The sequence below is a fragment of the Schistocerca nitens genome, chromosome 5, assembly GCF_023898315.1.
Source record: "Schistocerca nitens isolate TAMUIC-IGC-003100 chromosome 5, iqSchNite1.1, whole genome shotgun sequence".
NCBI lineage: Eukaryota > Metazoa > Arthropoda > Insecta > Orthoptera > Acrididae > Schistocerca > Schistocerca nitens.
In genome coordinates, this window is record NC_064618.1 from 868,289,969 (window position 1) to 868,434,147 (window position 144,179).

Below are 144,179 nucleotides of genomic sequence, written 5' to 3' on the forward strand. Positions count from 1 at the left end.
CTACAACAGGCCTAAGATCTCTAATGAGAATATGCAGAATACAGAAATCATCAAGGTGGCCTCTAGATAAATGACAATAGAAGGAGGGAAAATTCAGACAGTGAAGAGATTTAAATACCTGGGAGAAAGGATAGACATTAGGCTGAACGGAAGCAAGGGAAGCATGAACAAACAAATCTAACTTACCATACAAACTGTGAACATCTACAACAAAAAGAATATATCAGTCAATGAAAAATCAAAACATTAGCAGACAGTGACCCACTCTGAAACCTTATTTGCAGCAGAAATTCATAAACAAGTAAGAGTAAGAGTACTTAAGAAACTAGAAATGCTTAAATGAATGCTTCTGAGGCAGAAATTGGGACCTCATAGAACAGAATACATACAGTATAGAAGATTGAATCTCAGACATCAGGAAAAGAAGCAGCCTATTGTCTGGGCAAATCCTTCAAAAGGATCAGGGCTGGTTAACACAGCAAATAATAATGTTTCTGGTGAATGAAAGAAACAAAGTACAATGGATTCAAGAGGTGCATAGAGATCTGGAAAAAATGGAGATACAGTAACCAGAGATATAGAACAAGGTGTTGTTTAAATAAAAAGTTTAGGCTTTCCAAGATAGAATTGGTTCATATTAAAATCATCTTGGAAAGCAAAGCAAATAAGGTTACAAATCATGAGAATGAAAGAATACTGGATAAGAAGAATGACCAGAAGAAACAAAGCTTACACATGGTGCTCAGATGGCCTAACAAACCAGAATGAATGGCCACCATCAAACTGTTGCTGAAAACAAGATGGACCCTATAACACAACATGCAGCAGATCACAACATGTGAGATTTCAACGGCTGCTTCACAACCTGTGCATTTGGATCCTCCTCACCATCACCAGGTTTTCTGAGCTGTGCAGCTGGGAGCAGTCCTTACAGCACATCCTTCGCTTCCATAACCTCCCTGGCTTAAACCTAAGGTAACTCGCTGTCCCACCATCCCTCACCCGACAGTGTGTTTTTTGTTTGTTTGTGTGTGTGTGTGTGTGTGTGTGTGTGTGTGCGCGCGCAAGCATGTGTCTGTATATCATATATCATACATCATGTTGCAAATAGCTGCAAAAACTAAAAAATGTCTTATCTTTGTGGACATTTAGAAAGCCTAGTGTGTGACATTTACGTGTCAAATGATGCAAAGTTTTCGTTCACATACACAAACAAAGACATGATTCTAAATGTTCCCCATGAGCAGAAAAAGCATTCCTACTGAACATTCTCTACATGGCCAGGGACAAAGAGGATGGAAGCTAGAAATGAAACAGGTTGTGGTATCTAAGGACTGTACATTCAAAGAATTTTTGAGGGCAAATGCTCAACTGAGAAAAGATAATAGGAAAAAAAAATTGAACTATAAACTGATGGAGAATTCCCACGAAAAATCACGAAAACATTCGAAAATAAATTAAATGTTTATGTTGAAAGCAACTCCTTTTGCAGGTTATCTCTGCATTCTGATACTGAGTTTTATGCAAAAGTACCATCTTTCAATACTAATCAATACAATAGCAAAATTGTGAAATGTATAGAAATAGATCAATTACAGATGAACATATATACTGGAAAAGGTAGTACTTTCTGTGTGCATAAACATTCGTTTCTTTGTATTTTGAAGTGAACTTCCTGAAGACAATGCTGAGCGAGTGCATCATCTACATAGAATTTATATACACCTTGTATTGTTTGTATCTGCACAAGGTGGCAGCATAGCACATGTTCACCCAAAACATCTGTTGTCTTATGATGATTATTTGGTTTACATGAATTCCAAAATCAATCATCTGAAAAACGTAAGTACAAATTTTCAGATTTGTTTCAAACATAATGAATTCAGTAATTTGTTTCTTTTACTTTGTGCAGTTTTAATTAGAGTTATGTAATGGAATCCTGTCTATCCTATAACAGAAATACAGGGTGAGTCAGTGAAATGGCACTATTTCGACTCTGGCTGATGGGCGTGGTGGGTGGTAATGGGAGACCGGGAAACAGCCTCGAGCATCTGGACAGGTTGAAATTTCAGTAGCCATGGAGCGTTGGTCAAGCATGCAATGCATGTTTGCTGTAAAAGCATACTATAAAAACACGGATAGTGTGGTTGGTGCCCAATGCACTTTCCATCATCAATTTAATCTACTGCCACGGTCTCCTGTGCCATCAATGAAAGCTGTCCTCCGATGGATGAAAAACTTTGAAGCCACTGCAAGCATTATGAAGAAAATAGGTGGTAGTGAAAAAACAATCTGGACCCTAGAGAACATTGATCATGTGTGCAATGCATTAGCACAAAGTCTGCGAAAATCAGCAAGGAGGCACAGCGCTGAACTAGGTGTCAGCAATTGATCCATGAGGCAGATTTTGAAGAACGACCTACACTATCATCCATACAAAACTGAGGCTATCTTAATTGAAACATCTTTGAGGAAAATCCAGCAAGAACAAAAGAAGATCTGAAGGAGCGAATCAGGCAGGAAATTAACAATATTCCGTTGCAGATGCTACAGAATGTCATGGGCAGATGTCATCCTAGACTCCGACAATGTGCGTAAAACCAAGGATGCCACCTTACTGCCATCATATTCAAAGAATGGTTGTTTTCAAGGTAAAACATTAATTTCTGCTCATGTACTTAAGATTCTTATTGAAATAGTTATACCCTTTTTGTAAATATATTATTGGTGATTTTTCGAAACTGTGTCATTTCGCTGCCTCACCCCGTACTATTAATTAACTTATGAAATAAACGCAGTCACAATTGTGTCAGTGGATACCAGGTATGGAACTGATTAAGATTAGTCACAGGGCATGGGTCATAGAACTGTTTTCAGTAACAATAAATGTTGCAAAAAATCATTAATTGAAAACAATACTCATCATTCTGTTTGTTGCTGTAGTTATTATTGTTGTTGTTGCTGCTGCTGCTCATTGTCCTGAAAATAGATGGCATCTGGTTCCACAAAGAGGGTTCCTGGATCTTGAAAGTATTTTATGACAATGTGTTAATCTTCCTCTTTCTGTCAATATTGTGGCGTAATTCCTACATTCAGTAAAGTCACCAATAATGCACAACAGTTGTCTTATCAAAATGATGTAATCTGGTATTAATGTAATTTCTTTAAGATGAAACACCACTTGAGATGATACTGAAATTTATTCCTCACTTTTGAATAACTATAAAACAATTTTTACTCCATCATCAGGCCAGAAGTAGCCTACCGGGACCATCTGACCGCCAGGTCATCCTCGGTGGAGGATGCGGATAGGAGGGGTGTGGGGTCGGCACACTGCTCTCCTGGTTGTTATGATGGTATTCTTGACCAAAGCCACTACCATTCAGTCGAGTAGCTCCTCAATTGGTATCACGAGGCTGAGTGCACCTCACAAAACAATTTTTACACCTTTTTTATTACATTAACATAAGGACACATCAGATATGACCTACATTTCAACTTCTCTCCACTGCAGCTCACAACCAAACCATCACAAGTACTAACAGCCAGAGCAGACATGAAGTACAGATATGAAAGCCCTACATTTACATCATTTATTCACAGAGTGTAATACATATTGATACACACATCAAAAATAATTTTGTCTCACCTTGGTTCCTAGAGTTCCAGAACCTGTACAGAAAATTGGAATAAAAATCAACATTAGCACCATTTCTGCCCTTTTTATTGCTTATGGTTGGTTGGTTGTTTTAAAGATTAAAGGGACCAAACTGCAAAGGTTATCGTTCCCTTGTTTCATTAAAATACAGAGCATATTGAAACCATCCACCAGTCAGGCTAAGCACAAAAATAAAAATTCCAGGGGAAAAAAGCCCCAAGGTCAATGGTAAGGCAACATGGAAAATGGAGCACAGCAACAAAAACGACATAGAGAAGAAAGGCAGAAAGAAAACTGTAAAGCAGAGGACCATGGCTGGCTGATCACGAAAAGAAAAGGATGAGCCAGCCACTCTGCAGCGCGTTAAAACCTCCAGCCAAAAAGATTAGTGTGGAGTCGAATTACAACACAAAACTAAGCCAAATATACAGCACAAAAGAGGGTGACGTAATAAAATTAGACGGACCTATAAAAGCCGCTTGCGTGAATAAAACTTAAAACCCGATCTGCCATAGAGACATTGTCACCTAAAAGAGATGATAAATCACCCAGGAGATTAAAAGTTCGCCTGAGGGTGGTTAAAAGAGAACATTCCAACAATGTATGGGCCACCATCATGTTTGCACTACAGTGACAATGAGAGGGGTCCTCTCGACGCAGCAGATGACCATGCGTCAGCCGAGAGTGACCGATGCGGAGCCTACAGAGAACAACAGAATCCCTGCGAGAAGCCCGCACGGAGGAAGCCCACACAGTCACAGTCTCCTTTACTCGCCGCAGCTTGTTAGGTGCAGACAGAGTGCGCCATTCGTCTGCCCACATCCTAAAGAACCAGCGGCACAACACCAATCGGAGATCAGTTGCCAGGAGGCCGATTTCCAGCGTCAGTTTGCGGGTAACTTCTTTGGCTAACTTGTTAGTGAGTTCGTTTCCCACTATCCCAATGTGTCCCGGGGTCCATATGAACACCGCCGAACAACCACGCTGTTCAAGAGCATGAACAGACTCCTGGTTGGCAACAACAATGGGATGGCATGGGTAGCACTGGTCAAGAGCCTGTAGACTACTGAGAGAGTCACTGCAAATGATGAAGGACTCTCCAGTGCTGGTACGAATATGCTCAAGGGCATGAAAAATAGCTGTAAGTTCTGCGGTGTAAACACTGCAGCCGTCCGGCAAGGAGCACTGGTCTACATAGTACACATGAGCATAAGCATACCCCACACGGCCATCAACCATCGAGCCATCGGTATATATAATCTACGAGTCATGGTATGCACCTAGGAGAGCAAGAAATTGGTGGCACAAGACTGCAGGAGGAACTGAATGGCGATTTGGAATAGATCCCTCAGAGTGGTTGGTGTGTAAGATCGTCCATAAACAGCCCTTTTCAATCTATCCGAGGCGTGTTCGATAGGGTTCATGTCTGAAGAACATCCTGGCCACTCTAGTTGGGGGATGTCATTATCCTGAAGGAAGTCATCCATAAGATGTGCACAATGGGGGCACGAATTGTCATCCGTGAAGATAAATGCCTCGCCAATATGCTGCCAATGTGGTTGCACTATCAGTCCGAGGATGGCATTAACGTATTGTACAGCCATTGCAGTGCCTTCCATGACCACCAGCAGTGTACATTGGTCCCACGTAATGCAACCCCAAAACAGCAGGGATCCTCCACCTCGCTGCACTTGCTGGACAGTGTGTCTAAGGCATTCAGCCTGACAGGATTGCATCCAAACATGTCTCTGACAATTGTCTGGTTGAAGGCATATATGACACTCATCGGTGAAGAGAACATAATGCCAATTCTGGGCATTTGTGTTACATAAGAGAAATTGTAATTAATCTTCCATTTTACTTGACCAACATAATACAAGTAAAATATAGGGGTTAACAAAACCATATATGAGTCTTTTATTCCACTACTTCACTTCACATTCTATTCTTAAGTTCTGACCAACTTTAATAAATATTTCCTCTATAGCTATTTGCAATAAATATTGATATATTTGTAACTCACTCATCCTCCTATTACTCAACTGTGAATCCAAAGTACGGTTGCCTTTCTCCTCACTTGCTCTGAGCTTTATCTTTTGTGTTCCCTCTACACCAGTTTCATCTTCTCATTACTGTCAAATGTAACTTCCTGAAAATACATCCATCCAAAATCCTTTTTATAAAAGGTATGGTGTAACAAATGGAAAAGTCTGTTCACAGTAGAGAAAGCATAAAGTAAGGTCCATATTTTGAAAAATCAAGCTGATATTTATAAAATCCACCATCCCCCCACCCCCCCCACCCCCCCTTTCCAGTCTTATGTGAAATAAAGTATGGTTTTATCAGGAAAGGAGATGAGGAGATGATACATAGAAATAGCCAAAGGAATGAGCAACAAAACATTATAAATAATAATATTATGGAAAGGATATTTGCTACCCACCATAAAGTGGAGTTGCTGACTCAGAGATAGGAAAAGCTTGTGGCATGGCACGTTACATTTTTAACGCCCTGCCAGTGTCCAGCAATGCTCATTTGTCTAGCTAAAAGCTGTAGTAGAAAATACTAGACCACTACTGTCTATTGCAGGTTGCAACATACATAGAATTTTCCGGTAAACGGGATGTGGCTAGCAACTGAAATAAAAGTTTTAACTTGCAATGTAAATTTTCTGGTGTATTTTTACGATAAAGATCACAGTTAATACTGCCAAGTCCATACTAAGTGGCAACACAATGTAAAGTTCACATGCACACCACAATCACACACGTAGCCAGTTTATGGTATTTACACCCGTTACCAAAGTTAATACGGTTCACCAGATCGTTTGGTTATGAAAATGCTCGCTCAAATGTTGTGCACTCTGCTCTACATGTAATACCTGTTCCAGTCTTAGATCACAAAATGTGCCACGTGGTTTTAACTAACAGTCAAAAGCAATATTTTTGATATTCTGTCCAAAATTCCACATGACTTCCACTATGCCATTCACTTAAATGCACTTTGTACTACTTCGCGAACTCGTAATTAGCATTTTTTCCATGATTTTACAGTACTTTCATCAGAGCTGCTTTCAATGAGATGTTACTAGTTCAAGCCCTCAGCCCTGACCCCCTTATATCACACCAATCATAGTAAAATATTTCTTTCTATGGAAATTGCTAAATAAATAAATTTAAAAAATTATCAAATATAAAATTACTCCTTCTGAAATAACCGATTAATTTGTGTTCTACTCACGATTTATTAGTACCATAAGCTGACTGCACATTTAATTGTAGTATAGTTAATAAACAAAACAATTTTCATTTACTTCTGTTCTTCTTCACTCATACAACACTCACACTGCTAATTACTACACATATAAAACAATTATAATTATGCAAATACACTCCTGGAAATGGAAAAAAGAACACATTGACACTGGTGTGTCAGACCCACCATACTTGCTCCGGACACTGCGAGAGGGCTGTACAAGCCATGATCACACGCACGGCACAGCGGACACACCAGGAACCGCGGTGTTGGCCGTCGAATGGCGCTAGCTGCACAGCATTTGTGCACCGCCGCCGTCAGTGTCAGCCAGTTTGCCATGGCATACGGAGCTCCATCGCAGTCTTTAACACTGGTAGCATGCCGCGACAGCGTGGACGTGAACCGTATGTGCAGTTGACGGACTTTGAGCGAGGGCATATAGTGGGCATGCGGGAGGCCAGGTGGATGTACCGCCGAATTGCTCAACACGTGGGGCGTGAGGTCTCCACAGTACATCGATGTTGTCGCCAGTGGTCGGCAGAAGGTGCACGTGCCCGTCGACCTGGGACCGGACCGCAGCGACGCACGGATGCACGCCAAGACCGTAGGATCCTACGCAGTGCCGTAGGGGACCGCACCGCCACTTCCCAGCAAATTAGGGACACTGTTGCTCCTGGGGTATCGGCGAGGACCATTCGCAACCGTCTCCATGAAGCTGGGATACGGTCCCGCACACCGTTAGGCCGTCTTCCGCTCACGCCCCAACATCGTGCAGCCCGCCTCCAGTGGTGTCGCGACAGGCGTGAATGGAGGGACGAATGGAGACGTGTCGTCTTCAGCGATGAGAGTCGCTTCTGCCTTGGTGCCAATGATGGTCGTATGCGTGTTTGGCGCCATGCAGGTGAGCGCCACAATCAGGACTGCATACGACCGAGGCACACAGGGCCAACACCTGGCATCATGGTGTGGGGAGCGATCTCCTACACTGGCCGTACACCACTGGTGATTGTCGAGGGGACACTGAATAGTGCACGGTACATCCAAACCGTCATTGAACCCATCGTTCTACCATTCATAGACGGCATGGGAACTTGCTGTTCCAACAGGACAATGCACGTCCGCATGTATCCCGTGCCACCCAACGTGCTCTAGAAGGTGTAAGTCAACTACCCTGGCCAGCAAGATCTCCGGATCTGTCCCCCATTGAGCATGTTTGGGACTGGATGAAGCTTCGTCTCACGTGGTCTGCACGTCCAGCACGAACGCTGGTCCAACTGAGGTGCCAGGTGGAAATGGCATGGCAAGCCGTTCCACAGGACTACATCCAGCATCTCTACGATCGTCTCCATGGGAGAATAGCAGCCTGCATTGCTGCGAAAGGTGGATATACACTGTACTAGTGCCGACATTGTGCATGTTCTGTTGCCTGCGTCTATGTGCCTGTGGTTCTGTCAGTGTGATCATGTGATGTATCTGACCCTAGGAATGTGTCAATAAAGTTTCCCCTTCCTGGGACAATGAATTTACGGTGTTCTTATTTCAATTTCCAGGAGTGTACATTAAATATTAATCAAACATAACTTTACAACATTGTTTTGACTACGACTGCTAGCACTGTCCATCAACTGCTGACCTCTGCCACCTACTAGTACAACTACGTGCAGCTCTGTAACTCAGGTCCACGTCAGCTGGTGATATCTGTCGATGACTCGGGCCTATAACGATATTGTCCTAGCAAGTGACAGGAGCGATGAGAGCACTACGCCTCATGCTGTCTGAAAGTAAGCATTCAGACAATGGGGAGGGAGGGGTGTGATAGCACAGTAGGGGTAGCGGACAGTAAAATACTGCTTGTAGGAGCATGCAGGGATTTAGTGGATAGAGGGTAAACCAGCTAGGTGCAGTCAGAAGGTTAGAAGGAGGGCGGGGCAACAGTGAGTACTGGAAAAGCAGAGAAGTAAAAAAGACTGATGGTGTATTGGTCGAATAGAGGGCTGTGTAATGCTGGAATGGGAACAGGGAGGGGCTAGAAAGGTAAGGACAATGACTAATGAAGGATGAGATCAGGAGGGTTACATGAACATAGGATACATTGCAGGAAGAGTTCCCACCTGTACGGTTAAGAAAAGCTGGTGTTGGTGGGAAGGACCCAGATGGTACAGGCTGTGAAGCTGTCATCAAAATGAAGAATGTTGTGTTGGGCAATACGCTTAGCAATAGGGTGGTCCAGCTCTTTCTTGGCCACAGTTTGTTGGTGGGCATTCATGCAGACAATGAGCTTGAGGGCTGTAATGCCTATGTAGAATGCAGCACAGTGGTTGCACGTTAGCTTGTAGATGATATGAATGGTTTCACAGGTAGCTCTGTCTTTAATGGGATAGGTGATGTATGTGACCAAACTGGAGTAAATGGTAGTGGGATGATGTATGGGACAGGCATTGCATCTAGGTCTATTACAGGGACATGAGCAATGAAGCAAGTGTCTGGGAGCAGGGGTTGTATAGGGATGGACATGGATATTATGTAGGTTTGGTGGGTGGTGGAATACTGCTGTGGGAGATGTGGGAAGGATAGTGGATAGGACATTTCTCATTTTGGGGCATGATGAGAAGTAGTCAAAATGTGAGTCAGTTGCTCCAGACCTGGGTGGTACTGAGTCTTGAGGGGAATGCTACTCTGTGGCTGCCGCACCATGGGACTTTGGGAGATGTTGGGTGACTGGAGAGATCTGTCTTTGTACAAGGTTTGGATGGCAATTATGGTTTGCAAAGGCCTCAGTTAGACCCTCGGTATCTTTCAAGAGGTACCACTCATCACTACAGATGTGATGGCCATGGGTGGCTAGGCTGTCTGGAAGGGACTTGTTGGTATGGAATGGGTGGCAGTTGTCAAAGTGGAGATGTTGCCAGTTGTCGGTAGGTTTGATATTGATAGAGGAATTGAGTGGCCATCTTTGAGTTGGAGGTCAATGCTGAGCAAGGTGGCATTTCTGTACACTTCCACAAGCAGCACATTACTGTCCCCCACCCCTACTACACGGCTATCCCTCCACCTCCCCACCCAGTCTCCTCCTCATCCTGTCATGGACTGCTGTTCATGGTTTGGCTTTTGCTGCAGCTGTTGTCATTGGGTATGTGAGTTGTGTGTGAGTGTGTGTATGTGTGTTTTGCCTACTTCTGATGAAGGCCTTGTTTGCAGAAAGCTCACTTTCTGACAGTCTTTTTGTTGTATCTATCTGCGCTTCAGCATCTCCACTATTTGATGAGTAGCATCCTGTTCATAATATTGTTATGTTCCATCCTGGGTTTTCCATTATTCTACATAATAGGCACATTTTTTGACAATATAAAGAGTTTTTGGTACATAGTGACTTAATATCCGAGATCAGGAATGAATCTTATTAACACTCAACTGCTTAAGTGGGATCCTGGAGAACCCCAGGTGATATGAATACAATACACAGTACGTGAACAGAACAACAGATAGCGCCTGTGTTTTTGGTCGTCCTCAGTGCTGTTTAGAACATGGAGTACTGGATGTGGTGTTTCCAGTAATATTTTGTGAGATAAAGAGAAAGAGGTCTCAGAATACACTACAAGAGTATTAATGTAAGTTGTTTTTCGTTATCTCAATTAGTGTTTTATGTGACTGAAGTCTTAGAGTACTTTGAAAAGAGCAAAATTTGAATGATAACGTCAATTTTTAGGGTTACGTGAGATGTTGTTGTGGTTGTTGTTGTTGTTGTATTCAGTCTTGAGACTGGTTTGATGCAGCTCTCCATGCTACTCTACCTTTTGCAAGCTTCTTCATCTCCCAGTACTTACTGCAACCAACATCCTTCTGAATCTGTTTAGTGTATTCATCTCTTGGTCTCCCTCTACGATTTTTACCCTCCACGCTGCCCTCCAATGCTAAATTTGTGATCCCTTGATGCCTCAGAACATGTCCTACCAACCGGTCAATTCTTCTTGTCAAGTTGTGACACAAACTTCTCTTCTCCCCAAACCTATTCAATACCTCCTCATTAGTTATGTGGTCTACCCATCTAATCTTCAGCATTCTTCTGTAGCACCACATTTCGAAAGCTTCTATTCTCTTCTTGTCCAAACTATTTATCGTCCATGTTTCACTTCCATACATGGCGACACTCCATACAAATACTTTCAGAAATGACTTCCTGACACTTAAATCTATACTCGATGTCAACAAATTTCTCTTCTTCAGAAACGCTTTCCTTGCCATTGCCAGTCTACATTTTATGTCCTCTATACTTTTACCATCATCAGTTATTTTGCTCCCCAAATAGCAAAACTCATTTACTACTTTAAGTGTCTCATTTCCTAATCTAATTCCCTCAGCATCAGCCGGCTTAATTCGACTACATTCCATTATCCTCGTTTTGCTTTTGTTGATGTTCATTTTATATCCTCCTTTCAAGGCACTGTCCATTCTGTTCAACTGCTCTTCCAAGTCCTTTGCTGTCTCTGACGCAATTACAATGTCATTGGCGAACCTCAACATTTTTATTCTTCTCCATGGACTTTAATACCTACTCTGAATTTTTCTTTTGTTTCCTTTACTGCTTGCTCAATATACCGATTGAATAACATCGGGGACAGGCTACAACCCTGTCTCACTCCCTTCCCAACCGCTGCTTCCCTTTCATGCCCCTCGACTCTTATAACTGCCATCTGGTGTCTGTACAAATAGTAAATAGCCTTTCGCTCCCTGTATTTTACCCCTGCCACCTTTAGAATTTGAAAGAGAGTATTCCAGTTAACATTGTCAAAAGCTTTCTCTAAGTCTACAAATGCTAGAAATGTAGGTTTGCCTTTCCTTAATCTATTTTCTAAGATAAGTCGTAGGGTCAGTATTTCCTCACGTGTTCCAACATTTCTGCGGAATCCAAACTGATCTTCGCCGAGGTCGGCTTCTACCAGTTTTTCCATTCGTCTGTAAAGAATTCGTGTTAGTCTTTTGCAGCTGTGACTTATTAAACTTATTGTTTGGTAATTTTCACATCTGTCAACACCTGCTTTATTCAGGATTGGAATTATTATATTCTTCTTGAAGTCTGAGGGTATTTCGCCTGTGTCATACATCTCGCTCACCAGATGGTAGAGTTTTGTCAGGACTGGCTCTCCCAAGGCCATCAGTAGTTCCAATGGAATGTTGTCTACTCCCAGGGCCTTGTTTTGACTCAGGTCTTTCAGTGCTCTGTCAAACTCGTCACGCTGTATCATATCTCCCATTTCATCTTCATCTGCATCCTCTTCCATTTTCCTAATATTGTCCTCAAGTACATCGTCCTTGTATAGACCCTCTATATACCTCTTCCACCTTTCTGCTTTCCCTTCTTTGCTTAGAACTGCATTTCCATTTGAGCTTTTGATATTCATACAAGTGGCTCTCTTTTCTCCAAAGGTCTCTTTAATTTTCCTGTAGGCATTATCTATCTTACCCCTAGTGAGATAAGCCTCTACATCCTTACATTTGTCCTCTAGCCATCCCTGCTTAGCCATTTTGCACTTCCTGTTGATCTCATTTTTGAGACATTTGTATTCTCTTTTGCCTGCTTCATTTACTGCATTTTTATATTTTCTCCTTTCATCAATTAAATTCAATATTTCTTCTGTTACGCAAGGATTTCTACTAGCCCTCATCTTTTTACCTACTTGATACTCTGTTGCCTTCACTCCTTCATCCCTGAGAGCTACCCATGTGACAGTAGACAATTGGTTCATGTCACTTGAGCTCTGTGATCAACTGGAAGTGAAAACGTTGACTGTATTAGGCACTCTAAAGTTAAATAAACCACAGATCCCAGAGAAATTCAAACCAAACTCAAAGCCCCCAGTAGAATCTGCATTATTTGTGCATAACGAAGTAAAGACAATTTGTTCTGATGTTCGAGCTGTTGTGTTGCTTTCATCTATGCACCACAATCAGAAAATTAGTACTCAAAAGAGAAAATCTGAAATGACCATTGACTACAATGCCACAAAAGGAGGAGTGGATGCACTGGACCAAATGTGCACAGACTATTCGGTATCACAGTGAACATGCAGATGGCCAACATCTGTATTTTATGCCATTTTAAACATAAGAGGGTTGACTGAAAAATAATGCCTCTACCTTCTGTGGGTTGTTGGGTGAGTAAGTTTAAAAAGGTTGAGGTGGGTACATCTGACCTGCATGGCAAACAAAGAGTTGGACATCCTGTGACAGCAACCACCAAGTTTCACAAGCAAAATATTGACAGATTGATTCAGGATGATCATTGTATCACTCAGAGAGAAATTGCAAGCACAATTGGCACTACAAAAGAACATTGCTTTGCTCGGCTATCGGATGATCTGTGCACGGTGGGTACACCGGATGCTGACTCCTGAAATGAAAGCACACAGACTTGAAATTTGCCAGGAACTCCTCTCACACTACAAGAATGAAGGAGATGCCTTTCTCCATTCAACTGTGACAGGAGATGAAACTTGGGTACACCATTATGACCTGAAGATAAAATGTCAGTCTATGGAGTGTCGACTTTTTCTGTGATGGCTTCAGAAAATGTGTTCATCATTGGCAGAAATGTATTCAATTTGCTGGTGATTATGTTGAAAAATGAAGCTTTATAATTAAAGATCACATTCTAAGGATTATTTCTGCATTTGATTTATCAAAATATTCCCATCCGAACCCAATTAATGAAGGTGGAAGCATTACTTTTCATTCAACCCTCTTAGTAGGAGACAGTGCTCTGGTTTACTTCAGTGCACCAAACAACTTGATCACACTGAAAAGAAGAGAATTGCTACAGAGGCTTGGAATGGATTTAGTAAAGTCCCATGTAAAACATTGAGATCACCTACTTCTTTCTCGTGAACTGAGAGACGTTGTTGTTAAACTTGGTGGTACTCCTCTTGCCTCAACATCTTCAGAGCCATAACCCATGAGGAAAGCAAGGTCCTGCATGTGTGCAAATAATGTGGACAAGAAAACCAAAATAGTGAGTGAAAAATGGTCAAAACATGTCTGTCTTGATCACATTTTCAGTGTGCCAAAATTGTTTGTAATCATATCTCAAATACGTAAAAATATTTATAATATTCAGTGATAAAAGTTGAATTCAAAATAAAATTTCTTTAAATTACAGTTTCATTTAACTTATTAGGGTACTCCAAGACCCCACTAGAGTGTTAGCATGTGAGCATTTCACTAGAGTAGTTATGGGGTAACTTAAAACAGTCTACATAAAAAATTACATGTTTGCAAACAGTCCACCATACTCAAACCAATAGTGCATTTCATTACTTTCTACAGCTTTTACCTACCTGATTACTAAGAACTGGGACAGAAGGTCCATTGGAAAAAGTAAAGAGTAAAGAAAAAGAGGAAAGAAAAAGAGTAAAGAAAAATCTGTTGTATCAGTGTACCTTTTTTTCTCTCATTCTTCCTACCACTTGCCCAACATAAATACCAACAGCAGAATCAGGTGGTCTTTTGAAAATACAGAAATAAATGTGACACTGGTTAAAATCTTCCTCTCTACCTTCTCTCAGTATACATTTATTTATTTATTTATTCATGTTCCATAGATCCAGTATACAAGAGGATTGTATGGATGCGGAATGAGTCACAACTGTACATGAGAACAGTAGCCTACTTGTAGATGCTAATAGATACAAATTGCAATATCTGTAAAGGAGCAAACTATGTTAACAATTACAAGCTTAGGCACTTCCTAAAGTAAAACTGAGGTATAAAGCAATACAATACTAAATTGCAATTATTCCATATTAAGTTAAAACTTTTCTAGAAGCGAAGTACATTGTTATTCTGACACAGGTCATCATGTTCTGTTACAAAGTGGTAACAGCAAATATTACAAGTCAATGTGCCATATCGGACTTACAATGTAATAGTGTTTATAAGTGTTTATGTCAAAGACCTCATCAAGAGAGAAAAAAGAGTGTTTCAGAAGATATTCTTTTCATTTACTTTTAAATTGTGGTGTTACACTAGTAAGATATCTTATGTGCATAGGGAGTGCATTAAACACCTTTTTTTCTTGAGTAGTGTACACCTTATTCTACTAGGCTCAGGTTTTCTACATCCACATGCAGGTCGTGTTGTGATCTTGTGTCATAGTCACAATAGTCACTGTCGGTGTTGTGCATGTGTAGGTACTTAAATAAAAAGGACATAAGGGATAGGATATACTGTGAGGCTACTTATATTACTGACTCACATAGTTATTCAAGTACTCTGACAAATGGTACATGGAATTATATCCAGACAATAAGAAAACATATTATTTACATTGCTCAAGAATAGTGATGATTCTCAGAAAAATATTTATTCACATTAAGTCTCAAATTTTAAGTAACAAGTTTCAACATGAGTCCGGTTTTACATGAACATACTGTACAGAATTACAAAGTGTTTTGTTCTAAACTGTAAGTTCATGGCTCTACTGATCTCTCAAGCAGAAAAAATCTTTTTTTTCACTTAATTTCAGTGGTTTAATCACTTAGTAAGACCTATTATGATTGTCACCACACCTCATGATTTTAGTTGTGTTATTTAAATCATTTCTATGTCAGTTCTTTATTACTTCTGATCAAAATGCAAATATGTCAGACCAACAACATTTACTTCAGAAACTTGTGAGCGTAATCACAGAACTAAATTTTGCTCCAACAAACAACACTAAACCACCATGACATTTCTCTTCATTACATACAAAATACTATCGTGAGTAAGAATAAGATTAGATTAGATTCAGTTTTCATTCCATAGACCCAAAAAATGAGATGATTCTCGCAGCCATTGAACATGTCAGAAAGTATAACATAAAAACATAAAACATTTGAATATAATACTTACTAACCTGATCATTTGTCAGGAGATTGTCGAAATAGGTTAATACAATGCAGTAAACTGGAACAGCTAATATTCACAGAAGTAACACACTTTCAGAATGAAACACTGTTATGCACTATTATTACATTTATCATACACAAAATACCTAATCTTGACAGTTGTGATCAAGTGTTGTCAAAACTGATTAGATTTGATTATATTAATTTTTCATTCCATATACCCACAAAAGATGGGATCCTCCTGGGTGTGGAACATGTCAGATATACACATTACAGAAACATATTCAGAAAACTCGAGTTTCATTAATTTTAATGATCCTCAGTCAATAAACAGTAAAATTATGTACATGAATTAAAATTAAAATTCTAATATTTACATGTTTAATACTTACATCTGCTTTCATTAAATCCATCATTCTCAAAGTAGCTAGTTACTTGGCTATTACAACCAAGTATTGTCAAAAATTAAAGTAAATTATTCATTTCAATGATATTCAGTTAAGAACAGCCAAATTATGTAGAAGATCTAAAATTAAGCTTCCGCAATTTACAGACTTAAAACTATCTGCTTTCCATACATCCATCATTAACACAGTAGGTAGTTACTTGGCTGTTACAGCCAAGTACTGTCAAAAATTAAAGTATAATAAATTTTCATTAAAGTGGTCTACTGCACTTGAGAAATTCATAGATGGAATAGAAGGAGTTGGTCATGTCATCACCTGAACTCATGTAAAAATTGAAGAATTCTGACTGAACAGAATGTGCAGCTTGCTTTGTTTCCTGTTCAAACACAGCATGTAGCTTGTCCCACATATATAGTGCACTCTCACATGCAACCAAAAATGCCATGACTTTTGGTTCTACAGTTCTAACAATAATCTGACTCGCTGCACGATCAGCTTTGTCCCATGATTTTAGTGCAGTATTAAACACATCTATTTGTGCTGGTGTTGCATCCACTGACAAAGCCTCTGGTTTTTCTGCATCGCATAGAACACTTTGTATGCGCCATCTGATGCACATAATAAATTTTGTACTGCGAACTTCCAAATAGTCCAATTTTCAACACCACACAGCTTCTCTATACCATGAAAATCCATTGCAGTCCCATAAAATAGTTCAGATTTACAACCACAAAAATTCCACAAGATAAACATGCAGCAATTGTTCATGTATATACAATACAAACCCCGTGTAGCACACAACACACGCTAACACATTTCTGGCATCACGAAATGTAAAATTGCAATACCCAATTCCTTTCTTGAATCATGTACTGTGCCCATAACCTACTGCAGAAAAGTCAATAAAGAACTAAAGGGCACAACATTAAGCATACGCATGACATAGTTTCTATAACAAGACACATATATTTTTTTTGTTTTGTTTTTTTATGACACCACCCAAAGACATAGATATAGTGCATAGCAGAGAGATTAATACAAACATTTCACTTCAACATAATAAGGTCTAGAATCTGAAATTAGATTTAAAGAGTGATGTCACTAGTTCTTTGAACACTCACATTAATCAACTATTTACTGAATTTAACAAGAAACAGGATGAGTAACTTCAAGATTTAACTAAAAAATTAGAATTTGACATTGAAGATAAATATAATTATGTAGAAATGGAACTTGTCAAAAAATTAGGTTTTATTTCAAAGCAAATGCAATGTTACCTTGGATGTTGTATATCAGAGGTTGCACACCCTGAAGGAGAGTATTGAAAAACAGATTAAGCTAATTCCTTTCGTCCAGTCGCAAATTGCAGGTATCAACACTCGAGTTTATACCATGGAAAGGGATTTTAAAGACAAACTAGTGATATCAGATACCTTAAATATAAGCAATCTGGAGGAACAAGTAGAAGAGTTGATAGACAGAAAAGTGGCCGAGTCGGTAACCCCTAACAATATTTCTTCAGATTTAGCTTTGGAACTTAATGATAAGAAGAAAGGCATCGATAGTTTATGGAAAGAACTCAAACTTATCCAGGATAAGGTAGACAAAAAATTGACTCCTTCTAACATGATATTAACCAGTGAGGAAATAACTGACCTACAATGGGGAGCAAATTCAGGACTATCCAGGCAGTTTCCAAAATTTAAGCCAGACAGGGACAAACACTTGACACATTTTCTGAAATAATTTAATCAAGCATTGCTGAAAAACTGAGAAGACTCAAAAAAGATACAATTCATGGTAGGGTACCTTTTAGTAGAGGCTTCAGAATGGGGAACTGTGAACATTGAGAATTTTTCATCTTGGGCCGACTTCCAAAAAAGTTTAAGGAGAAGTACTGGTCAGCGAGTGCTCAAGAAAAATTATTATCTGATTTTTGGAACCCAAAGAATTGAAACAGTATGTGGTGACAATGAGAAGGTATTTTGACTGGCATTTGACATGGGCAAAGTACTTAGATAAACCCATGGAGGAAGAAGGGTTAGTTAGGATCTTAATAATGCGATTACCTATCTATACTAGGAAAGATATATTATTAGTGGGTGAGGCTGTAGAAGAAGTGTTATCCTCTGTAGCTGCACTTGATGCCATAAACAAAGACAGGAATGAGAAAGTACATCAAAGTGAAAGTCAGAATTTCCGAAGAAATAACAATAGTAGTAACAGTAATTAAAAGAGACATGAAGCTAATCTAGGCAGAGTACACCAATGTAGTCAGAATAGTTGTAACAAAAGTTAGCAAATTTAACATCCACCTTCAAATATAGTCCCAGTAATGTTGCAGGAATTTGTACCTGGTAGCAATAGAGTACAAAGTGGGAATGTAATACCGAAATTAGGTAACCAGCCAGTGATTACAAACAATGAGGAAAACGTTATGCCATGTGGATCCAGGGCTGGAACCCAGAACATAGAAATACATTAGGAAGCCTAGGTTATAACAAATATGTTAGCTTTACAAATAAAGTACCAACCAAGGAATGGTTGTTGCTAGAAGAACCTAGCTTAAATACCGTTAATCCGCAACCAATTATAGTTGGAAAGGTAGAAGAGTTTGAAGGTAACATATTTATTGATCCTGGTAGTGAAGTGTCACTTATTTCTAATGGTTTCTTTAATACACTATGAACTAAACATAACTTACCACTATTACCGGTAACAGGAGTGTACGTAATAGGTATTACTGACCAAATGTAAAGTTGTGAAACACGAGACCCAGGTGAATTGCATCATTGGGAATGTCTCATTTTGTCAGACACATTTAGTAGTGGAAAATATCAATATAGATGTGTTATTTGGCATAGAATGGTTATCAAAATTTAACGTCCTATTGAATTTTGAGGAAAATGTTCTTTATTTTGTAATAGGTGATAATAAATATTGTGTAAAGTTTGTGACAGACCACTATAATGGTAAACAATCAGCACTTACAATTAACAGCGACAGCGCAATTGTCACCAGAGATTGAAAACATAAGTCATGCATCACACCAAGCTGACATATGAAACAAAGTAAATGAATCCCAAATGTTAACCATCAACCAAAAATTTGATTTATCTAAAATTCTATTGGAATATGAAAGGGTATTTCCTCATAGGCCGGATACTATTAGTGACTATGAATGTAAATTTAAGATCAAAGATAAAACTCCAATTTTTTTGTAGACCCTACCTGATACTGGTAAGCCTGAATGAAGAGGTTGAGGAAGAGATACATAAGATGATTGACAATAAAATAATAGAACATTGTACGAGTGATATTAACATCCTTTTAGTATTGGTAAGAAAGGCTACGGGATGTGTGCGGTTAGTGCTGGACACACACTTTGAATAAGCATATTGAGACAGAATGAGACAGAACAATTAACATTGATGAATTACTGTCCACATTTGAGAAAGCCGAGTATTTTAGCATGATGGATCTGACTGCTGGGTATTGGCAAATTCGGTTACATCCTGATTCAAAGAAGTATAGAGCATTTCTATTTGATGGGAAGTCATATCATTTTAATGTGTTACTGTTTGGACTGAATATATTGGTATCGATTTTTATAAATACTCCGGACAGGGCATTAGGAAGGGAATTGTTAAGGAATTTAATAATATATATGGATGATATCCTTATCATCCCCACTACATGGGAAGAAACATTGTAAAACCTTAAGGAAAACCATGAAAAAATTTAAAGTAAAGTATTACAGTAAAATTGTCTAAATCACATTTTGCAAGACAAGAGCTTAAGTTTTTAGGGCATGTTGCAGGAGTATAGGGAATTAAACACAATCCAGAACATGTGTTGTTGTTGTTGTGGTCTTCAGTCCTGAGACTGGTTTGATGCAGCTCTCCATGCTACTCTATCCTGTGCAAGCTTCTTCATGTCCCAGTACTTACTGCAACCCACATCCTTCTGAATCTGCTTGGTGTGTTCATCTCTTGGTCTCCCTCTACGATTTTTACCCTCCACGCTGCCCTCCAATACTAAATTGGTGATCCCTTGATGCCTCAGAACATGTCCTACCAACCGATCCCTTCTTCTAGTCAAGTTGTGCCACAAACTCCTCTTCTCCACAATTCTATTCAATACCTCCTCAATAGTTATATGATCTACCCATCTAATCTTAAGTATTCATTTTGAAACCTTCTATTCTCTCCTTGTCCAAACTATTTATCATCCTTGTTTCACTTCCATACATGGCTACATTCCATACAAAAACTTTCAGAAACGACTTCCTGACACTTAAATCTATACTCGATGTCAACAAATTTCTCTTTTTCAGAAATACTTTCCTTGCCATTGCCAGTCTTCATTTTATTTCCTCTCTACTTCGACCATCATCTGTTATTTTGCTCCCCAAATAGCAAAACTCATTTACTACTTTAAGTGTCTCATTTCCCAATCTAATTCCCTCAGCATCACCCGGCTTAATTCGACTAAATTCCATTATCCTCATTTTACTTTTGTTGATGTTCATCTTATATCCTCCTTTCAAAACACTGTCCATTCCGTTCAACTGCTCTTCCAAGTCCTTTGCTGTATCTGACAGAATTACAATGTCATCGGTGAACCTCAAAGTTTTTATTCTTCTCCATGGATTTTAATACCTACTCTGAGTTTTTCTTTTGTTTCCTTTACTGCTTGCTCAATATACATGTCGAATAACATTGGGGAGAGGCTACAACCCTGCCTCACTCCCTTCCCAACCACTGCTTCCCTTTCATGCCCCTCGACTCTTATAACTGCCAACTGGCTTCTGTACAAATTTTAAGTAGCCATTTCTCCCTGTATTTTACCCCTACCACCTTTAGAATTTGAAAGAGAGTATTCCAGTCAACATTGTCAAAAGCTTTCTCTAAGTCTACAAATGCTAGAAATGTAGATTTGCCTTTCCTTAATCTAGCTTCTAAGATAAGTCGTAGGGTCAGTATACCCTCACATGTTCCTACATTTCTACAGAATCCAAACTGATCTTCCCCGAAGTCCGCTTCTACCAGTTTTTCCATTCGTCTGTAAAGAATTCGTGTTAGTATATTGCAGCCGTGACTTATTAAGCTGATTGTTTGGTCATTTTCACATCTGTCAACACCTGCTTTCTTTGGGATTGGAGTTGTTATATTCTTCTTGAAGTCTGAGGGTATTTCACCTGTCTCATATATCTTGCTCACCAGATGGTAGAGTTTTGTCAGGACTGGCTCTTCCAAGGCCGTCAGTAGTTCTAATGGAATGTTGTCTACTCCCAGGGCCTTGTTTCGACTCAGGTCTTTCAGTGCTCTGTCAAACTCTTCACGCAGTATCATATCTCCCATTTCATCTTCATCTACATCCTCTTCCATTTCCATAATATTGTCCTCAAGTACATCACCCTTGTATAGACCCTCTATATACTCCTTCCACTTTTCTGCTTTCCCTTCTTTGCTTAGAACTGGGTTTCCATCTGAGCTCTTGACATTCATGCAGGTGGTTCTCTTTTCTCCAAAGGTCTCTTTAATTTTCCTGTAGGCAGTATCTATTTTACCCCTAGTGAGAAAAACCTCTACATCCTTACATTTGTCCTCTAGCCTTCCCTGCTTAGCCATTTTGCACTTCCTGTCAATCTCATTTTTGAGATGTTTGTATTCCTTTTTGCCTGCTTCATTTACTGCATTTTTATATTTTCTCCTTTCATGAATTAAATTCAATATTTATTCTGTTACCCAAGGATTTCTACTAGCCCTCGTCTTTTTACCTATTTTATCCCCTGCTGCCTTCATTACTTCATGTCTCAAAGCTACACATTCTTCTTCTATTGTATTTCTTTCCCCCATTATTGTCAATTGTTCCCTTATGCTCTCCCTGAAACTCTGCACAGCCTCTGTCAAACTCTTCATGCAGTATCATATCTCCCATTTAATCTTCATCTGCATCCTCTTCCATTTCCATAATATTGTCTTCAATTACATCGTCCTTGTATAGAGCCTCTACATACTCCTTCCACCTTTCTGCTTTCCCTTCTTTGCTTAGAGCTGGTGAGATAAGCCTCTACATCCTTACATTTGTCCTCTAGCCATCCCTGCTTAGCCATTTTGCACTTCCTGTCGATCTCATTTTTGAGACGTTTGTATCCCCTCTTGCGTGCTTCATTTACTGCATTTTTATATTTTCTCCTTTCATCAATTAAATTCAATATTTCTTCTGTTACGCAAGGATTTCTACTAGCCCTCGTCTTTTTACCTCCTTGACCCTCTGCTGCCTTCACTACTTCATCCTTCGGAGCTACGCATTCTTCTTCTACTTTATTTCTTTCCCCCATTCCTGTCAATTGTCCTCTTATGCTCTCCCTGAAGTTCTGTACAACCTCTGGTTTAGTCAGTTTATCCAGGTTCCATCTCCTTAAATTCCCACCTTTTTGCAGTTTTTTCAGTTTTAATATACAGTGCATAACCAATAGATTCTGGTCAGAGTCCACATCTGCCCCTGGAAATGTCTTACAACTTAAAACCTGATTCCTAAATCTCTGTCTTACCATTATATAATCTATCTGATACCTTCTAGTATCTCCAGGATCCTTCCATGTATACAACCTTCTTTTATGATTCTTGAACCAAGTGTTAGCTATGATTAAGTTATGCTCTGTGCAAAATTCTAACAGAGGCTTCCTCTCCCCCAATCCATATTCACCTACTATGTTTCCTCCTCTCCCTTTTCCTACTTTCGAATTCCAGTCACCCATGACTATTAAATTTTCGTCTCCCTTCACTACCTGAATAATTTCTTTTATCTCATCATACATTTCATCAATTTCTTCATCATCTGCAGCGCTAGTTGGCATATAAACTTGTACTACTGTAGTAGGCATGTGTTTCGTGTCTATCTTGGCCACAATAATGTGTTCACTATGCTGTTTGTAGTAGCTTACCCGTACTCCTATTTTTTTATTCATTATCAAACCTACTTCTGCATTACCCCTATTTCATTTTTTGTATTTATAACCCTGTATTCACCTGACCAAAAGTCTTGTTCCTCCTGCCACCGAACTTCACTAATTCGCACTATATGTAACTTTAACCTATCCATTTCCCTTTTTAAATTTACTAACCTACCTGCCCGGTTAAGGGATCTGACATTCCACACTACGATCCTTAGAACGCCAGTTTTCTTTCTTCTGATAGCGACGTCCTCTTGAGTAGTCCCCGCCCGGAGATTCGAATTGGGGACTATTTTACCTCCGGAATGTTTTACCCAAGAGGACACAATCATCGTTTAACCATACAGTAAAGCTGCATGCTCTTGGGAAAAATTACAGCTGTAGTTTCCCCTTGCTTTTAGCCGTTCGCAGTACCAGCACAGCAAGGCCGTTTTGGTTAGTGTGTCAAGGCCAGATGAGTCAATCATCCAGACTGTTGCCCCTGCAACTACTGAAAAGGCTGCTGCCCCTCTTCAGGAACCACATGTTTGTCTGGCCTCTCAACAGATACCCCTCCGTTGTGGTTGCACCTACAGTGCGGCCATCTGTATCACTGAGGCAAGCAAGCCTCCCCACCAACGGCAAGGTGCATGGTTCATAGGGGGGATGCAGAACATATAAAGGCCATTAAGGAGTGTCCACACCCAGAAACATAAGACAAATGAAGGGATTTATTGGAATGGTCAGATATGAACATAACACAGATGAAGTGATGAACTGAATGGAGGTGGGACCAAGAGGATAATGATGCATTTGAAAAATGTGAAAAAAGCACTGGTAGAATCACCTATACTCCACCAACCAGTTATGGGCGAGCCATTTAAAATTTCAACAGATGCGTCCAACTATGGTATAGCAGCAGAACTTTTACAAGGAGAATGGTGTCTGGAAAGTACAAATCGCAGATCTATAGCTTTTGCTAGCCGAAGTCTTAACAAACATGAATTGAACTGTACAGTACAGAGAAAGAACTATTAGTGGTAGTATGGAGTATCCAAAAATTCCAAACATTAGTATGGGGTCAGAGATCCATGTATATATGGATCATCAAGCTCTATCTTTTTTAATGAGTAGTCCCTTATTACATAGTAGATTAATGCAATGGACGTTCTTCCTACAGGAATATGACATTAAAATTTAGTATGGAAAAAGTTCTGAAAAATATTGTACCTGACACTCTGTCTAGATTACCTGTACATATGAAAGACTTAAAACATACAGAAGGACCTGGAGTAATTTTTGTGATTAATTTTATGACAATAGAATATCCGCACAACAGGGTACAAGAAATAGCTCAAACAATAACTGAGAATATCCTTCATAATTCCTGCTTTACAGAAATATATGCAATGTGTAACAGAAAATCTTTACCTCCTAATCAAGCAGAGAAATGGAAAATTATAGGGCAAAAGTTACTTTGGAGAGACAGTATAACATCTCCACGGTGGCGTTTATGCATCCTGAAGTTGATGGAGGACGAAATTGTGTGGTATGTCCATACAGGGTATGCACACTTTGGAATAAAAAAAGTGTATAGCCCAATGACAAGTTCTATTATTTTAAAATGTTGGGACATAAGGTAACATCTTTAATTAGAACTTGTGAAACCTGTCAGAAAGTAAAAGATAGTAACACTCATGTTAGATACAAAATGTTTCCAAACATCCCTAAGGCATTACATGATCTTACAGCAGTGGAGTTCTTTGGACCAATTCCAAAAGCAAAAGAAGGAGTGGTGTACATTTTTGTTCTCATAGAGTGAAGGGCTGCTCGTACCTGAGTGAACATGTGTTGCAACAAAACTGAGGTGCCCACGTTATAAAGTGTGGGCAAGTAAACATGGTGTTGCTATGAGTGCCATCTAGTAGCCACAGAAACAACTAGGCTACTGTGCATTCAAAATTAGACTCATGAAATTGTAATGAAGCTAATTCAGGCATAACATAAGCACTAATAATAATAAGATGAAGTTACATATTTATCTGCTTTAAACAGAGATACATTCTGTACCATAAGAAAATGTCAGTTATGACATACAAGAAAACAGCAAAGATGTAACAGGAAAATAACGTTTCGGCAAACTGCGTAAGGAAATCTGAATCAAAGATCAAGCAGCTGCTTTATAGAGTCAAAAGAGGTTTTATTTCACAGCTGCAGCTGTTCATTGAGAATGAGGCTATCATGACGAGATAGATGTTTGAAAATCTCCAATCCCTCTAAAACATGTAACCTACGTCCCTTCTTTTTGCTATGCAGAATATTGCTACCGCCAATGGCTTTAGGCACATGTCCATTAATTAAGAGATGATTGGCAAAGGATGAATTTAGGGGACTGGTGCCATTTTTTCTCAAAAGATGTTCTTTATATCTGATGGTGAAAGCACGTCCAGTTTGCCCTATATAATAGGAAGAACAGGTATCACAGATGATCTTATAAATGCCAGAACTTTCTGTAGGGGAGCGAATGAATTTCAAATTGTGAATGAAGTTTCTCTTCAGATTGTTATTAGTAGAGAACGCAACATTGCAGTTGTATTTGTTGCAAAGCATGTGCTGAATCTGATAGGTCCTACGAAAGGAATAGAAAAACATGTTTTTGGATTAACTTCAGCGTGTGAGGTGTTGAGCGTAGTAGTTCTTGCAGTTTTCTTTTTGAGGAAACATCCACTATGTTAGGCGTATATTCATTATTGACTGTTTGGTTTTAAGTAAATTAATCTCCTCATTAAACTTTTCTGTTGAAAGTGGTATAGAGGTGGCTCTGTGGACGGCAGAGTGAAAAAAGGCCATGTTTTGAGACTGTGGATGAAAAGAGGAAGCAGACACGATTAGTTCAGTATACGTTTCTTTTTGAAAAATATTGAAAGTGATGTGGTTGTCTTCTATTGTAAGTGTCAAGTCTAAATAATGTAATTTGCGGTTTTCGTTTTCATGTTCTATTGTGAAAGAAATTTTTTCATAGAAGTCGTTAAAAAGTTTAAATATATGATCAATGCTATCGGCGGGTCTGTTGTAGATGACTAGAATATCATCAATGTATCTTGTGTAAGAAAGGATACCTAGTGAAGTGGCTGAGAAATGGTTAAACAGCTTTTTTTCCAAGGAATTGATAAAGATGTCGGCAAGGATACCAGCTAAAGGGTTGCCCATAGTGAGCCCATGAGATTTCTGGTACAGTTGTCTGTTGAATTCAAAGTAGTTGTACTTGACAACGACATTAATGAGATTGATACAATCAGTAATCTGTGCATCTGATAGTTCTTTTTTAAATTGACATAAATTTTCTTCCGCAATGATGAGTGATTCATGTACTGGGACATTGGTATAAAGATATTTAATATCTAAGGAAAAGACTTTGGTGTCTGAACTGCATACCAAGTTTTTAATATTTTGGACCAAAATGTAGCTGTTGGGAACGGAATAATTATTTTCGAAAACAAAAATTTTTTTCAAAGTTTCGTGCAGAAATTGGGCCAAATTGTGATATGCGCTATTCATGTTAAGTTGTATCCTATTAAGAAAGCAAATCCACTAACAGTGATACACTGTTTGCAACAATACTTTCTCAAGGTGGGCAAAACCAAAATGATTCCTTTCTGATAATGGACCACAATTTGTTAGTAGTTACTTCAAAGAATTCTTAGTGTGGGAAGATATTCATGAGGTATTAATTTCCAGCTATAATCGATCCTCTAACCCATGTGAAAGGGTTATGAAAGAAGTTGGGAATTTATGCCGTACATACTGCCATGAAAAACATACGTCATGTTCAATGAAAGTTAAAGACTTTGAGCTTATTTTAAATGAATTGCCACATTTATCAACTGGATTAACACCTTTGGAAGTAATAGGTAAACCTTTTGGGGGAGAACACCTTACTAAATGTTTCGCTTGGTCGGAACAACCTACTGGTGATTACCAACTTAATCAAACAATAGTTCCTAAGAACTTTGTTGAAAGAGCACAGCAATGAGTGAGTAAATATAACAAGAAGGCTATTGAACCTAAGTATAACATTGATGATCCAGTCTAGTAAAAAAGCATCTTCAGAGCTCTGCCCAGAAGAAAGAAACACATAAATTTTTTCAAAAGTATAAGGGACCTTGCCGAGTGCAAACGGTCATACATCCCAAATCCTTAGTTTTAGTAGATCCTCTAACATGATCAGAAAAAGAAAAATACACTATAAAAGACATAATATTGTATATCTCCCAGGGACATTAAGGTTCTGTGTTAACAGGCAGAGTGACAACCATCGGATCCCTAGTTGTTTTCGGTGTTTCTTCAAACTTAGTTTTCCTACAGCAAATTCCCTTCAATTCTTCAACTATTCTGTAATCTATCCTTGAATTCTTAAACTATCCTATAATTTTAGTATGTAGGAAACTGGATATGACTACAAGACTAGGACAAATTTAAGAGAATCACAGATAAACCATGATCTCTAGACATGAAATGAAATGAATAGAATATAGTACTAGTATAGAGATAATATCAAGGTACTATTCAAACAAAGTGATGTCTAGATGTCATAAACTGACTGGAGTACTTTATATGTATATCAAATATAGTGTAAAGTAAATAATGAAGCAAATATGTTATTGTAGTGTATAATTTTCTATTTTTATTGGACAATTTTATACCTTTTGTGAGACTAATGTAAATGGGAGGGTTTGTATCACTTTTGGATGGGGTGGGTAGTGTAAGAACAAGCATGACTAACACTAATTACACACCCCACTTTTCAGACAACCCTCACATATTCTACAGCATTTGCTGTTCCATAGGTGTTGTTAAGATTTTACTTCGGGGGCTTCAAAGGTGAAGGTGAAAATATCCGTTCTGCAAGAAACGTTTAACATCATACGTGCTCTGGCTGGGGGTGGGAAGGATTTTCTTGTCTTTGGGGCTATCTTCGTTCTCTTCTTCAATCTTAGCAACCAGTTCTACTTTTTCCTTAACTTACTTCTTATGTGAGTACCAGTGTATCTTTCCCTCTTTCCATATGCATATACTTCTATCACTGAAATCCTTATTTTCTGTGGATTCCCATAACCTTGAACTTATTTCATATAAGAAGGCCGAAGAATTAGGATACACAAATACACATCTACACACACACAAAGATATACATAAGTGCAAACAGAAGAATTGTTGTTGTTGAGGTCTTCAGTCCTGAGACTGGTTTGATGCAGCTCTCCATGCTACTCTATCCTGTGCAAGCTTCTTCATCTCCCAGTACCTACTGCAACCTACATCCTTCTGAATCTGCTTAATGTATTCATCTCTTGGTCTCCCTCTACAATTTTTACCCTCCACACTGCCCTCCAATACTAAATTGGTAAATCCCTTGATGCCTCAGAACATGTCCTATCAACCGATCCCTTCTTCTAGTCAAGTTGTGCCACAAACTCCTCTTCTCCCCAATTCTATTCAATACCTCCTCATTAGTTATATGATCTACCCATCCAATCTTCAACATTCTTCTGTAGCACCACATTTCGAAAGCTTCTATTCTCTTCTTGTCCAAACTAGTTGTCGTCCATGTTTCACTTCCATACATGGCTACACTCCATACAAATACTTTCAGAAACGACTTCCTGACACTTAAACCAACTTTACAGAAGCTCTCCTTCGAACCTTGCAGAACTAGCACTCCTGAAGGAACTTTAATATCAGTGCACACTCTGCTGCAGAGTGAAAATCTTATTCTGGAAACATCCCCTAGGCTGTGGCTAAGCCATGTCTCCGCAGTACCCTTTCTTTCAGGAATGCTAGTTCTGCAAGGTTCGCAGGAGAGCTTCTGTAAAGTTTGGAAGGTAGGAGACGAGGTACTGGCAGAAGTAAAGCTGTAAGTACCGGGCATGAGTCATGCTTCAGTAGCTCAGATGGTAGAGCACTTGCCCGTGAAAGGCAAAGGTCCCGAGTTCGAGTCTCGGTTGGGCACACAGTTTTAATCTGCCAGGAAGTTTCATATCAGCACACACTCCGCTGCAGAGTGAAAATCTCATTCTGGAAGTCAGAGGCTACTTGTGTGCATCATGTGTTATGGATGCATGTGAAGAGGTCAGATGTTCAATCTGTGTGAGTACATATTTTGTAATTTGACGTCAAACATTCATTGATTCATGTGACACCATGTGCTGCATGTACTTGGAAATGGAAGTTGGAATGTCGCATTCCACTGGTGTAAGATCAAAGTAATCAGCCAGGAAGTCTGCTTACTTATGTTCATCACATTACTGCATTGCTGTTTTGTGGTCATGGTTCAAAGAACCCTCAATCTCACAAGTCAGGTGATCCTGTGGTATGATCTGATCAGCTTTGGTGGCTTTTGGATGAGGAATTGCTTTTCTGGAGTGAACCAGTTCATGTGGTCGTATCAGTAGAAAGGTAGTGGACAAAAACATGGCCTCTATGTAAAATTTAAGTAATAAAATTTTCTTGCTCATCTGCATCTATGTAGATACCCCACAATCTACCACGTGGCATGTGAAGGAGGGCTCTCCATACCACTACTAGTCATTTCCTTTCCTGTTCCACTCACAAAAAGAGCAAAGGAACAACTGTCTGTATGCCTCAATGTGAGTCCTAATTTCTTGCTTCATGGTCCTTATGCACACTGTATGTTGGAGGCAGTAGAATCTATCTGCAGTCATCTAGTTCTCTAAATTTTCTCCGTAGTTTTCTTCAAAAAGAAGATTGCCTTCCTTCCAGGGATTCCTATTTGAGTTCTGAAAGAATGTTTATAACACTTGCGTGCTATTTGAACCTACCAGTAACAATCTAGCAGCCTGCCCCTGAATTGGTTCATTGTCTTCCTTTAATCCAACCTGGTACAGATCCTAAACACACAAACAGTATTCAAGAATAGGTCACACTAGCATCTTGTGTACTGTCTCCTTTATGGATGGACTACACTTTCCTAGAATTCTCCAAATAAACTGAAGTTAACTATTTGCCTTCCCTATCACAAGCCTTACATGCTCATTTCTTTTCATATCACTTTCCAATGTTATGACCAGATATTTAAATGAAAGGCTGTGTCAAACAGGAAATCTAGAAAGATGATATCTCCCTGTTGACCTCCATCCATCGTTAGCTGTGTATCATGTGAGGAAAGGGCAAGCTGAGATTTGCATGAATGATGATTTCTAATACCATGCTGACTCATGGACACAAGATTATTGGTCTCAATAAAATTTATTATATCTGAACAGAGAATGTGTTCAAGTATTCTGCAACAAAATGATGTTAGGGATTTTGGTCTGTAATTTTGCAGGTCTGTACTTTTCTTGTATACAGAAGTCACCTGCACTTTTTTCCAGTTGCTTGATCTTTACACTGGGTGAGAGATAAGTGCAAGCTAGGTAAAAGACCAGTGTAGAGTACTCTTTGAAAAACTGATTTGGGATTCCATCTGGACTTGGTGACTTATTTGTTTTCACCTCTTTCAGTTTTTTCTCTACATCATAGATGCTGATTACTATGTCCTCCAAATGACAGTATGTTTGATTGATTCTCCTACATGAACAATTTATTGAAGGAGAAATTTAAAACTTCAGATTTCATTTTGTTGTCTTCAACTGCCAAACCAGACTGATCAACAAGTGACTGTGTGGATGCCTTAGGCCCACTTAGTGATTTCAAATAGGAACACAATTTTCTTGGGTTCGCTGTCAGATATTTTGCTAAGCTATGATGTTGGTAGTTGTTGTATGCTCAATTCATGGATCTTTTCACAGATACACAAATCTCTACTAAGCTTTGCTTGTCACTTGGTATGTGCTCTCTTGAACCAAGAGTGCAATAGCTTCCATTCACTCAGCATTTTCTGAACCTCTTTATTGAACTGTGGTTGGTCTTTTCCATCTTTAATCCAATTTCTAGGCACATAATTCTCCAGACCATGATTTGTAATCTGCATAAACTTTGCCCATAATTCCTCTCCATCCATCTTATTGGAGCTAAGTGATGTCAGTTCACTGTCTTAACTGCTTATCTGCCCTTTCTGGCAGAAAGATTCTGCCAGCCTTCTTAACTTTGTAACCATAGTTGCTGTAATGACATCATGATCACTAATCTGCATTTCTATACTGATATTATTGATAAGATCCAGCATAACTGTAGCTATAAGTTCTAAAAAATTTCTGTTTTGTATGGGCTGTTCAATACAGTTTTCAGAAAATGTGTTCAAAAGTACTTTGCATGACTGTCTGTCCATGCCCCATGCAATCAATCCATACACATCCCAGTCTATACTCATTAGGTTAAAGTCATCTCCAACGGAGGTTGCATGATCTCGGTATTTTCTTGAATGACTCTAGACATGTTACAGAAGAAGCAAGTGGCTGGTAAAAGGATCTAACAATTAACTTGGTTTCACCTAAACCTTATATACCCATCCAGATAACTTCTCTGCCAAGCTCAACTTTGGCCTCAATAGAGACAACATTTTTGTCCACTGCAATGAACACTCCCCCTCCTATGGCCTCTAATTTGTCTTTCCAACATACATTCCATTTCTCACAAAGTATCTCAAAGCTCTCCACTTCATGTTTCAGCCACTTCCCATTGCAGCCAACAGCCACTTCTGCCACCTGCATGTATGAACTGAGGATGACCACAGAACCCACATGAGAGGTGTTAATGGTGCTGACATGCATCACAACTTGCAGATGACTGCACCCTGGATGCTTGTCAGCTGCATGCAAGGCTGCCTCCACATTTATTATGAGGTCCCTGGCAGACACACTGAGTTTACATTTGCTTTCTTCCAGTTCTGAACCCCATCTTCCAAACGGGCTCCATAAAGTGCCTAATGTTGAAGCTTTCAATAACTAGTAAACCCCTCCTTCCGTGTGCCTACTCGGACCCTGCTGAAGGAGCGACCACCTGTCCACTCACAGGTTGGATGGGCAAGGCCAGATGGCCAGTCTCCACATTGGCCCTCTGTCTCGAGTGACACGAATGCATTACCACACACCATTCACTCTGCTATGAAGGCAGATCCACAGCACTGTATACACTTAGAGGTGCCTCAGCAGCAGAGCCTACAGATGAAGCAAATGTCATCTGATGTGTCCCATGTGACGTGCCAGATTCTACATCATTACTGCAACCTGGGGCAGCATCCTAAAAGTGACTGACCATAGCCAAATGTACACTCAGCTCTTTGGAAACTGCAGTTATTTCCTCCTGCATCCACACGCAGCATGCACGCATCCTACCCATCCTAGCAAGACTAACTGAAAAACTAAATTGTAAAAGCTGACAGAATTCTGCAAATACAAATTGCTACCGTCCTGATGCATCACCAGTGGATACAGATGACTCAATGAGATATGTAGCTAGCTGTTCAGAAGAAATGAAAACTACGCAACAGACTGCCTGAATTTACACTTACAATGTGCAAGCTTACAAGCCTTAAGTAGAAAACATGCAAAAAATCTAAGAAATGTACTAGGTGGAAAGTATAAGAAAAGAAAAACACTTAACTTGCCACTCTGTAGATGGAAATGTGAAATTGTGTTTTATTCCTCTCATGATGTAAATTTGCAATCCATTTGGTTTGTATACAGGACACATGTCAAAAAATTATAACACAGTTACAACAATTTTTACACTAATAAATAACAGCACTAAAATGAATAATAACAGAGTAAGGATATTTCTTGGAATATGTAACACATTGTGTCCAGCTCAAATTTCCAGTTTGTTCTGCATGAATTCATCCACTGAGTAATAACATTTCAGTTTCAGTGTATATCAATGCCTCTTCTGTAGTCTTTTTCTACTTCTTGTATATCCCGGCTTCTTGAGAGCTCTTGTGAAGGGACATGATACAACAAGTTCTGTTGTGGTGTAGGACAATCAATGAAGTTACACAACAGTTAATAATTTAACTTTTGAAACTGCCAGTTTATTGGCATTTATGGAAAGAAAAACACTCTCATACTCTCATGTGGTCAGCAAACTTCATGTAACATTTTGTGTGTGTAATGGATCTTACTACATCACAAATTGTTCTAATGAATTAAATAAGCTGCTTTGCAGTGTTTCTAGGCAATGTAATCAACAAGGTGATACATGTCTCAATTAAAACTGGACCTTGATGTTTTGAATAAACTTTCAGTTCTCTCTCTCTGTGTCTCTCTTCTTCTTCTTCTTCTTCTTCTTTTTCAAAATTACCACTTGTCTCAAAATTCATTTCCAACTTTGTGCAATAAGTCCAAACTTATCTGCAACTATTGTACACAATTTACTAGACAACTCAATCGTGCACTGACATGTAATGTATTTCAAACTGAGCACCCTAATGGGCTAAACGACTCTTTTGTAGTAACGTGGTATGTCTATCTCACGTAAAGTTTAAATGAAACAAGATTTACTCTCCATTTGGCTCAAGATCATAAAATAAAATTAACCACATAGGTCAACAAACTGCACGCGCACACTTTTAGCACTCTCAGTGATAACTCATCTCAGAATAAAAGCTGCACATAAATTCACACTTTTTTTAAGCATACAAAATTCAAAACACCTTCATATTAAACAAATAAATTATGGCATTTAATTACTAATTAAACATTTCCAATTCTGAATAAACTTCACAAACTTGTATTTCATAATCAATAAAACTTCATCACCTGAGACAAATTATTGGTTTGCTAAAACACATTCAGATTACAGTCAACTCATCTCAATGATGATGTCATGAAATGACACTTGCTTGGAATGAACGAAATACCTGTTCTGAAATATATGGTCCGTTGAGTAATTTACTGACTTTTATAACAAATTTGGTGCCCCTTGCATTGCTACATGTGCCTCATAGAGCTTTCCTTTAAGTGGACCGAAATTCATCTGCATTAACTTGTTCCCTTTCAATTTATGACAAATTTTCAGTCCCAATTATGAGGTGCCTGGGCATACAGTCTGAGAAAGTGGGTGGGGAGCATGAAATTTTCTTTGTTTCTAGTATCATGTAAATGGACAAAATGATTTCCCTCAAATAAACAGTTGCTGAAAGGTTCAAAGAAAATTTGAGTTTGATTTCAAACATGTACCCAACTCATATGATAATAATTGGTGATGACTTTAATTTACCCTCGATATGTTGGCGAAAATACATGTTTCATTCTGGAGGTATGCATAAAATATCATCCAAAATTGTGCTAAACTCATACTCTGAAAATTATTTCGAGCAGTTAGTTCATGAGCCCACGCAAATAGTAAACAGTTGTGAAAACTCACTTGACCTCTTAGCAACAAATAATCCTGAGTTAATAACGAACATCAAAACAGATACAGGAATTAGTGAACACAGGGTTGTCGTAGCAAGACTGAATATTGTAATCCCCAAATCCTCGAAAAAATAAACAAAAAATATTCCTATTCAAAAAAGCGGATAAAAATTCACTTGACACATTCCTGAGAGACAGTCTCCACTCACTCCAAATTAATAATATAAGTGTAGACCAGATGTGGCTTAAATTCAAAGAAATAGTATCAGCAGAAATTGAGAGATTTGTATCAAATAAATTACCAAACGATGGAGCTGATCCTCCTTGGTACACAAAACAGGTTAGAACACTGTTGCAGAAACAATATAACAAACATTCCAAATTTAAACAGACACAAAATCCCCAAGACTGGCAATCCTTTACAGAAGCTCAAAATTTAGTGCGTAGTTCAATGCGAGATGCCTATAACAGTTTCCACAATGAAACTTTGTCTCCAAACCTGGCTGAAAATCCAAAGAGATTCTGGTTGTATGTGAACTACGTTAGCGGCAAGAAACAATAAATGTCTTCTCTGCGCAGTAGCGATGGAGATACTATCAGAGACAGTGCTGCCAAAGCAGAGTTACTAAACACAGCCTTCCATAATGCCTTCTTCGCAATAGAAGACAAATTAAATATTCCAGAATTCGAATTGAGAACAGCTGCCAACATGAGTAATGTAGAAGTAAATAGAAACAACTCAAATCACTTAATAAAAGAAAGTCTTCTGGTCCAGACTGTATACCAATTATGTTCCTTTCGGAGTATGCTGATGCATTAGTTCCATACTTAACAATCATATACAACCGTTCGCTAAGATCCGTACCTAAAGACTGGAAAGTTGCACAGGTCACACCAATATTCAAGAAAGTTAGTAGGAGTAATCCACTAAATTACAGGCCCATATCATTAACGTCAATATGCATCAGGATTTTAGAATGTATATTGTGTTCGAACATTATGAATTACCTCGAAGGAAATGGTCTATTAACACACAGTCAACATGGGTTTAGAGAACATTATTCCTGTGAAACACAGGTAGCTCTTTATTCACATAAAGTGCTGAGTGCTATTGACAAGGGATTTCAGATTGATTCTGTGTTCCTGGATTTCCAGAAGGCTTTTGACACTGTACCACACAAGTAGCTCGTAGTGAAATTGTGTGCTTATGGAATATTGTCTCAGTTTGTGACTGGATTTGCGATTTCCTGTCAGAGAGGTCACAGTTCATAGTAATTGATGGAAAGTCATTGAGTAAAACAGAAGTGATTTCTGGCATTCCCCAAGGCAGTGTTATAGGCCCTTTGCTGTTCCTTATCTATATAAACGATTTGGAAGACAATCTGAGCAACCAGCTTTGGTTGTTTGCAGATGACACTGTTGTTTATCGACTAATAAAGTCATCAGAAGATAAAAAAAACAACTGAAAAACGATTTAGAGAAAATATCTGAATGGTGTGAAATGTGGCAGTTGACCCTACATAACGAAAAATGTGAGGTCATCCACATGAGTGCTAAAAGGAACTCTTTAAACTTCGGTTACGCGATAAATCAGTGTAATCTAAAAAGCTGTAAATTCAACTAAATACCTAGGTATTACAATTACAAACAACTTAAATTGGAAGAAAACACATAGAAAATGTTGTGGGGAAGGCTAACCAAGGGCTGCGTTTTATTGGCAGGACACTTAGAAAATGTAACAGACCTACTAAGGAGACTGCGTACTCTACACTTGTCCATCCTCTTTTAGAATACTGCAGCATGGTGTGGGATACATCAAAAAAGTTCAAAGAAGTGCAGCACGTTTTGTATTATCGTGAAATATGGGAGAAAGTGTCACAGAAATGACACAGGATTTGAGCTGGAAATCATTAAAAGAAAGGCATTTTTCGTTGCGATGGAATTTTCTCACAAAATTCCAATCACCAACTTTCTCCTCTGAATGTGAAAATATTTTGTTGACACCGACCTAAATAGGGTGGAACAATCACCATGATAAAATAAGGAAAATCGGAGCGTGCTATACAAGATTGGAAAGATAGAGAATTGTGAAGGTGGTTCAATGAACCCTCTGCCAGGCACTTAAATGTGATTTTCAGAGTATCCATGTAGATGTAGATGTAGAAATCATGTCTGGTGTTCAAAAATATAATAATCTTATAAATGTATAGGGTTAGCAGAGTTAATAATTTGTTGTTGTTGTGGTCTTCAGTCCTGAGACTGGTTTGATGCAGCTCTCCATGCTACTCTATCCTGTGCAAGCTTCTTCATCTCCCAGTATGTACTGCAGCCTACATCCTTCTGAATCTGCTTAGTGTATTCATCTCTTGGTCTCCCTCTACGATTTTTACCCTCCATGCTGCCCTCCAATACTAAATTGGTGATCCCTTGATGCCTCAGAACATGTCCTACCAACCGATCCCTTCTTCTAGTCAAGTTGTGCCACAAACTCCTCCTCTCCCCAATCCTATTCAATACCTCCTCATTAGTTATGTGATCTACCCATCAAATCTTCAGCATTCTTCTGTAGCACCACATTTCGAAAGCTTCTATTCTCTTCTTGTCCAAACTATTTATCGTCCTTGTTTCACTTCCATACATGGCTACACTCCATACAAATACTTTGAGAAACGACTTCCTGACACTTAAATCTATACTCAATGTTAACAAATTCCTCTTCTTCAGAAACGCTTTCCTTGCCATTGCCAGTCTACATTTTATATCCTCTCTACTTTGACCATCATCAGTTATTTTGCTCCCCAAATAGCAAAACTCCTTTACTACTTTAAGTGTCTCATTTCCTAATCTAATTCCCTCAGCATCACCTGACTTAATTCAACTACATTCCATTATCCTTATTTTGCTTTTGTTGATGTTTATCTTATATCCTCCCTTCAAGACACTGTCTATTCCGTTCATTATTTTATTTATTTATTTATTTATTTAGCATCCAATAGATCACACATGTGATATAGAATTTGTCATTTGATTACACGTAACACATAACAACACATACACATAATAAATTGACAAACATATACCAACAGCAAACAAATTACATACACATAGTACATAAGTAGTGAACAAGAACTTATTACCCAAAAACAAAAGTACATGCTCATGATAAACAATTATAGATCATGAGCTATGCCTTATACACAAAACGTATTACAGATATTTAACAGATGTTTCCTAAGTACCAAAATTACAAAGTTGAAAACATAATTAAATTAGTTTGAATTTTTTTAAAAAGTAAGTACAGGTTTCAATCCACACTCTGAGACAGGTATTCATTTAGACTGTAGTAGCATTTTCCATGAAGTATTTTTTTACTTCACGCTTGAAATTATTTTTGCCTTTCAATTCTTTAATTTGAGATGGAAGTGCATTTAAAAGCTTTATTCCTAAATGACTAACATGTTTCTGACTTCTGGTTTTTGCTACATAGGGAATGTGGAAGTCTTTACAATGCCTTGTATTGTGATCATGGTAGCTTGAGTTGGTTTGGAGATTGCAGTTATTTTTACTGATCATTTCCAGGCATTTAAAAATATAAATTGATGGTATTGTAAGTATCTTTAGTTGTTTGAATAAGGGTCTACAGTGAGTTTGTGGTGGGCTGTGTGTCATCATATGAATAGCTCTTTTTTGCATAATAAAAATGTCATTTAGTCTTGACCTGGTTTTTCTCCAAAAACTTATACCATACCTTGCAACCGATTGGAAATAACTAAAGTACACCACTCTAATACATTCTTTGCTACATACTTTGGATATTATCCTTAAGGCGAAACATGCTGAGCTAAGTTTCTGAGTAAGATATACACTGTGTTCATTCCAGTTTAAATCTTGGTAAATTCACATTCCCAGAAACTTTGTGGTGCACACTTTTTCTATTTGTTTGCTATCCAGCATAAGGCAGATATTTTCCCCTTGACACTTTCTTCCATACTGTATAAAGTTTGTTTTCTTTGTATTTAATGTCAGCTTATTTGAATAAAACCATGACTGTATGTATGAGAGCATTTTTTCTGCTGTAGTTCACAATGATTCTTTTATATTAGTAATTATGATACTTGTGTCATCTGCAAATAGTAGAATTTTGGCTGAGCAGTCTGTAGCCTGTATATATTTGATATAAATTAGAAATAACAATGGGCCCTGTGGAACACCTATTTCAATTTGTTTTGGTTCAGATATGAGTTTACAGCTTTACTGTATTATTAAATGATGATGGCGTCCTCTTGGGTAAAATATTCCGGACGTAAAATAGTCCCCCATTCGGATCTCCGGGCAGGGACTACTCAGGAGCATGTCGTTATCAGGAGAAAGAAAACTGTCGTTCTGCGGATCGGAACGTGGAATGTCAGATCCCTTAATCGGGCAGGTAGGTTAGAAAATTTAAAAAGGGAAATGGATAGGTTAGAATTAGATATAGTGGGAATTAGTGAAGTTCGGTGGCAGGAGTAACAAGACTTTTGGTCAGGTGAATACAGGGTTATAAATACAAAATCAAATAGGGGTAATGCAGGAGTAGGTTTAATAATGAATAAAAAAATAGGAGTCCAGGTTAGCTACTACAAACAGCAGAATGAACGCATTATTGTGGCCAAGATAGACACGAAGCCCACGCCCACTACAGTAGTACAAGTTTATATGCCAACTAGCTCTGCAGATGATGAAGAAATAGATGGAATGTATGACGAGATAAAAGAAATTATCCAGGTAGTGAAGGGATACGAAAATTTAATAGTCATGGGTGACTGGAATTCGTCAGTAGGAAAAGGGAGAGAAGGAAACATAGTAGGTGAATATGGATTGGGGGGAAGAAATGAAAGAGGAAGCCGCCTTGTAGAATTTTGCACAGAGCATAACTTAATCATAACTAACACTTGGTTCAAGAATCATAAAAGAAAGTTGTATACCTGGAAGAATCCTGGAGATACTAAAAGGTATCTGATAGATTATATAATGGTAAGACAGAGATTTAGGAACCAGGTTTTAAATTGTAAGACATTTCCAGGGGCAGATGTGGATTCTGACCACAATCTATTGGTTATGAACTGCGGATTGAAACTGAAGAAACTGCAAAAAGGTGGGAATTTAAGGAGATGGGACCTGGATAAACAGAAAGTACTAGAGGTTGTAGTGAGTTTCAGGGAGAGCATAAGGGAACAATTGACAAGAATGGGGGAAAGAAATACAATAGAAGAAGAATGGGTAGCTTTGAGACATGAAGTAGTGAAGGCAGCAGAGGATAAAATAGGTAAAAAGACGAGGGCTAGTAGAAATCCTTGGGTAACAGAAGAAATATTGAATTTAATTCATGAAAGGAGAAAATATAAAAATGCAGTAAATGAAGCAGGCAAAAAGCAATACAAACATCTCAAAAATGAGATTAACAGGAAGTGCAAAATGGCTAAGCAGGGAAGGCTAGAGGACAAATGTAAGGATGTAGAGGTTTTTCTCACTAGGGGTAAAATAGATACTGCCTACAGGAAAATTAAAGAGACCTTTGGATAAAAGAGAACCACCTGCATGAATGTCAAGAGCTCAGATGGAAACCCAGTTCTAAGCAAAGAAGGGAAAGCAGAAAAGTGGAAGGAGTATATAGAGGGTTTGTACGAGGGCAATGTACTTGAGGACAATATTATGGAAATGGAAGAGAATGTAGATGAAGACGAAATGGGAGATAAGATACTGCGTGAAGAGTTTGACAGAGCACTGAAAGACCTGAGTCGAAACAAGGCCCCGGGAGTAGACAACATTCCATTAGAACTACTGATGGCCTTGGGAGAGCCAGTCATGACAAAACTCTACCATCTGGTGAGCAAGATGTATGACACAGGCGAAATACCCTCAGACTTCAAGAAGAATATAATAATTCCAATCCCAAAGAAAGCAGGTGTTGACAGATGTGAAAATTACTGAACTATCAGTTTAATAAGTCACAGCTGCAAAATACTAACGCGAATTCTTTACAGACGAATGGAAAAACTGGTAGAAGCGGACCTCGGGGAAGATCAGTTTGGATTCCATAGAAATGTTGGAACACGTGAGGCAATACTAACCTTACGACTTATCTTAGAAGAAAGATTAAGAAAAGGCAAACCTACGTTTCTATCATTTGTAGACTTAGAAAAAGCTTTCGACAATGTCAACTGGAATACTCTCTTTCAAATTCTGAAGGTAACAGGGGTAAAATACAGGGAGCGAAAGGCTATTTACAATTTGTACAGAAACCAGATGGTAGTTATAAGAGTCGAAGGGCATGAAAGGGAAGCAGTGGTTGAGAAGGGAGTGAGACAGGGTTGTAGCCTCTCCCCAGTGTTATTCAATCTGTATATTGAGCAAGCAATAAAGGAAACAAAAGAAAAATTCGGAGTAGGTATTAAAATTCATGGAGAAGAAGTAAAAACTTTGAGGTTCGCCGATGACATTGTAATTCTGTCAGAGACAGCAAAGGACTTGGAAGAGCTGTTGAATGGAATGGACAGTGTCTTGAAAGGAGGATATAAGATGAACATCAACAAAAGCAAAACGAGGATAATGGAATGTAGTCAAATTAAATCGGTTGATGCTGAGGGAATTAGATTAGGAAATGAGACACTTCAAGTAGTATAGGAGTTTTGCTATTTAGGGAGTAAAATAACTGAAGATGGTCGAAGTAGAGAGGATATAAAATGTAGACTGGCAATGGCAAGGAAATCGTTTCTGAAGAAGAAAAATTTGTTAACATCGAGTATAGATTTAAGTGTCAGGAAGTCGTTTCTGAAAGTATTTGTATGGAGAGAGCTTCTGTAAAGTGTGGAAGGTAGGAGACGAGGTACTGGCAGAAGTAAAGCTGTGAGTACCGGGCGTGAGTCGTGCTTCTTCATCTCCCAGTACTTACTGCAGCCTACATCCTTCTGAATCTGCTTAGTGTATTCATCTCTTGGTCTCCCTCTACGATTTTTACCCTCCACGCTGCCCTCCAATGCTAAATTTGTGATTCCTTGATGCCTCATGGTCATTGTCTCTTCTGCTCTGCTGCTCTGCCCACTGTTTGCCAGTGTGTAATTCTTCTAAACTAAACTAAGTTTTTCATTTATTTTCTAATTTCTACTGCACTTTGATTTCACTAATTTATTTATTTATCTTAAGTACTACTCAACATATGATCTATAACTCAAAAGCTTTTTTGGGAAACACATTTCAAAGTATGTCATAAAATTGGAAGCAAATATATTATAAGCATCATTTGTATTTTTTTGTGCCAAGACCTCTGACCAACCTGCATTTTTTAAAATTATTTTTGAGCTAATTGCAATTTTCAGTAGAGAAAAATTGTTTGTACTCCTTTTATTTTCCTCCTCCTTGGGAGTTGCAGTGAGATTAAAGTTTATAATTCTATATTCACATTTGTAACTGCAACTTCATGTGTGACCACATTTGAGAAGATGTTATCTATTAGGCTTTCACTGGAATCCATAGTTCTAGTGGGAGCTGATATGTGGAGGAACATGTTCAAGCTTTTTAGTATGTCTAAAAACTTGTTTTTTACTGGACTCTGGACCAACAGATTAATATTAAAGTCACCACAAAGAATTATGGTAGAGTTCTCATTTGAGAAAATGTTGAGCATTTCTTCCAAATTCTTAAGAAAGACTTCAGTATCTCCAGATGGTGATCTGTAAATTGCTGCAACAATTATTTTCTTCTGTAAACTATATAACTGAATGGCTGCTGCCTCAAAATCCTTTTCTATGATAAATGGTTTAGCCTCGTATCTTAACTTAAATTTAAGCTTGGGATTTAGATAAATGCATACACCACCACCTTTGGCATTTTGCCTACAGTACTGACTGGCAAGTTTATATTGGCTTACGTTTATGCTGTTTAGTTCACTGTCCCTGCACCAATGTTCCATAACAAATAAACAATCAATATGGTCACTATTTGCTGCTACCTCAAGTTCAAGATATTTGTTTTTAAGACACTGAATGTTCAGACTCATAAATCTTAGCTGATTTGAACAACCCGACTGACCTGTGACTTTACACTCTGTTGATGCATTTTCTCTTACACTGTTACAAGATTTCATACCTTGTTGTAGATTCCTCTGCTTGCAAACGTTTTCCTGTTTCCCTGTTATGTGCTGTTGTTCACTGTTTTGCCCCAGCAAAAATCCTGGCTTCTCAAGGGTGGCTGCCTTCTTCTGGTGTGATGACTGCTCCTATTAACACTGCTGCCGCTGTGTGCTGTTGCAGTGAATACCAGTCATTCTGGTTGCTAGGTTATTGATGTTGGAACTTCTGCTTCTGATGTTGCTGTGACTGCTAATGATTTTGGTTGGTTGGTTTTTGATGCTGTAACTACTGCTTCTGTTGTTAGTTCTGCTGCTGCTAATGTTGGTTCAGTAGTAGGTTCCTCTATTGCTACTGTTTTTTGGATGGTCCATTTGCGTGCTGCTGCTGTTTGTGCTGGTGATTCTGCTATTGGCCATTTATACTATGCCAGTTCAGTGGCTGTCACTTTGTAATTGCATTTAATTGCTTCCCTTATTAAGTTTCCTAACCTGGCCTTCCCATTTCTGTTAAGGTGAAGCCCATGTTTCGTAAAACATTCTCTATCAAGTGTGCTTGAGTCAATTAATTTCACATTGCTGAATAGCCTACAACTACTTTTAAGTTTCGCATTAATTCTGTGAATTTCCTTATTCACACATGACCATTCAGGTAAATCATGCCTGCGGGGAAAATTCACCAGTAAAATGTTTGTATTTGACAGTTGGTTCAAATGGCTCGGAGCACTATGGGACTCAACTGCTGAGGTTATTAGTCCCCTAGAACTTAGAACTAGTTAAACCTAACTAACCTAAGGACATCACGAACATCCATGCCCGAGGCAGGATTCGAACCTGCGACCGTAGCGGTCTTGCGGTTCCAGACTGCAGCGCCTTTAACCTCACGGCCACTTTGGCCGGCATTTGACAGTACTAGCAAAACACTCAAGAGCTCTTTATACATTTTCATAGCATTGTTTTCGTAAATGTCTTTAGCTCCAGTGCAGATTACAACATTGTCCTGCTTGTCATATTTATATTTTACAATGTTTTTTGTCACTTCTTTGAAACCAGCACCTGGTTTAACCATGCCTGTGACTGTCATTGATTTAATATTTACTTGCAGTTCTTGAGAAATTCCTTTGGCGTGACTGTCTCCAAAGACATCGACTTTTGATTCTTTCTTCTTTGTCACACACGTCGATTTTTGTTTATTTGTATTTTCACTTTGTTGTAAAACGTCGTATTTGTTTTTATCGCAAAATGTGACAGATTTTATGGAGTTTGTTATTCTTTTAGTGGACAAGGGATTACCTTTTAGCGACACTTTTATCCACTCGGATGTTGATTCACTGTCTTGTATCACTTCACTAGCGTTTTGCTTATCCTTATTGCAGGCATCACTACTATTCGACAGAACACTATACCTGTTTTTAGCTGTATTTTATAATTTCATTTACTGCCTTTGATGCCTGTCTATCACTTCCTTTCCGCTTCTCATAACTCAACAAGTTCCCGTTTTATGGCTTAATTGTTTTATCGTTTAGAAGATGGCGCAACTTCTTCAGCTCACATTTTTCATTAGTTACATGTGAAATCTCACGTCTTAGAACATCTACAACTTTTTGTAAACTTGAAATGCGTTCATTTAGTGTTTTGATTTCACTTTTACAGTTTTCACAGGATTCCTTTTTTACGACAGAACAGTAACTTTTATTCACTCGTTCACTATGCATCACTACCCTTGTCGCCATCTTGCTCTTCCAAGTCCTTTGCTGTCTCTGACAGACTTACAATGTCATCAGTAAACTTCAAAGTTTCTCCATAGATTTTAATACCTACTCCAAATTTTTCTTTTGTTTCATTTACTGCTTGCGTAATATACAGATTGAACAACATTGGGGAGAGGCTACAACCCTGTCTCACTCCCTTCTCAACCACTGCTTCCCTTTCATGTTCCTCGACTCTTATAACTGCCATCTAGTTTCTGTACAAATTGTAAATAGCCTTTCGCTCCCTGTATTTTCCCCCTGCCACCTTCAGAATTTGAAAGAGAGTATTCGTCAAGATTGTCAAAAGCCTTCTCCAAGTCTACAAATGCTTGAAATGTAGGTTTGCCTTTTCTTAATCTAGCTTCTAATTAATAATCTAAGTTCCCAAATAATGGATCACATGATTCTTTATGATTTTCAGTGCATATATTTCAAATGATTTTTTCGTGTATTTTTAGTATCTGCAACTAAATTTTATCAAGTTACCCCAAAAAATAATAACGTGTCTAATAATGGCATCAAAGTAGCTTGTGTGTGCTACTTTTAATGTGTCCATGTCAGTTGCAGTTGATAATATTTGCACTGCAAATGCAAAGCTTCTCGGTATGTATGCTAGGTATTCAATGTGTGCCTGCCAGCTAAAATTTTCATCCAGATTTAATTCAAAGAATTTGACTGACTCAACTTCTCCTACATCTTGTTTGTTTTGAACATTATTAATCTACTCACATTTTGACTGTTTGGTTTAGAATTGCATCATGTGAGTCTTAGATATCTTTAGATTCAACCCATTTAGCTGAAACCAGTGTGTAAGGTACTGAGGTTACTGATCACAGATTTGGGAATTTTTTCTGATTTCTGATTTTCAACTAAGACAGAAGTATCATCTGTGAACAGAACTGATGGGGAGCTGATATTTGATGGTAAGCCATTAATATAGAAGAGAAATAGGATTGGGTCTAAAATGGAGCCTTGTGGACCATCCTGGGCTACTTCTAACAATAAGCGCTATTTCAACAGATACTAATTCTTTTCTTCTGTTTGATAAGTAGGATTTAGGCCATTGGAGGTCACTGCCACTAACGCCATACTTTTCAACTTTGTAAATAAGCAATGTGTGGTTCACAGAATCAAACACCTTTGTGAGGTCACAGAAAATTCCTGACACCTTATTTCTCTTGTCTAATGCTGTACTTATTGTCTCAATGAAACTGTTCACTGCATTTATGGTGTTTTACCCCTGCTGAAAACCAAATTGATTGATTAGAATGATAGAATATTATGCAGTAAAGTTTTGGATTTGGGCAACAACATGTTTTTCAAATATTTTATATATGATTTGGAGAATTGAGATAAGATGATAATTTCCTGTGATCTCTCTTGATCCATTCGTAAAGAGTGGTTTGACTTCAGCATATTTCAGTACCTCTGGGAAACAGCCCTTTTCAGAACATTGATCTATTATTTGAGCTAGTGTGTTTGCAGTTTTATGTACACCACTTTAATAACTTTGGGGGATATGCCATCACAATATGCAGATTTTTTATTTCTTAAGGTTAGAATAGTATCTTTTACATCCTCCACAGAAACTTTTAAAATTTTTGTAAAGTTTTCAGACTTCTCACTTAGGCCAAAGGGATTTACTTTGATGTGATAATCTGTTACATCTGCATTAGACTTTGTTGCATTTACAAAGACTTCATTAAAGTACTCGTGTATTTGACTTGGACTTACAATAGCATTTCCTTCAATGTCAGTTTTTAAAATTTGTTGGTTGCAGAAGCAACACCTAACTCAGATTTAATAACTGACCACAAGCCTTTCTTTTATTTTTATGATTTAAAATTAGCCTGTTATTTGCCAGGTGTTTTGCTGCCTTGACAATAATTTTAAATATGGTTTTATAGAGTCTAATATATTCAATGAAATCAGTATCTCTATTGTATTTTAATTCTCTGTGCAGTTGCCTTTTCCTTACACTGGAAATTCATGCCCTGGGTAATCCATTTTAATTTATTTGTGATTTTATTGCTGCAGAGTCTAGGTGGAAATGCTTCATTAAAGACATCAAGAAAGCTATTTCGAAATTTCCTAAAGTTTCATCACTTGAGTTACAATGATCAAATGATGATGCGTTTCAGCTGAGAGCTGAGGCTTGACTGACTGACTTACTAAATTTACTGACAAATGAGCAACTACTGCACTACAGACTGAATGAATTTACACTCACAAAAATGCAAGATTAGATCAAAAATTTACAGATGGTCATAAATTTACTTGCTGCTCATTACACTTCAGCTGTAAGACTTTTTTCACACATTGGAAAATCTAGTCTAAAAAATTTCAAATTCCTGTGTAATCTACAAATCCAATAATTATTACATGCAAACTATAATAAAAAATAACATTAATATTTGATTTTAAATTCATTTTCTTTCAGATAAATATCAGTGCTCATTTTCCTTTACTTTAGTCACATTTATATTGTATTTGTGCCCCTTCACATGTCTGACACATTCGGAAGTGGAAAAGAAGGGTTACCTTATGCAGGGGCAATTCTAGAAGTTGGTCAAGGGGGTTGGGGGGATAATGGGGTGGAGGAAGTTTGGGGGAATGGAATATTCTTTAACAAAAGGAGAGTTGAGGTCCTCCACTGACAAATTGGTAAAATTTGCTGTGGCTTAAGGTAGTTTCTGGTAACTGTTTTGGAGTTCAGGGTAAAAAATGTGTATTAATAAATAATAAGACGCCCATTTTAAGTTAATTGATACTTATTGGTTTAAATAGTAAGCTATTTGTCGCTCTTATTCTTTTGTTAAAATGTGTTTGAAATACATCTTTGAAACCTATATTGCTACATAATTATTAAAAAAGAGATTGAAACTGTTGGAGTAATATATTTGCTGATTTCTGAAGTCATTTTCTTCAGAGTAATATGATACTCCATTTGGGAGGAGGGGGGGATATAGTCTCCATAGCCCCCCCTCCCATGCCTTTCCACTGCCCCTGACCATATGTCATTTAAACTTGACTGTGTCTTCCATGTTTGGACAATTATTCCAGCTGCCATTCAGGTAACACCATCACAGCTTCCAAAATAAAGATGTATATTTTGAAATCATATGCTGTACACTGTGTGTCATAATCTAGTTCAAACAGAATGTATTTGATTTTTGCTGTAGATTGGATCAAGATTCTGTGGCTCTTTAAAAGTTGCAACATTCTTGAAGACCTATTAATGACTAAGCTTTAAGCAATTTCCTTCAGGCCTTACTTCATTTTTAAATAAAACAGACCCCTTAAAAAAGTTAAGGACGCAATACAGTCACAAAAAATTTAAACATAAATAAATGCAACCATTAACTAGTTTCCTGAGTTTTGCTTTAATCCAGAAACAAATTTCAAAATTGATCACTGATCAGGATGCTAGCTCTGGAAAAGGCACTGCCCTAAAGCTCATGTGATACCATCCCCCTGGAGGTCATGAAAGGTAACAGTTTCAGATTTGCATCGATAACATCATTATGATTGTTTGCTATTTTAATTGATTAAGCTGCTCTATTTATTCTGCAAGGAGAGAAACCTCTAATAGCATTTCTCACAAATGGCTATGTCTCATTTCTGTATGATAAAGGAATGGTTCTAGAAAATTATGTTTTTTCCAGTATACAAGAAGGATAAAAGAATGAACCCTTAAAATTACAGACCAATATCCCTTACATGAGTTTGCTGCACAATCCTTGAACATATTCTTAGTACGAATATAATAAACTTTCATGAGACTGAGAAGCTTGTCTCCATGGATCAGCATAGGTTTAGAAAGCACCACTCATGTGAAACTAAGCTTGCCCTTTTCTCAAATGACATAGTGTGAACTATTGATGAGGGGTAATGGGCAGATTCCATATTTCTGGATTTCAAGAAAGGATCTGACACAGAGATCCATGAGTGGCTTAAAAATTTTTCAAGTAATAAAATCCTGTATGATATCCTCAATGGTGAGGTTCATCAGAGACAAGGCTATTGTCAGGAGTGCCCAAGGGATGTGTGATAGGATAGCTGTTGTTCTCTGTATACATGAATGATTTGGTGCACAGTGTTATCAGCAATCTGTGGTTGTTTGCTGATAATGCTGTGGTATATGCTAAGGTGTCAAAGTTGGGTGATTGCAGGAAGATAAAAGACAACTTACACAAAATTTCTAGTTGGTGTGATGAATGGTAGCTGGATGGTAGCCAGCTCTAAATGTGGAAAAATGTAAATTAATGTGAATGAGTAAGAAGTACAAAACTTAATCTTTACTGCTTTACACAGTTCGATTATTTAAAAATCTGGGCATTATGTTGCAAAGTGATATCAGATGGAATGAGCATGTGAGAACTGTGGTATGGAAGGTGAATGGTTTACTGGAAGAATTTCAGGAAAATGTGGTTCACCTGTAAAGGAGACCACATAAAGGTAACCTATTTTTGAGTACTGCTCAAGTGTTTGGGATCCGTACCTGGTTAGGCTGGAGGAAGATGTCGAAGCAGTTCAGAGATGGACTGCTAGATGTGTTACCAGTAGTTTTGAACAACATGTAAGTGTTGTGGTGGTGCTTTGGGAACTCAAATGAAAATCCCTTGAGGGAAGACAACATTCATTTTGAGAAACACTACTGAGAAAATTTAGAGAACTTGCATTTGGAGCTGACTGCTGAACGATTCTACTGCTGCCAACATACATTGCCACAAAGATAAGGTAAAATAAATTAGTGGAAAATCTCATATAAAGATGTGAAACAAATACTAACAAAGAGATAGAGGGGCTGGCCAGTACTTACCTCAGCTCAGTACAGCTGATAGATTCACAAAGCAGAACAGAAAATTTACGTTCCTAGCTTTTGGAACTTTGTTCCTTCGCTAGGGAGGAGAGAGGGGAAAAAAGGGGAAGAAGGGAAAGTGGATTCAGTTACTCACAACCTACGTTATGAAGCAACAGGGGAAAGGTAAACTGGGAGAGTAGCAAGGATGAAGGCATGGTTGTTGGAGGGAAGCCAAAGATATTCTACTGTAAGTACTGTGCCAGCTTCAAACCAAAGAGGATGCATACAGAAGTAGAGGTATATAGTACAAAGATAAACACAACTATGTAGGATGAAAAGATGTGTGAATGGTTAAAGAGGAAAGGGAGAGAGGAGAAGACTGAAGAGTAAATGGGAGTGAAGCTGGTTAACATAGGTTCAGTCCAGGGGGATGGTGGGATGAAATGATGTGTTGGAGTGCAAGTTCCCATCTCTGCACTTCCAAGGGACTGGTGTTGGGTGGGAGAAGCCAAATGGCACGTATGGTGTAGCAGGTTCCTAGGTCCCCTCCAGCATAATTCTAGGGTCCTAGGAACCTGCTATAACATACGTGCCATTTGGTCTATCTGCAACTCAGCATCTCCACTATATGGTGAGTAGAAACTTTCCTTCTCATGATATGTTAAATGTAAATGTCGTGTGACTAGGGCCCCCTGTCAGATAGACCATTCACCAGCTGCAAATCTTTTGCTTTGGTGCCACTTCAGCAACTTGTGTATTTATGTGTTTATTTTATTTATTCTAAAGCAGAATTATATACTTTCACATACTTGCTCATCATCTTCTGTAGAGTACATTGTGAAGGGATGAATCCAAGAACATAGTGTAAGTCAAGATATAGATCAAGAAAGGGAAGGAAATGCTAGAACCACAATTAATAATTAACTACTGTTAAAATGTGATGCATTATTTGTACTTACTAAGTAAAGTTCAATGAAGGGAAATGAACAGCCTCAACTTCATAGATTAGCAATAGCAGCCATATCTTGCCTATCGCTATTTTTAAATCTCTATTTTGATATTAATATTTAATTTACCACAGAACAATAATTTTTTGTGATACACAAGTACAAATATTTGAATACAATATGCATCACTACTTATTATCCAGTTTGTGGGAATCTTCAGATTTTCAGTCTAAGACAGATAATGTTATAAACACTGCATCAGTTGTGTACCCTATATTAAATATATTTAATCTACTCTGTCTGTAACTGAATACAGTTTCAGAGCAACAGGTATTGCTCTTCCAATTTCTTTTTAGTGTTCATAAAATATTTTATGTGTCATTACATAAGGAAATATAGAGCTCATTATGTTTTTGTTGGGTGTTTAAAACTATGTCAGTTAATTCTTCTATTTCATTATTCAGGAAATGTATACACCAGTAAAGTTATCATATACAATTTTATTTTTACCTTTTCTCTCACAGAGCATTTTTATGTAAAGCATTTTTCATATGAATAATTGATAAATTATATTGTAATTTACAGACCAAGAACGAGGAGTCTAAAAATTTTAAAATTCTGGATGCCCATAAATTTAAACTACGCTGTACACAGTCATGGCTGGACATCATACTGCAGCTTCAAAAAGTTTTTATTTTACGAAAAATTACAGTCCAAACAGTGGATGAAGTATCAAGGTACTCAAAACAGTATTACTACATCTCTTGTGCTTATAAATGTACTGAAGAAAAATTAGTCGCCTCTAGGAGGAGTTATGTTAATACAGTGTACTGGACTCAGTTTGGTGAGATATCCTCAAATTACTCCAGGTATTTCATGTCTAGATAAAGCAACTCATTCATGATTAAACACCACGGAGAAATCAGACCATGAGGGTGCAAATTGTCACATTTCACCTACTGTTCCTAACAGTTCCAAAGATTTTCTATGGAATCTGGATAACTTAGCTGCCAGTTGAGTTGTGACTTGGTGCCTGAATGTTCATAAAACCAGGAAATTATGCATACATCCTTGTGAACATGGCTACAGAATGCTCTTTATGAAGATTCTGAAGAAGGGGGCACACTTGGGACACTGAGAGTGTTGAAGTAAATATCCTTGTTAATTTTCACTGATCTGAATGAGTGGACCCATTTCATACTATGAAAAACATTCCAAAATGTCACAGACTGTCTCTGTCCTGAAGTACAATGTGAGTTACACAACTCATTGTGAATCCTGGGCACTCAGCATTTTGTATTACCTGAAAAGAGCAAAATCATGACTCATCAAACCACACTATATGTCCGCACACATCCACCATTTAGTTTGTATGTTATTCGGTCCTCTGACATCATGTAGTTTCATGTCCTACTGTGAGCAATGATCCCAGTTACAAAGTTCTATTGCAGTTCCCTACATATTGTTCATAGGGAAACTGATTAAGATGGACCTTGAAATACCACAACCAATTTTTTATTCTGTATCCTCTCCTAGTCTCATCCCTGCTCTCCTGAATATGTGTAATATCAGTAATTTACACCAATGTGAACTGCTGCATTGATTTTGCCTTTTCTGGTTATCTGGATTTGAATATACCAAAGATCTGTTTTCAACAAATTAGCAGTTTGCACTAATTTAGCTATTGTTTAGACATTTTTTTTATGTTGGGGCTCACCAATATGCAGAATGAAGGAAACATGTTGGATTAAAAGCTGATGTACCATCACAATTTGTACAATATACAAATTTCAGGCACATGGTAGGAATAAATTTACTATTGTAATTATGGAGTACTTAACGATTAAAGTTCCGATATTTCTAGTTGCCAAGAAAGTGCTATTTTTATGTTTTCGAGCAAAAAATGGTTTGTATCCCCAATAGAAATATGACATGAAGATTTTTCAGCCATAGCAAAATATGCTCATGTTCTAATTGGTGTTAGTTAATGGAGCTGTAATTACAACCATATAGAAGATGTTCACTCATACAAAATTTAATTAAATGACATAAGGCCTTTCATTCATTAAAACTAATCACACTGTTCACCTGTAAATGATAGGATGATCATTATTTAAGTAAGTAAAGTAATATATGTAAATTAACAAGATATACTATTGTGATGATAAAACATGTAATTTACAGTCTTAATAGAAATCTTTGTCTTTGTATGAGTAGAACAGAAGTGATATCTAGCATTCCACAAGGTGGTGTCATAGGCCCTCTGCTGTTCCTGATTTACATAAATGATCTAGATGATAATCTGAGCAGCCCCCTTGGATTGTTTGCAGATGACACTGTAATTTACCATCTAGTGAAATCATCAGATGATCAATTCCAATTACAAAATGATCTGGAGAGAATTTCTGTATGGTGCAAAAAGTGGCAATCAGCACTAAACAAAGAAAAGTGCAAGGTCATCCACATCGGTACTAAACGAAATATGATAAATGTTGGGTATATGATAAATTGCTCAGATCTAGGAGCTGTCAATTCGAATAAATACTGAGGAATTACAATTATGAGCAACTTAAATTGGAAAGACCACATAAATAATATTGTGGGGACAGCAAAACAAAGACTGCGCTTTGTTGGCAGAACACTTAGAAGTTGCGACAAACCCATTAAGGGACAGCCTACATTACACCTGTCCATCCTCTGCTGGAGTATTGGTGTGCGGTGTGGAACCCTTACCAGGTAGGATTGACGGAGGACATAGATAGAGTGCTAGGAAGGGCAGCTCATATTGTGTTATCGCGCAATAGGGGTGAGAGTGTCACTGATATGATTCGTGAGTTGGGGTGGCAGTCGCTAAAACAAAGGCGGTTTTCTTTGCGGCGAGGTCTATTTATGAAATTTCAATCACCAAATTTCTCTTCCGAATGTGAAAATATTTTGTTGACACCCATCTACGTAGGGAGAAATGATCATCATAATAAAATAAGAGAAATCAGAGCTCGAATGGAAACATTTGGGTGCTGCTTTTTCCCATGTGCCATGCGAGAGTGGAATGGTAGAAAATGTGAAAACATCGTTATTTTGCGATGTGTGTGTGTGTGTGTGTGTGTGTGTGTGTGTGTGTGTGTGTGTGTGTGTGTGTGTGTGTGTGTGTGTGTGTGTGTGTGTATATATATATATATATATATATATATATATATATATATATATATATATATATATATATTTTTTTTTTTTTTTTTTTTCCCGTCTTTTCATATATCATTGATGTTGTAGCGCATTTTTTTTTTACTTTTGTCCTGTAAAATAGAGATAAAAGTTGTTTTCTAGATGAAATATGTAACTGGAAATTATTTCTTTTTTGTAAGTAGATAAATATGTTTAGAGTTTATTGATTGTGGAAAGTTTTAATTTTTTTGTGTTTATCATTTACTGTAATAAGTTTGGAAGAAAATAGTTGTGTGAAGATATATGTAATTTACTTTGATGTTGTATAAACTGTGGGCGAGAGTATTGAGACAGAGAGGGAGCAATATCGATAGTCGATCCAACAAAGGGGTTTTGTGTTAGGTAGCTAGAGATGCGGACACATGTTTTACTGTGGGAGTTGTGACTTTTACGAACTGGTGAAGATTGAGTTTAGTGGCAAGCGATGTACGTTTTGAATGACTGTTTTATACCAGTACATGATATGATAATAGTGAGTGCAGAAACTGGGCAAAGTAAATACTGAGACTGTGCCGTGAGACGAAGTAATTATGACAATGCAACCGAGAATGGGCGGTATTGTAGCTTGGTGTCTGTGAATTGAACTGCACTTGTATTTTGGCTGTGTTTTCGTACATTCAAGTACTGTGAACTTACATATTTATTCGCGTTTCGATGAACTGTCGGATGCCTATAATCAGTAACAGTTGTTACGAACTTATGCGAACTGTCCATTGTGTGTGAGTACATTCCCACCCTGGATGGTTTTTCGCGATCGCGGCAGTCATAATACGAATTGACTTTCTGTAGAATTCGCCGTCGGAAAGTTTTATAAACTGTGTGTGGCATAAGTAAACTTAAATTGTGTGTGCCAGAAACATTAATACTGTGCACATACGACATCTGTAACAACAATTACGTCGACCAACCTGAGGCCTGCAAAACGCCACTGTAATCAGATTTGCAGCTTAATGAATACCACTGGCCGCCCGATTATGAGGAAAAATCATCAGCTGCAATCACACGACCGTGGGAGCAGATCTCAGCGTTTCACCAGGACCAGCCAGCTGCCGTTGATATCGCGACCATTGCCACAACGCACAAGATAAGATTTAAAAGCAGCGGTCTCCTCTCAAAGACTCAAAATTATCGCAAACAATTTTAATTTCCTTATGGCTGACATACACGTAACATTTGTCTTCTTTAGAATAAAAGTGTTCCCCACAAAGTGGTGTGTTCTATGTAGACATTGTTGACTTTCATTAGCAGTAGCTACAGGGTGTTTCAAAAATGACCGGTATATTTGAAACGTCAATAAAAACTAAACCTTCAGCGATAGAAATACACCGTTTGTTGCAATATGCTTGGGACAACAGTACATTTTCAGGCAGACAAACTTTCGAAATTACAGTAGTTACAATTTTCAACAACAGATGGCGCTGCAAGCGATGTGAAAGATATAGAAGACAACGCAGTCTGTGGGTGCGCCATTCTGTACGTCGTCTTTCTGCTGTAAGCGTGTGCTGTTCACAACGTGCAAGTGTGCTGTAGACAACATGGTTTACTCCTTAGAACAGAGGATTTTTCCGGTGTTGGAATTCCACCGCCTAGAACACAGTGTTGTTGCAACAAGACGACGTTTTCAACGGAGGTTTAATGTAACCAAAGGACCGAAAAGCGTTACAATAAAGGATCTGTTTGAAAAATTTCAACAGACTGGGAACGTGACGGATGAACGTGCTGGAAAGGTAGGGCGACCACATACGGCAACCACAGAGGGCAACGCGCAGCTAGTGCAGCAGGTGATCCAACAGCGGCCTCGGGTTTCCGTTCGCTGTGTTGCAGCTGCGGTCCAAATGATGCCAACGTCCACGTATCGTCTCATGCGCCAGAGTTTACACCTCTATCCATACAAAATTCAAATGCGGCAACCCCTCAGCGCCGCTACCATTGCTGCACGAGAGACATTCGCTAACGATATAGTGCACAGGATTGATGACGGCGATATGCATGTGGGCAGCATTTGGTTTACTGATGAAGCTTATTTTTACCTGGACGGCTTTGTCAATAAACAGAACTGGCGCATATGGGGAACCGAAAAGCCCCATGTTGCAGTCCCATCGTCCCTGCATCCTCAAAAAGTACTGGTCTGGGCCGTCGTTTCTTTCAAAGGAATCATTGGCCCATTTTTCAGATCCGAAACGATTACTGCATCATGCTATCTGGACATTCTTCATGAATTTGTGGCGATACAAACTGCCTTAGACGACACTGCGAACACTTCGTGTTTTATGCAAGATGGTGCCCGACCACATCGCATGGCCGACGTCTTTAATTTCCTGAATGAATATTTCGATGATCGTGTGATTGCTTTGGGCTATCCGAAACATACAGGAGGGGGCGTGGATTGGCCTCCCTATTCGCCAGACATGAACCCCTGTGACTTCTTTCTGTGGGGACACTTGAAAGACCAGGTGTACCGTCAGAATCCAGAAGCAATTGAACAGCTGAAGCAGTACATCTCATCTGCATGTGAAGCCATTCCGCCAGACATGTTGTCAAAGGTTTCGGGTAATTTCATTCAGAGACTACGCCATATTATTGCTACGCATGGTGGATATGTGGAAAATATCGTACTATAGAGAGTCCCAGACTGCAGCGCCATCTGTTGTTGAAAATTGTAACTACTGTAATTTCGAAAGTTTGTCTGCTTGAAAATGTACTGTTGTCCCAAGCATATTGCAACAAACGGTGTATTTCTATCGCTGCTCGTTTAGTTTTTATTGACGTTTCAAATATACCGGTCATTTTTGAAACACCCTGTATTTCCCTTTTAATTATTTCCGTTTTTATTTTTTGTTTTTTACATTTTAAATCCGCTGCCGCTGCATGTGTATTTTTTATAACTTTTGGAGGGTATGTGTCTAAATTCGTGTGCCGTAGCATTTACCAGAAGTATTGTAATGCTTTGCTACTTGGACAAGGGCGCCCGCCATTAATTTCTTAAACGTCGACCAATAACAGTGAAGCTCGCTTGCTATTGGTGCTAACATTCTATAGTGGGTAATTCAAAGGTGGGTAGCTGTCAAACCACAAGGGTTGTGATTACTTTGAATGAGAGTCGTGTAAAATTGTGAGTTCATCACTCAACTTTGGTATTCTTTTGTTTATTGATGTTAGAAACAAATCTTTTTTTTTTTTTGTCAATGTCCTTAAATCTTATTTAATATGGTTATTCTATGCTAAACTGGGATAAATGCATGGTCAGATATTGTGTTGGGAAGTAAAATTTGGAGAAACGTCTATTTAGAAACGACTTGATTTGGACTGCATTAGTTAACACGGTACTTTTTGGGTATTTTGGCGATACTTAGTGACAGGGTAGAATTGCAGTCGTCACAAGAAGTAGTATGAAAATGGTTCAATGAACCCTCTGGCAGGCCCTTAAGTGTGAATTGCAGAGTAACCATGTAGATGTACATTAAATTATTCACTTTTATTTCATGAAAATTTCTGTGTAATTTGGGAAGATGTATGTAAAAATTTTAATTGCATAAATCTAAAAATTTAATATGTAACAATAACAGTAATTATTTACAACCATATAAATAGAGGCAATTTGTACACTGCCACAGGTCAGTCTGAGGTCATCTGAAGTCAGTCTTACATCAGTCATGAGACAGTGTTAAGTCAATTTTACACATGTAGTTCACCACCAAACACCTAGTGTGCGAAATAAGACTCTATGTGAACAAGAAATACTGGAGCTTATTTCCACCATTGCATGATTCCTGTGTGGCAATGCAGTAACATCAAGATGAACCTATGACAGCATTATGAAGCAGCACTCTGGATTACACAAGACATGTATTATTTATTTGGTGGAGGATATCCATAATATGATGTGATGTACTGTTTTACTTGTATTAAGCAATGATACACATCACAAACTTCACCATACAGAAACATTTTTGCCACATTATATTACTATTTTTATTCACTGACAACAGCAGATCCCATTTGTTTTGAAACCAATTGTCACTGAAAGACATGACATATGTTTCTATTCCCTGTCAGTCAGTATGTTTTATGGCCACTGTACTTGAGTTATGTTACACCTACATTTACATCTATGACTTTCTTTCAGCTCACATTAAAGTGCCTGGTAGAGGGTTCATTGAATCACCTTCTAACAACCATGCTCCCTCAATCCAACAAACATGAAGACAACTGTGCATCTTCATATTTTTGCAGCACAATGGTTATTCTATAAAATTTCAGGCATGCAGCTGCATAAATTTTACTTCTTCTTCTATTATTTTTATCTTCAAAGTGAGCCAAGGTGACCATCACCCCAGTTCATGCTGAAGATGGTTGGAAGGTTTACAGTCAAAATAATGGAAGAATAAGTGAAATTTATGCAGCCGCATGCTCAAAATTTTGTGGAATGTGATGATAACTAATTGAACACAAATTGGTTTCTGGACATTTCTGCCTGCACAAACAGACATAGGCATGTATTGTATTAAAAGCTGGGAACTGAAGCTGTAGATAGACAATTTGTTTATTTATTTAGCATCCAGTAGATCACACATGTGATATAGGATTTGTCATTTGATTACACGTAACACATAACAACACATACACATAATAAATTGACAAACATATACAAACAGCAAACAAATTACATACACATAGTACATAAGTAGTGTACAAGAACATATTACCCAAAAAACAAAAGTACATGCTCACAATAAAAAATTTTAGATAATGAACTATGCCTTATACACAAAACTTGTTACGGATATACACAAAAACGTATTACGGATATTTAACAGATTTTTCCTAAGTATCATAATTACAAAGTTGAAAACATCATTTAATTAGTCTGAATTTTTAAAAAAATAAGTAGGCTACAGGTTTCAATTCACAGTCTGATACAGGTATTCATTTACACTGTAGTAGCATTTTTCCATCAAGTATTTTTTTACTTCATGCTTGAAATTATTTTTGCCTTTCAATTCTTTAATTTGAGATGGAAGTGCATTTAAAAACTTTATTCCTAAGTGGCTGACATGTTTTTGACTTCTTGTTTTTGCTACATAGGGAATGTGGAAGTCTTTACAATGCCTTGTATTGTGATCATGGTAGCTTGAGTTGGTTTGGAGATCACAATTATTTTTACTGATCATTTCCAGGCATTTAAAAATATAAATTGATGGAATTGTAAGTATCTTTAGTTGTCTGAATAAGGGTCTGCAGTGAGTTTGTGGTGGGCTGTGTGTCATGATACGAATAGCTCTTTTTTGCATAATAAAAATGTCATTTAGTCTTGACCTGGTTTTTCCCCAAAAACTTATGCCATAGCTTGCAACTGATTGGAAATAACTGAAATACACTGCTCGAATACATTCTTTGCTGCATACCTTGGATATTATTCTTAAGGTAAAACATGCTGAGCTAAGTTTCTGGGTAAGATACACACTGTGTTCATTCCAGTTTAAATCTTGGTCAATTCGCATTCCCAGAAACTATGTAGTGCACACTTTTTCTATTTGTTTGCTATCCAGCATAAGGCTCATATTTTCCCCTTGACACTTTCTTCCATACTGTATAAAGTTTGTTTTCTTTGTATTTAATGTCAGCTTATTTGAATAAAACCATGACTGAATGTATGAGAGCGTTTTCTCTGCTGTAGTACACAATGATTCTTTTATATCACTAATTATGATACTCATGTCATCTGAAAATAGTAGAATTTTGGCTGAGCTGTCTGGAGCCTGTATATCATTGATATAAATTAGAAATAACAATGGGCCCAGAATGCTGCCCTGTGGAACACCTATTTCAATTTGTTTTGGTTCAGATACGAGTTTAAAATTGTGAAGATTGTTGGATGACCTCAGCTCAACTACTTGTGACCTGTTTTGCAGATAAGATTCAAACCATTTTTTAACAGTACCCCTGATGCCTATTGCTTCAAGTTTCTCTAGTAATATTACATGGTTCACAGTATCAAATGCTTTGGATAAATCTAGATTAATTCCAACAACCTGTTTATTTGACTCCAAATTTCTTACTATTTCTGTTGTGTAGTCCAATATGGCTGTTTCTGTACTGTGCCCTGCTCGAAAGCCATGTTGACTGTTATTTATTAGTTTATGTTTTTCTAGATATTTTGTAACCCTGATTTTCATTAATTCCTCAAATATTTTGGAGAAGGCTGGAAGGAGAGATATAGGTCAGTAATTTTCTATTTTATGTCTGTCACCATTTTTGTATAGAGGTATCACTTTGGAGATTTTAAGTTTGTCCAGAAATATCCCTTCACTAAGGGACAAGTTTGCTATGTGCACTATAGGTTTGACGACACATGGAGCAATTTTCTTAATTATTGATACAGGTACATCATCCAAACCAGAGGACATTTTGGATTTCAAGCATTTAATGACTTTTAGAACTTCATGCTCATCTGTTGGCATTGCCATCATGCTGGTATTTACCATTGGAGTTGTCAGTGTTGGTTGTTGCATAAATTTACTACTTAAAGTAAAGGGAATATTTACAAAATAATTTTTACATAGTTTGCCATGGAATCTTTTTCTGTGGGAATATTTTCATTATTTTTAAGATTGATTTCCTGTTCTGTTACTAGCTTGCCTTATTAATCTATCATTACTTAATAATTTTGCTTTTGCTATTACTTTGCGGTAAGTCTTTTTGTATGTCCTCACATACTCAACAAACTGCTGATCATGACATGTTTTTAACTTTAAACTTAGTAATTTCATGGTTTCACTTGACTTTTTAATTCCGGGTGTAATCCAGGTCCCTTTGGATCCAGAAGATCTATAACTAAAAAGCTTTTTTGGGAAACACATTTCAAAGTGTGTCATAAAAGTGGAAGCAAATATATTGTAAGCATCATTTGTGTTTGTTTGTGCCAGGACCTCTGACCAAACTGCATTTTTTAAATTATTTTTGAACTGATTACAATTTTCAGTAGAGAAAAATCGGTTGTACTCCTTTTTATTTTCCTCCTCCTTGGGAGTTGCAGTGAGATTAAAGGTTAGTGCAATATGATCTGATAATCCTATATTCACATTTGTAACTGCTACTTCATGTGTGTCCACATTTGAGAAGATGTTATCTATTAGGCTTTCACTGGAATCTGTTGTTCTAGTGGGACCTGATATGTGGGGGAACATGTTGAAGCTTTTTAGTATGTCTAAAAACTTGTTTTTTACTGGACTCTGGACCAATAGATTAATATTAAAGTCACCACAAAGAATTATGGTAGAGTTCTCATTTGAGAAAATGTTGAGCATTTCTTCCAAATTCTTAAGAAAGACTTCAGTATCTCCAGATGGTGACCTGTATATTGCTGCAACAATTATTTTCTTCTTTAAACTATATAACTGAATGGCTACTGCCTCAAAATCCTTTTCTACGATTAATGGTTTAGCCTAGTATCTTAACTTAAATTTAAGCTTTGGATTTAGATAAATGCATACACCACCACCTTTGGCATTTTGCCTACAGTACTGACTGGCAAGTTTATATTGGCTTACGTTTATGCTGTTTAGTTCACTGTCCCTGCACCAATGTTCCATAGCACATAAACAATCAATATGGTCACTATTTGCTGCTACCTCAAGTTCAAGATACTTGTTTTTAAGACACTGAATGTTCAGACTCATCATTCTTAGCTGATTTGAACAATCCAACTGACCTGTGACTTTACACTCTGTTGATGCATTTTCTCTTACACTGTTACAAGATTTCATACCTTGTTGTAGATTCCTCTGCTTGCAAACATTTTCCTGTTTCCCTGTTATGTGCTGTTGTTCACTGTTTTGCCCCAGCAAAAATCCTGGCTTCTCAAGGGTGGCTGCCTTCTTCTGGTGTGATGACTGCTCCTATTAACACTGCTGCTGCTGTGTGCTGTTGCAGTGAATACCAGTCATTCTGGTTGCTAGGTTATTGATGTTGGAACTTCTGCTTCTGATGTTGCTGTGACTGCTAATGATTTTGGTTGGTTGGTTTTTGATGCTGTAACTACTGCTTCTGTTGTTAGTTCTGCTGCTGCTAATGTTGGTCCAGTAGTAGGTTCCTCTGTTGCTGCTGTTTTTTGGATGGTCCATTTGCGTGCTGCTGCTGTTTGTGCTGGTGTTTCTGCTATTGGAGATTTATACCATCCCAGTTCGGTGGCTGTTGCTTTTTAATTACATTTAATTGCTTCCCTTATTAAGGTTCCTAACCTGGCCTTCCCATTTCTGTTAAGGTGAAGCCCATGTTTCGTAAAACATTCTCTATCAAGTGTGCTTGAGTCAATTAATTTCACATTGCTGAATAGCCTACAACTACTTTTAAGTTTCGCATTAATTCTGTGAATTTCCTTATTCACACATGACCATTCAGGTAAATCATGCCTGCGGGGAAAATTCACCAGTAAAATGTTTGTATTTGACAGTACTAGCAAAACACTCAAGAGCTCTTTATACATTTTCATAGCATTGTTTTCGTAAATGTCTTTAGCTCCAGTGCAGATTACAACATTGTCCTGCTTGTCATATTTATATTTTACAATGTTTTTTGTCACTTCTTTGAAACCAGCACCTGGTTTAACCATGCCTGTGACCATCGTTGATTTACTATTTACTTGCAGTTCTTGAGAAATTCCTTTGGCGTGACTGTCTCCAAAGACGTCAACTTTTGATTCTTTCTTCTTTGTCACACGCGTCGGTTTTTGTTCATTTGTATTTTCACTTTGTTGCAAAACGTCGTATTTGTTTTTATCGCAAAATGTGACAGATTTTACGGAGTTTGTTATTCTTTTAGTGGACAAGGGATTACCTTTGAGCGACATTTTTATCCACTCGGATGTTGTTTCACTGTCTTGCATCACTTCACTAGCGTTGTGCTTATCCTTATTGCAGGCATCACTACTATTCGACAGAACACTATACCTGGTTTTATCTGCAATTATAATTTCATTTGCTGCCTGTCTATCGCTTCCTTTCCGCTTCTCATAACTCACCAGGTTCCCGTTTTGTGGCTTAATTGTTTTATCATTTAGAAGATGGCGCAACTTCTTCAGCTCACAGTTTTCATTAGTTACATGCGAAATCTCACGTCTTAGAACATCTACAATTTTTTGTAAACTTGAAATGCGATCGTTTAGTTTTTCGATTTCACTTTCACAGTTTTCACAGGATTCCTTTTTTTCGACAGAACAGTAACTTTTATTCACTCCTTCACTATGCATCATTACACTTGTTGGTTGTAATAAACAGAAGTAAAACAATATACTCGTCTTGAATTCATTTTGTTGTTGTTGTTGTTGGATCAGCTCATTGTCTTGTAGAAAGTCAGAAAATGATTCTTCAGAGGCCCAGATATTCTTGATATTAAGACATTAAATGTTAGTGAATAATTATAGTATATTTTTGTACATTATCACTTGATTTGATTTGATTTGATTTATTTCGTGTTCCATAGGTCCAACTGTGTTGGATACACAAGGACGTGGAACGAGTCAGTTTTTTACAAATACAACCTGATAATCTTATAGCATATACAGAAATTTGAGTACATAATTATATAAAAATTTATACAGTAAATTCTTTGGGCAGCAATACAGAAAAAGAAAATACATATTTTCTTAGAATCATTAAAACACTACAGAAAACAGATATGGAGAACGCACAGTTACAGAGCTCAGGTTAAATAAAATTCATAGTGGCATTATGTCAACTTGTATTATATAATATTAAAATATTACAATTTATTTAGTTAAAAATTCATCTAGACTGTAAAAAGCTTTGTCTAGCAAAAATATTTTTAGAGCATTCTTAAACTCACTATTGTTATGAATCTTTGTCTTTATTTCGGGAGGAAGAGCATTGAAGAGTTTTGCTCCAGTGTAGTGGACACCCTTTTGTGCCAAGCTCAAATTTCTGAGTTCACTGTGTATGTCATTCTTCCTCCGTGTGTTATGCTCATGATAATTACTGTTTGGTTAAAATATATCTATATTTTTAGAAACAAAACACATGAGAGAAAAAATATATTGGCATGTAGTTGTGTATATTTTAAGATTACGAAAACTATATCTGCAAGAGTCTCTTGGGCACAATCCACATATAATTCTTAAAGCTCACTTCTGTGCAATGAACACTTTCCTTGCTAATGGCTGGTTGTCCCAAAAAATAATTCCGCACTCAATGAGACAATGAAAATAGCCATAATATGCCACTTTTGCAGTGTTAGGTTCAACACATGTAGTGACAACCCGTAAAGCATAGGTAGCAGAGCTAAGCCTCTTACAGAGATTAATAATATGTGAAGATCAGTTCATTTTCTTGTCAATGTGCACTCCAAGAAATTTTGTTGTTTCCATTCTAACTATTGGTTGATTACCACATGTCGCACTTATCTTTCTCTCTTTTTCTGTTTTTGTACAGAATTGAATAAAGCTGGTCTTACTGGAATTTAATGAGAGACCATTCACGTTGAACCAATTAACCATATCTGAGAGTATGTGATTAATGAGTTCCTCAAGATTGTTGTCTGTTCTACTGCTCATAAAAATTGTGGTATCATCAGCAAATAATGTAAATTTACACGGCAGGCTTGTACATGATGGTAGATCATTTATAAAAATCAGGAATAATAGTGGCCCAAGAATTGAGCCCTGGGGCACTTCACATGTAATGGAACTCCATTCAGAATCTGAGGAAGTGTCACATACTCCACCCAAGCCATTCAACACAACTTTTTGTTATCTGTCTTGGAGGTACGACTGTAGCCAATTGCCTGCAACACCACTTATTCCTACTAATTTTGCTTTTTGCAAGATAATCTGGTGATGAACACAGTCAAACGCTTTGGATAAATCACAGAAGACACCAAGTGCTAGCATTTTTACATTAAGGGTTTCTAGGACTTCATTTGCAAGTGTGTAGACTGCATCTTCTGTTGAACGGCCCTTTTGAAAGCCAAACTGGCTCTTACTGAGAACTTCGTTCTTCATGAGATGATCAGTAATTCTTACATGTATTAGCTTTTCTAGAATTTTGGAGAAAGCTGTCAGCAAAGAGATAGGTCAATAGTTAGTTAGTTCAGCTTTATCGCCCTTTTTGTACAGGGGCTTCACAATGGCATACTTAAGTCTACTGGGAACAACACCTTTCTGAAGGGAAGCATAGAAAATATGACAGAGAATGTCCCTTATCCACACACAAGAATATTTCAGTAAATTACTAGATATATTATCAACCCCTGAAGAGTTATTACTTTTTAGAGACATGATGATTTTTTGAATTTCTTCTACAGTGACAGGATTAAGGTGCATTTCTGAAATTGTGTTTGAATATACGGCTTGACAAAGAGTTACAGCTTCTTCAACATCAGGCTTGCAACCAATCTGTTGAGTTACTGATAGGAAGTGTTTATTAAAAATCTCAGCCACCGTTATGGGATTATCTACTAGGATACCTTCATATCTGATATTATTTATATCTTCTTTACTTGTTGTATCTCTTCCTGTTTCTTTTTTTACAATGCTCCAAATTGCTTCTGTCAGTAATAGGATTATGTTGAATTGTGTGGAAATGTGACTGGATAAAAATGCACACTTTTGAAATACATATTGTTTTGCTGTTGAATTTTTGTATATTTCATCATAAAACTAGTATTTAAAAGTAAAAGGAGATATTACACATTTGATACAGATGTATTGTCATCCACACTATTGACATGTATCACATAGGTGCAGATTCATTTGAACCTTCAGACTTTTTCTTTATCATATAATCTTGAACAGTGCACAAAAAAAATCATTATCATAATGATTTCTCCCTATGAAGATGGATGTCCACAAAATACTTTTGCATTTAGAGGAGAAAGTTAATGACTGAAATTCCATGTAAAGATCATACCACAAGAAAATAATTGCCTTTATTTAATGATTGTCACCTCAACTTGGTTAACACATTTGTGATGTACTCACCCTTATTTTGTGATAATAAGAATTAGATCCCTTCTTTGTCCTCCATTAATCATATCCATTAAGGATCACGTACCATACTGCAATACTCCAGAAGATGACAAACAAGTGTAGTACACACAGTCCCTGTAGTAGATCTGTTGCATCTTCTATTTGCTCTGCCAAGAAGAAGCAGTCTTTGGTTTGCCTTTTCCATATCATTTTCCGTGTGATCCAGTTTAAGTTGTTAGTAATTTTTATGTCTAGGTATTTAGCTGAATTTACAACTTTTAGATTTGTATGATTTATTGTGAAATTAATTGTTAATGATTCCTTTTAGTACTTGTGGTGATGGCCTCATGCTTTTCATTATTTAGAGTCAATTGCCACTTCTTGTATCATACAGGTATTTTGTCTAAATCATTTTTAAATTGATTTTGATGATCCAATGACTTTACTGGAGTGCAAGTGACAGCATCATCTGCAAACAATCTAAAGATCTGCAAATATTGTTGCCCCCACTGAGAATTCATAGCAGATATAGAAAGAACTGATGAACACAGGTGTGCATTATTATGACTAAAAGTACATGGAAAATAAATAAGATGATGTAAAAATAATATAAAACACATGTAAAGTGAGTTATAAAATTATATAGAGCAGTTGTTTTCAAACTATCCATCATGGCTCCCAGGGGCATTGCAGCCTTACAGCAGGAGCATCACAGTGAAAATAATTGGTTTATGTGCTTTCTGAGTGTATAAACAGTATGTGCACTATTCATGGTGTCTAGCAGGGAAGCAAGTAAATGTTGGCATTATGGCAGTGTTGTAGATGGCAGTTGTGTAGTACTATGTGACTCAGTTGTTTTTATTCAATAACAATCAGTTTGATGAAAAACTTTCATGAATGATGATCATTTTTAATTGTTTGTCTTCTGTGATTCATGTTTCTCTGTCAAAATACACAAATTTTTAAATGGAAGTGTAAAATGTGATACTTCAAATTTATTGTACAGTTCTAAATGCAATTTAGAACCTCTAATTCAGTTTTATGGGTACTACTGCTGGAAGAGAAGTATGATCTCAGAATGTTATTAATTTCTAAGCTCTAATTACTGAAAGCATGACTCTTAATGAAATAAAACATCATCTGGAGTACAGTCATGGTATTTTGATAAAAAGCCATGAGAACACTTTCCCCAGAAGTTGTAAGAAATGACACAAAAAAGGGCTTTTCACTACACAATTGATAACTACATAGGCTCTTCATTCATCTTACAAAGTTGCCTACAATGCAGCAAAATGGGAAAACCTTATATTATAAAAGAAGACTTTGGTTTACCAGCTTCTCTAAGCATGGTAATTATCATGGTACCTACTATGTAAATACTTTTGGATTAAATGAGGCCACTCACCAAAAAACAGAAGCATTGAGTTCCCAATAGGCACACTCAAAGGAAAGAAAACTTGCTAGCTTTGGGAGTCATCCTTTAACGAGCTGAAGTAAAATACACTGATGAGCTTGAGTAAAACGCGCACAACCATCTATGTCCCTACATGGTGTTGGCTAGACTAACAGTGCCAATGATACTTCACAGCAGGTAGACTGATTTTGGTGGTGTAGTGTAAGGTGGTATGGGTAGTGGGAGAGGAAGGTGGGAGGTAGGGAGGGTGACTATAGGTGAGATACTAGCAGCTCAGAGGCAGGCAGTCAATTTGTTGGCTAGAAAAAGCTCTTCAGTGTATTTTACTGTAGCTCATCAGGGGATAACTCTGAAAGCTAGCAAGCTTTCATTCTTTTGTGTGTAACTATCAACAACTCAGTTCTTCTGCTTTTTTGGTGAGAGGTCTTCTTTAACCCAAAATATTTATGTTCTACAGCAACTTTCACACAATATTTATAGTATCTGTTTTCATACTTGAGTCAGCTGCCAAGAAACAGGCTTCGTCAGCTTGATAATAAATTCAACTGGGAGGAGCACACCACAGAACTGCTGAAGCTTCTTAACAAATCTCTGTTTGCAATGCGAATTTTGTCAGACATAGAGGATATAAAAATGAAAAAGCTGGCATACTATGCTTACTTTCATTCCATAATGTCATATGGGATTATTTTTTGGGGTAATTCATCAAGCCAAGCTAAAGTTTTTCCAGGCACAAACACGTGCAGTAGGAGTTATATGTGGTGTGAACTCAAGAACATCCTGCAGGAGCGTTTTTAGAGAACTAGGGATACTAACTACTGCTTCCCAATATATTTATTCCTTAATGAAATTTGTCATTAAAAATATATCACTTTTTCAAACCAATAGCTCAATTCATAGAATCAATACTAGAAATAAGAATAATCTTCACAAGGATTTAAAGTCACTTAGTCTTGTACAAAAAGATGTGCATTATTCAGGAACACACATTTTCAATAACATGCCAGCAGCCATAAAAAGCTTAACAACCAATGAAATTCAGTTTAAGAGAAGCCTAAAGGATTTATTGGTGGCCAACTCCTTCTACACCATTGATGAATTTCTCAGTAAAACCAACTGATTTGTATATATCTACAATATATCTTCTGCACAATTTCAGTGCAGTAATGTGTTCATTGAAAATTTGTGCGTGTGTATGTGTGTGTGTGTGTGTGTGTGTGTGTGTGTGTGTGTGTAAGTACAATCTAACTTCTGCACCATTTCAGTGCAGTAATGTGTTCATTGTAAATAAGCATTATACTAGTTGTATTACATGTTTATTACCTTATAAATAAATAAAAAACTTTTTTTTTTTAAATTCAGTGCATTAGTATTTTTAAAATGACTCTTTCATATAGTGTTCATTAAAAAATGACGAACATTCCACTTGGGACCTGTGGAATGGTGCATTAGCTTATTTGTTTTAGTTGTAAATATTTGTCATGTATTGTTGTTTTTCTGACATGTTCCACATGCTGGAGGACCTCCTCACTACGGATCAATTGGAATGAAAGTAAATCTAATCTAATCTAAACACTATTGAGTCATCAAATACTCAATACACATGATGGCATTAATGATCAGTTGTCCCAAAAACTCAAGGTTTATAATGATTTTACTTGGATGAACCTACAGGCAGTAACGATGATGTGCATCTAGCCTGTTATGTGTGGTTTATACATGACAATAAATTTTGTGAAATTTCATCATTCCTGCAGGATAATAATTCTTTGGACAAAAGTGACAAAATTCTTTGAAATACTACACTATTTTACCAAAAAAACAGCATTAATTAGGAAAACTGTGTAGTCATGTGTACAGATGGAGATAATAGTATGGCTGGCTGTTACAGCAGTTTGCAAACTCTGATAATTAAAGGAATTCCTCATCATTTTTGGACACACTATTTTACTCATCAAGAAGCGCTGGCATCACAAGGCATGAAAACCATTCTTCAATCAATTGTCAAAGTGGTTGGCCATTTAATCTGAACGTTTTCAACAAATGTTTATTGACGTGGGAGCTGAACAAATTTCTCTAGTTTTTTACATCTACATCTATATCCATACTCCGCAAGTCACCTGACGGTGTGTGGCGGAGGGTACCCTGAGTACCTCTATCGGTTCTCCCTTCTATTCCAGTCTCGTATTGTTTGTGGAAAGAAGGATTGTCGGTATGCTTCTGTGTGGGCTCTAATCTCTCTGATTTTATCCTCATGGTCTCTTCGCGAGATATACGTAGGAGGGAGCAATATACTGCTGGACTGTTCCGTGAAGGTATGTTCTCAAAACTTTAACAAAAGCCTGTACCGAGCTACTGAGCGTATGTCCTGCAGAGTCTTCCACTGGAGTTTATCTATCATCTCCGTAATGCTTTCGCGATTACTAAATGATCCTGTAATGAAGCGCACTGCTCTGCATTGGATCTTCTCTATCTCTTCTATCAACCCTATCTGGTACGGATCCCACACTGCTGAGCACTATTCAAGCAGTGGGCGAACAAGCGTACTGTAACCTACTTCCTTTGTTTTCGGATTGCATTTCCTTAGGATTCTTCCAATGAATCTCAGTCTGGTATCTGCTTTACCGACGATCAACTTTATATGATCATTCCATTTTAAATCACTCCTAATGCATACTCCCAGATAATTTATGGAATTAACTGCTTCCAGTTGCTGACCTGCTATTTGTAGCTAAATGATAAGGGATCTATCTTTCTCTGTATTCGCAGCACATTACACTTATCTACATTGAGATTCAATTGCCATTCCCTGCACCATGCGTCAATTCACTGCAGATCCTCCTGCATTTCAGTACAATTTTCCATTGTTACAACCTCTCGATACACCACAGCATCATCTGCAAAAAGCCTCAGTGAACTTCCGATGTCATCCACAAGGTCATTTATGTATATTGTGAATAGCAACGGTCCTATGACACTCTCCTGCGGCACACCTGAAGTCACTCTTACTCCGGAAGACTTCTCTCCATTGAGAATGACATGCTGCGTTCTGTTATCTAGGAACTCTTCAATTCAATCACACAATTGGTCTGATAGTCCATATGCTCTTACTTTGTTCATTAAACGACTATGGGGAACTGTATCGAATGCCTTGCGGAAGTCAAGAAACACGGCATCTACCTGGGAACCCGTGTCTATGGCCCTCTGAGTCTCGTGGACGAATAGCGCGAGCTTGTTTTCACACGACCGTCTTTTTCTAAACCCATGCTGATTCCTACAGAGTAGATTTCTAGTCTCCAGAAAAGTCATTATACTCGAACGTAATACGTGTTCCGAAATTCTACAACTGATCAATGTCAGAGATATAGGTCTATAGTTCTGCACATCTGTTCAACGTGCCTTCTTGAAATTGGGGATGACCTGTGCCCTTTGGAACACTATGCTCTTCTAGAGACCTACGATACACCGCTGCAAGAAGGGGGGCAAGTTCCTTCGCGTACTCTGTGTAAAATCGAACTGGTATCCCATCAGGTCCAGTGGCCTTTCCTCTTTTGAGTGATTTTAATTGTTTCTCTATCCCCCTGTCATCTATTTCTATATCTACCATTTTGTCATCTGTGTGACAATCTAGAGAAGGAACTACAGTGCAGTCTTCCTCTGTGAAACAGCTTTGGAAAAAGACATTTAGTATTTTGGCCTTTAGTCTGTCATCCCCTGTTTCAGTACCATTTTGGTCACAGAGTGTCTGGATATTTTGTTTTGATCCACCTACCGCTTTGACATAAGACCAAAATTTCTAAGGATTTTCTGCCAAGTCGGTACATAGAACTTTACTTTCGAATTCATTGAACACCTCCCGCATAGCCCTCCTCACACTACATTTCGCTTCGCATAATTTTTGTTTGTCTGCAAGGCTTTGGCTATGATTATGTTTGCTGTGAAGTTCAATTTGCTTCCACAGCAGTTTTCTAACTCGGTTGTTGTACCACGGTGGCTCTTTTCCATCGCTTACGATCTTGCTTGGCACATACTCATCTAACGCATATTGTACGATGGTTTTGAACTTTGTCCACTGATCCTCAACACTATCTGCACTTGAGGCAAAACTTTGGTGTTAAGCGGTCAGGTACTCTGTAATCCGCTTTTTGTCACTTTTGCTAAACAGAAAAATCTTCCTACCTTTTTTATCTTTACGGCTAAAATCATCAATGGAGTAACCGCTTTATGATCGCTGATTTCCTATTCTGCGTTAACTGTTTCAAATAGTTCGGGTCTGTTTGTCACCAGAAGGTCTAATATGTTATTGCCATGAGTCGGTTCTCTGTTTAACTGCTCAAGGTAGTTTTCAGATAAAGTACTTTAAAAAATTTCACTGGATTCTTTGTCCCTGCCACTCGTTATGTACGTTTGAGTCTCCCAGTCTATATCCGGCAAATTAAAATCTCCAGCCAGAACTATAACATGGTGGGCAAATCTACTCGAAATAATTTCCAAATTATCCTTCAGGTGCTCAGCCACAACAGCTGCTGAGCCAGGGGGCCTATAGAGACATCCAATTACCATGTCTGAGCCAGCTTTAACTGTGACCTTCACCCAAATTATTTCACACTTTGGATCTCCGTCAATTTCCTTCGATACTATTGCACTTCTTATCGCTATAAACACGCCTCCCCCTCCACTGTCCAGCCTGTCTCTGTGGTATACATTCCAATCTGAGTTTAGGATTTCATTACTGTTTACGTCTGGTTTCAGCCAACTTTCTGTCCCTAGTACTATATGGGCGTTGTGACCGTTTATTAATGAGAGAAGTTCTCAGACATTTCTATAGACGTTCCTGCAGTTTACTATTAGCACATTAATATTGTTATTCCCTGTTGCATTTTGCCTACTCCTACCTTGCCGAATCTCAGGAGGTAACTTGTCGGGCTTAGAGAGGGAATTGGAACCTAAAAAACCCACATGTGCACTCCACACGTACTCCGCTACCCTTGTAGCCGCTTCTGCTGTGTACTGCACACCTGACCTATTCAGGGGGACCCTACATTTCTCCACCCGATAGCGGAGGTCAAGAAATTTGCACCCCAGATCTCCGCAGAATCATCTGAGCCTCTGGTTTAAGCTTTCCACTCGGCTCCAAACCAGAGGACCGCGATCGGTTCTGGGAACGATACTACAGATAGTTAGCTCTGATTCCACCCCGCGAGCGAGGCTTTCCACCTTCACCAATTCCACCAACCGCCTGTACAAACTGAGGATGACCTCTGAACCCAGACGGCAGGAGCAACAATTTGCAGTCGGGTGCACCCAGTGCTCTCTATCGCCGCCGGCAGGGCCTCCTCCACATCTTGGATGAGATCCCCCTGCAAGCAGACAGAGTGAACACTGGCCTTCTTCACCGACCTTCCCGCTATTTCCCTAAGGGGCTCCATCACCCGCCTAACGTTGGAGCTCCCAGTAACTAATAAACCCCTCCCCCCATGTGCCTGCTCGTACCTTGTTGAAGGAGCGGTCACATGTCCACTCACAGGCAGAGCGGGCAATGCCACACGGCCAGCCTCCACATTGACCCTCCGCCTCGTGCGCCGCGAACACCGCTGAACCCGCCACTCCCCTTTCGGAGAGGGTGGCCCAACTGCACCTGGTACCCGCGAAGATGTTTCGACAGCAGGGACAGTGGGTGAAGCATGTAACACCTCGGGTGTACCATGCGATGCACCAGACTCCACACTGCCGCTACCCTCCGAGGCAGCAGCCTGAAGACGGCTGACTGCAGCCATCAACACGTTCAGCTGTTCGCGAACAGTGGCCAGCTCCTCCTGCATCCGTACACAGCAGTCACACATCCTATCCATCCTAAGAAATCAATTTACTGTAGAGAGTTAATCAACTTTTAACTAGACTGCCAACTCACTAAAGGCGGCTGATTGTTGACTAAACTATGGTTGCTAGCCACTTCTTGTAGAAAACAATGAAAATAGCCCTACCTGTCTCTGGACTGTATTGAAAACAAACACTAGCACTACTGGCACTATGGTTGACTAAAGGGACTCTCTGAGTGTATTCAAAACAAACACGAAATCTATGGAACACTATTACTAGCACTCGACAATTAAAGCTTCCTAAAAGCAAAAACACCTGGAAGAAGAAGTGACAATTAAAAAAAATACAGTTAATACTTAAATTAAGGTAGCTCACTGCACAGCAGACGTGAAGCAGATGGCAGTTACGATGACACTTTAACTCTCATTGGATTTCACTTGGGAATGCTTTAAAAAGGGTGTATGAATTCAGGAATGAACTTTACTGTTACTGTGTTTTAGAGAAACATTTGAGTTCTGAGAAGTTCAGAACAGAGCTTTTGTTTTGTAGCTGGCATATCTTTGTGACATGTTTGTAAAACTCAGTTCATTGGATGTATTCCTTCAAGGTAATGAGACCAACATTCTGCAATAGTCAAACAAAATTTCAACCTTCAGAAAAAAACTTCTGCTGTGGAAGAAAACTTTAGATGATACAGTTAAAAATTAAGTTTTTCCTGGATTTCAAGTGGTTTTAAAAGACAATGACTTTCTGTTGAATGAAGAATAGAAGTTATGCTTGCAGCTCATGTAACAGAACTCAATCATTACTTTCTGAAGGACATTTTAGAAGAACTTGATAAATGCAATTGGATCCAAGCTTCTTCTTGAAAAGAATTTCTGCCAACACTTCACTTGCCACTGAATAAAAACTCTTTTGTTAATGTTTCTTCAGATTATCTGATCTTCTATGTGATTATTCTCTCTTGAGATATTCCTACTTTGTCTTTAATCTTTGCCTGTGCTGGATGCAATGAACTGATTTCAGGCATTCTATACCATAGAGACAGAGAGAGAGGGAGAGAGAGCATGAAAGAGAGAGAGAGAGAGAGAGAGAGAGAGAAATGTCAGATGAGTTGATTTGTGCATATGCTTGCACTATGTATTTTGCATAGGAAAGTAAAAAGTAATCCCTCAAAACTCGAAACACCTCCCCCCTTAGCTAGAGGACAGAGACAATAGCTGCCAAAAATAATAGCTTCTGAAACTGGTGATTTTTTCATCCAGGCAACTAAAGTAAATTGATAGAAGAAAGAAGTGTAGTCAAGAATTAAATAGGAAAGTCACTAAAGTAGCATGATTACGGAAAAGTAGCAGAATACAATCTATGAAAAAATGAAATGCAAGAAACATAAATGAAGCAAGCACTACCTTGGTGGAGTTGACATAAATAGTAATAGTGCAAACTGTTGATCTCAAAAATTTCCCTCTCATCTTACACAGATAATTCATAAACAGTCTTGTATCAACTATTTTTGGGATTAAACCCATATGATAACTGATTTTGTTACAAAAGATGATACATGTTGCAGCACTAACAAAGTTCCATTCTTACCAGGGATGTATCCCAAATATTCATTGACAAGAGTATAGAAATCAAATGTAGATTGTGGATTGGAGAGCCTGCAGATTATATTGTATGTCTAGCTATTGAAAAATAGCAAATATGGGCCCCAAGTGCTGTATTTGTTATTAATGGTTAACTTCTATGACCCTGTGCAGAAAGGATCCAGTGTAATCCCCCCCCCCCCCCCCAACACCTCCACCCTGCCGACACTCCTCCTTCATTCTTCCCTCTGCTGTCCACATTAACAATGTCCAGTACTTGTAATTAATAATCAAAGCACAATAAACTTTCAAGTTTGCTTAGCTTGCCACGTTGAGATGGCTCCAGTTCTTTTTGTCTAGGGGTCTGATTCTTGAAGCTGAAAGTCTAATATCAGGTCCTCACAGTTGGTTCGGCTAAATAAATTGGAAGATTGTTATTGCAGAATTTTTATGTAAATATATTTTCCATGGATTTTCTCACATTTTATATGTCATATAGTATTTTGATTTTTCATATTAACAAAGTCATAATTACATTGTTTGCACCTATTATACAAAAATACATCTGACCACATCAAAGGCAAGCTTATGACTATCACACTCTGTGGATATAACAATATCCCAAAAGGTTTAAAATTTTTCTTAACCACTGAATTCCTAGTAATTTTTGTTACATTATTAATGTCAATTATTATTTCATAAATGAATGCAGAAATAAACATAGTAAACAGTACAGGATTTCATAATTAATAATAGAAATTTTATGTGTGCAAATAATTCATACATTCAAAATGTTTCTAATAATAATAATAATAATAATAATAATAATAACAATAATAATTTTAACTATACCCCGTGTGGAGTTGATAGTCTTCCATCGGGCGCCTCCCCAGGTGGCGGATAGGGGAATGCTCTCCAGATATGGAGGATACCGGGGAAATAAAATGCCCGGGGTGGACCAAAATTATCAACCAAAACCCATTAACGTCTGCCTGGTATCCAGCGGTTAGGGGTCAGCGTCTGTTCGCCTAGATGGTGCGGCTGCAGCAACCTTCTTGATCTCAACAATCAAGTCGTATTCCTCGTGATCTTTCCTCGGAAGGACCACCACCAAGTTAGTTTTCAACTTGAAAACTAAACATGATGATAACACAAGGAATGAATCGACTACCCTGGGCACCAGTCGCAAGGCTGGCTTTACCTGGTCATCAGATTCCGGGGGACCAGGAGCATCATGTTACGCCTAAGGTTGAGAACCAGACGACGTCCAAATTATTACACACAAAACAAAGACACTTCATTGGTACACTTAATACTAATACTCTTTTCAAACTGGGCAAGATCAAACAACTTACAGACGTGCTGCAAAAATTCCAGATCAAAATCCTTGCAATCCAAGAAACACGATTTACGGATGAAAACCATTTTGATACAGACAACTACAGGATCTACAAAGGAAAACCAGCAGTTAAAACTAATGAGAAAGGACTCAAACAGTTTGGCACAGCATTTGCAGTCCACAAATCTATCAGTGACTCTGTCATTGACTTCTAGTCTGCCTCAGAACGTATATCAACGCTCTCCTTCAAATCGGCCAACAAAGCATACACCTTGATCAACGCACATGCACCCACAAATAACTATAACAAGAAGAACCGCCAGAAAGTGGATGACTTCTGGAATGACCTTGAAGAGACTACAAACAAAATTGCCAAACACCATGTAATAATCTTGTTAGGCGACTTTAACGCACAATTAGGTAAAGAGAAAAAATACAGGAAAATCACCGGAATCCATACAGCTCACAAGAGAACTAACAAGAATGGGGAAAGATTGATAAGCTTTTGCGAAAATTTTGGCCTCATAATTATGTCAACACAATTCAAAAAACCCAACAGGAAACTGTATACTTGGAAGTCACCCAACACAATGTTGGGTGAATTCCAGATAGACCATGTGGCCATCTCCAAGAGTAACACAGAAGAAATTCTGAATGTGAAAACGAGAAGAGGATTTTTTTACTCAGACCAGCATCTTATACAGATAAAGACCAGATTACAACCCAATAGAAAAAAGCCAAAACTATACAAAGTGCTGAGACCAGACCCCGAATACATAAAACTCGACAAGGAAAACATCTTACAGGAAATTAGTCAGACAAACACCACAAACTGGACAGAACTTGTGGAAGTCCTCAAATCCACAATGAAATTGGGTCAACCCCCGAGAAGGAGAAAACACAGGTGGTGGAATATAATATGTGACCAAGCAATAGAAGAAAGGACCAATGCCTGGAAAAACTTCAATAGTCACAAAACATCAGAAAAATGGCAACAATTTCTAGTAATCCTAAAACAAACATCGAAAACTATTCGGAGGGAAAAAAGAAATTATGACAAACGGCAACTAGATGAGATAGAACAAGATTTTAAGAAGAACAACACCAGGAATTTTTATAAGACGTTTACAGAACATATTGCAGGATACCAGCCACCCAATCTTTGCTTCAAGAAACCGGATGGTTCACTAGAAACTATCACGAAGAATAACTGCCAAATCCTCGCAGACTATTTCAACAAACTTCTCAACTGTGAAAGACCTACAGATGACATTCACTACGAGACGTCTACACCAAATCCTGACGCTAAACCGCCAACCGCCAACCATCAACGAAATAGTAGAAATTATCAAGACACTGAAAAACAATAGAGCCCCAGGAGAAGATGGAATTATTGCAGAACTATGGAAGCTAAATGATGAAAGATTAACAGGAAAAATTCACAAAATCATATTAAACATTTGGGAAACTGAACAGATCCCATCTGAATGGAAATACGCACTCATCCATCCACTCCACAAAAAAGGGGACAAAACTGAACCAAATAATTACAGGGGTATCTCACTCGTACCGGTCACATATAAAATCCTCTCAAAAGTTCTCATGAATAGATTAGAAGAACAAGCTGACCCACAAATAGGAGAATACCAGGCTGGTTTTTGCAAGGGACAATCATGCATAGAGTAGATCTGGAATCTGAAAATGATTCTCCAGATGAGAAACACCCGAAACACAGTGGTTACTTTTGTAGATTTTAAAAAGGCCTACGACTCAATAGACAGAGTAGTGCTCTGCAAGACACTGGAAGAATTCAGCATTGACAGAAAGATGAGCAATCATTCAGGAAACATTAACTGATACAGTCTCCAAGGTTAAATTTATGGGGGATATCTCGGAACCATTTGTAATCCAAACTGGAGTGCGACAGGGTGACGGACTTTCACCATTACTTTTTAATATCATTCTTGAAAAAATCACCAGGACATGGGAAAAAGAAGTCAAAGGAATCCAAATTGGCATTAGAAAAGATAATAGATTCAATGTGAAGTGTTTAGCTTTTGCAGATGACCTTGCAATCCTCACAAATAATAGAAAAGAAGCCACTAACGCCATAGAGAAGTTACACGAAATTGCACAAAGAACTGGCCTGCAAATCTCATATGAGAAAATCCAGTACATAGAAAGAGTGCCAGAAGACAAATTGCCTATTGTGACAACCCATGGGAAAATCGTACAAGTACCACATTTTAAATACCTGGGAAAAATCATCCAGCCATCAGGGATCAACCTAAAGGCCAATGAGGAAAGAATAAAAAAAACTACAGAAAGCATATAAACTCATGTGGAACTATTATAACAAAAAGTCCATATCCATTAATGAAAAATTGAGGCACTACAACACTGTCGTACTTCCAGAGGCACTGTATGCATCTGAAACAACACAAATAGGTGGGCAAACTAAAATCAAAGAAATAGAGAAACAAGAAAGGAAAATTCTCAGGAAAATTTTTGGCCCGATACAAGAGCAAGGAATCTGGAAGAAGAGACCAACATCAGAATTATATAAATATGATGAGACTTACCAAACAAAAGCGCTGGCAGGTCGATAGACACACAAACAAACACAAACATACACACAAAATTCTAGCTTTCGCAACAAACGGTTGCTTCGTCAGGAAAGAGGGAAAGATGAAAGGAAGTGGGTTTTAAGGGAGAGGGTAAGGAGTCATTCCAATCCCGGGAGCGGAAAGACTTACCTTAGGGGGAAAAAAGGACGGGTATACACTCGCACACACACACATATCCATCCGCATATACACAGACACAAGCAGACATTCTGCTTGTGTCTGTGTATATGCGGATGGATATGTGTGTGTGTGCGAGTGTATACCCGTCCTTTTTTCCCCCTAAGGTAAGTCTTTCCGCTCCCGCGATTGGAATGACTCCTTACCCTCTCCCTTAAAACCCACTTCCTTTCATCTTTCCCTCTCCTTCCCTCTTTCCTGACGAAGCAACCGTTTGTTGCGAAAGCTAGAATTTTGTGTGTATGTTTGTGTTTGTTTGTGTGTCTATCGACCTGCCAGCGCTTTTGTTTGGTAAGTCTCATCACTTTCTTTCTTTTTATATATTTTTTTTTTTTCCCACGTGGAATGTTTCCCTCTGTTATATTCGAATTATATAAATACACAGACAAGATTACGGATACAATAAGGAAAAGAAGAATGCAGTTCTACGGACATATCCACAGGATGAATGAAAACAGAATTTCAAAGCGAATTCTTAAAGTCATCAACTCAGGCAGGGGAAAAACAAAATGGATAAAAGAAGTTGAAGAGGACCTCAGACAAGCACAAATAACAGTAAACGATGCAGAAAATAGAACTGAATTCAGGAACATCATCAAAAAATATAAATTCGACACCACAACACAGAAGAGACCAGGATGCAAATGGACAGCGGAGCGAAAGAAACAACACAGTGAACACATGAAGAAAATTTGGGCTCAGAAAAAACATAAACAATCATCATAAAGGAATTCAAGTTCAAACGCTCTCTTAAATGGGAATAATCGAAAATAATAATAATTTTAACTATACATTCAGAACTAGAACTAGTACTTGTCAATTATATCATTGAAACTAAAATATTTTATAAAGTAATTCCTTTTCATAAATTTTGGTTAAAATATAACATACTGTGTATAAAATTATATGAAAGTTTTCAGAAAAAACTGAGATAATATTGACCTGTCCAAAATTCATATGACAACTACTGCTGAGGAAAAGTAATGCTAGAGGAGGATGTCCTGTTATATTGGTTTCATTAGTTTTTTGGAAAAATGCTGAAATACATGGGCCATACTGGTGCTCCAGTGACTTCAAATAGTAACACTTGTATATGCATAAACCAAAAGAATATTGATGCCTAACAATTGCGAAGAGTTTCCCTTGTGCAGAAATTTCAGGTATGCACAGGTCCCCCCTTAATGTTTGAGAAAAAATCGCTAGATTACTGTAAGAGTCAATGTTGTCTGACAATTTGCAGAGTCTTTCCTGCAGGGAATGTAAATTGTCATTATTTTTATGAATGACAAGTGATGGCACAAAGAAGTGACAGCTGCAAGAGCAGTGATACACAGTCTCTACTTCAGTTTTCAGTCAATCTCAGAGTACATGTGGAATCAGCTGACTACAAAGAACATGATACAGAAATGAAGAAATGAAAATCATATAGTATGTCTTTCAGAAGACAATGCTTTTTGCAGATTGAGAGCAAGTGACCACACAAATTATCTGTTAATATCTTCAAGGTGTTTAAATAGGATATCTCTGGCTACTAAAATGACATTATCCTTGTAGCATTACTACTAAAACACCACAAGTAGCTGCCAAGAGTAAGAAACTCTGCACATAAATTACTATACTGTGTTTGAGGAAAGACATTTCTGACACTTGCTGTAATTGTGCATAGAGGAAACTCAACGGCAGTAGATGAAAATTTGTGTCTGACTGGGATTTGAATCCAGATATCCTGCTCTACTTAAGTGGTAATTTTACCCACTTTGGCTATCTGAGTACATCCCCTGTTTGACCCAAGTCTCCACATGCCACACAGTACAGAGTTGTGCTCCTGCCAATAGTTCCTCTTTGCTTGCAGCTCTACTGTATTCCCGTGAGGGGTCAGATGTTACTGTCTATCTGCACTGAAAAATTGATACACCATCCTTCAGACAAGAATTTCCAAAAGAATGACACTAAACTAATATAATAAATTACTATAATGTGATTTTGTGTGGTTTTGTAATATCTTCGTACTTGATAAGATTCAAGGGCATCTTTGGCTTTACGAGCCTTCAGCACATAGGTTTTTTTGTCTGTTTTATTAAGGTTTTAACAGCAATAGAAAAGGCTTGGATGTGATCTCACTGGCAATCATTCTGTGCATGTGCAGTACTGCAGCTGCATATCCTTGCCTGATAGCACATCAGTAAACATATAAAATGACTCAGCATGATAGTAATTTGTAAAGCAAATTTCAGTTTTCACTGATGGTTTCTGTGAAACAATTGTCCACAGTTACTCTTCACTCAAATTTGCAACTTACTTAATATCCATAATAATAATACAATGTTCCATCCTGGATTTACCATTGTCTAACATCCATAATAATTATCAACTGCTTTTGCTGTAGCGTAAGTGTAAAAAATGGAGATAAAATTGAATTAATATTCATTGTGTTTAATGCTTAATATTAAGCAAATTGCAAACCCAGTGTTTGCTTCGTCAAACCTTACCATGAACTGTATCAATGGAAGAAATGCTTACATAAAGTGAAAAATGCATGCCAAAATGAAACTTGCAAAACTGTGAAAGAAAAACTATCCCAAAGATTTTCTGTGGATGGTCACAAAGTCCCATTACCCTCAATAGTAACCAATATAAACCCCTAAACTTGAATAAATAAGATGAAAACAATTTCTTTAGAGGTGTTTTCTTGAGATATGAATCACACAGTGTTTCTGATTAGAAACAATGGTCCATTACCAGTGAATATGTATGAGACTGGACCCTCCAAATTGCAACTGAAACGAATATATTGCTGGTTTCAAGTCTTCTTAGAGCTGGCTAAGCAGATTCAAGAAATCATACTGTATAGCAAGTTGCAAAACAATGAAGTTTACTTCAAATAAAAGTGTATAGGAGCTGACATCAGTTCATAGCTGATGTGAAGATGGAGCTCACTGCTATCTCCACATCTATTGTGCCTAGTGCCATTCAGCCAAGTTTTGTGAAAGAACTAAGAGCAAAGAGCACTTTATCATTTCAAAGCAAAAGAAAATACAGTCAGTTGTGCAATTGATTAATACTATGCCACATTAATATATAACAGTGGTAGTCATAAATGTGTGTGGATTACTATTTCCACAGCTTTAAATATGTCTTCAGGAGCCTCAAGAAATATTAGGACCAACAGTAAAAAAGAATTATTTAGTGACAAAATTTCTATAAACAAACTGTCACAGTCTGGAAAAATAGGAAAGAATATTTTTTTTTATATTTCATTCAAAATGGTTTCTAATCAGTTTCACAAAAGTAATTGGGCTCCCAGCCTGGACATAATGATACCTCTGCCTTTCAGGAAGATGATGAAAAGATTTCACCTGGAATATTCCAGTATGGCTCTCTATGAAGAATTTTATTGACTGTGGAAAGTATTTTTAGAGTAAGAAACTGAAACTTCCTGGCAGATTAAAACTGTGTGCTGGACCAAGACTCGAACTTGGGACCTTTGCCTTTTGTGGGCAAGTTCTGTACCATCAGAACTACCCAAGCACAACTTATGCCACGTCCTCACAGGTTTACTTCTGCTATACCTCATCTCATACCTTCTAAATTGTTGAGCAGTATAATTTCCAATACCTCCATGTGATTTGAGGTTTATTAGAACATTATCCTTAAATTTCAGTCATTTGTGCATTATCAGCACAATAAGTAGAGCAACAGCAAATGCTTTTTCTTACTTCACCACAATTCTGTCCAAATAAAAGTAGCAATTACTGTGATGTGCCTGAAAGCAGTAATTTTTCTCTCATCAGGTGTGCCTGGTGTAAGGAACGTCTTTGTTTATCATTCAAATGACTCTTTGTTTTATTGTGATAACAAAAGAGAAAAAAGGAATTATTTCATTGTTACTAAAATATAAATTATTCAAAAATTATCATCAGAACAGGAATTGTTGAAAAAATTATGTATGTGTAAGAAATATTTCATTTCAATAAAAGGACGTCATGACAGATGAAAGTCGTTCATAATGCGATATCAAATTCCACCTAGATTTACTGTCCTCTGCTAGTCACCTTTGTAAGAATTACATATGCAGCAGTTTAGCTGTCATTGTGACCTACATTTTCTTCAAAACATTAATGATACATGACTTTTATGTTTTAGGTGCTTCAAATTTGCTTATGTCACTCCTGAGATCAGCAAAACACAGTGTGTGCTCTTTTGTCATGAATGATCACATGTTAGGCAGGAATGAATATGTAAACTGCTGACATAAGCATTCTTCATGTGACAAAAAAAAAGTAACTTCAAGTCAAAAAATACCTGAGTATATCGTAGTAGTGAAAATTTTGACAGCGTCTTTCTTTCATTGTATTCCTCCAAAGAAATTTCTGGGCGTGTTTCGACATTTTGGACTGAACAATTTTTGTCAGCATAGACAGTCAGAAAATAACATTTTTAGCAATTTTGTGTTACTTGCAACCTTACGAATAATATTTGGAATGTAAAGGATATGTTCACTCTCATTAAATATTTTCTTTATTCATCCAATTCAGCCATGGTGGCAACCCTCCCAAGTCAACTCAAATGGTAAGGTTTTTCCCAATACATGTTCAAAGTTTCCAGCTAGCTGGACTGCACTCACAATCTCTCACACTTTGAGTCCTGCCACTCATTGGTTCTCAAAGGTACCATCACATACTGATGCCACTGCAAAGCTTGTACAGCACAGTATGGTCCCCCCACAGCTGTCAAAACACTCTCTCTTGGCTGTCACAACAGTTGATGATTTGGCTACTATCATTACAACTGGTTGTGTATGCAGGGCTTGGTCTGTTGTTTCAGATTTTTGTAGCCATTTCTGAGAACTTCTAACATTTTTCAGATGACAAGAGACAGTGTGGTATTGGGTTGCAAGGCACACAAGTCTCTAAATTCAGTTAACTTGCACGTTGTGTGTAGCCCAAGTTCTGCTCTCGGTAATCAGCTACGTCGATCTCCCACAAGCTTCTTCTCTGAAGACTAAAGCCGGTTAAGGGAACTTATTAAAATACTTATCTATCCTTGAAATAATTTTGATACATTGTAAAAACAATTCTTTAATAAAAAAAGATTTGACAGCTTCTTTGAATGCATGTACTTGATATAGGCTCTTAATAATTTCTGACAGCTTATTGTAGAATGCTGTACCTGAATGATAAGCACCCTTTTGACACAGACTTGCACTGCCTCAGATAACAAGACTATTTTTCCTTAACCTAGCATGCTGCTCATGCACAGCAGAGTTTGGGATAAAGATTTTCTCATTCATCATACTTTTTCTTATAAACAGTGCAATTTCTACAGTGTTATGCAGGAAAGAACAAGAATATTTAAATCTCTGACAAAAGGCTTACAAGAACTTCTGTTGTTAGCTTTTTTATCATTCTGGCTATTCTCTTTTGCTTAGCAAATGCTATTAAGGTGTGAGGACACTTAACCCAGCACGTAACTCCATATCTTAACAGTGAGTGTATCTGAAAAAATCACAGTTTTTAATGTTTCATTAATTGTATTCCTACATAGCTCTCTGATTACATAACCTGACATAGAGAGTTGTGAATTTAAGAAAATTATGTGAGAATTCGATTTTAGAATTTCTTGAGGCAATTGGCTAGAAATGTTGTCTCAGTGATATTTTGAATTTCTTGGTTGTTCATATAAATTACTGAATTTTATACATTTTTATTTTACTGGGTCTGGAAGTGTAAAGTAATAGTCTTTTGTGGGTTTAGGGTAAGCCAGTTTTTATAGAGTCACTGGGGAACTTTATCTGGAGTGACATCTGAAGGTGTTGTGATGAAGCAAGCTGGGATATTTTTATTTTCCCTCTTGTTTTGCCATCTAATTGCCCTGTTAGCTATTTGCAATATCTATCTGGTCAGTCCAATGAGTGGGTGATGTGGCAAAGCAAGCTGGGATATCTTTACTTCCCCTCTTGTTTTGCTATCTCCCTCCTTAAATTCATTTTTTCATTTCTGACTAATTATCATTAACATATGCGTCTGTAATCTGTATTTTCATAAAAGAGAAAGGTTGGCCCTCAGTTTTAAAGAATATACCACCACATCTAATTTTGTGTTTAATTTTATGTATGTACAGTAGAGTCTCAATTATCCGATCTTCGGTTATCCAATCTTCTGTGTTATCCAACTCTTTCACCATGCCGGCCGTGCATCAGCTGACGACAGTTCAGTGACTAATGTGTTGTTTGCTGATACTCTGTTCACTGTCGCCATCTGAAACTCCTCACTCTTCAGTGCTAACTTAGATATGTTGTGGAGTGGACGTGTTGCACTTTGTTTATTGTAAAACTTTGTGGTGATGGCTTCAAAACAGAAAAAGGTGGTCATTTCAATGGATGAAAAACTTAAAGCTTTAAAAAGAATAGACTATGATGAAACTTTATTAAAAGTGGTGCAAGATTATAACATTGGGACACAGCAGTTGGAGACTGGAAAAGGAATGAAATTGAGAAGTGGTGTTCTCAGCGAGCAACCTCGGCTGTTTTGGAAGATTGGAAAACCATGGAAAAATGTGATTATGAAAAAGTAAGTGAAGCTTTGTTCCTATGGTTTACTCAACATGGAGATAAATGTGTACCCATGTCGGGACCTATTTTGCAGGAAAAAGCCTTAAAGTTTTGTAACAAACTAAACGAAGGTGAACCTGATTTCACAGCTAGTGTAGCCTGGCTTGATAGATGGAAGAAAAGATACAGAATTCAGCAACCTAATGTCTGTGGTGAAAAGCTTTCAGCAAATTTTGAAGCTGTTCAATTGTTTAGGAATAAACTTCACAAGTTATTGGATAAGGAAAACTTAACAGGCGGCCAAATTTTTAACTGTGACGGGACTGGTCTCAATTACAAAATGTTACCAGAAAAACAGCATCAAAGGCTGAAAAGGCAGTGCCAGGCTACAAATGTAGCAAAGAAAGAGTGACAATTCTTGCATGCAGTAACGCCACAGCAAATTTGAAAATGAAGCTGTCTATGATAGGTAAGCAAAAAAAAAACCGAGAGCATTTAAAAATGTACCTAATATACTTTAATGATGAAATATTACAACCAAAAAATGCTTGTATGAGCTGAGACATTTTTAAAGAATGGTTTTTTTAATGAGTTCGTGCCACAAACTGAAAAGTTTTTGAAAGCCAACAACTTGCCCAGCATAGCACTGTTGCTTTTAGACAATGCCACTTGTCGTCCTAATGAAGATGAACTTCAAGATCAAGATGTAAAGGCCATATTTTTGCCTCCAAATGTCACATCCTTATGTCAGCGTATGGACCAAGGAAACTTAGAGACACTGACGAGAAACTACCGCAGAAACTTGCTTTCCTCTTTAATTAATGCTATGGACAAGGGAGAAGACATGCTAGAGCAGTTGCGCCATATTAATTTGAAAGATGTAGCTTATGACATGGCCCAATCTAGGGAGAGTTTTGGAGCAAATACAACTGCAAAATGCTGGAAAATTTTGCTACAGGAAAATCAAGAAAATTCTCCAGATGATGAAAATCTACAGCAGCAGACTGAACCAGAAAATACTACCCTGCTTTCATTGTTACAAAAAGTTCCAGGATGTGCTGACGCCACAGAAGATGACATAAATGAATGGATTGTCCAAGATGAAGAATTTTAAGTGACAGATGAAGAAATAGTCGACATGGTAAAAGAAAAAGAACACGACGAAGAAGCAGATGTAGTGGAGGAAAGTGCGCCCAAGATTTATCACAATGAAGGACACAAGACCTTAGAAACTGCTTTAAAATATGTAGAGCAACTGGAGGAAACATCGTCTACTGAGGTTTTACTTCTTAAGAGACTATGTGATTTAGCGGCAAAAAAATGGCAAACAGCAGGCAAACAAAAGACAATTACTAATTTCTTCACACGGTAAATATCTATTCAGTCTAAATTGATTTATATTGTATTAAATGTTTAACTCATTTCGCCTACTTTAGTTTAACTTTTGTGTTTTTTTGTATTATTTTCCGTGTTATCCGACCTTCCCACTTATCCGACCTTGCCATGGCCGGTTTAGGTTGGATAATTGAGACTCTACTGTAATTGATTTTCTAATTTATTTTGACTATTCCTAGGTAACATCTTTCATTCTAGGGTGAAATCAGTAATTGTTTCGTAACTTAAATTCTATTGTTGATGTATAAACAAATAAAAATTCTGTACTAGTTATAAACATTTGGAGGAACAACTAATAGTATTCTTAAAGGATCTATCTGTCTCTATTTGAAAACATGTTAGCAAAGCCAGCCCTTAATTAATTCCAAAGTATTTAACAGTTTCGCCAAAAGTATTGTTTGCATAACAATATTTGTTAAATTCATGATTTAAACAAATAATTTGGCTTAACTGTTGTAGTAGAAGAAACTGTTAAAAAGAACCAATTTTCCAATGTATTCAGTTAATTTAATGAGTTAAGTGTTAATTGTAATTTTTGTCAATCGAACAAGAAGTTTCTGCACCTATTATTCTGAGAATATATAAGGGCCCAAATTTTGGTCCAGAGACATTCATTCAACGGCCAAGTTTCAGACAATGAACCCGTATTGGGTATATCAACAACAATGCACCCACTTAACTGTGAAATAAGTGTTGCACCAATAGGCCATGTGTTAAAACAATGACTGTGTCTGTTCCATAAGAACCTTATTATTCTATAAGAACAGTGAACTGTGTGGTTAGGCTTTTACTGCTCATAGATGTTCAATAGTGAACTATTGTAGCAGTACGTGAATGTTCGCCTGCTACCTATTAATGAGGCTTATTGAAAGTTAAACAACAGAACACTGGCCATATATAACAGTGTATTGTTGGGGGGTTGTGAACAGTGAAAGTAAACAACTGTGAAAGGCAACTGTGCACCTGATGGCTACATTATTTACAGTAGGCAATGTCCAAATTACAAACCCCATTTTTGAGCCAGCATTGCAATGCAGCACATTGACACAAAGGACAATCAATGAAGAAATAAAGCAGGCAAATGTTGCAAATTAGAAAAATCTTCTCAATTTTTTGCTTTAGCAAGCAGACTGGTATTATCCAAAAATAGTATTTGTTACTATTTTTTCTCAAACCTTGCAGAATATACTATGAGTCTGTGGGTATTCAGAAGCTACACATGGCTAGTGTATAACGGAAACACCTCAACTTTAGATAAACACATTTTATTAATGACAAATTACAGAACAGAGTAAACAGCATGTGCATACAAACAGTCAAGAAAGAACTGTCCAAAGAGCATCAGGATCAGAGATATTGGTCAAGTTGGTGAGGTCCTTAACTAATCCACTGTTGATCTCTGAAGTCAATACAATACTAGTGTGACTACCAGTTTTATATATTCTATAATAGATTTACTTTAGTAAATATTTCTTGTGACTCTGTATTTTCTTAAAAATTTTTAAGAATGACAGTTGTTGATAATATTTATAAAATGTTGACAATATTTAGTCTGTAAACTTCATGGGGCTTGTCTATAATTCAGATGTCTGATGTATGCTTAATTTTACTTCCAAAAAATGTGGCATCTCTTCTTGAACACCTTCAAAATCAACTACAAGTTTTGAAATAGAGCCAGCAACTTGTTCATAAAACATCACCAGGACCACCATTCCTATTGGTTCTGATGCAACACCTCATAAGAAATAATATTATGAAAAGAATAGTTGCTACTTACCATACAACAAAGATGCTGCATCTCACATAGACACAACAAAAAGGCTATCAGAAAATGCGCTTTCGGCCATAGTGTGGCCTCAGCAACCAGAGTTTGCAGTTGTGCGTGTGAGTCACGTTTCCTGCGATGCCTGTGTGTGTGTGTGTGTGTGTGTGTGTGTGTGTTTGTGTGTGTCCTCGTTAACCAGAAGTTAATTTTATGTCAGTCTTTTTGTTGTGCCTATCTGTGACTCAGCATCTGTGCTATAAGGTGAGTAGCAACTATCCTTTTCATAATATTGTTACTTTCCATCCTGGATTTTCCACTGTTGAATTTTACCTCATAAGAAACCTATGTTTACCTTCTAAGCATTGATTCCCCTTTCTGGGAAAAAACGTAATTCAATAACAGTTAACAGATTTTGCCTGGAAAAAGTGTGAACTCAATGAACATGTGTACTTTGATACTTGGTCATCTTCATTAGATATCATAGATATCTTTGTCTACATCTACGTCACTTCTATGCAAACCACCTGACAAGGTGTGGTGGAGGGTACATCTGGTAACAGTAACTGATCCCCCCTTCCTTTTTCCACATGAAACTGGTACATGGGAAGAATGATAGTAAGTAAGCCTCTGTATTAGCTCTAATTTCTCAAATTTTCTCATCCTGATAATCTCAAAAGATTTATGTGAGAGTAATTAATAGGTTAATAGACACTTTCCAGAAAGTACTCTTACAAAATTAAAATAATAAACCTCTCCATAATCCACAATGCCTTGCTAGTAGTACCTGTGAGTGGAGTTCGTTGCGCATGTCCATAATGCTCTTCCTCCAACTAAACAATCCCATGACAAAACATGCTGTTCTATATTGGATCTTCTCTATCAATTCTATCAGTCCTACTCAGACTCAGTACTGGTCCCAGACTGATGGGACTGACTCAAGAATTAGTAAAACAAGGACCTCGTAAGCCAATTCTTTTGCGCATGAGTTACATTTCTTTAAGATTCTTCCTACGAATCTCAGTCTGGAATGTGCTCTTCCTATCTTTTGTTTTAAGTGGTCATTCCATTTAAGATCAGTATGGATACTTACTCCCATATATTTTGTGGTAGATTCTGTTTCAACAATTTGTCAGCAATGATGTAGTTTCACAGTAGTGGATTTCTTTCCCTAAGTAAATGCAATAAATAATTGGAATTTAAATTTGTTTCAGATGTTTCAAGTTCCCAGCACCAAGCTGTGGAAGTATGACACACAGAACAATGGATTCTGACTATTACACAAACATTTCAGAACAAGATATGAAAGACTCATCTGAAGGAGGACCAGTTGATCCATTAACGAGCAATGTGTACAGGTTAGCTAAGTTAACATTAATGTCAATAATTATGTGATAAATTCCAGTGTCATAATGTAATAATTCAGCATAATACAAATAAAAAATTGGCTAAATAAAAAATTTACTCACCAAGCAGTGACATGAGAAAACACAAGCAGTGACATGAGAAAACACATATGAAGATATTGAAATTTGCCAGCCAGTGGCTCCTTCTACGGGGCTTGAAGGGAAGGAGGAGGTGTGAAGGAAAAGGACTGGTGAGATTTAGGAAATTGAGAGAGTTTGAAAAAAATCACCCAGAAGCCCAGGTTGTGTGAGTTTTATTGGATGGGGTGAGAAGGAAAAATTGATTCTTTGGAACTGCTCAAAAATCTCTGATGCAGTTCCCAACAATCAGTCTTTCCTTCTCATCCCATCTTGTAAGTCTCCCCTGACCTGTAGTTCTAGGAAACTTTTTTGAACTCACCCCATTTCCTAACCCTCATTAGTTCTTTTGCTTCTCCCCTCTTACTTCCCTTTCAACCCTTCTTCCAGAATAAGGAGCCACTGGCTCCAAAAATTTGCTAATTTCGATACCTTTTTATGTGTTGCCTCCTGCCATCACTGGGTGATTAGGTTTTTTATCTATACAATTGCATTATATTTTCAAAAACTGATTATTTTCATTGATAAAAATTTTGATATATAAGGCCTTAACACACTAGAAAAAAGAAATAGATTCTTTCATATGTGTATTTATCTCATAAAATAGTTATAGCCTCCTATTACAACATGTTCCAAGTTATATGCCCATTTCCCACAGTCTACAAAAGGCAATTAATTCAGTTTACTGCTATTTTCTTAAATACTTCTCCAACGCATTTAAGATATTCAGTATCGATCTATCAGTTCAATTATTAGCTAAAGATTAGGCACATGTTGTCTGCATATATGCCTTAAGCTCCTACATAATGGTGTTAAAAGTATGGTGTCATAGTGAGGGACATAAATTTATTACCTTGTTTTGAATGGAAAAGAAATTATCACGTTAATATACAGTCCCTGATCACTATGAAGCATTTTAATCAATTAGTCTACAGTGTTTTGCAAATTAGTAAGAAAACATGACTGGTCTTGACTTATCTTAACTGTCATCTTGAGTATACTTTCGCAGTCACTTCTCACTCAAACAGTTCTCTCCAGTCCACTCCGAAATATGGTTTTGTCCACAAAATAAAAGTATTAGAAGTCCTTCTTTCTACTCCAGCCTTCTTACCAACTGTTTGACTAACTGTATTTGAATACCACATACCTTGTTCCCTACTCCATACAGGTCTGTGAAAAATTGAACAGGTCCTTCACAATCTCAAATAAAATGGATGGCTTATCTTGTCTTCTCATAAACCATAAGATATTACAAAAAACTTATTGAGATTTTAAACTGACTCGTGTATCTTTTCATGAAGGGGCTGTTGTTTTGGTGTTCAGCCTAAACACTGGTTTGATGCAGCTCTCCATGTTAATATATTTCATGCAAAGGTCTTCCACTGTGTTTGTCTTCCACATCCATTTTACCTAGTTATTGTATTACACTCTGATGACCCACAATTTTAACCCCCCGCCCCCCTCCGACACACAAATAGAAAGACTTCCTGCCGATACTGAATTTACAATGCCTTCATAGTGTGAAGACAACATTTCAGGCCGTTTACTACATTTTCCTTTATTTCTTTCCTGCTTTATCTTCATCATACATTGAGAAGCTTATTTCAGAAAGAGTTTTGTAAATGTAATTCTTTGTATGATAACTTTCCTGTAATGTAGATGTTATGAATATGACTGCCATTGGCAAATTATTCTGATGTTGTATACATTCTTATTTGTTCATGTGTTATTTGAATTCATTACAGAGTAGTATGAAACTCTGATTTTGTATAAAACTCTAAATTAATATAAATCAGAATCTTTCAAATTGTTATGTGGAGTGAGGTGTATGGGTGATGTAGAATCATATAGATTAGTCATATGAGTAGGCACCAACAAAGAGCTCATCAACAAAGAACAAGAAGCAGAGAGAGGAGATGATTGTTGTTCTAAGTCTGTACTACCACACATTGTGTTCATGGCCAGTGGAAAGTACAAGTGTTTGCAGAGTGCTACATTTATGATCGCAATGTGTACTGTGATTAAAGAACTGGTGACCCTATGTGTAATGTTCCTCATTATCAGATCTGCATTTTGAATCATTAAGCATAAAACTTTGTTATGCAGACCAGTAAAATGCACACCATAAGGATACTGTTTTCAATTGTAGACAGCACATACTGTTCAGTGCATACCATGGACTGTAGAATGAAACAGAAAACATGTAAACCATTTTCATGTCATATATTGATTCAACAACTTCAACTGTGAATGTATGATGTGCTGATTGTCACATGATTCAAGTAATTGTGTAGACAATTGTGGATGGCACTCATTGTTTAGTTTAACTGCATATTACTGATTCACAGTACAATCAACTGAATTTACTTTTGTAGTGTGGATGGGTACACTGTGAAAAGTGCCATGCTGCAATCATAAACAATAAATCTGAAAACTGTGGCTAAAATGTGTAACAAACATTGTGACATCAGTTACATCACCCAGAAATGGAAAGATACATGTTCTATGTTTGTAATTGAATACAGATATTACCTGTCACATTCAAGACTGATACTTGAAATCAAGGAGATCAGCAAGACAACACCATTTACTGGGTTACATGCTCAAGCATCATGGGCAAACAATGTGGATGCTGATGACTTTCCAGTAGCAACTGTTAAGTGGAAACTGTTTTGAAGAAATATTGGCTGAGAGACACGATGATCTACATCATTCTAATGAGCAATGTAAAAACTCCTTATACAGGAACAACAATAACTTTTCTCAGTCATTCATTTTATGTAATTGTAAATTGTTACACTGTAACACTATTCAGCTTTATTTTCAGTAACATTCAGAATAGAAGTTAAAACTTCATTTCAATCATTTAATAATTTTCCAAATCTATTAATTTCTGACACAATATTTTCTAACACTAATGAGATAAGAGTTAAACAATTTTGGTTTCTTTTCATGTGCTGTCAGTTGTTAGTGTTTCTTTATTTAAGTATTCTGTAATTATTTACCAACATTTAAATGCTTTGTTGTTCTGCATTTAATCTCTTTTGAATTAATGTGCTCTGCTGAAGAATTGTGCACATTATGCATTATTGCCATTACATTAATTGGTAGAAACACATCACAAGTTATCCAGTCTGTTTGAGAGAGTATTTTAACAGTGGGATTCTGTTTAATAGCTACTGACTGATCAGTTGTAATGTTATAGTTTTTGGGTAATTACTTGCATGTGTGAGTGTAATGTTCACCTAAACTAAAGAAAAGTAGAGTATTCCTGGTTCCAGTTAACTCAAAATTACCAGGTATGGTAAATTTCGGGGAGACGGATCAGGGTATTTTGAGTTCGAATAGTTGAACACGGTGAGTTCTAGCTCGCTCAAGATTCGAGAGATGCTGTTTCAGATGATACAGCTGCATTTTGTGATACCCTCTGATCTTTTGCCACTGCAATGGCTCAGGATATATCCTACCAACAGATCCCTTCTCTAGTCAACTCATGCCATAAATTTCTTTTCTCTGCAGTTCTATTCAGTAAAACCTAACTGGTCAATTTTTTTTTTCTGTCTATATTTTATATCCTCTCCACTTCAGCATTTATCAGTAATTTTGCAGCCTAAATAACAAAACTCATCTACTACTTTTAGTGTCTCTTTCTGTAACTAATCATTAAGCCGTTGTCAGCGCGTCGTGCACCCTGTCGGCCAAGTTAGCGACGGCGTCCAGCTGCATCTCCGTCTCTGTGGCTATCGCTGCCTGCACCTGAGCTGGGACTAAACTGAGCTCACTCTCTAGCCTCGTGTTGCGTGCGAGCAGTTCTTCGATGGTCTTTTGCAACTCCTCTAGTGTCGCCATCTTAGTTCAGAGTCGAATCCTCGTACAAGAGGAAAGTACACAGTGAAAATAACACAAGGGAAATACACGAAAAAAAAAATAACACTAAGCAGTCTGCGATCAAAACATACGCGAACAAACACAATAAAAAAAAAGTTAGTTAAAAAAAATATTTACTACGGAGCACTGTTCGGCGCAGGCGTATGCGCGCAAGCCTACTCGCGGTTCCACGTCTTTCGTACCGAGGAACGTTCGTCACCACGTGTTTTTTTTAGCCTCAGATCACGTCTGGGTCACCAGTGAAGCGGGAACGTGTTGTATCGCCGCTTACAGTCGCTCATGTGCAGTGAACCGGCATTTATCGCCGCACCCACGCACTATGCTCATGGGAGAGGCTTTGTGGCAATAAACGACTAAAGCGGTTTCTGGACAGGACACATTTATTTTACCTACCGCTACAATAAATGTCACATAACAATCTTCGCTGGTGTTCGTCTATGCGGGTGCGTTGCACTGGCGGCACGGCTTGCTCACCGATCCCGGAGGGTGTACACTCCAGTGACGAGCCGTGGCGCGACCGTGTGGACCAAGCGAGGCAAAAGGCCGTGTCACCGAATGTTCTGCTCCTGGCGCGACCGGAGGCGCCGTAACGTCCGCGAAGAAACGGAAGACAATGTAACGGCGACTGCGTTTACGACCGCGCGTACGCATTTACGGCGGAGTCACGTTGACTCGACGCACGTGGTCCGCGGTAGAAGAACTGGGGAGACGTGTGTCGCGTAGCGTCGACTAGCTCGCACTGGTGGCAGCTTTGTTCCCGTGCGGTCCGGTGTGCGACGCACCGTTGCCGAAATTCCGCGTAACGGTACAGCTGCCCCTACTTGTGTCGGCAGTGCCGTAGTTCAGCCCTTCGTGCGTTGGACGGTGCTGCCGCCACAATGACATCTTTGCTAACTGGATTGAAGGTGAGGACACCTTATTCACATTCCTCCTGAATCTCAACAACTGCTCCCCCATTTGCTTCACCTGGTCCTATTCAACCCAACAAGCCACCTTCCTAGATGTTGACCTCCACCTCAGAGATGGCTACATCAGTACCTCCATCCATATCAAACCTACTAACCACCAGCAATACCTCCACTTCGACAGCTGCCACCCGTTACATACCAAGAAGTCCCTTTCATACAGCCTAGCCACCTGTGGTCATCACATCTGCAGTGACGAGCAGTCCCTCTCAAAATATACTGAGGGTCTCACTGCAACCTTCACTGACCGTAATTATCCTCCCATCCTTGTACAAAAACAAATGTCCCTTGCTTATCTTTCCAGTCTCCCACCACCTCCCAATGCCCCACAGTTCAGCCACAGAGGAGCATTCCCCTTGTAACTCAGTACCATCCAGGGCTGGAGCAACTGAATTACACTCTCTGCCATGGTTTTGATTACCTCTCATCATGCCCTGAAATGAGAAATGTCCGGCCCACTATCCTTCCCACCCCTCCTACCATGGTATGCCTCCATCCGCCAAACCTTCACAATATACTCGCCCATCCTTACACAACCCCTGCTCCCAATCCCTTACCTCATGGCTCATACCCCTGTAACAGACCTAGATGCAAGACCTGTCCCATACATCCTCCTACCACCACCTACTCCAGTCCGGTCACTTACATCACCTATCCCATCAAAGGCAGGGCTACTTGTAAAACCAGTCATGTGATTTACAAGCTAAGCTGCAAACTCTGTGCTGCATTCTATGTAGGCATGACAACCAACAAGCTGTCTGTCCACACGAACGGCCACCGACAAACTGTGTCCAAGAAACAAGTGGACTACCCTGTTGCTGAATGCTCTGCCAAACATGATATCCCTCTTCTCAATGACTGCTTCACATCCTGTGTCATATGGATCCTTCCCACCAACACCAGCTTTTCTGAACTGCGCAGGTGAGAACTTTCCCTGTAATACATCCTACGTTCCTGTAACCCTCCAGGCCTCAACCTTGGTTAGTCACTGTCCCCACCCATCCAGCCCCCTCTCTGTTCCCATTCCAGCACTACACAGCCATCATTTCACTGCCACACCCAGTCTTTTAATTTCTTTTATTTCTCCCCTTTCCGCTACTTACCCTACCCCTCCTCCGCACCTTCTCTCCTGCCCTCCGTCTAAACTGCAACACCTGACTGTCCGCCACTGCCACCATACTATTGCTCCCGTGTGTGCGCGTGCGCACATGTGTGTATGAGTGTCTACTGCTGACAAAGCTCTTAATGGCTGGAAGCTTTAATTGTGTGAATCTTTTTGTTGTGCCTATCGTGACTCAGCAACTACACTTTTGTTTATATAAAATATTTTCGATGTGTAAAGTGTACAACAAGTTGTGTGTGATTTTTAATGCATGTGAGACTCTGCACAAATGGACCATTAGAAAACTGTAAGTACAAATTCTTCTAAATTTCGCCACTAACTTCACAAAAAGAATTGATACCCACTTAAAAATTCGTGTGTTTTATGTATTGCAGTAAAAGTCAACGAAATGAAGCAGACTCACAACATTGACAACATCAAAATAAATGGCTTAATGCACACAAAAAATGCACTTGAAAATGGGAATTATTTCTCGAAACACGGTGTGCGAAAAGTAAAATTTAAAAAAAATCGTGAATGGTAGCAGAAGATTTATTTATTTATAAACAAACCTATTGTTTCTACAGTTGCAGGCTTTCAAAAACCATTTATAATGGATCAAATCACATAGGACCCCAATAGACACTGGGTATGATGCTACAAATAATGAGCTTTGCCTGCACCCCATGTGCAGTGCTAGTTGCTTTCAATAAATGAGCCATCTGCTGAAAGGATCTAAGGATGGCCTCAGGACCAAATTACAGATGTCATTAGTGTTGACATGTGCCACTATTTTCAGCCAGTTGCACCCAGTGCATTTAATAGCTACTGGCAGAGCCCCCTCCACATCATGGGTGAGGACCACCAGCAAACACATTAAGTGCACGCTGGCATTCACCTTGCCCTGCATATTATCCCCCTGACAGGATCCATTACCTGCCTAACATTGGAGCTCCCGATGACTAGCAGACCCACCCTCTGCAGTCATCCAGGCTGTACAGGAAAATCAGCCATTGACCAATCAGAAGAGGCATCCGTGCTGGCTCAGAGTATTATTAAAACTTATTAGCACCTCAAACCTGTTGCTAAGGCTCAAGGAGCCAGCTGTGTAGCCTGTTGCCTCTTTTGCCTTCTGTGCAGTGCCATGCAGTCAAACTACTGTCCAGCACTGCCTCTCAAATGTAGATGAACTGGTAAGATGTTAACTATCGGAAGATGCAGCAACAATCAGGTCACCCGGGGGCCGGCCGGAGTGGCCGTGCGGTTAAAGGCGTTGCAGTCTGGAACCGCAGGACTGCTACGGTCGCAGGTTCGAATCCTGCCTCGGGCATGGATGTTTGTGATGTCCTTAGGTTAGTTAGGTTTAACTAGTTCTAAGTTCTAGGGGACTAATGACCTCAGAAGTTGAGTCCCATAGTGCTCAGAGCCATTTGAACCATTTTTTTAGGTCACCAGGGGACTCCAGTGGCACCAATAATTTCACAGGTATCATCACTGGTGCCCTGATGTCACTGCAGATTTGAACAGTAGTCAGAAGCCTGTCAAATGTGGCGAACATAGTCTCCAGATCTTTATACACAGCAGCCAATTCTTCTTGTGTCTGCTCACAACATGTACAGTCCCTATCCATATTGTACTATGTACAAAATTGGATAGTATCTCAAAAATACAAACAAAACAGTGAGGGGTAACTGAAAAAGTACAAACAGGACACCAAAAAAGAGAAAAGTAGATGATTGTTGCATTTCGGAGGTAAAAAGCTCAAGCTGCCTATAAACACTAACTCCCTCAATGCAACTGCACGACACACAGGCATACAATGAATTGAGACTATCAACTGATGTTCTAAGCATTCAAACTCCATGAATGTGGCACTGCAGGTGTCATAAAGCAGCACTACTAAAATTATGATACACTCAAAAATATGTGCAAGGGAACAAAAACTAGCTGTGACATCTTTTAGATCACACTGAAGGTAATACTAATAATCAAAGTCACAAAACTAGCCCCACTTTGTCTACATATAGTTCTGCATGATTTTTTTCTGTTCCCTAACCTGAAGAAACACCTTCATTGGAGGCATTTTCCATCAGCAAAATCAGTAGTGAAGGCTGCAGAGGTGATTCTGAAGGATCTTGCAAAAAATGGTTTCCAGCACATCATGCAGACTGCCAGAAATGGTGGAACAAGTTGTGAGGAGTCTGTATCATCACATACAGAGATATTTGCTATTATTTATAACATCATCTGTACAAGTAAAACCCTGTGCCAGCTCTGGCAGGTTCTGATTTCAAACAATGAAAATGATGGTGGAGGTAGCTACCATAAGCTCAAGTGCTGTGATAAATGTCATGGCTTGTTTGGTGACAAGTTTTACATCCTTTCAATGTAAATATGCGTAAGAAAGACTCTCTCTCTCTCTCTCTTTTTTTACAAATCCACAAGGACAGTTTCATTTGGGATATCTGGAAGATACATTAGCAAATCTGTCCTTATTTTGTAAAAACGTATTATGTATGCCTGTTTTCTGGAATGTTCCACATCCCACAGGATCTCCTTACTTTCCTCACTTTATTGAAGCATTCCACCATGAAAAACTCTTGATGACACAATTTATGAAACTCTTATTCACAGTGACTATGTTGCAGCTACCTCTGGTATCATCATAGCAGAATTTTAAAATAACTGCTACCTGCTGACAATGTTTTGAAATAAAGTATGATTTTTGTTGCTGGGTGCAAGTGTTTAGTAGCAGTTATCAGTCTGAAGTTGTCAGGTGGAGTTGAGTCATGTGAACTGTGTTGTTCGGTTGAGAATATGAGTGGCCCAGCGCTTTTTGGTTGATGTTGCTAATCTGTTTGTAGTATGATTATTCACAACATGTATATTTACTTGAAAGTTTTAGTGTGAAAAGATTAATGCGGTATAATGGTACACAGAGTATTAATGAACTGCACATATTTAAAAGTGTTTGCCATGAATTCTGCTTCTGACAATAAATCATACTCAACCTGACCTGCTTAAAAGTAACTGTTCTTCATAGTACCCATCATTATCTGCTTCCTGAAATTATCAATCAATGGATTATCTGTCTTTCAATTAATGGAATTGTGTGAGACAGCAGTATCATTGTAGTGTAGTGCATATCTCAATGGACACATTATGAAGTGTGTAACATCCAAATGAGACCATTTTGAGGAGCACCACTAAAATTATTTGTATGAGTGAAGGTATGTTTTCAAAAATTTATGATTATTTTGTGTTGAACACCACTTGTTTCTCATTATGAGAAAAATGAACTGATCACTCCAGATTCTGTTAAATTTCCTGGAGATATTATAAACAAAAACTTCTCATGGGCTGATCACATAGAGTGCATAGTGAAGCAAACAGTTACATTTATGTAGTGAGAATTCTAAATCGTATAACTGACGTATATGTTAAGAAAATTGTTTATTGTGCATATTTTATATTGGTTGCTAGCTATGACATAATTTTAACACTTGTTGAAAAAGCTAAGTTCCTCAGAGTGTTCAATCCACAAAAATCTACATGTTGCCTTGTCACAGACTTTGTTTGTTAGAAAATAACCAGTATTACTTGTACGTGAAGCTTAACAGCTCAAGAATAATATGCAGTCCATGCTCAGGGGTTACAAGCTAAAAATTATGGAAGAAAGCAATGAAAAGTATTTAAAAAGTAAGTTTTATTGTCGAGTGTATTACTTAAAAAATGAGGTAGACAAACACAGGTACTGAAAATTTTACATTATAATCCCCATATATAAGTGTGTTCTCTTTTAATATATATTTATGTTTTCTTTTATGTCCATTGATATTTAGAAACTGTAGGAGCAAACACTGAAAAACACTTAAAAAGAGGATTTTATTACAGTGTGGAAAGTTTTAAGATAGAGCAAGACATGTAACTTGTATTTAGATTCTTATATGTAGTATGGCATGTACATGACAAGTCATATGACAATAAAGATTCTGTTCTATCCTATTCTATTTCCTGCAGCCCTGTCAGTTAGTTCCTAGTACTTATGATGTATTGTTGGAAGCGAATAATAACAATTTGGAAAAGATGGATTCTACTCACCACGCAGTGGAAGCACTGGGTCACAGATGAACATAATCAAAATAATAGTAGAAATATTTAAGATTTTGGACCAAGTCCTTCCTCAGGAGTAGTACTCTCACACATTAACGCAACTGCTGCACACACTTGACTACTGCCTCCTGCTTGTCTGTGACTCTTGGCCTCCTCTATGTGGTAAGCAGAAACCTACTCTTTCCCAACTGTTGTGACCCTATCCTGGACTTTGCAACATCAGGAAAAAGCTCTCTCCCGTGCACATTAAAAAGAATTGTATCCTCTTTCTACATAGTTGCCTATAAGTTCCATTACTTACTATACTATGCCTGCTCTCAGACTACAGCTTCCTTGGTTTGTGAACACTAGTTGCTATTTATTGTTTACAATTTTCTCTGTGCAAGATGTAGACACCATGATATATAGAGCAAAACACCCTTTTACACAGCTGCAGCTATAAGAAAATGTTAATGTCACTGCTATTGATCGGTGCATACCACAGACATACGTGCAGGTACCGGACTCATTCCACACTGGAATCAGTATCAGAGAGCACCTGCAGTAGACTGCAAGTCATGCTGTAGAAATATCATGCAATAAAGGCATGAAGAACTGGCAGAAGCCTGTTTATTCAACATTACACACACCAGAAAGGCCTGAAGAATTACAGTTTAAATTTTGCAATTTAAAAAAATCTGAAATAATTGTTTTTGCTTCTTTTTAACAGCAATTAGCTCTACTCTTTTGTCAAACTGCATTAAAAAATATTCATGTTTCTGGAATTGATTATTGATAATCATTTAAAAATTATGGTAAATAAATCCTGTAACACAATATTGGTTAGAATATTAAAGTTGGCAGCCTTCATAAACTGAGAACAGTGTGTAAAAAATCTACAGCTTTTTTTCTGACAAGGCTATCACTTGGTTCAGGGGCATCACAGATGAGAAAGAAGGCAGAAACTGTCATCATGTTATGGAGCATCCTGAGGAGAAATATTTATGTCTGAGATCAGACTATATCAACCTAAAACTACACAACTAGTATGGATTGGCATGCAGATAATAGTTATTCATGAAAGCCCATTATAAAGACAGCTGTGTTCAAAAGTGGTAGTTTTTTTGTATAAATGACGGTGAAATTAAATTAAAGCTGTTCTAATACAATGCAGTGAGCAGAAGGAAGGTTGCTACTAGAGTGACTGTTGACTGATTACGACTATTAGAGGCAGTGACTCAGCATACTTTCCCACATTTCCAAACACTGTGAACATATAATACATGTGGCCATGGCCCAACATGCCAACAATGAAAATCTTGTGTCCTGTGCTAATGCTATATTACTTGATCAATAACTTTGTGTAGTCAGCATTTTCTGATTTGTTTCAAGGCTGATTTTGAGCAGGAATATGATGCACTTTTTGCAGAAATCTGTATGAAAATGAATGTTAAATGTCATGATAACATCAAAGGAAACTTAAAATGTGGGAAATGTTGTAACACAGAATTGTTAATGATGGGAAAGCGTTGTAATGAGAAAATGAGAGTTATATTGTGATTGACAAAATTTAACATAAAAAGTGGAAAAACAAAAAATATGGGAATGTAAAAATTGTGTATTACTGTAAATACTTATTTCTATTAAACAATGGAAAATCTGGAATGGAATAGCAACAGTGAAATGAAATAGAGCACTTCTCATCATGTAGAAAAGGCACTGAGTGGCAGGCAGCCACAGTTAAAGTACATTTAAAATTAACTGTTTTCACAAAGTCCCTGCTGTAATGCACACAAACACACACACATTCATACATACTCAACCCTAGCTCACATGGCCACTATTATCTCCTTGTGTTGAGGATTGATTGCCAAGAAAAAAGAAATGTAATGTCTGTAACTTTCAAATTTTGTTTAACATTTTCTTCTTCTTTGACAAACCAGTTGGTTGAAAGCTAAAATGTGTTAAACTATGTCTTTACATCATTTAATTATGTTATTTTACAGCACAGCAGAGTACACTTTATTGGCATGGCTTGGTGCACACTACTCAGCCCAGAGGCAGCAGCTTTGGACAGACAGCAGCTCTCCGCCACAACGTACAGTTAACAATTTCAGCTCAGATCTACAAGATTCACTTGTGCTGTCAGCTGTTACAGCATCTCACTGCCCATACCTTATCCCACTTTATCTTAGTAAAGTACTCCCTAATCCCACAAATTTGTCACAGGTAAATTTGTTTCTATGTTTTTGTCATTATATTGACTCTATATTTATAGTTTCTCTTGGTGATTCTTCAGATAATTTAAATATAACATATTATGTTGGTGTGTAAGTTCATAGCATTTTTAAGAACTTTTAATATACACAACAGATACACATAACAGAGACTTTACTCATCAATAATATATTCTCCTTCACTAACAACAACAGTCTGCCAACACAGAGGTAACTTTTCATTTTCACAACTGTAGAAAACATGTGGTTTTGAGGCGAGGAACTCATTGAGCCATGTTTGGAGCACATTTTCATCTGGAAAGGAAAGAGATTATTCAGTAGAGAGCAAGAAAGGTCAAAATCTGGTGGTGCAAATCAGGTGAATAAAGTGTGTCTGCAAAGACTTCTGAACCCAATTCTTGTACGGTGTTTTCTGTCAGTCTAGCAGCATACGCATCACTTCATGCAGCCTTCCTAGTCATTTTTATTGGATTGTGTATTCAAGACATTTCAGTTGTTGACAGAAAATGTTAACAGTTATGGTTACACATCAGGGAAGAAATTTGTGTAGGCTACACCACACCATTGCTGTTCCACTAGTTGCATAACATTATCTGTTGTGCATACATGCAGGTCCTTGTATGAGGAACTGCTGCTTGTTTGAGCTCAACCATTCCTTTCTTTTCCTTATGTTAGCATAAAGGCACCATTCCTTATCACCAGTAATGATACAGGGTAGTAGTGGTCACTGTCGTCCATGTGCCAAATGATGACAAGCATGGAGAGATGCACATAAGGCCATCCAATTATTTTTGTGATTTTCGCTTACAGCATACAGTGCCAATACATCTGATGTTTGAAACTTCCACACTGCTTGAAAATGTTGCATGATGGTGGAATGATCACAGTGCTCCACATTTACCATTTCTCAAGTACACTGATATGGATAATTGAGAATCAATGTGTTCAAATGACCTTCAGCAAACCTTAAAGGTTTTCCTGAATGTGGAAAGTCATTAACATCAAAATGATCCTCCTTAAAATGAGAAAATCATTTTCTTTCCATGCTGTGTCCCACTATCCCCATACAATGCACAAATGTTTCTGGCTGCCTCTGCTGCTGTCACACCTTTACTGAACTCAAACAGAAGAAAATGTCAGAAATGTTCCATGCTCTCCACTTGACTCTCCATTTTCTAGTATCCACAGCTCCACTCACTATCTCCAAATGATAAAATGACATTATGTAAACTTGAATAACAACAGTGAAACTACCAACAAAAAATGACAACTTATAAATAAATCCATAACTAGAATACCAACATGCAAAACAAAAATGTTATGAACTTAATCATGAACCTAACAGTATTCCTTTTTCATGTGATAGTGATATATGAAAACTAGTGTCATGTGGAAACAACGGATGATCAGATGTCTGTATCATAACAAAAATGTTGATGTCCCAGATTAGAGAGGATTTTATGGTCTTATCAAACATCCACATTATAGTTAACTGAAAATTACTTATACTACAATGAAAAGAGTGATACCACTACACTAGACAAGTCATCATAGATACCATGTGCTACTTGTGCAAGCCAGGTTGAAACAAACATTCCATAGCAAAAGAAATCAATCACTAAAGGATCGATAAAAGGACAACATGTAGGCTTTTCCTGAGCAAGATGGAGAATGAGGAGTGTTCTTTGGTTCACTCTAATGGGGTGTATGGGCTTCTGGTGAGCAAGTCACATTACGTGATGTGTACAAAGTAGCAATAAATTAGTTTATGTTTTAAACTGGGAGTGTCAACTTTATTCATCTTGTCCTGTACATTTCATCATAAAGGAGAACCTAACATTTACAGGGTGAAGCAGCTGTCAGAAACTTTATTAGCCATTAACATTTTTTAAAAAAGAAATAAATTATTTTTTCATATTCAAGACTAAATGTAACATTCCAAAATCAACAGGAAAGTCAACAGTTTTTGAAGAAGCTGCTTCTCTCACTAGCAAGTTAAAATAGTATGTTTGTCTTCTAGTCTTACTTTAATATGTACAAGGAAAAATAATATTTATCATGAAAGAACCACTGCCTCTGTACCATTATGATAGAGGCATATTTACTATGATCAGTTGATCATTCAGCAAACATGAATTCTCAGTAACTGAATTTAGCTAATGAGATAATTTACAGGATAGACAAATTAGGTTTTGTATAACCACATTTTACTTTTAAATTTATCTCTATTCTCAATCTATTGCTTTATATGGGACTAACAACCCAACCTGGCTTGCACAGGTAGCACATGGTATCTATGATGAGATGATTTGTCTAGTGTAGTGGCAATTTTGTTTACAGGGCACTGTGTAAAGCCCTGATTAAAAATTATAAAGCACTGAAATAACATTGCATTTTCATAGAGGAAAATCCTGGGTTGGAATACAATATTGGAAGAAATAGAGGTAACATCTCACCATACAGTTGACATTTGGAGTACTTTATAGGCCCATAAACAAGATTGAAAATGTCAGAAAGATTTCATAGCTAACTAATATAAAAGAACTAGGCACACATGTATGTGCCTTCCCCACCCCCTCACGACATACACACACACACACACACACACACACACATTGCATTGGTCTGCAGTTCAACTTTGATGCGAGGTAGTGTCAATTGGAGTTCATGAAAGGAGTAGTGAGTCACATAAAAGTAGTTGCAGTATTGAGGGGCATGCTTGCACAATGCAACTGTCTGGTCACAGTTCAACATTATACCAAAACACAAATAATGTTGGGAACACCATGAGAAACAATTAACAATCATTTATTAAAATATCTTCACAACGAAAACTCAATTTAGTTTGAAGAGAAGGCATGGCACTGAAGTAAATGTTGTGAGACTGGTCTAATGTAACCCAGTGAATGATGACCAATGAATCTAATTTTAGTTCAGTCTGGATTGTTGTCAGTGGCTGTTTCTTGATTCAAGCTCAGATAATCACTACAACCCCCATTGATGGTTGTCGCAACACAACAATACTTTTTGACAACTGCTCACGACTCATTGATAACTGCAACTGGAACTTGTAACACTTCTCGCATGGTCTCAGTCCTTTCTGTTTATAAACAAACTAATCAATAAAATTTATCAGAGCAGGTTTCAATAAGTTTTTGTCAACATGCTGAAACAAACATTCCATAGCAAAATAAATCAATCACTAAAGGAGATTGATAAAAGGACAACATGTAGGCTTTTCCTGAGCAAGATGGAAAATGAGGAGTGTTCTTTGGTTCACTCTGATTGGGTGTATGTGCTTCTGGTGAGCAAGTCACGTTATTTGATGTGTACAAAGTAGCAATAAATTAGCTGATGTGCTAAACTGGGAGTGTCAACTTTATTACTGACTCTCAATGATGTAGGTAGAGTGGACCCCGAAGACAGTGGCTTCTTACTTTTTTCAAGATGTACACTGCATGTTACTACAATCAACAGTGGTCTTCTATGGTGAACTTGCTTCCCCAGAATCAGTCCAGCTGTTCCATCCATGACAAAGTGGCTGACAACAAACTTCATTCAGTGGTCATTTCATCCAGAATGGATGGAAGCAGATGGTCAGAATCCATCACTACAGGTGCTATTATGCTTGTGCATAATCTTCTGTTCCCACCAGCCACACCAACCACCACTCAGCTATGGGAACCATGTGTCATCTATAATGACTCCTCTACCGTGTGAGTCTACAGCTTGTCGTTTGTGCCTGCTGCTCTTACCACAAATCATTGGCAGGAACTGAGTTCTGATTTTGACAATTTTGCTTCTGTGATGTTACATAACCTCTCAACCACAATGGTTGAGTAAACCATTATGTGGCCTCAGTACACATGCCATATGCCTCAACTTTGCTACCACACTGGTTTTCATAGCACATCATATATTATGTGCACCAGGTGTTCAACCGAGCCACGTTTATGCCCAGAACTTTTGTCACATGTAGCAGGCAGGACCTTCCAAATTGAACAAGTGCTGAGTGATTAGGCAGTTAAAATAGTTATGGTACCTAAATTTCCAGCATTCAAACTGGATAAACCTCAGAGTTGGTGTAGTGTCACAGAACTAATTCTACATGGTTATGGTACTCAAGATGTTATGCTAAAGTTTGTTACAGTTCTCAGCAACTTATGTGAGCATTCACAGCTCATAAGTGACTTAATTACTTCTGTGCTGATGTCAAACAAGTTTGAGACTATTAAACTACTGTTATGGTTATGTGTTGCCCAATCACTGGATCAATAAATCTGCCAGGTGCTTTATGAAGAAATGTTAGGACATAGTAATTCATCACAGTTATGGTGGCATTTGCAAAGTGCAATTGATGCAGATATTTTTTTCCATCTATACATTACAAGTGTTTGTATGCTAAAACTACCATCTTCCCTACAAGCTATTTTAAATTCTCATGATGAAGATCCTATCAACACCAAACTACAATTGGCTGGGAGACTTTATGCTACTTTGCAGTTGAATGACGTTATGTATGAGAAACACGACCATCTTTCTATCTCTATGGAGGCTCCCATCATGTTCCAGCAGTTAGGGTGGGTTTCAAAAAGTATGAGCTCTCATGGACTCAAGCAGAGATGGCTTTGTGGAGCATCAGGCATCACTGGATGCACTTCACTGTAGAGGCACATTAGCTAGCTGGCAGGTGACAAATGCTTTCAACTTAAACTACACAAAGTCATTTCTCCCAGGATTGTGACTGTGTGGGACACACAAGTTGCTACACAATGTGCAGGTACTTCCATGCTTTGACAGATTCGTTGGTATCATACAAGGTTTAGCAGGATGGTAAAAAAAATGCATTTATCCATGGTCTTTCAAATCCCTCCACAGCACCACTACCACTGGGACTTCAAAAGCCAGAAAGACTAACTTCAGGACGTTGCGGACTTTGATACATAGTACAGACACAGACCCCAGGATTTTTGAGTGTAATGAGTCGTCAGGGTGTCAATTCCTGATTGATTCAGGATCATTTGTCCATATAATTCCTATGGACAAATCACTTGTCTTCCATAAAATGACAAGGCCTTCCATAAGGGCAATCAATGACGTGGTGGTATGGAAGAGTGGAATTACACATTTAACTGTATATTTAGGGATAGGATCAGTTTTGAATGGGATTTTGTAATGGTAAAAGTGTCAGAGCTGGTTATTGGTATTGATTTTCAATTTCCTCACCAATTATTGTTAGATTTGGTTACAGGAAAGTTAAGCAACTAACAAAAATGGACTTCTCACATAAAGGAGACTTGATTCAACAGCACACCTCAGTATTGAAGAGGACATTTTAATTAAAATCAGTGGTTTTAGAAGTGACATCATTACTGCAAACACCAAACTTTTGGATGTAGGGCAAAATAAATCTGTGTTAGCTCAAGAAATCACAGACCAAATTACACTGTCACTTGAACAGCAGGACCAGTAGTCTCTCCAGATAGTAACAACAACTGCAGGTACTCCATATCAACATATTCTGCAAAAACAGGTTAGTGATGTGAGGTCTAATAATAAGACAACCAGGTTCTCAGTTGCAAGGCATTCAGCACACAAGGGACACTGGAGCTGCAATGCATTATGTGGAATTGTGCAGGCATCCATCATTATATTCATATTACAATACAAACAGACCAACCCCCTCCCCCCCCCCCCCCCCCCCCCCGGTTTAAACAAAAGTGAGAAGATTGGCATAGGACAGACATCAGGATGCAAAAATAAACCTGTTAACATCCTATTACAAACTGGAATAGTGAGGCAGCTAACAGTTGGTCATCTCCTGTACATTTAGTGCCAAAAAAAGGACAAAGTCTTTCATTTGTGTGGTAATTATGATGTGCTCAATTCATGCAGAATTCCTAGCTTACAAGATTTCTCTCACGCTCTCAATGGAGAATAATGTTTCGTTGTTACATATTGTAGGAAGGCATATTAACAAATATCTATGGCTCCAAGAGATATTCCATGAATGGTTTCTGTCATGACACAACAGCTGTGCTGCAACAACAAACCTCATGAGCTAGTGCATTCTGCATGGCCACAGCCACACTGCACACATAGGGCAGCAGCTCTGAGGCATACAGAACAATCATTGGTTCATGTATGCTAGAAGACACACATGCAGAATGTTATTCTCTCACTGAAGTTGAAAGGGCAGCCAAACAGAAACTTGTAGCTCAATGTCGCAGCCTATTTAGTTCAGCACAGAAGCCCATGAAGGCAGAATCATCACACCCTATGACTGAGTACCACTGCTGACATCACTCTGTATTTTGCAGCTCTGGTAATCTACTCTCTGAGTGTATCCACAGTGCCTTTCTGATCGGTGAACTAATGAGTGGTAGCTAGTGATTGTTCCATATTCCGTCCAGGTTGTAAAGTCTCTATTTTGGGCTTAGAAATATTTTGCTACTTATTCAGTGGAACTTTAACTTTGTGTTAGGCCTCAAAATATTTCACAGTCCACCTGGCAGGGCTTAACTCCATATTACAAAGGAGCTAATACCACCATGTCGTGGAAAAAAATTCACAAGTTACTTTTTGGAAGAGTATTTTTTCAGTTAAGTTTGTGTCTAGAAGGAACCATATATTGTGTAATTCATTTCTACATTGAACTTAAGCCATGTTTCTGTTGTTATAAAGTTACTTTATATTCATGAGGTTCTGCCAGTTGTCAGACTGTGAATAAATGTATTAAGTGTTACCTGACTTTTTGTGTCAGTTATCTCTGGGATACCAGATATAGCAGCTGCTACTACCCCTTTCTGGCTTTTTGAGTTTATAGAAATTACTTATGGATATAAAAATACTGCCCAGACTTGTCAGAGCTTAACTGGCTCTGTTTTCAGGCATTTCTCTTTTTGTTTTTGTTATCTTTAAAATATTCTTGTTTCTTCAAACTCTGAAGTAGAACATGATAGACATTTAGAGTTAATTAAGAGAACTCCTTTTTATCATGATGTATTTATAAATGAAGACAAGTGCCAACTCATAAAGAATGAATTGACATTTTTAGGAGATTTTGTGGGCAAGTCAGGCATTAGACTCACTGCGGAGAAAACCGAAGCAATCAGTTCTATTAAGAGGCCAACGAGCTCCAAGGAGCTATGAAGGTTTCTTGGTACCATTAATTTTTATAGATGACATCCTCCACTAACAGTACAGTTACAAGCTCCCATGACATACACATTCAGTAACAAAGACAATCACAGGAAACATTCTCTGAAATGGACTCCTGAAATGCAACAGGCATTTGACAATATTAATGACAGTTTAGAACAGATGATTACATTAGTTCACTTTGTCAAAGATGCACCTCTGTCTGTCACAATGGAAACCAGTGACTTAGCAGTCAGTCCTACATTGCACCAACAAATTGATGGACAATAATCCCTACACTTTTTCTCAGGAAAGCTTACTACTCCTCACCAAAAATGAGAGCATTTGACTGCAAATTGCTGGCAGTTCATGATGCTATCCATTACTAGAAAATAGATATTGAAGGTCATGAATTTATGATATTTATGGACCACGAACCTCTGGTGGAAGCAATCAAGAATCCTAGCAAGGAATTTCTCCCTCAATACTTCTGCCACTTAGACTTAACTAGCCAATACTGTAAGGACATAGTCCACATCAGTGGTGCTGACAACATGGCAGTTGATAACTTCTCCAGAGTCAGTTCCTTATCTGTTGACCTCAGCTTGCAGGGTCTAGCTACAGCACAAGATACAGATGAGAAACTCCAGAAATTACACAAAGACAGTAGTACCAGTCCGACATTGGAGTGCAAGGATGTAGATGGCTCAGGGACTTACATATGGTGTGACACTTCACAACAATGGATCAGATCTTTTTTACATAAGAGCTATAGAAGAACTATCTTCCTGCACTTCCATGTTTTAGCCCACCCTGGCAATCATCAGTCTATCAAACTCATTTCATCATTTGTAAGACCAACTGAAGAAAGAAAAAAAGATATAGTTTTTAATGAATATCTGTCAATGGTTTTCAATCTAAGTGATAAAATTACTTTTGCAGTAAAGTGTAGAGTTCGAAGCAAAATTTCTAGCATGAATGAAGTGGCAATAATGTGAAATATCTATACTAAGATCTTTGGCCCGCACCAAGGAGTCAGGCAGTCTCTACTTTACTGTTGAGCTGTGTGGTTGATTTATGCAAAATGTATTACATATAATAAAGCATTTTTCATTTAAAGTGGTGCTCAGGATGTTATTTCACTATTAAATCCACTTGCACTCACACTGGTGACCCCATGCTGGACATTTTTGGTGAACTTTCACAACTTGGGCAATTTCCACATATGAAATAATACAGCTGATCTCCCACTTTGATTTTTCACAATGTTGCTTTGAATCATGTGAAATTTGGAAACTGTGAACAGTTTGCTTCATCACCGGCACAACTTTCTCAACAACAGAACAGACAATGAACTTTGCTGCGCCAGTTTCTATGCCCCATGGACATCTCGCAGGACATTACACACATCACATCACTCCATCAAGCAGCTTTCCTGTGCAGGATCATTCTGAAATGTTGTGTGACCCATTTGTTACTCTTGCTGAGCCTAACCTACAATCCAGACTGCCAGCTTTCCACCACAATGCCATACTGCCAACATATAGATGTAACCTCAATCGATTTGATGAAATACCAAAGTGTTCAACCGATTACAACAGCAGCACTGCATGAACAGTGAAATTTTACCAACAGGAGGCAGTCTTCACAGCCTTTGCCACCTACACTTCAGGTCAGTCCTGTTCTGTGTGTGATGTTGTCCTCCACCTCACGGTGCCTACTGTTATGTGACTTCAAAACTGTTGAGCACATCCATTAAGGTTATTACAAATAGTACTTGTCATAGGATACACACCATCAAAGGACTTCCTGTCCACACAAAAGCATGCCACCTGTCAGCTAAGAGACTTCATGTGCCAAAGAGTGTATTCAGGATTTTTTAAGCTTAGGGATTTTATGGCCTTCTGACAGCAAATGGATCTCACCTATTAATCTCATCCCCAAAATGGACTCAACTTTCAGACTTTATGGTAATTATCATTGGCTCAGTGCACACACCATTTTAGACAGTTACCCCAACCCCACATTCAAGATTTTGTATTGCAATAACACAATGCTCACCATTTCAGCATCAGTGACTGTCATAACACATATCATCAGGTTCCAATGTACAAATATGACATTCCTGCTATTATAACTCTCATTGGCTTGTTCAAATATTGCTTCATACCTTACAGACACAATAATGCAGCTCAGACATGGAAACATTCTGTGAACTCTATTTTTTTTCTCCTATTTCCAATTTGTTACACTTATCTTGGTGACACTTTAATTTTTTCCACTTCTCCTGAAGAACATGAGCAGTACCTTTTCCAGGCATTCCTTGTACTGTTGGACAATTATGTAGAGATAAATGACAACAAATCACAGCTGCATCTGATAGAAGCTATTTTCCTAGCCCACACCATGAACTCTAAAGGCATTTGTCCCACATCTTAATGCCATGAACTCTGAAGTCTCACTCACATTACAAGGTGATCAGCACCCATCAATTTTCATGATCTCCAGCATTTCTTGGGCGCAATCAATTTTCTCAGGTGCTGCATTCCTCACACCACCTCTCTTCAGGCACCCCTAACTGATGTCTTAAAAGCAAGCGTACCTCAGGCGACTGCAAAGTTACGTGGTCCCAAGACATGACTTGAGTCTTTAACAGCCTGAAAATGGCTCTAGTTAATGCAGTCACACTAGCTCATCCCAGCACTGATGCCCCAAGATCTCTCAGCTACTGTGCTTCTTTTCCAAAAACCTTCTGCCTCTCAACATAAGTGAGCTGCCTTTTATAGGGAACTTCTTGCTATCTATAAAGCCATATGCTATTTTTCAGAGGGTATCGAGGCACACGACTTCACTATTTATACGGACCACGGTCCCCTCATTGATGCGCTATGTATTCCTACCAGTGATCTCCCTTCGTGCTGCTTTCAGAATACGGACTTCATCAGCCAATATACAACGGATGTCTGTTTTATCGGTGGCACGGATAACGCTGTAGCAAACTATATGTCGTGCAACCGTACTATTACAAGCCTCTTTGGCCTGGCAGAATTTGTGTGCCTACAAACTACAGTTCCTGAAGTAAGTGCAGTCACTAACTACAAATTACTCCACCTCCCTGCACATCCTACCATGCTCTTTCCCTGGCATCATGCAACTGATCCTTTGTGATACATCAACAAACACACCATGGCCACTTGTACCTCTTCCCCTTTGCCATACCATCTTTTCTTCACTACATGGAGTGGATTACTGAAGCATCAGAGTGACAATTTGGCTCATCACTGAATGTTTCATCTGGCCAAATATTAAGAATGAATACTGTATCATGGCAGCATCCTAATGTTGAATGGCATGCTCAGCCAACTCTTGGACACTGAGATTCTGAAGGGATGTTTTAAACATATACATATGGGCACTGTTGGCCCCCTACTCCCCTCTATCGGCCACTGCTACATTCTGTTGTTCATTGAATGCATAACAGGGTGGGTAGAGGTGCGGTACCTCTGAATGATATCTCAGCAGAGCATACATTGCCTGCTGGCTCTCCCATTTTGGCTGCCCTTCATCCCCCACCATAGATCAAAGCTGCCAGTTTGAATCTCCACTCTTTGACCACTTGAGCATTCTGTGCAGTGCCAAGCGATTTTGTACAACTTATCACCCACAAAGCAATGGGTTGGTCAAATGCTTGCATGAATGTTGAAAGCAGCTTTAATGTGTCACTCAGATCGTTGGTCCAATGCTCTTCAATGGGCTCTATTAAATACACACACAGCCCAAAAAGAAGATTTGAAATCCTTGCTGGCAGAAATCGTTTAGAGCGTACCTCCCATACTACCTGCTGAATTTGTCAAGGACTCTAATACCACTGACGATGAAGTACTGCCCTCTGTAGTTGACCCACAAGTTTTTATTCACAAAGACCTTGTGACTCTAACCTATAACTCTACTGTATTAGGACCTCATCAGGTTCTCAGTCAATCAAAACATATAGTAATATATCTAAAAAGAAAGATGATGAGACTTACCAAACAAAAGCGCTGGCAGGTCGATACACACACAAAAAAACACATATACACACAAAATTCTAGCTTTCGCAACCAACGGTTGCTTCATCAGGAAAGAGGGAAGGAGAGGGAAAGATGAAAGGATGTGGGTTTTAAGGGAGAGGGTAAGGAGTCATTCCAATCCCGGGAGCGGAAAGACTTACCTTAGGGGGAAAAAAGGACAGGTATGCACTCGCACACACACACATATCCATCCACACATACAGACACAAGCAGACATATTTAAAGACAAAGAGTTTGGGCAGAGATGTCAGTCGAGGTGGAAGAGTAGAGGCAAAGAAGTTGTTGAGAGACAGGTGAGGTATGAGTGGCGGCAACTTGAAATTAGCGGAGATTGAGGCCTGGCGGATAACGAGAAGAGAGGATATACTGAAGGGCAAGTTCCCATCTCCGGAGTTCGGATTGGTTGGTGTTGGTGGGAAGTATCCAGATAACCCGGACGGTGTAACACTGTGCCAAGATGTGCTGGCTGTGCACCAAGGCATGTTTAGCCACAGGGTGATCCTCATTACCAACAAACACTGTCTGCCTGTGTCCATTCATGCGAATGGACAGTTTGTTGCTGGTCATTCCCACATAGAATGCATCACAGTGTAGGCAGGTCAGTTGGTAAATCACGTGGGTGCTTTCACACGTGGCTCTGCCTTTGATCGTGTACACCTTCCGGGTTACAGGACTGGAGTAGGTGGTGGTGGGAGGGTGCATGGGACAGGTTTTGCACCGGGGGTGGTTACAAGGATAGGAGCCAGAGGGTAGGGAAGGTGGTTTGGGGATTTCATAGGGATGAACTAACAGGTTACGAAGGTTAGGTGGACGGCGGAAAGACACTCTTGGCGGAGTGGGGAGGATTTCATGAAGGATGGATCTCATTTCAGGGCAGGATTTGAGGAAGTCGTATCCCTGCTGGAGAGCCACATTCAGAGTCTGGTCCAGTCCCGGAAAGTATCCTGTCACAAGTGGGGCACTTTTGTGGTTCTTCTGTGGGGGATTCTGGGTTTGAGGGGATGAGGAAGTGGCTCTGGTTATTTGCTTCTGTACCAGGCCGGGAGGGTAGTTGCGGGATGCGAAAGCTGTTGTCAGGTTGTTGGTGTAATGTTTCAGGGATTCCGGACTGGAGCAGATTCGTTTGCCACAAAGACCTAGGCTGTAGGGAAGGGACCGTTTGATGTGGAATGGGTGGCAGCTGTCATAATGGAGGTACTGTTGCTTGTTGGTGGGTTTGATGTGGACGGACGTGTGAAGTTGGCCATTGGACAGGTGGAGGTCAACGTCAAGGAAAGTGGCATGGGATTTGGAGTAGGACCAGGTGAATCTGATGGAACCAAAGGAGTTGAGGTTGGGGAGGAAATTCTGGAGTTCTTCTTCACTGTGAGTCCAGATCATGAAGATGTCATCAATAAATCTGTACCAAACTTTGGGTTGGCAGACCTGGGTAACCAAGAAGGCTTCCTCTAAGCGACCCATGAACAGGTTGGCGTACGAGGGGGCCATCCTGGTACCCGGCCCCCTCGTACGCCAACCTGTTCATGGGTCGCTTAGAGGAAGCCTTCTTGGTTACCCAGGTCTGCCAACCCAAAGTTTGGTACAGATTTATTGATGACATCTTCATGATCTGGACTCACAGTGAAGAAGAACTCCAGAATTTCCTCTCCAACCTCAACTCCTTTGGTTCCATCAGATTCACCTGGTCCTACTCCAAATCCCATGCCACTTTCCTTGACGTTGACCTCCACCTGTCCAATGGCCAACTTCACACGTCCGTCCACATCAAACCCACCAACAAGCAACAGTACCTCCATTATGACAGCTGCCACCCATTCCACATCAAACGGTCCCTTCCCTACAGCCTAGGTCTTTGTGGCAAACGAATCTGCTCCAGTCCGGAATCCCTGAAACATTACACCAACAACCTGACAACAGCTTTCGCATCCCGCAACTACCCTCCCGGCCTGGTACAGAAGCAAATAACCAGAGCCACTTCCTCATCCCCTCAAACCCAGAATCCCCCACAGAAGAACCACAAAAGTGCCCCACTTGTGACAGGATACTTTCCGGGACTGGACCAGACTCTGAATGTGGCTCTCCAGCAGGGATACGACTTCCTCAAATCCTGCCCTGAAATGAGATCCATCCTTCATGAAATCCTCCCCACTCCGCCAAGAGTGTCTTTCCGCCGTCCACCTAACCTTCGTAACCTGTTAGTTCATCCCTATGAAATCCCCAAACCACCTTCCCTACCCTCTGGCTCCTATCCTTGTAACCACCCCCGGTGCAAAACCTGTCCCATGCACCCTCCCACCACCACCTACTCCAGTCCTGTAACCCGGAAGGTGTACACGATCAAAGGCAGAGCCACGTGTGAAAGCACCCACGTGATTTACCAACTGACCTGCCTACACTGTGATGCATTCTATGTGGGAATGACCAGCAACAAACTGTCCATTCGCATGAATGGACACAGGCAGACAGTGTTTGTTGGTAATGAGGATCACCCTGTGGCTAAACATGCCTTGGTGCACAGCCAGCACATCTTGGCACAGTGTTACACCGTCCGGGTTATCTGGATACTTCCCACCAACACCAACCAATCCGAACTCCGGAGATGGGAACTTGCCCTTCAGTATATCCTCTCTTCTCGTTATCCGCCAGGCCTCAATCTCCGCTAATTTCAAGTTGCCGCCACTCATACCTCACCTGTCTCTCAACAACTTCTTTGCCTCTACTCTTCCACCTCGACTGACATCTCTGCCCAAACTCTTTGTCTTTAAATATGTCTGCTTGTGTCTGTATGTGTGGATGGATATGTGTGTGTGTGCGAGTGCATACCTGTCCTTTTTTCCCCCTAAGGTAAGTCTTTCCGCTCCCGGGATTGGAATGACTCCTTACCCTCTCCCTTAAAACCCACATCCTTTCATCTTTCCCTCTCCTTCCCTCTTTCCTGATGAAGCAACCGTTGGTTGCGAAAGCTAGAATTTTGTGTGTATATGTGTTTTTTTGTGTGTGTATCGACCTGCCAGCGCTTTTGTTTGGTAAGTCTCATCATCTTTCTTTTTAGATATATTTTTTCCACGTGGAATGTTTCCCTCTGTTATATTCAAAACATATAGTAATGATCATGCTAAATGGAAAACCACAAACAGTCTCCCTACAATGGGTTAAGCCAGCGTGGGTTCTTGCCAGCCACACCTCAATGGCTAGGACTCAGAGCTCACCCCAAGTGTAAACACAGTGAGCAATTCGATTCCTGGTGAGTGTGTAGTAGGCACTCCCACTTCCCACTCCCTTCCTTGTCATCAGGGTAATGTTGGTGATACCGTCCCTAGCAGTGAAAGTGTTATGTGTGATGAATTGATCATACCTTCCCTCTCACCACCCATCCCTTGTATCACCACAGCTATGTTAACTGCCAACAGCTCTGCTTTCCACCATTGAGGATATTTCATTGCATCATCATAAAGACTGTTTGTTTGTTATTCACACACCACCTCACTCCCTTAGAAACTGTGATTGTAACATAATGGTCATCTGATCTTTCCAATTACCTACTGAATTTGCAGACAGCTCTGTTCGAGCTTCCATTGGTGAGGACTGTCTGTTTACAATCCATGTTCAATGAGATCAGACACAGCCCTAGCAACCCACACCACTCCTTGTCCCACTCTCCCAAATGGGTTGACTTCTGCACCAACCAAGTTGGTTACAAGATTATGTTGTGTCTTCACTTTCCTCCAATTTGATCCATCTCCTTTCCTGTGACTGTTCCTAGCTTGTGCTCTGCACTCTGAGGGGTAGTGGAGGGCAGGAGGGGGGGGGGGGAGGGGCTTTGTGGTCTATGAGTGTATCGTGTCATGTGAGGTATCTGTACTAAGATCTTTGGCCTGCACCGAGAGGTCTGGCAATCTCTTATTTACTATTGAACTGTGCTGCTCACTTGTGCAAAATGTGTTACTTATAATGAAATGTTAATTATTTAAAGTGGTGTTTGGGACATTATTGCTCCATGAAATCCATTCGTACTACCTAGTTAAGAGTGTGGCATCTGTCACCTTATCAGCAACATCAAAGCAAATCACAATTACATGTCAGACATACCAGACTAATGTCTTAGTTGCATCTTGTGGTATCTTCAGTTTCTGTCAGGCCACAAGTGAACCACTGTAATATCCTGGTGTACAGAACAGTCTACTTGCACTGCCCAGTCACTCATGGAAACTGACTTACTGACAATATTGTGCATTCCAATATTTTGTCCAAAACAGTGCAGTTCTATAGGAAAGTGGTGTTAGAAACAATGAAACCACAATGCTCAATGTAAAATGTTTGATTGACATGAACTAATAAAAATCACTCCCTAAGAAATAACTAAAAGATATTTTTATATAGGAAATGCTGTCCTATAAAACATAAAGCAAAACCTGTTAACAAACAGTAACCCCTGATTTGTCTTAAGTATTTGATAGCTGTTGTTTGTAAATCTGTGGAATTTAAGTTCAGGTTAGATGGCAGCTAGTGGTGAGGAGGGGAGGGGGTGGGGGGAGTATCTGAAAAAGAGAGAAGTAAAAAGACTGCGTGTGGCCATGAAATGATGGCTGTGTGGTGCTGGAGTGGGAACAGGTAGGGGGCTGGATGGGTGAGGACAGTGACTAATGAAGGTTGAGGCCATGAGGGCTACAGGAACATAGGATGTACTGCAGGGAGAGCTCCCACCTGTGCATTTCAGAAAAGCTGGTGTTGGTGGGAAGGATCCATAAGGCACAGGATGTGAAGCAGTCATTGAAATGAAGGATGTCATGTTTGGCAGTGTGTTCAGCAGCAGGATGGTCCACTCGTTTCTTGCCACAGTTTGTCGGTGGCCATTCATGCAGATAGATAGCTTGTTGGTTGTCAAGCCCACATAGAATGCAGCACAGTGGTTGCAGCTTAGCTTGTAGATCACATGACTGGTTTCACAGGTAGCCCTGGGATAGGTGATGTTAGTGAGTGGACTAGGATAAGTGGTGGTTGGAGAAAGTACAGGAGAGGTCTTGCATCTGGGCCTATTACAGGGATATGAGGTATGGGTTTGGGAGCAGGGATTGTGTTGGGATGGACAAGCATATTGTGTAGGTTTGGTGGGCAGCGGAATACCACTGTGGGAGATGTGTGAAGGATAGTGGGCATGGCAAGAGGTAGTCAAACCCCTGGCAGAGAAAGGAATTCAGTTTCTCCACTCCTGGGTGGTACTGAGTTACAATGGGAATGCTCCGGCCACTGTGGCACATGAATCCTGCCTTAAGGTTTGGTGCAGGGAGTTGAACAACACTCATCAGAGAGGTGGAGGTATGACTGGTCAGAGAGAACCGGTGTAAGTGGTGCACACTATGGTGATGGTTGAGCTAGGTAGTAGGTGTGTAGGTGTGGCTTGAGAGTCAGTGGGCATTTTGAGTCTTCCGGTATGTCTGCCAGCTCAGTGTCATCAGTTTGCAGGTGAGCCAACTAGTCCATTTCAATGGGGGCACGATAATGTTCGCCCGGGACAGTTAGTCACCAAACACGTTGTCAGAACCATGTATAGACTGTACATCTGTAGAATATGGGCTGATTAGGTCCATGTGCCACAGGCATTGGAGAGGAACATTTTTGCCAGGGCTGCTGATGGCACCTGAAAGTGGCTGATGGTTAGTAAAGATAGTAAACTCATGACCTTTGATGTCATCATGGAATTGTCTGACCACCTCATAGACCACAAGGAGTTTGTGGTTGAGTGTAGATCACTTGTGTTGTGCAGGTTAAGTGTTCGGGAGAAAAATTTGAGAGGTACAGTGGTATCACTTATGTGCTGTTGCAAAACTGTGCCTATTGATGTATCACTCAACATTGACAGTGACAGAAATATGGGCATCAGGTACCAAGAGTGCCAGTTTGATGGTGGATGAAGGCAGCCTTGACAGCCTCAAACGCTTGCACCACCTCACTCAACCATGGAAATTTTCCATGCAAGAGGTGTTTTTTCAATTAGAGCATTGGTAAGTGATGTTTAAAAGAAGCCAGCATAAGAGAGTTGATGGTAGTACAAGTTTATAATTCCCAGGAGTCTTCGCAATTAATGGTACTTCATGGGTAGAGGGAGGTTACAGGTAAACTCTACATGATCAGATATCACTCAGATGACCTCAGCTAACACAGTGTAGCCTCTGAAAGCTACACTCTGAAAGCTACACTATCATCAGTTAGTTGTGACTTCTTGTGTATATTTTAGAGACCATTACTATGTAGTGTGGCCTAGAGTTGAGCCAGATGTTATTTGTGTTCTTCATGGGTGGGGGAAAAAGGTCATGTGTCATCCAAATAGACATATGCAAACTGGAGGTTGAACAATAAAGAATCAATAAACTGCTGTCAAGTCTGAGCCACATTTTTAAGGATGTATGGCGTGAAACAGTACTTAAAATGCCCAAAGGAGTAATTAAAGTGGTTTTGGGAATGTCGTCCTTGAACATAGGAATTTGGTGGTAAGCCTTGCATCAATCAAGTACACTGAACGCTCATGCACCATTGAACAGTTGGGCAAAGTCCTGAATATGTGGAACTGGATAATTGTGTATAATAATTGTGTATAATAGTACAATATTTCAAAGCACAGGTGAAACAAGCTGTATTTCTTCTGGATGAGGTGCATGGGGGAACACAAATTGTTAGCTGATGGGCATATAATGCCTGCATCAAGTAGCTCACTAACAACCATTTTAGTGTGGTACGGTATTTTGGGACTGAGGTAGCATGCCTTGCGTCATATGGGAGGTCCGTCCATAATATTCATTCTGTGAGAAGTACCATTAACAATCACAGCTATGCATACATCATTTGAACCTGTGAGAGAAGTGTCACTGTTGGTTCACAAGGAGTAGGTATGCCAGGAGGAATCACTGGGGAACTAACTCTCACTAACCTTAGAGTTCTGTGGAGGAGGTCAAATCTCAATACCGTATTGTAGGTGGGAGTGTATAATACCAAAATATTGTTGATTGGCGACTCCATGTTGTCTTGTGCACAACGACCAGAATAACAGGTATACTTGAAAAAAGAGACAGCATTGGTCGTATATTTTTTACTATTGCAAAATCGATTTTCTGTCACTGAGTGACCATCTTCAGTGCTATATGGTGTAACTTAAATTGGGATGCACTGTTGTCACTAAGCTTACGGCGATCACATAGACTCGACCTTAATGACGGTGAAAAATTAAACCGCGAAATAGGAGGATATGCATTTCCGGCGCTGCAAATGGAACCCCTGAACAGCCACTTTGATACATGAAGGTAGTTGTTCGCATCTTCTGTCATAAATTGGCATATGTGAGCCTCCTGAGATGAGTCTGTCTACATATTTGTTTATGCAGCTCACTCTTTTGCTGAAATATTGTAACTGTCTGCTACAATTATACCTCTGTTTAGCAATGAACTTCTTCATTACAGTGTATTCTATACATTATTACAAAAATGCAATTTATGTGCTGAGTAATACAGTATATATAATATGATAATGGGAGTTTCTGAGTCACAGGTAGGCTGTACCTATCTGCAACTCAGCATCTCCACTACATATTGAGTAGCAACTATTCTTTTCATAATATTGTTACATTTCAACCTGGATTTTCCATTGTTTAATATGAATAAACATTACCATAGTGATCTTTCAGGATATATACATGTTTGTTTCAGCTCTATCACAATGCACGTTGCGTATGTGATGCATGGGAAGCAGTTGGCCTTGGATTTACAGTGACTGCTGCAAATATTGTTAATGCAAGTCCACCATTTACAGTGGGGCTGGTAGCACACCTTTATGAATTCCTGCCAGGGGTCTATCCTCAAGAAACTATCTACTTCAATACTGATTTAGGAGGAGAAATAACTCATGAGATAGTTTTACAGAACTTGTCTAAAAAACGAGTCACATTCTTTCCTCGTATTATTGGTGACACAGCAAACTTATTTTCGATTGAATACAAACCTGGCCCTTTCCATATACTTGCATCAAAGAAAATTAAAATTCCCATAAAATATAATGCAAGAAAAATCAACAGAGTACAAGGTAATATTTCATTTTACTTGTTTACTCTTAAAACAAAATGATTTGTACATTTCTTACAATATTTTCAGATTTTAGCCTTAGTGCAATCAGTGTTTATTTTCTGTACAGCTGAAGTCCCCATAGCTAATGGCCCTATTAAACTTAGGAAAAACACACACACACACCTTTACACAATGGTGCAAAATTTCTGCTCAGGCAACTGCTGGGTAACAACAAATGGCATGAAGTTCAAAAATAGTGTATTCTGTGATTACTGCTTTTCAGAAATTCATATTTTTTACATTTTATTATTTGTTCTGAGAGAAAAATACAGGAAACCAACCTGGCCAACCCTATACTTGTTAGGTTTTTATTAATAATGCAGATAACTTCCATAAGAGAAACATGTTTTTGTCAATATCTTTAATAAAATCAAAATATGGTGGTGCCAAAGAGACATTAAACACTATTCTGTTCTGATAGAGGATTTGGTGGCAACTAATATTTTTTATGCTTTTTGCATTGATATATAAGACAAATTGTTTCTCAGTTTCATATCTGTGAGACTATTGTAATCTTGAATGAGTCTGATGCCTTTACCGCAATGTCTTCCATAACAGTTATCTGAATTTTTTCATTTCCGTTTTGTATAATGTGGATTATCATGCATAAGCAAAGGGTCTTTGCCATAATAGGCAATGCTAGAAAATCTCCTGTTGAAAATAAAGAAACTGGAGTTGCAAAAGAGATGAACATGGTGTTAGTAAAAGAACAACAGTCACTTTCATCTGGAATGTAGAACTTTGATTGATCTTTCATCTGTTTAATGTTCATCTGTCTGTGAATAACTTGCACCATGTACCTTGCATACTCTTGGAACATCATCAGCTTATAACCATTTCACACTTCAGCAGGTATGTACCAGAGATAGGTGGAATATTTTTCTTTGTAGCTTTACTGATTTTTGAATCATTATACATACAAATCTTCAGTTGACACGCAAATACAACATTTATGATGAGATCTCTTAATTGCTTCTAATGACAGAAACCTGGCTTGTACACACATTTGAGCAAGAGAAATACATATTCTTCATCAAGAGTTCTTCTTCTCACGAGAAAATAAAATATAAATATAAAGAAGATATCATGAATATGTGAATGGGCTTGTGTGATTTACAGCTCCTAGTATGCGCAATGATTTCCAGTTCTTTTGTGTGTAGTGGAAAGACATTAGATGCTATAGAAGGAGGAGTGTTTATTGCAGTTGACAAAAATATTGTCTCTATTAGGATTGAAGTTGAGTGGGATAGTGAAGCTACCTCATCATGTATAACAGATCTAATTGAATCCAAATTAATTAGTAGATGTTTTTACCAGGCAGCTGATTCTGCATTAAAACAGACTCTACACTCCATACTGTGTGAATACCCAGTTCATGCAATACTAGTTGGAGGGAACTTTCACCTACTGGGCACTGACTGGGACATCTATAGAAGGGCTGTGTTTGAACAAGATTTCAACTGCTCAAACAGTTCACATCACAGTTTGGGAAATCACAGGTTATATTCAATATTCTGATTGGTCTCCAATCTAGTGACTTTTGTTGGTACTATCATAACAACCTGTCACAGCATTTTTAATGGACTATGGATTTTTCTAATAAAAATAACTGTGAAACACAGACTGAAATATCTTCTAGGGTGCTGTTCATGCATAATGATGGCAAATTATGAATAATGACTTCAATCATAATTCTGCCCAATATTTAAGGTGTCACTCATCCCATGATGTAGTGATGTCTGACAGTATTTTCTCTGAGACAGGTGCTGCTAGTGTAATTCATTCTAGTGATAAAAATTACAGTCAGTTTATTGCGATATATTTTGTTGTTTGAGCATTTAATTCTGGTTTAATTAGCTTGATTGTTTCATCTGCATGTTGCCATCTTGTTTTCAGACAGTTTTGACTATGGCAACATTTTTTGGGATTCAATTGCCTATTTGCAACCTGCTTGGTAAATCATCACCATCTCTCATAAACAAATAAATTATTATACTAAGTTCACACAAGTACTTTTGTCTTTGTCTGTTACCTTCAGTTAAAAATCATCACAAGCTTTAATACTTATATATATCCATGCATACCAAAAATGTGTCAGAATTCCTGTTATAAATTTGTTCAAACAAAACAGGTGTTAGTGCAGTGGTAGAATTTAATGCTATTTTCTCCAGATTTTCCAAAAACATCAAATTTCAAGTAGACCCATGGCATATTGTTGTGGCTAGGTTATGGTTTCTTTCATATCTCTTGCACTCATGCCATGCATGTCAGATGTCATGTGATTGATCGAACAAACTCAATACTCTATTGAACAGTAAAGCCAGAAATAAGTTCAGGTGAATTTTTTTCAAATGACTGTACAGTGTTCAGAAAGGACAGATTAAATACAGTTGGTGGAGGAGTATTTATTGCTGTCAGAAGTAGTTTACCTCGTAGCAAAATTGAAGTATATAGTTCCTGGGAAATAGTAGGGATAGAGGTTATACTTAACAAGCAGAGCAAACTATTAACTGGATCATTTTACTGACCCCCCCTGACTCAGAAGACACAGTTGCAGAACCATTAAAAGAAAACTTGAGTCTCATTTCAAATAGGTACACCAATCATACAAATATAATTGGTGGTGACTTCAATCTACCCTCTGTACGTTGGAAAAATTATACATTTAAAGCCGGAGGCAGGCGTAAAACATCATCCAGAATTGTACTGAATGCTTTCTCAGAAAATTGTTTTGAACAATTAGTACATGAGCCCACCCAAAGTGTAAATAGATACAAAAGTATACTTGACCCTTTAGCAACAAATAATCCTGGACAAATAGTGAGTATCATGGCGGTTACAGGGATTAGTGACCATAAGGTAGTTGTTGCCAGGCTGAAACTGTAACACCCTCAACCAAAAAAAAAGAAAAAAAAAAAGAAAAAAAATGTACATGTATTTAAAAAATCTGATAAAAATGCTGTTAATGCCTTTTTAAAAGGCAGTCTCCACTCCTGTACTGCTCATGTAAGCATAGAAAAGATGTGAAATGATTTCAAAGAGATAGGATTGATGGCAATTGAGAGATAATACGACATAAATTAATAAGTGATGGTACTGATCCCCCATGGTACACAAAATGGGTCAGATCACTGTTGCCAAAAAAAAAAAAAAAAAAAGCCAAATTTTAAAAAATGCAAAATCCCCAAGATTGGCAAACTTTTGCACAAGCTCAAAAGATAGCATGTTCTTCAATGCAGGATGCTTTTAATAATTTCCACAATGAAACTCTGCCTGGGCAAGTGCTCTACCATCTGATCTACCCAAGCACAACTCGTGACACATTCTCACAACTTTACTTCCACCAGTATCTCATCTCCTACCTTCCAAACTTCACAGAAGCTCTCCTGCAAACCTTGCTGAACTAACACTTCTGGAAGAAAGGATATTGCAGAGAAATTACATAGCCACAGCCTGGGGGATGTTTCCAGAATGAAATTTTCACTGTGCAGTGAAGTGTGTGTAGATATGAAACTTCCTGCCAGATTAAAATTGTGTGCTGGACCCAGACATGAACTCGGGACCTTTGCCTTTCTCAGGCAACTGCTCTACCATCTGATCTACCCAAACACACCTCACACCCCATCCTCACAACTTCACTTCCACAAGGAAGTTTCATATCAGAGCACACTCTGCTGCAGAGTGAAAATTTCATTCTGGAAACATCCCCCAGGCTGTGGCTAAGCCATGTCTCTGCAGTATCCTTTCTTCCAGGAGTGCTAGTTTTGCAAGGTTTGCAGGATAGCTTCTGTGAAGTTTTGAAGCTAGGAGACGAAATACTGATGGAAGTAAAGCTGTGAGGATGGGTAAGTGAGATGTGCTTGGGTAGCTCAGATGGAGAGCACTTGCCAGTGAAAGGCAACGGTCCCGAGTTCGAGTTTCAGTCCAGCACACAGTTTTAATCTTCCAGGAAGTTTCACATCAGCACACACTCCGCTGCAGAGTGAAAATTTCATTCTGGATACCTCCTTACTGAACAAACTAGTAGTAAACTGTAGTGCTTCTCTTTGCTTCTTCTCTATTTCATCTGCCAATTATGTCAAGTAAGTGACCCAGGTCAATGAACAATGCTCAGGTATTAGTAAAACGAGGGTTTTGTATCCAACATTCTTCATGAAGGGCTACAGTCCTGGAGGAGTCTTCTAATCAGTGTGACATTTCCCTCTCCAGTGATGAATTTTATGTAGTTGTTCCACTTTAAATCAATCTATATACATTCTCTGAGATTTTTTATGGAAGTGATGGCCTCCAGTGACTGTTTGACAATCATACATGTGATCATACACGTGTGATTCAGCCCACTGTAGTGCTGAGAAATTTGTACCCCTGTTTGCACCTCCATCGTCTGGAACAGGTGTTGGGTATGAAAATTGAGCCACAATGTTCAACCATCTGTCTATGTGCATATTGCTCCCCCTTTCAGTTACTTGTCTGCCCTGAATGTTGCATTATTATATGTGTGTCCTCTTGCTCACAAACGAATCTGTCCAAATGATTTGCTGAAATGTTACCTTTACTCCCAAATTGTTCTCACTTTTACTTGAATAGTGACATATGTGGGTGGGCAGATAATGGAAAATGATAAATAATTTCTGCTTCAATAATTGAAAAAAAAATTGATTAGAAAGAATAGTTGAAAGAAATTGGAAGTAAATTTATAAATCTGTACACATATAATGGGGGAACTTTCACTGGTACCAATATCAACAGACCTTCAGTGTCAATACATTTAAGGTCAATATTCATAAATTGAGCTATTTACTGCTTCACATTAATACCATTGTGCATAGCCCTGATTATAACAATGCTGATGCAGGATTGCTCCTCCACTGCTCACACAAATTCCTGTTGTCTGCTCAAACTTCCTGAAGCAGGATCTCGGCGGTGTACAAAATGATGAACAGACAGGTGTGGTCATCATGAATGTATGAATAAACTTTGCTTTCCCAGTAACTTTTTATAACACTTTTTAATGTACAGATGAAATACATATATTTAAATAAAAGATGGATCTAATCATATGTCTGCCCATTACCACTTATAGAAATAAACAAGTGAAGATAGAGAAATTAATCAACTGAAGAGCATATTTCTTCTTCCTTTTTTTTCTGCAGATGTATCATAACATTATCTTTGCCGCAAAACAGCTTGTTAATTTAGGTTCGGCCATGTTGATATATAGCTTACATGTACCGTATATATATATATATATATATATATATATATATATATATATATATATATATATATATATATGTGACTTACCAAATGAAAGTGCTGGCAGGTCGACAGACACACAAACGAACACAAACATACACACAAAATTCAAGCTTTCGCAACAAACTGTTGCCTCATCAGGAAAGAGGGAAGGAGAGGGAAAGACGAAAGGATGTGGGTTTTAAGGTAGAGGGTAAGGAGTCATTCCAATCCCAGTCTCTCCCATCTACTCAATCTCCCACTTCCAGCTCCACTCCCCCCAAAACCTCAAAATTCCAATCAACACAATCTGGTACCACAACACCCTAATTCAGTAGTTAACCTTTCCTCCAAACCTCTCTCCCAATCCGAAACCTCTGTCCTATCCAAAGGCCTCACCTTCAGCCCCACTCCCAGATTCAACCAAACAGCCCTCGTCAAAGATTTACTGTCCTACACTCGTACTCTCTGCTGGAAGTATCACTTTGCCACGAAGAAAAATGATCCTAATCCTACCCCTAATGATCCAACTCCCCAAGACACTATCCAAATTGAACCCTGCCTGGAACAGTTCCGTCCTCCGTCACAGCGGGACCCACCTCCTCTTCCTCAAAATCACCCTCTCCAAACCTTCCAGGAATTTCTGACTTCCAGCCTTGCCTCTCAATCTTTCTTAAAAAACCTTAATCCTACTCCCAACATCACCACTGCTGAAGCCCAGGCTATCCGTGATCTGAAGGCTGACCGGTCCATCGTCATTCTTCCGGCGGACAAGGGTTCCACGACTGTGGTACTTGATCGTCGGGAGTATGTGGCTGAGGGACTGCGTCAGCTTTCAGACAACACCACATACAAAGTTTGCCAAGGTAATCCCATTCCTGATGTCCAGGTGGAGCTTCAAGGAATCCTCAGAACCTTAGGCCCCCTACAAAACCTTTCACCTGACTCCATCAACCTCCTGACCCCACCGACACCCCGCACCCGTACCTTCTACCTTCTTCCTAAAATTCACAAACCCAATCATCCCGGCCGCCCCATTGTAGCTGGTTACCAAGCCCTCACAGAACGTATCTCTGCCTACGTAGATCAACACCTTCAACCCATTACATGCAGTCTCCCATCCTTCATCAAAGACACCAACCACTTTCTTGAACGCCTGGAATCCATACCCAATCCGTTACCCCCAGAAACCATCCTTGTAACCATTGATGCCACTTCCTTATACACAAATATCCCGCACGTCCAGGGCCTCGCTGCGATGGAGCTCTTCCTTTCACGCCGATCACCTGCCACCCTACCTAAAACCTCTATCCTCATTACCTTAGCCAGCTTCATCCTGACCCACAACTTCTTCACTTTTGAAGACCAGACATACCAACAATTAAAGGGAACAGCCATGGGTACCAGGATGGCCCCTTCGTACGCCAACCTATTCATGGGTCGCTTAGAGGAAGCCTTCTTGGTTACCCAGGCCTGCCAACCCAACGTTTGGTACAGATTTATTGATGACATCTTCATGATCTGGACTCACAGTGATGAAGAACTCCAGAATTTCCTCTCCAACCTCAACTCCTTTGGTTCCATCAGATTCACCTGGTCCTACTCCAAATCCCATGCCACTTTCCTTGATGTTGACCTCCACCTGTCCAATGGCCAGCTTCACACGTCCGTCCACATCAAACCCACCAACAAGCAACAGTACCTCCATTACGACAGCTGCCACCCATTCCACATCAAACGGTCCCTTCCCTACAGCCTAGGTCTTCGTGGCAAACGAATCTGCTCCAGTCCGGAATCCCTGAAGCATTACACCAACAACCTGACAACAGCTTTCGCATCCCGCAACTACTCTCCCGACCTGGTACAGAAGCAACTAACCAGAGCCACTTCCTCATCCTCTCAAACCCAGAACCTCCCACAGAAGAACCACAAAAGTGCCCCACTTGTGACAGGATACTTTCCGGGACTGGATCAGATTCTGAATGTGGCTCTCCAGCAGGGATACGACTTCCTCAAATCCTGCCCTGAAATGAGATCCATCCTTCATGAAATCCTCCCCACTCCACCAAGAGTGTCTTTCCGCCGTCCACCTAACCTTCGTAACCTCTTAGTTCATACCTATGAAATCCCCAAACCACCTTCCCTACCCTCTGGCTCCTACCCTTGTAACCGCCCCCGGTGTAAAACCTGTCCCATGCATCCTCCCACCACCACCTACTCCAGTCCTGTAACCCGGAAGGTGTACACGATCAAAGGCAGAGCCACGTGTGAAAGAACCCACGTGATCTACCAACTGACCTGCCTACACTGTGATGCATTCTATGTGGGAATGACCAGCAACAAACTGTCCATTCGCATGAATGGACACAGGCAGACAGTGTTTGTTGGTAATGAGGATCACCCTGTGGCTAAACATGCCTTGGTGCACGGCCAGCACATCTTGGCGCAGTGTTACACCGTCCGGGTTATCTGGATACTTCCCACTAACACCAACCTATCCGAGCTCCGGAGATGGGAACTTGCTCTTCAATATATCCTCTCTTCTCGTTATCCACCAGGCCTCAATCTCCGCTAATTTCAAGTTGCCGCCACTCATACCTCACCCCTCATTCAACAACATCTTTGCCTCTGCACTTCTGCCTCGACTGACATCTCTGCCCAAACTCTTTGTCTTTAAATATGTCTGCTTGTTTCTGCATATGTGTGGATGGATATGTATGTGTGTGTGCGAGTGTATACCCGTCCTTTTTTCCCCCTAGGTAAGTCTTTCCGCTCCCAGGATTGGAATGACTCCTTACCTTCTCCCTTAAAACGCACATCCTTTCGTCTTTCCCTCTCCTTCCCTCTTTCCTGATGAGGCAACAGTTTGTTGCGAAAGCTTGAATTTTGTGTGTATGTTTGTGTTCGTTTGTGTCTGTCGACCTGCCAGCACTTTCATTTGGTAAGTCACATCATCTTTGCAAACAACTGATAAATAAAGTTAATATCAATATAGCTGCATGTAACATCAATTTTTGTTACAGCAACCATAATATTTTGTGGTGAACTTTCTTCACCAACACCTGCATGTAGTGTGGCACTGAATCTACAAGGCAAAGCTGTCAGGCTGAAAGAGCATGCTACTGTCAAAATTTCTGCACCACTATATCATCCACTTGACAAGCAACAGAAAATAAATGTTCCTTATGCAGTACCAAACACCAAATATGATATATTTATTGCTCGTACGCAACCAACTCCAGAAACAGGTGACGATTTGCTTGTTTGATTTGTTTGGTGACAATAAATACACTGTAGTAACTGTGTGGTCATGAAGGAAATAAGGATTTAATTTTTTGTGTATCTGATTTGCATTCAGAATTACTTATGTGCATTTAAGTCTTTTTCTATTCTCAGGTACTATTATAAAATAAAAAAGCACCTCATTTTTGTCTTTGGAATTTATGGTAACTTTAACATGATGTGATTTGCCATAGCTTCTTTCATCATTATGAAAAGTTTCCCTAGCCTGGGAGCAAATACTTGAAAGTCAGTTAACATGCTGTACTTAATGAAGTTGCTAAATTTAATAATGTTGTAATAAAGATTCTTGAAGCAACCAGTCAACTACCAGTATCTCCAAAAAATGTAATGGTGGGTTAACTTGTTGAACAGATACTTGAGTTGTGTGCATTTCTGAGTTGATTTGTTGCTGTTGCTGTCAGAAAGAAATGAAAGCCCAAATCCATGAATAATGACTGACTTAAGTGGTCAAACTACTCACATTAATTCATCCCACATATGATTTTGAGTCTCAACATAACTTATTTCTGTCTTGAAGCTCTTCAGGTAAAGAGACAAGCCATGGTACAATTGAAATAAATTGACACAGTGTGTGTCTCTAAGAATCAAATACATATTTACAAAGCAGATCAGTACGGAGACCAATTCAAAAGACTGAGCAGAACTGGCATACAACAGTGGACCCTCATGGGCCTTGTATACATTTCATTACACTTTCAGTAATTCCTAAAAAATGAAAATTAATGAAATACAATGAATTTTGACACATATTAGAACAGAAACTAACATAATCAAAATATCCACGGGTGTGCTGCCAGTCTATAGTGTCCAACGAGCACAATATTTTGCGATCATACATGTCGCCATCATCAGGTGAACTGACGGACGGCAAGTCGTATCTTGGTCGTACGATGCGTACCGTCGAGGATCGATGCCGTGAACACCAGAGGCGCACTCGACTGACGTATCCGAGCAAGTCGGCGGTCGTTGAACATTGTTTGTCGGAAAATCACGCTATGGAGTATGACCGCACGAGGATTCTGGTACAGACGTCGAGATACTGGGACAGCGTTTTTAGAGAGGCCATCGAAATTCGCACCAATGACGACCTCATAAACTGTGACTGTGGCTATAATCTTAGCAAGGCTTGGGAACCAGCGATTGGGTTAATCAAGAGTAAATTGAGCAAACATATAGTTGTGACGACCACGGCGGACAGAGCCATCACACTGATGTCATCTCAGATGCCGTCGCAATCTGTTCCACCACACGACCGTGGCGCGGGGCGCGGATGACGGAGGGAGCGTGCCGCGGGCGGAGGGTATTTAAATCGGACGCCGCCGCGACCGAACCCAGTTCCCTCTGAGCAGCCATAGCGTACGGATCTCCGTGCCGGCACGTTCACAGGAACTGTCCGTCAGTTCACCTGATGATGGCGACATGTATGATCGCCGAAATATTGTGCCCGTTGGACACTATAGACCGTATATTATCAAATACGCCGGGAGAAACTCAAGAATCACAGAAAATAACATGGTATAAATCATAATAAAATGACATTATGCAGTATATGGATCTTGTTACACAACAGTCCCCTTCACAATTAAAAAGTCAGATACATAAATATAACAAATCATAATGCATTTTAATGGATTATATGAAAAATACCGAATATAATTTCTTCCTACTATGTTCCCTAACTTAAATAAAAATATACTTAATTTAAGTAGTGATAGTCTCTAATTAAACAGACTGGAAGGTCCTTAAAATAATTTGTTTACATTATTTACAGTTATTGTTTCTGTTAATTACAAGAGTTACACTTCACACAGACAGGATAATGCTTTGCAATTACATAGTACGACATATTTTTAATTTAATTCTGTTTTTTCATTTTTCATTTTGAGTATGTTACATAGACAGTGATGGAAACTATGTTTTAACGATTTTAATTAAATAGTATGTTTTCAGACATTTCTACCAATAACAGTGTGTACTTGAGGTATAAGGAATACTTTGTAGAGGTTTATGTCATCATACCAGTTCCCAAAGTGTAGTATTACTTACATTGGCCATATCTGGCTATGCTTAGGGTTGCTATTGACATGTTATTAGCTTTTCAGTTAATTAATGTGCGTGAGAATCTAGTGGTAACAAAAAGAAGAGGAAAGGCCCTAATTGTTATGTTTCAATTATTAGATTAGAACCTCAGAAATTGTATGTTTACAGAATGGTGTAAGTCCCACAAAACATTAATGAAATAAAGTTTATGTTAGAGTAGAGGAATTACTAAAATTACTTGAATCCAAATCAACAAACTGCTTGTTGGCTTCTGTCTGGGGCACTTTGGCCAATGTTTGTCTGATGATTTTTCTGATCTTTCACTAATACGAGTGGCTGGCATTGCCAAAGCTTCACTTTCCATTGTTGGTCGGGGACTGGAGCTGGTGTTCCAACATCTAAGGACTTCTCTGCAGTCTTTTGCAGTGCAGTTCTCCCCTTGCTACCTGCAGCTGCCATTCACTGCAGCACAGGAAACCAGGATCCATTTATCTTGAGGCTTTCTTATTTCTTGTTCAAGCTATTCTCATCTTCATGTATTTCTGTAGCTTCTCTGAACAAGCAGGTTTGATAGCTTTTCTCTACAGTCAGAACTTGCATGTCAGTGAATTTTACTATGTGGTCGGCCTTAAATAGCGCATTCTCTGCCACGGCTAATTTTTCTCCACCTGCCCCAGCCTGCAATGTCACTTATGTTCTGTTATCCTGGTGTTGACTAACCATCCAGTCATTCCCATATAAACTTTTCTGCATGCGTATGGTACTACTCCCAACATTGCTAGTGGGTCCCTTTTCTCCTCTGCTGATCTGAAACATTCTTTGATCTTTCTTGCTGGTTTGTAAATAGTCTTTACACTGTGTTTGCACAATATACAGTAGATTCTGTCCATCACTCTGGGAATATATCGCAGAAAGGTCATACCTGACTTTTTTTTCATTGTGTCACTTTGATGAGCATTTTACTCTGTTATACTACTAATATAACTTGTAGAGTACCCACTGCTCCAAAGAACACATTCCAGCTGTTTCATTTCATGTCTGTGGTGCTGCAGCTTACATATTCATCTTGTTCATGTTATGGGTTTATTAATCATGCCTCTTTTCTGGCCTGGGTGGTGATTTGACAGTTTGTACAGGTACCGGTCTGTACGTGTCAGTCTTCAATATATGCCGTGTCCCAAGCTTTCACCATTACTTGTGACCAGCACACTGTTGGCCAACTTCTTCATGGAACATTTTGAACCACAGGCACTGGACTTGACACCTTGTAAACCTAAATTGTGTTACAGATACATCGATGATACTTTCATTGTGTGGAGCCATAGAGAGAAGCGGCTCAATGACTTCCTGACACTTGAACAGCCCCCAAGCCAACATAAAATTCATCATGGAAGTAGGAAAGGACAAACAACTACCATTTATAAATGTGCTGGACACGAGGAATAGTGAAAACCTGGGACACAGCGTGAATCCAAAACCGACACACATCAACCAATACCTGCACAACTGTCAAATCACCACCTGAACCAGAAAAGACACATGATTGATACACTCATAACATGAGCAAGATGAATATGTGAGCCACAGCACCTCATAAATGAAATACACCACCTGGAAAGTGTTCTGAGGAGCAGTGCATTCTCCACAAGTTATATTAAAAGTATAACAGAGTCAAATGCTCGAAAAGTGACACATCGGAAAAAGAAATATTGGTGCTGCCTTTCTACCATGTCCGCAGCTTGTGGTCGTGCGGTAGCGTTCTCACTTCCTGCGCCCGGGTTCGATTCCCGGCGGGGTCAGGGATTTTCTCTGCCTCGTCATGACTGAGTGTTGTGTGATGTCCTTAGGTTAGTTAGGTTTAAGTGGTTCTATGTTCTAGGGGACTGATGACTATAGATGTTAAGTCCCATAGTGCTCAGAGCCATTTGAACCATTTTTGAACCTTTCTACCATACGGTCCCATAATGACAGACAGAATCATCCATACCGTATTTACTCGAATCTAAGCCGCACTTTTTTTCTGGTTTTTGTAATCCAAAAAACCACCTGCGGCTTAGAATCGAGTGTAAAGTAAGCAGAAGTTCTGAAAAATGTTGGTAGGTGCCGCCACAACTAACTTCTGCCATCGAATATATGTAGTGCTACACAGGCATGCTTTGCAGGCATGAAGATAAATACTGGCGCCAAAACCTCTGAGTCAGTAAATAAGTTTAAAAAAAGGTGGAAGACGAGCTTTTTTCTCTGCCTCGAGTTTCGACCACTGCATTTTCATAAATTATCCAACGAAGTAAATACAAATTCCGTATTGTTCATCTTCCAATGTAGCAGCATTTCAATGTACTATGAAAATCCGACTGGCAAGACTGTTTGGGATGTTTGTCAATACGGCCAACTCTACGTTCTGAATTTTTTCCTACCTGTGAGAAGAGATGGTTGCTACTAGGAACTTTTATGAATTGAGAATCACATGCAGTATTCACTTCACCACAAGAATAATATGAATATAAACATTTTGCCATGTATTCTTTCGTATTTGCTGCTATCTCATTTAAATCCTGTCTGCCTAATAAACTACGAAACTAGTGTGAGACAACAGCAAACGCGGAAGAATATACATATCATGTCATGTTTATATTTGTATTATTCTTATGCCTAATAGTGATACAGTCACAAATGAAGCACGGCAATTGACTAGATTTTTAAATCTAAGACGACTAATTTCTGTGCAGAATGTAATGTACAAAAGAGGCGTCTGCAGAGATTTTCAAACGGCGAAAAATTTTAGCTAACTCTCGATCAGAACATCTTCTATAATACGCATTATATTATTTGGTCCTTGTTGATCATTATCAAAGAAAGCAGCAGTGTAAGTAACAACAAATAGCAGTCTCTTGCCATTGTTTCGCTAATGAGACAATTCCTCTTTTTTTATCGTAAGCGGCACGTACAAAAAAAGCCATGCTGCGATCGGTGAGAGGTCGTAAACACACATTATCAGAATGCGACAAACAATGCATGACACAGTACAATAACGCATTTTCAGCTTAGAGTGACGTAAACACCTATAGCAAAAAGAACAGCATTTATCAGATCAAAGAAAAATAAGCAATCGATTCAAACCAGATGAAGCACGTGACAAAGGAAGTGTACCTGTATAAATACGGGCCTGACGCATAGAAATGGCTACCTGGTAAAGCTTAACTGCTAAACGTACGACTCGAACCAAACTACTGTAGCTGTATCATCATTCATTCGACCTAAATTGTGTCTCATATTACGATGGACCAACTTTGTTTCGATTTGGAGGTGCGGCTTAAAACTTTTCTCTCCCTTGAATTTTGAGTCTCAAATTCCAGGTGCGGCTTAGATTGGGGAATTTTTTTCCCCTTGATTTCGAGTCTCATTTTTCAGGTGCGACTTAGATTCGAGTAAATGCGGTATATTGCACAAACATAAAGACTATCTACAAACAGACAAAAAAGATCAAAGAGTGTTTCAGATCAGCAAAGGAGAAAAGTGACCCACTTACAATGCCGAGAATATGCTGCATACCATACACATGCAGAAAACTTTATGTTGGAATGACTGGACAATCAATCAAAACCAGGATCACAGAACATAAGCGACACTGCAGGTTGGGTCAGGTGGAGAAATCAGCTGGGCAGAGCACACTCTGCGTGAGGCCAACCATGTAATAAAATTCACTTATGTGGAAGTTCTGGCTGCAGAGAAGAGCTGTCACACCTGATTGTACAGAGGAGCTATAGAAATACACGAAGATGAGAATGGCTCCAACAAGAAAGAAGAGAGCCCCAAGGTAAATGGATCCTCGATTCCCATGCTGCAGCATACGACCATTGCACGTAGCAAGAGGAGAACCACACCAGAAATGACCACGGAGAAGCCTTTGGACGTTGGCATGCCAGGTACATATATAGTCTGCAGCTGTGAGCTCAGTTCCACTCCAACACCAGCAAAGGAGGGTGCAGCTTTGACTAGGTATACCAGCCACTCATGCTGGCAAAACATCAGAAACGTTGGCCAAAGAACCTGAGACAGAAGCCACGAGGCAGTCTGTCAACAAGTTTGCATGAAAACCTTAAAAATTTTGTCTAATGCAAAATATTTAATTTGCTCAAAGAAAACATAAGGCAGAACAATATAGACCAAATAAAATTTAAAGGAAAATTTAAAATCACTTTATTAGTGACTATTTACTAGAAAAAACTGCATTAGTAACATCTGAAAAATAAGAAACACTGCCACTGCTCTATGGCTAAAGGGTGTTTTAATCAAAGCCGAGAGGAAGAGAAATTGCAGATAACAATGCTATGCAAAACATTGAAAAATTTCTTTACTATAACCGTTAGTCAGTAAGAAATGAAATGGAAAAGTTAGAAGTAGAACTGTACTGTGTAGATAACTCATGAGTTTGCATCACTGAACATTGAAATAATTATCATTTTCAAAATTTTTCAAAGTTCTGGACATAACATGTCTTCTTAAAAGTAATATTCACATTTTCGGTGATGCACTTTGAAAGTAAATGAAACTAGTCATGTATTTGAGAATGCATCAAGCTGTTAGAGTTATTAACACAAGTAAATAATTTAACAAGATTCAGCACTCATTCAATAGAAATTATTAATTGTATGATGACGGATGTAGATAACAAAATTTTCAAACAGCTGCAGAAGACCTTGGCCCATCAGATCACTGCAGTGAACTGACAGAAATAAACATTTATGTAGAAAAACAAAATTCTACTGTTGTTTTCAGAAGTGTGTTCTTTGAATAAATTGGCAGCAAGTAAACAGTGTTTGATGCTGCTGAGCAACAGTAATACAATAGCTTTTAAATGAACACACCACCATTTGACTGTGTTGTTGTTTACTTAATTACAACCTAGGTTTCAGTCTTTTATGCCATTTTTAAAGTAACTGAGTTTATGTCATTAACATATATGGCAGGATATCAAGCTCAAGACTGGCCATGAATTAAGAGACATATTAGCCCCCCCCCCCCCCCCCACAACATTCCAGATGTAAAATCATCTTCTTGTAAAAAGATCAGTAAATAATAGTGGGAGCACATTTTATTTAGTAAAAACACATCATATTTGGTAAAATCAGGTGTTTACCACATGTGGCATGCTCCAAGTATTCTTTACTGACCTTTTTACAAAATGATGATTTTACATCTGGCATTTTGTAGGGAGCCAATATTTCTCTCAATATTTGTGACCAATCTTGAGCTTGAAGTCCTGCAATATATGTTAAAGACATAAACTCAATCACTTGAGGATGGCACAAAAGGCCAAAACCTAGGTCATAATTAAATAAACATCGATACAGTCAGATGGCTCTGTGTCTATTTAAAAGAAAATAGCAGTGAGTAGTTACTGGCTAGATTGAGTACCCCAGCAGATGCTTTTTTCTGATCCCATTCATGGACAAAAGAGGAAGGCTGGTAGCTAGAAACGCTACAAAATAATACCTGGAGCAGAAATTGACCCAAATTCTAATGCTCAGTAAATCAGCTGTAGCAATGAGATAGATTAAATTCAATCTCCCCGTTGTCTTCAGTTTACTAGTACAGTGGAAATGACTGCAATTGATGGAACTACATAAGTTATCTGTCTGTGGATTCTAGTGGAATAAGTGCACCATGTAAGAATATGTCAGGGCTTTCCAAATCTCTTCAAACATAATGCAAACTCCTCCTAGAAAGACTGCCAGTAACATCAAATTTTAATGAATCGGCATAGTTTGCCAAAGAATTGGAAGCCAGGGAAAACATTACTGATTCATTGTTGGATTTCACAACTCTTTGTGAAAGAACTTCACTTCTTTTGATTAAATCATGAAACAAGGCATGTACACGAATAAGTGTACATTCATTCATATTGTAGTGTAAAACGTGTTCTTCAAAATAACATGTACCAGTCTTATCCTTTGAGGTCAATGAAACATGTTTGTGAGAGCTGGAACCATAGTTTAGGTAGATGGTACAGCTAAATCATCGCACACTGCATGCTCTTGTTTTTATTCCTGTGCAGATGAAGTGTAAATTAGTCTGTCAGTTCTGGATATCAGCAGACAGTGAATAAATCTCTTCGTCTGCCATGGTGGACACTTGTTCTTTGGACGTCATGTCTTGGCAGTGCTTTAGAGGTCAAGGAATGGAGAGACACAGTAAAGAACATAAACAAACAGGGAAAAAAAGGTTTTGAGATGTGTAACTTACCTACTTTTGATCATTAATGTCATAGAAAGATACATGTCCATTGAAATAGTCGACACGAGGAATGAGATCTGTTCACACATCATTATAATTGAAAGAGTGTACCAAAACCAATGGGTGTGGAATACAGAAGAATTACTGCCAATCTTTTCAGTAGCTTGGACAGATTACAGCTCTCTTCCAGCACCAGTACATAAAAAAAGTGAAAATTCCAAAAGAACTGTCATGTGGTACTGCCTAGCAGGACTACTCAAGTAATGAGCTTAAAGAATGAAAAGCAGAAATTGCTTATGAGGTAAAGTGACACACAAATGTTCAGTGTGAGACTTCATGCCTGAAGTACAGTACAACATAACACAATGAAAAACCACTTTTCCCTCTCTGGTGCAGGATGTGGATTGGAGGTGTGAAAAGGAGAGAGCATTTGGGATTTTACAAGAAATTTTGAAGAAAATAAGGGAAAAAGGAGGAACACAATCAATCAATGGTCTTCATGAGTGCATAACATAATGTCACCCAATGTGATTACATTATTTAAGGAGAAGTACTTCTGTAATTTTGTAAAACCCAAATAAGTCTAAATTATTGCAATAGAAGAGATAAATGATATTAGTCAACCATAGCAACCAGGTTAACAACAAGAAAAGGTTATGTGTTAACATGTCTGCTTGTGTCTGTGTATGTGCGGATGGATATGTGTGTGTGCATGAGTGTATACCTGTCCTTTTTTCCCCCTAAGGTAAGTCTTTCCGCTCCCGGGACTGGAATGACTCCTTACCCTCTCCCTTAAAACCCACATCCTTTTGTCTTTCCCTCTCCTTCCCTCTTTCCTGATGAAGCAACCGTTGGTTGCGAAAGCTTGAATTTTGTGTGTATGTTTGTGTTTGTTTTTGTGTCTATCGACCTGCCAGTGCTTTCGTATGGTAAGTCACATCAACCGTTGGTTGCGAAAGCTTGAATTTTGTGTGTATGTTTGTGTTTGTTTTTGTGTCTATCGACCTGCCAGTGCTTTCGTATGGTAAGTCACACCATCTTTGTTTTTAGATATAGTCTACAAATTTAAAAACACAAGGAGAGGAGTTAGCTAGAATAGAAAAGTAGGCTCTTCAAATAGTAAAATTTCCAATATAAATGTCTTCTTAGGCAAATAACCTAAGAAGCTTGTAACTTTAACCTATTTATCTGTGCTAACATGTCTTTAGTAGCTTCACATCCATCAAATATGGCTGTAAAGTGGTCGTATTCAATAGGTTGCTTCAAATGATATGGTCCCCACAAAGGCTTACAGCCCAAAACAGTGTAATTGCACTTTGATGTTAAATAGTCTACTGTTTATGGCCAGATCCAGTCCCACCTATCATAATTTAAGCACAATACAGATAAATGATTAGTAATATGCCATACTCTGCTGATGACCTGCAATATGACTGTGTGAGTGCAGGAACCTAACACAGATGTACAGATTCAAAAATTTCATGTAGTGAGTAAATCATTAACACATTTACTGAATAAAATCCACACATCACTGTCTTGAAATACAACAGTCAACTCATGATTGAAACAATGTGTGCAGTAAATATAATTTGGAAATAAAATGGTTCACTGTCCACTGCTGGAATGCATTACTGAGGGTTAACACAGTTCATAAAATTAATTATGAGTTCAAAGTGAATCAATGAAAAATAGTCACTGCATAAACACTTAGAAACAGAATTTATGTAAAACTTGGCACCATTTACAAATTTTGATATGTGCTAACTCATCTGTGTACATTTGTCACAGACCTTGTTTATATTATAACCTTCCACAGGCAGACTGGTGTCCAGCAACTTCTCTTTTGTAAGATGACAATAATTAGAACTGAAGTTAGCTGCTGTTGTTTGCTGGAGTTTTACAAATCACAGTTAAATATTTACACCTCTGATTAATTGAATAATGGAGAGATATTCTTCTGAATCAGAACTTTTATATTCATCAGTCAGTGCTATTGAATTACATTGTCCAGCTTGCCAAAATATGGGATTCTACTTCAGTAACAATATTTTAAGTAATAGTACTAATTACTCTGAAACTAAATAAGTACCAGATATTCTCTAAGCTTAAGCATTCAGTGCCTTAGAAATAAATCATTAGGACATGAGGTAGCTATGAACAGTGCAAATATTGACTGCATGTGCATTGTGGAGCATTTGTGCAGAAGTTTTGAACTAAGTAGCATTAATATTCATCCGTTTAAGTTGGCAAGCCAATATTGTAGAAAAAAAAAACAAAAATGGAGGTGTATGTATATTTACCAAACCAAGTATTAGCTATAAAAGAAGGTGTGAAGCTGAATCATTGAGTGTGGAGAATCATTTTGAAGCAGCAGCTGTGCAGTTGAATGAAATAAAGGGAAAATTCATAGTCATAGCAATATACAGACCACCTACTGGTGATGCAGACATATTCTTTAACCAATTAGAAATACTGCTTAACACTCTGTTCACTGATAGAGCCATCGTAGTTGTGTGTGGGGACTTCAATATTAATCTTATGAGTGAAAGTAGGCTAAAAGACCAGTTCCTAAATCTGTTATGTAGTTTCAACCTGCTTCCACACATACACACACCCACAAGAATAACAAATAATACAGTCAGTCTTATTGATAATATATTTTCAAATGTAGGACGCACGGAAGTTGAAGTAACAAATACTGATTTAGGATTATCAGACCACAATGCTCTTGTCCTCAAAATTCCTTCAAGGCCACTGAAAGAGAAAAAACCACACTTCATGTATAAAAGAAATTTTTCTACAGTGAACTGTGTAGAATTCATAAATATGCTAACTAATGAGGCTTGGGCTTAAGTACTATCCCTAACAAATACAAATGATGCATATAACACTTTTTCTTCCATTTTCATGGGATATTTTGAAATGTGTTTTCCAAAAAAGCTGTCAAAAATCAGGTCACATGGCAATACAAAGCCTAGTTCTTGGATCACAGCTGGCACCAAACTTCCTGTGGGACTCTAAAGAGACTAATTTCTAAAATGAAAACATCCACAGACCCACAATTCATAGAAATACACTCTTGGAAATTGAAATAAGAACACCATGAATTCATTGTCCCAGGAAGGGGAAACTTTATTGACACATTCCTGGGGTCAGATACATCACATGATCACACTGACAGAACCACAGGCACATAGACACAGGCAACAGAGCATGCACAATGTCGGCACTAGTACAGTGTATATCCACCTTTCGCAGCAATGCAGGCTGCTATTCTCCCATGGAGACGATCGTAGAGATGCTGGATGTAGTCCTGTGGAACGGCTTGCCATGCCATTTCCACCTGGCGCCTCAGTTGGACCAGCGTTCGTGCTGGATGTGCAGACCGCGTGAGACGACGCTTCATCCAGTCCCAAACATGCTCAATGGGGGACAGATCCAGAGATCTTGCTGGCCAGGGTAGTTGACTTACACCTTCTAGAGCACGTTGGGTGGCACGGGATACATGCGGACGTGCATTGTCCTGTTGGAACAGCAAGTTCCCTTGCCGGTCTAGGAATGGTAGAACGATGGGTTCGATGACGGTTTGGATGTACCGTGCACTATTCAGTGTCCCCTCGACGATCACCAGTGGTGTACGGCCAGTGTAGGAGATCGCTCCCCACACCATGATGCCGGGTGTTGGCCCTGTGTGCCTCGGTCGTATGCAGTCTTGATTGTGGCGCTCACCTGCACGGCGCCAAACACGCATACGACCATCATTGGCACCAAGGCAGAAGCGACTCTCATCGCTGAAGATGACACGTCTCCATTCGTCCCTCCATTCACGCCTGTCGCGACACCACTGGAGGCGGGCTGCACGATGTTGGGGCGTGAGCGAAAGACGGCCTAACGGTGTGCGGGACCATAGCCCAGCTTCATGGAGACGGTTGCGAATGGTCCTCGCCGATACCCCAGGAGCAACAGTGTCCCTAATTTGCTGGGAAGTGGCGGTGCGGTCCCCTACGACACTGCGTAGGATCCTACGGTCTTGGCGTGCATCCGTGCGTCGCTGCGGTCCGGTTCCAGGTCGACGGGCACGTGCACCTTCCGCCGACCACTGGCGACAACATCGATGTACTGTGGAGACCTCACGCCCCACGTGTTGAGCAATTTGGTGGTACGTCCACCCGGCCTCCCGCATGCCCACTATACGCCCTCGCTCAAAGTCCGTCAACTGCACATACGGTTCACATCCACGCTGTCACGGCATGCTACCAGTGTTAAAGACTGCGATGGAGCTCCATATGCCACGGAAAACTGGCTGACACTGACGGCGGCGGTGCACAAATGCTGCGCAGCTAGCGCCATTCGACGGCCAACACCGCGGTTCCTGGTGTGTTCGCTGTGCCGTGCGTGTGATCATTGCTTGTACAGCCCTCTCGCAGTGTCCGGAGCAAGTATGGTGGGTCTGACACACCGGTGTCAATGTGTTCTTTTTTCCATTTCCAGGAGTGTATGTCAGGAATTACAAGAGGGTATATAGAAAAGTAATCACTAAAGCAAAATTCATGAGTAACGATAGTTTTATAAGACAGTCTGAAAACAAATCAAAAGCCATATGGGGTATTGTGAAGACTGAAACGGGGAAGAGTTCTGAAAACCAGGACATTAGTCTCAAAAATTTTAAAAATGTCAATATTAATAAACAAGGTTTGCCACATTATATTAACAATTATTTCATAAATGCAACAACTTCATTAAGCTTAAAATTTACAAACAAAGAAAAACCTGAATATACAAAAACAGCTTGTAGGATGAGGGTAGAGCCAACAAATGAGGGTGAAGTGTTGAAAGTGATACAAAGCTTGAAACCCTAAATGTCAGCTGGCATAGATGAGGTGCCTGTGTCAATCATAACAAGGACAGCACCACAAATCGCAAAGCCCTTTACACACATAGCCAATTTATCATTCAGTGAAGGAGCTTTTCCAGAAAGGCTGAAAATTTCAAAAGTGAAGCCATTATTTAAAAACGGCGGCATGTATAAGGTAGAAAACTATCTCCCAATATCTCTCCTCCCAGCATTTTCAAAAATATTAGAAAAACTGATGAAGTGCCGAATCACCAAATATCTAAATGACCATAATTTACTTAACAGAAATCAGCATGGCTTCCAAGCACGTAAAAATACCGAAACAGTAGTAATGTGTTACACTGAACAAACAATCAAAAATCTAGAAAAAGATTACAGTGTAGTAGGAGTAAATTTAGACCTCTCCAAAGCCTTTGACACTGTGAACCAGGACATTCTTTTAGAAAAACTTGAAGCGTTGGGTATATATGGGATAGGAAACAAATGGTTTTAATCATATATAAAAAAACAGAACACAGGTTGTAGGACTGACATCAACTTACTCCAACCACAAAATAAATTCAGGATCAGAGGCAAAAAATGTAGAAATAGGAGTACCACAAGGCAGCATCCTAGGGCCCATATTGTTTCTTGTCTTTTCACACCTCAGATGATGCAGCCAAAGCAATAATATTTGCAGATGATATTAGTGTGATAATAAGTGCACCAAAGCAATTGCTACCAACAACTGCAGATAAAGTACTAAATTACATCCAGTCTTGGCTCAGTGCAAACAGGTTGACATTGAATGTAAATAAAACAAATTATATGCAGTTTGGGAAAGATGTCAAAATGTAAATCTCGATCTGGTGTGGGGTAACAAAGCCTTAGACAGAGTGACATCCACAAAATTGCTGGGGATACATGTGGATGAAAACTTAAATTTTAATGACCATGTAATAAAACTTGCACAGAAACTTAATTCAGCCTGTTTTGCCCTCAGAATTATTGCAAATGTTTGTACCTCAGAGGGTGCCAGAATGGCATATTTCGGCTATTTTCAATCTCTTACCACATATGGAATAATATTTTAGGGTTCCACAACAGGACACCTAAAACAAATTTTTTTGTTGCAGAAGAGGGCCATCCGAATAATAACTCACAGTCATCCACAGAAACGCTGCAAACCCATATTCAAAAAGCTTAGAATACTTACTATACCATCATTATACATATACAAATGTGTATTGTATGTCAGGACCCACATTGCAGATTTTCAGACAAATGCCGAATTTCATAACTACAATACCTGTAATAGCGCAGCACTCCATACTCAGCGAACAAAAAGAACGAATACACAAAGGCATGTGAACCATATTGGTGCAAAACTGTACAATGCACTGCCAGTCAACATCAGGCAGTTAGAAGATGATAACAAATTTAAAACAGAATTTAAAAAATTTCTAGTAGAACAATGTTTTGATTGTGTAAATGACTATGTAGGTCGATAAT

General features: G+C 38.7%; 1 protein-coding gene across 1 annotated transcript; it reads left to right on the plus strand.

The window, feature by feature from the left end:
- Nucleotides 1-1,573: 1,573 nt before the first annotated feature.
- Nucleotides 1,574-121,333, plus strand: LOC126260779 (cilia and flagella-associated protein 47-like). The gene is made up of 7 exons (XM_049958115.1): nt 1,574-1,620; nt 1,668-1,842; nt 50,640-50,791; nt 89,144-89,287; nt 101,467-101,689; nt 120,605-120,977; nt 121,086-121,333. The coding sequence occupies exons 1-7, from the start codon at nt 1,574-1,576 to the stop codon at nt 121,331-121,333; spliced, it is 1,362 nt and encodes a 453-aa protein (XP_049814072.1).
- Nucleotides 121,334-144,179: the final 22,846 nt, after the last annotated feature.

Coding starts and splice junctions, on each gene's coding strand:
- LOC126260779 (XM_049958115.1), top strand. CDS start 1,574: ATGTATAGAAATAGATCAATTACAGATGAACATATATACTGGAAAAG. Junction 1,843..50,639: donor AAATCAATCATCTGAAAAAC/GTAAGTACAAAT, acceptor TGTAATTTACAG/ACCAAGAACGAGGAGTCTAA. Junction 89,288..101,466: donor TTAACGAGCAATGTGTACAG/GTTAGCTAAGTT, acceptor GTTATTTTACAG/CACAGCAGAGTACACTTTAT.